The 144,179-nt window shown below is 35.7% G+C and overlaps 2 protein-coding genes across 3 annotated transcripts in view; one reads left to right on the top strand and one right to left on the bottom strand.

Annotated features, from left to right (window-relative positions):
- LOC145693138 (uncharacterized) overlaps positions 1-52,597 on the top strand; it is a 73,080-nt gene extending 20,483 nt beyond the window's left edge. For both annotated transcript variants that reach the window (XM_081768872.1, XM_081768873.1), the window contains exons 4-9: positions 7,549-8,132; positions 16,330-16,553; positions 26,282-26,412; positions 35,608-35,758; positions 42,148-42,217; positions 51,329-52,597. In XM_081768872.1, coding sequence (XP_081624998.1) covers positions 7,549-8,132; positions 16,330-16,553; positions 26,282-26,412; positions 35,608-35,758; positions 42,148-42,217; positions 51,329-51,677 — 1,509 coding nt within the window. In that variant the 3' untranslated portion in view covers positions 51,678-52,597. The remainder of the gene's footprint in view (positions 1-7,548; positions 8,133-16,329; positions 16,554-26,281; positions 26,413-35,607; positions 35,759-42,147; positions 42,218-51,328) is intronic.
- A 20,451-nt stretch (positions 52,598-73,048) lies between these two features.
- Pbp95 (proximal sequence element A Pbp95) lies at positions 73,049-139,634 on the bottom strand. Its single transcript, XM_081768870.1, has 13 exons — positions 139,355-139,634; positions 134,697-134,985; positions 134,026-134,230; positions 129,792-130,051; positions 119,054-119,161; positions 114,283-114,489; positions 107,143-107,390; positions 104,599-104,752; positions 102,711-102,857; positions 96,039-96,225; positions 90,599-91,295; positions 79,934-80,128; positions 73,049-75,572 (listed from the first exon to the last, which is right to left on the bottom strand). The coding sequence occupies exons 2-13, from the start codon at positions 134,976-134,978 to the stop codon at positions 75,206-75,208; spliced, it is 3,057 nt and encodes a 1,018-aa protein (XP_081624996.1). The 5' UTR covers positions 134,979-134,985; positions 139,355-139,634; the 3' UTR covers positions 73,049-75,205.
- Between the last annotated feature and the right edge of the window lie 4,545 nt (positions 139,635-144,179).

The raw sequence follows: 144,179 nt of genomic DNA, 5'->3' as shown, positions 1-144,179 counted from the left end.
TTATTATTGTTATGCAATTGCAATCAAAGAAATTCTAAATATTGTTTCGTTTTAATAATGTTTACTGTTGATAAACTACATCGAAGTTCCGTACTTTTTTTTTGGGGGGGGGGTCATACAAACCCAACGAGAGGCATTTATTGAAATCAGAAATATTTTTGGTATCTATTTATGTATAAATGGGTCAGAACCAAAGTGGACTGAATTAATTCGTATCTTTATTCACTTTTTTTACTGATATGCAAATTTAATCGTCGTATTTCTCTAACTTGGACTGTAAAAATCGTAGTGAACTAACTTGGACTAAATTAGTACTTCTGTACTCTGCAGTATTTTGAAATTGTTTATATGTAATTCTGTATAATGGTTTCATTTGTGCGACTGTTTATTTTTTGTCCTTCTGAACTGACTTCACAATTATATTAACAAAAATGTAAAGATCAGTACAACTTATATTAGCAGGAGTCTTCTTGGGTGAGTCGCTAGATGTATCGCATTTGTGGCTAATTAGTTCTGATTTCGAGTTCAAATGGAGGACAATTTCTCTCGGATGTAAGCCGAGAAGCGGTTTGGATTCCGCTTTAAGCTTATGTGATCCCTTCCAGCACAACCCGGTTAATGTATAATAACACCAAGACGAAACAAACTTGTTTCTGTCCATATGTGATATAAATATTTGGTCTAGGAATTAATTCGTGCGGGTGGACAAGAGATGGCGCAACGAACGGAGCGTCGCACAGTTCCGTGTATCCACACATGTGTTGCAAACCCCTGTCATCGCGTATCGTTCGTAGTATAGGGCAGTGGATTAAAGCATCAACAACACCAGTTTGTAGTTAAGTGAACATGGCGCAATTTGTGCCTGATAAAGTGTTTTTGCGGGGTGTCCTGCTGCATTACTTTAACATGCAGAAAAGTGCGACTGAAAGTCATCGTATTTTGGTGGAAGTGTATGGTGACCATGCTCTAGCTGAGCGAACGTGTCAGAAGTGGTTTGCACGGTTTAGAAGTGGTGATTTCGGCTTGGCAGACCAAGAGCGAGCTGGACAGCCAAAAAAATTTCAAGACGAAGAATTGACAGCATTGCTCGAGCAGGATTCGTGTCAAACGCAGGAACAACTTGCAGCAGCATTAGGCGTTGATCAAACAACAGTCTCCAAACGCTTGAAAGCCATGGGAATGATTCAAAAGATGTCACATTGGGTTCCACATGAATTGAAAGACAGAGACGTTGAAAAACGAAAAACCATTTGCGAATTGCTGCTTCAACGACAGAGCAGAAAGGGGTTTCTGCATCGAATTATTACGGGTGATGAGAAGTGGATCCATTGCGAGAACCCTAAACGAAAAAAGGCCTGGGTGAAACCAGGTGAACCAGGTCCATCACAACCAAAACGAGATATTCACTGTGCAAAGGTTATGCTGTGCATATGGTGGGATATGAAAGGTGTGGTGTACTATGAGCTGCTGCAACCGGGTGAAACTATGAATGGAGAACGTTATCGACGACAATTAATGTGTTTGAAGCAAGCTCTGGCCAGAACACGACCAGAATGGGAGAACAGACATGATAAACTTATTGTTCAACATGATAACGCTCGCCCACGTGTCGCAAAACCGGTCAAAACCTATTTAGAAAATGTCGGATGGGAAGTTTTACCCCACCCGCCGTATTCACCAGACGTTGCTCCTTCGGACTACTACTTGTTCGATTGCATGAACAACGATTTGATTGGACAGCGGTTTACTTCTTCAGAAGATATCGAAACATGGGTCTCTGACTGGATCGCTTCCAAGGATGAGGACTTCTTTCGCCACGGAATCCGTACATTGCCTGACAGATGAGCGAAAGTGGTGGCTAGCGATGGACAATATTTTTCTTAAGGTATTTATGTATTTTGTGTTTGTACTACAGCTTCAATGTGTGCGTACCAACCGCACGAATTAATTCCTAGACCAAATACATCGAGCAAATTATTTAAAAAAAAAAAAAAAAGTTTAAACAAAAAAAAACGTTTTTTTTTTCAATAAAAACCATGGTTTTTGCCAACCCTGTATGCAAATTAAGTCGTTGTATTTCTTAAACTTAGACTAATAAAAGTCGTAGTGAATTAACTTGGTCTAAATTAGTTCTTCTGTACTCTGCAGTATTTTGAAATTGTCCATATGCAGTTCTGTAGATTGGTTTCACTTGTGCAACAGTTTATCTTTTTTCCTTCTGAAATGACTCTTGACAATTATATTAACAAGTATGTGAAGATTAGTAAAACGTATTTTTTTTTTTTTTTATCAGGAGTCCTTCGTCAGTGAGTCGCAGACGTATCGCATATGTGGCCAATTAGTCCCGGTTTCGAGTTCAAATGGAGGACAAGTTATCTCGGATGTAAGCCGAGAAGCGGTTTGGATTCCACTTTAAGTTTTATGACCCCTTCCAGTATAAGCTGGTTGTTGCATAATAACACCAAGGCGAAACAAACTTGTTTCTGTCCATATGTGATATAAATACATAGAGCAAATTATTTAAACCGAAAAAACCTGGTTTAAACCCAAAAAACCTGGTTTAAATTTAAAAAACCGAGTTTTTTGTTGTTTTTTCATAAAAACCATGGTTTTTGCCAACCCTGGTGCTGTTACATTCAAAATTATTGCAATATCATTTAATTTAGAGAACTCACTTGTCACTTAATGTAGAGAGTGTACTTCAAAATAAAATAAAAAATTCAAAAGTATTATTTATTGTGTGCTGTAAAAAAAGCTTTTCATACCACATTCATGACTCTAAGCATTTACCTTACCTAACTTTATTCTTGCACATCAGTTTTTCACATATTTAATTGCATTTTCTTCTTAAATTGCCATTGTTTATGATTTCGATGGTAGAGACATCTAATTATTCTTTCTTCTATTATCTCATATAAATGTACTGTCATATTAACTGGATTTATTTTTCCTGTTGATCAGATTCCTGTCCTAAAGCACTTTCGAAAGTTGAGGTTTAAAAATTTATAAAGTAAAAGTTTAGAGAGCCTCGTAAAGATCTTATTAGAGGTATTATGGAAAGCTTGGCGATTTTTTATATTAAAAAGGAAAAGAAAAAGGGCATTGTAAAATGCCCTGGCCTTGTGGTTCCCAAAAATAAATAAAATTATTGTTTCTTTACAACGCTTTTTTCTGGTAAACGTTATTTGACATATCCTTTAATACAGTAGCTGGTCAAATAGATTAAATAGTCTGAATAGAATTGTAAGTTTCTAGTAAAGAAGAACAGAACAATAAGAAATGAAATTTGTTCTTTGGTAATCGGAAACAGTTGCAGAACCAGAACCATGAATATAGTCAACATGTATCCGTCAATTTAATTAATTAGTGACTGGAAGTATGCAAAAGGCGTAATTATATGACTTTGAAGACAAAATGTATTTTTAGTCTGATTAAATCCGTTATTTGCATTTCTAGCGAACAATATCTTACTTCAGTTTAGATTGGAATTTCTAAGAAACTCTCTTATAAATTTACTTAATATTATAACTAACTAACTAACTCTATGGTCTATGGAACCCGGAGGTTCAATGCCGCGTTCACAAAAGCTCTCCACTGACTTCTATCCTTAGCCAACTGGATCCAGTTTCTCCTTTGTATTCCTATTTCTGCGAGATCCATCTTAATATTGTCCTCCCATCTGCGTCTAGGTCTTCCTAATGGTCGTTTTCCGGTTGGTCTTCCAGTTAAGACTTTGAAAGCGTTCCTACTTTCTTCCATCCAGGCTACATGACCTGCCCACCTGAGCCTCCTATACTTGATGACCCTAACAATATTTGCTAAACTGTATAAATTATGTAGTTCCTCATTATAAAGTCTCCGTCATTCCCGTTTCTCTTGGGTCCGAATATTCGTCTCAGGATCTTATTCTCAAATACTTTCAGTCTGTGTTCTTCCTTCCGAGTAAGCGACCATGTTTCGCAACCATACAGAACAACAGGCATGATTATCATTTTATATATTTTAAGCTTCAGATTCCTCGACAGAATTACTCCTACTTAATATTATAAGTATATGAAAACATATTTTCAAAAATGAAATTCGCATTTTTTTGAAAATTCATTTAATAGTATACATCGCAAGATTAAGGCATCAGTAATAATAATAATAATAATAATAATAATAATAATAATAATAATAATAATAATAATAATAATAATAATAATAATAAAGATTCCATATAAAATTATACAGCAAACCAACTGCCGAATTACTACATTTTGAGTAAGAGCACCCATTCCAAATGAAGACGATTATTTGGAAAGCTTTTATCCGCAATCGGTCAATCCAACTGAAGTGGTCCAAAAATGGTGAAAATGGTTGCTCGACCATCTCCGAAAATTATAAAAATTTGCGTGTGATGAACCGTGTGTATGGGAACCTCAATAACATCATTCACGTTTGCGTATGTGCAAGTGTTCCTAAATGGCAGACATCTTTGTTGTCGGTGGAATGCCAATTTTTGCATTTGCAAGCGTTTACGAAAACTACAGTTGCTCAGGACGTACTAATCAGACGAACACCAAACAAAAACGAATGTTTACAGGAGAGACTGAGGTATACGGAGAATATAAACTTTTGCGTCTAAATAAATATGCAGACTTGCAAACCTACTAAACCATAAGTTTTGCGCTGAATGCTATTGCATATAAAGAGTCTGCAGGAATATTCACGACTATGACACTATTGACACCGTAGATTTATGGGGGTACGAAAGTTTGAAATTCATTTATGGGGGTTTGTGGTTTTGATGCCATTTTGGGGGCGTAATATCTCAGGAGGGGAAAGTGCTAAAAATTGCTGCTTATGCCACAAAGTAATTCTGTATGTGAATAAACTATTGCAAAAAAATAAACATGACTGATATTACACGGAGAAAAAAGTATAGGACATGGTAAAAATGATAAGAAAGCATTTGCGTGACGATGGTCGTAGCCTGGAAAGATGCAAATGTTTGGATTATGTTTGATGCCAGATCTCCAATACTATGCATGGTGCAGCAATTAGGTCCGCTTGTGTTTGTGTTCAGTTGTGCAAAAGCTTGCGAGTAGTGTTTGTTCCATCTTTCTAGCTCCATGATCATTGCCACGTCTATATGGTAAGGAGGTTAGCTCCCCCCTAGCACACACGACACCCATATCCGAACTGGACCGCGGTATTAAGGCATTTAATGTATCAGCAAAGTATCATTGAAATCTAATCCCAGCTACGGAAGTTAATATGTTCACACGGTTGCGTTACATCTATCCTAACTATATATAAAACTACATGAACTGAGATAAAATAAAGGGATACTTCCGGTTGATTTGGAAATTTGAAGTTTAGCATGATTGTAGCTTTCAAGTACTAACCAACAGGAAAATTGCAAGAAGTTAATATTTTTCATTTTTAGGGGTTAAGGTGCGATGAATAAATTCTCAATGTTATTTAAATGAGCCCTTTTTTGGACTTATAATCTCATATTTTAGATACCTGGAATTGGAATAAAAACTTGAAATTCAATATAATTGTACGTTTTCTTTAGCGTTACTTAAGTAAATCACCAAAAATAAAAAAGTTCAACCGTAGAGAGGTTTTATGGGGAACTGAAAAGTCCTCCCAAGGTTATTTATATGGAACAGCTTCTACACCCCAAAATGTTTAGACACTTCCGGCAGGATTAGAATGATGAAATTTGGCATGATTGTAGACTTCCGGAACTAACCAACAGGAAAATTGCCAAAAGTTAATATTTTCAGTTTTTAAGGTATCTATTGGGGGAATGAAGTCATTCCCATGTTATTTAAATGGGTGTTTTCTCGTGATACAAAATCTTATCTTTTAGATAGTTGAAATACGAAAAGTGCCTTGGTAAAATTGTAGGTTTTAGAGATTCGAGGTCGTAGGCCGAGCAAACGCGGAGGTCTAGGGGCGGAGTCCCCAGCTAGCCAAAGACTAGTCTATCCTATATAACGCAACTTTCTGAACATACTAATTTCCGTAACTGTGATTGGATTTATATGATACTTTGCTGATACGTTAAACGCTTTAATACTGCGGTCCAGTTCGACGATGTGTGTTGTGGGAGTAAGGGGGAGTTAACACCCTTGTCATATAGACGTGGCAATGATCATGGAGCTAGAAAAACAAACGCCACTCGCAAACTTTTACACAACTGAACACAAACAAAAGCGGGCCTAATTGCTGTACCATGCATAATTTTTGAGATCTAGCATCAAACATATCCATACATTTAGTTTTATCCAGGCTACAACATCGTCACGCAAGTGCTTTCCTCGCATTTTTATCATGTACTCACTATTTTCTCCGTGTTATATCAGTCATGATTTTTTTGCAATAGTTTGTTCACATACAGAATTACTTTATGGCATAAGCAGTAATTTTTAGCACTTTCCCCTCCTGAGATATTACGCCCCCAAAATGGCATCAAAATGACAAACTTCAACTTTCGGACCCCCATAAATCTACGGTGACAGTAGTATCATAGCTGTGGATATTCCTGCACATTCTATATATGCAATAGTATTCAGTACAAAACTTATGAACCCCCTACTTTATGCCATTCCAAAATACAGCCCCTTTAAAAGCGTAATTTTCTGTACTTTTTCTTGTGATTTCATGTATTGGTTTGCAACCTTGCGTATTTATTTAGACGAAAAAGTCTATATTCACCGTATACCTCAGTCTCCTGTAAACATTCATTTTTGTTTGGTGGTCGTCTGATTCGTACATCCTGAGCAACTGTAATTTTTGTAAACTCTTGCACATGCAAAAATTTGCACTCTACCGACAACAAAGATGGTCGCCATTCAGGAACACTTGTACATACGACAACGTGAATGATGTTATTGACCTTCTCATACACAAGGTTCGTCACTTTCAAATTTTTATAATTTTCGGAGATGGTCGAGCAACCACTTCTGGACCATTTGGTATGGATTGACCCCAATGTGTTTCGAAAAGGTAAATCAAAAAGAAATCAGTTTAATATTCGAAATCGAAATAAATAAAAACAAAAAATAAAATAAAATAAAAAATGAGTTATGTGCCAACGAAGCCGTAGATGCTTAGAAACGTTAAAACGTTCTGAATAATGGTGGAAGTAAATATTAGGAGGCAAAGAATGCTAAATGTTATTGTGTATATACTTTTTGTTAAGGAGTTTACGAGATAGGCTGTGTAAACAGTTTTTATATGATATAGATTGTTTTAAGTTCAGTTTTAGGATTGAGGATTATGGAAGAAAATATCCTAAGGAAGTTGTCCAGAGTCTGATCTCCTACGTATTGGTGGACCCAAAAGTAGTGAATGAAGTAAATGTGTTCCATGTATTTGTTGTGGTAGAGGTGCTTATGTTTTCAAGTCTTTTGTTTACATTAATACTTACGACCTGGAGGATACGTAACGCAAACAACTCCCTTGAAAGCTTTTGTTTGTGCTAGGAGGCAATAGGTAAGATGTTTTGCAAGTTTTGTAATTTTAAAATCAATTTTCTACTTTACTTTGCAGGGAAGCTACCAAGAGGTTGATCTGTTTGATCCTAGTTCTTCAGAGCCCGAAGTGGAAATGTATGTTGATGAAAAGTCCTTGGATGCAGCATCAGATATAATTAAAGAGTTACTCGGTGTACTTAATCCTAATGCAGAAAATCCAGAAAGGGATTCCGATAGTATGTATGTAGACATTTCAAGTTTAGAAGGTGATAGTGCCTTTGAAGAAGGGGATGTATGTTCTCCTGTCGAAGACGTAGTTGATGTGAGTGAAGTGATACTTAAAAATAATAAGCTTGTATTAAAAGACCATAAGTTTTCCAAAAGTAAATGGCAAACTAAGTCTAGTGTTGTGAATCAGTTAGACAGGTATAATGAGACTGGTGGTTATAAAGCGGAAATAAAAGTGAAAGAAAGAAACAAAAATGGAATTGGAAATGAAGAGACTGATGAAGATAATAATAAGAACCTTTTTCCGTGCTCTCGGAAACCAGTGAATGAAGAATATATAAAAAGTGAATTGTTAGAAACCATAAATGAATTGGGCCGCTGCGTAGAAGAAGTCGCACAGGATCACTTAATTGAACAGTCACCAAACACGGAGTAAGTTGCCAATATTTTCTTTTCTTTTATAATAGGTCGACATTGTTTCTTTTCTTTTGTAATAGGTCGACATTGTAATCAGATACGAAAATGTTCAACTATAATGTTTGAAAATAGATGTACTGTATATCTGTTTAGTCTCTTTGGTTTGTAGTCGAGGCCGGTTGCAAGCTCCTGTAATCCAGCTGTCGTGGAGGCGAGACACTGTAGCAGTACATTGTATACTATAGCGAAGCACTGTAGCTATACCATAGCGAGACACTGTAGCGGTCTTAATCATATTTACTATACTTACTATAGCGAGACACTATAGCGGTACATTGTATATTATAACGAAACACTGTAGCAGTACATTGTATACTATAGCGAGACACTGTAGCGGACTTACTATTCTTACTGTATTTACTGTAGTGGTCTTACTATAGCGAGATACTGTAGCGTTACACTGTAGCGGTCTTATTAAAGCCAGACACTGTAGCGGTACACTGTGTATTATAGAGTCAATCCTTACGAAGTGGTCCAGAGCAGGTTGCTCGACAATCTCCGAAAATTATAGAAATTAAAGTGTAATGAACCTTGTGGATGAGAAGGTCAGTAACATCATTCACGTTGTCGTTTGTACAAGTGTTCCTGAATGGCGGACATCTTTGTTGTCGGTGGATACCATTTTTTGCATTTGCAAGCGTTTACGAAAACTACAGTTGTTCAGGACGTGAGTATCAGACGAGCACCAAACAAAAACGAATATTTAGAGAAGAGACTGAGGTACACGAAGAATATAAACTTTTGCTTCTAAATAAATATGCAGGGTTGCAAACCAATACGTGAAATCACCAGAAAAGTATGCTTTTAAAGGGGCTTATTTTGGAATGGCATAAAGTAGGGAGGTTCCTAAGTTTTGTGCTGAATACTATTGCATGTAGAGTCTGCAGAAATATCCACAGCTATGATACTACTGTCACCGTAGATTTATTGGGGTCCAAAAGTTGAAGTTTGGGATTTTGGTGCCATTTTTAGGGCGTAATATTTCAGAAGGGCAAAGTGCTAAAAATTGCTACTTAGGCCACAATATAGCAAGTATGTAAATAAATTATCGCAAAAAACTTTAAAAAAAAATCATGACTGATATTACATGGAGAAAAAAGTTAGGACACGGCAAAAACGCGAAGAAAGCACATGCGTGACGATGGTCGTAGCCCGGAAAATTTTAAATGTTTGGATATGTTTCATGCTAGATCTTTAAAAAAAAAAAAAAAAAAAAAAAAAAAAAAACTACTCGTGGTGTAGCAGTTAGGCCCCTTTTTTGTATTGTTCAGTTGTGCAAAACCTTACGAGTGGCGTTTGTTCTATCTTTTTAGCTCCATGATCATTGCCACGTCTATATATCATAGTAAGGGGGTCAGCTCCCCCTTGCACCCACGACACCCATCGTCGAACTTGACCGCGGTATTACGGCACTTAAAATGTATCATCAAAGTATTATTAAAATCCAATCCCAGTTACGGAATTTAATATGTACACAAGGTTGCGTTACATAGGTTAGACTACCCTTTGGCTAGCTGGGGACTCTGTCCCCAGACCCCCGCGTCTGCTTGGCCTCAAACCTCAAAAGCCTAAAATTCTACTAAATTTCAAGTTTCTTTTCGTATTTCAGCTATCTAAAAGATAATACTTTGTATCACAAGAAAACACCCATTTAAATAACGTGGGAATTACGGTACTTCATTCCCCCAATAGATACCTTAAAAACTGAAAATATTCACTTTCGTCAATTTTCCTGTGGATTAGTCCCGGAAGTCTACAATCACGCCCAATTACATCATTCTAATCCTGCCGGAAGTGCCTAAACATTTTGGGGTGTAGAAGATGTCATATACAAATAACACTGGGAAAATTTTTCAGTCCCCTATAAAACCTGTCTACAGTTGAACATTTTTATTTTTGGTGATTTACTTAGATAACGCTAACAGAAACGTACAAAAATATCGAATTTCAAGTGTCTATTCTAATTCCAAGTACCTAAAATAGGAGATTATAAAGTCCAGAAAGGTCTCATTTAAATAACATGGAGAATTTCTTCATTGCCCCCCCCCCTCCTTGTAGACCCCCTAAAAATTAAAAATATTAACTTTTGGCAATTTTCTTGTGGGTTAGTACTTCAAAGCTACAATCACGCTAAATTTCAACTTTCCACGTCAACCGGAAGTACCCCTTTATTTTATGCCAGTTCATGTAGTTTTATATATAGTTAGGATAGATGTAACGAACCTTGTGAACATATTAACTTCCGTAACTCGGAATGGATTTGAATGACACTTTGCTTATACATTTCGTACCTTAATATCGCGGTCCAGTTTGACGATGACTGTCGTGGGTGCAAGGGGAGGTAACCCCCGTACTATATAGACCTGGCAGTGATCATGAAGCTAGGAAGATGGAATTAACGCCACTCACAAGCTTTTGCACAACTGAACACAAGCAAAAGCGGGCCTAATTTCTGAACCATGCATAGATTTTGAGATCTAGCATGAAACATATTCAAACATTTAAACTTTTCCGGGCTACGACCATCGTCACGCATGTGCTTTCTTCACGTTTTTACCATGTCCTCACTTTTTTCTCCATGTAATATCAGTCATGATTTTTTTTTTCTCGATAGTTTATTCACATACGGAATTACTTTGTGGCCTAAGTAGCAATTTTTAGCACTTTCCCCTCCTGAGATATTACGCCCCAAAAATAGCATCAAAATCACAAACTTCAACTTTCGGACCCCATAAATCTACGGTGCCAGTAATACCGTAGCTGTGGATATTTCTGCAGACTCTTTACATGCAATAGTATTTAACACAAAACTTATGAAACCCCACTTTATGCCATTACAAAATATAGCCCCTTCAAAAGTGTAATTTTCTGTACTTTTCCTGGTGATTCCAGGAATTGGTTTGCAACCCTGCATATTTATTTAGAAGCAAAAGTTTATATTCTACATGTACCTCAATCTCTCCTGTAAACTTTCGTTTTCGTTTAATGTTCGTCTGATTCGTACGTCCTGAGCAACTGTGGTTTTCGTAAACGGTTGCAAATGCAAATATGGCACCACCGACAACAAAGATGGCAACCATTCAGAAACACTTGTGCATACGACAATGTGAATAATGTTATTGACCTTCTCATACACACGGTTTGTCGTACTCAATTTTATATAATTTTCGGAAATGGTCGAGCAACCATTTTCCCATCTTTGGACCACTTCAGATGGATTGACCCTATAGTGGGACAATGTAGCGGTACACTATATACTATAGCGAGATACGGTAGCGGTATTACTATACTTTACTATACGTGCTGTAGCGGTCTTGGAGGCGAGGCGAGATACTGTAGCGGCTTGAATCCAGGTTACACTGTAAGATTTGATCTTGCATGATGGTCTGCGCCTCACCAGTTGTACTGAATTCAAGCCCCGGTTGTGGTTCATAGCCCGCATTAATAGTATGTGGATCAGTCAGAAAGTTAGTTGCACTTCTTCGTAAATATTTTCGGTCAAAGGCTGTTTTGATGAAATTGTGTGGCAACGCTGCAGACATGTAGCTGTATTGTGTGACGTAGCGGCTTTCACGAGGCAAGTGGAGATGTTCTGATACAGTCGTAAACATGTCTCGACAGCTGCAAGTGGCCTCGAAATTAAAAATGCGTGCATTGCTTCGTTTTTTGTGGGCGAAAAGGTGTACTTGTCGGCATTTGCATGAAGTGTATGATGAAAATGCAATGTCACGTCAAGCTATCGCGAAGTAGTGCAACATGTTTGAGAACAGACATACAGATATTGACGATGCTGAACGCTATGGAAGCGACAAATCCGGAAATCGCTGCTTATAGCCCAGATCTTTTACCATGTGATTTCTATGTGTTTGATCCCATGAAAGACAAACTTCCAAAGTGACGTTACCACTCGGGTGATGAGGTGAAAGCTGCAGCCTAAGAGTGGTTGTCGGGCTTGGGATTTCTTTGCCGAAGGCATAGAAAAACTTGTACCACACCTCGACAAACGCTTGAATAACGGAGATAATTACGTTGAAAAGTAGATTATGAACGGAACTTTACGATACAAATAAAGTTATTGTAAAATTTCTATCCTGTTCTATTTTCTTAAGCAGCGTAACTAACTTTTTGACTGACCCTCGTAGATACCATCCTTCATAATAATATTGTTATATAAAGTCGCAATACACAAAAACTCGAAACTCTTTGATTTGTAGCAATATGAAGATTACTCAGCTATATCGATTTTGAGATTTGAAAAGCATTTTTAGCTGCAGTTACATTAACGTCTTCGGTCCTGACTCCTGATCATATTTTTGGTGAGAATTTCATGTATTTCTGTATTTGTTTCCATCTATAGTAGGGTGACCATAAAATTTTCAGCTGAAAACGGGACTGCTTCCGGCTTTTTAAAAATCATGAAAAACGAGAAACAAGTCAATGTTAACGGAGTAAATGAAACCTATTGTTAAGGTGCTGAATAATTTGCAAGAAACCACTTGTTGCTATTACTCCCCGTTTTTCCTCTATGAAGATCAATATTGCAAGTGGAAACAGTAGTAGGTTTCTATCACTTCTGGTTTCAGTAGATAGGTGAGAGTAAAGATGATATCTTTACTTGAGACACTGTATCAACTCCAAAAACCTATTGTCCCTATCTTTTACTGTTTTTTTGTTTTATGGCGATCAAACTTAAAACCGGAAATGATTAATTTCTACCATTTCTGGTTTGTATAGAGGATTAACGGAGGTGATGGAATCGATTCTTGAGACGCTGCATCGTTTCCATACAACTTCTCGATATATCTTACCGTTTTAGCTCTAATATCTATCGACAGACAGACATAGGCGTTCTATAAGATTTCCTTAAGTAGAGGAAATCTTATAGAACGCCTATCATAGCAATAATAATATAAAAACAATAATCAACATTGAACACTTAAAAAATTCTGCTAGCCTACTTTAAAGAATCAATATTGCGGTTATGCTATGAGTTGCATAAAACGGGACGTATGCAAGAGGTATCATAGCAGGAACTAACTTTCTTAATAATCTAGATATCAATAATTTCGTATACCAATATTCATGACTAATCTTTTCTATTGAAATGAAATGGAAGAATAGGATTTCTGGGGAATGTTTTAATGTGTGTAATTTTTAGTTCAGTAGTGTCTATTTGAAACTTCCCAAGGACTGACTGATGACTAGGCATTGACAAATATGAAACCGGTACATAGCTTCATCTTATTGATGTAGTCTTGATGAGCGATGTAATCCACACTAATAACAAAGTGTTCCTCCTGATCGTTTTTCGATGCTACTACTCTGACTTTTGAAAAGCCAAGTAGTTTCGATACTCGATTCGAGGCGAGGTTATGGAAGTTCCTGTATTCGTGGTGAAGTACGTAGAGACGTGTACCTCCGAAATCCACTTCTCTCATCATATTTGTCAATGCTTGATCTTACACGTAGATTGCGAAAGCTAGCTCACTTCAGTGCTTGGCAACGATTTTAAAGACGGAATTACATAGCAGTTTTACAGATAAAGAATTCATTAATTAATAACAATTTAGTTTTGAAATATCCATAATTTCCTTTCGCTGTTTGTTGAATGTCCTTTGAAGAATATTGAACTAAAAATAGAATCACGAACAAAGTTTAACGATGATATCAATAAGCGTCCGTGACAATTTTCTTTCGAGCCCACAAAAAAGATTTGCAAAACACTAGCCCACAAACTTTTTAAATAATTAACATTTCTCGCACCCTCCCAAAAATCTCCGAATCGTGGGTCTATGTGTGACATCATACGATCTGCACCCGACTTCCTCCGAACGAAAGCCGAAGTGCTTTGAGGCAATCTGTCTTCTAGTAATCTTGGTGCAATATCTTTTAAAACTTCATGTATTTTTGACATTGTCATTGTGCAGCAATGGTCAATTATGGAGCTTTCTAGGCCAGTGTTTGTTAAGCACTTGTTGCAATACTTCGGACAAAAGGTTAAAACAATATTCTTTGTTTATTGTTGTTCTTCGCTAACTTCTAAACTCACGGTTCCCAGATTAAAGTATATTTTGTTTGAAGTTTGTGTTTGATTAGTGTTGTTATTCGTTGCTATAAATATAAACTCCCACATCGAGGTAACAGCTCTTGAATTTGTAACAAGCGTTGGATCTGTGCAGATTCTGCTCGGGTTCCAACATTTGGGTACCCAGTTACCTGAAACCTTTCTGGCCTCTAAATTATCGTGCAAAATTTCATGAACCTGCCGTGTGCGAACGTTGGTGCCGTATGGTGTGTCTGTCCAAGGGATTCGTTTACTTCTGTGTTTTAAGTTTCCACTACGAGGATCGGTTTTAGGGATTTCTGCCAGCTTTAAATCGATTAACCCAACGATAAGTCGTGGAGACTCAGAAGTGTACTTTTTGTAATCGTTAAAGACTTTCAGATGTTTTAATACCGTTTTACTACAGACAGAACACAGTGAACCTTGCAGGATTACCTGTTTCTTCTACATTTCAGAATTAACACTTAAAAACATATAGATATTAGCAAAAAGGCAAATCATACTAGCCGCTGTTAACTAATATCGCTTGTATTATTTAGGGACATTACAATTCTCAAAACTTCGGAAATATCCTTTGCATTTTGTATTGCTGTAAGTACTGATAAGTTCTGTACCCATTAACAGTATCGTAAAGAATACTGAGAAATCTAAATGTCATAATTGATAGATTTTTCACGATTATTCCCTTTCACCATTTAATGAATATTCATATAGCTTCTCTCGTCTTCTGCCTCACTTGCATAGCGCTGGTAGGTATTGCATAAGAATCCTCTCCTCTGTTGCCCTGCTGAATGATTATGACAAATGAACGAGAAAAAAAAAAAAAGTAAACCACGTAGATAATCTATACTCACTAACCATTGCAGGCGTATAGGAGGATACCTTGCCTTAAAGAAGGAAAAAAGCTTCGAGGGTTAGAGTTTAGAATAAAAGAACAATTCAAAGGAATTGAAGTTACTTAAAATATTGTTTTATCGATGGTAAACTTGAATATTTGTACCTTTTTATCCATGTAAACGTATGAATTTGGAGGAGACTTGGTGGCAGAACGCTCATCTCGCGTCAAGAGATTCGTTGGAATTTCCAGCCATGTGCGTTTGTGGTGGACGACATCGTCGTGTCTGTGGATTTTTCATTTCTCTTCAAATTCATTGCACGAAATCCTTTATAAATCATTCACTTCTATGAATCGTCCGCATTCTTTAGCCTGCAGGGTATAACCTTGAGATGACGAGACGAGTGTCTTTCATTTCTTGAAAGTCGTGGAAGAGGATTTTTCCTGCATCCCGCCCTTCATCTGTATGTACTTGAACACACAATAATAATAATAAATGAGTGTGTATGATTATTTTGGAATTGCCCGCACTGGACTGATTTTCAGCTGTTGAATTTGGAAATGGAGCTAGTTGTCGGTGCCTTCCAATGCTGAAGTTGTTTGTACATAGTAAAAAAGAAAACTTGAGTGTCATCAAAAGGTATATATATATATATATATATACCCTTAAAATAATATTAGAAAGAAAACAGAAATTTAATCTGCAAACACATTTTTTAACATTAGTACATTTCTTAAGAAGGAAGCGAAACAAAAATTCAGCTGTGCATATTTGCTCTTATGCAAGTGAATAGATATTTAAATACAATAAATCATACATTACAAACACATGATGCGCAAAGAAAGAAAAAAAAATAATCCCTGAGTGCCATAGAAAATTATTTACAGTGGTTTTCTCCCATCGTTGGAGAAATAGAAAATATGATCTTTGAAGAGGCGTAAATAAATTGCAGTCATCCGTTTGGCAGAAGAGAAGTAAACAACAACTGTTGTGTGTCAGCGTATACAACTGTCAGAGGACTGCACCGATCATCATCTTAATATTTAAACATTTGGCATATTTGTGACTTTTTAAAAATATTCTTCTATGCTTAGTGTTCATTTGTGTATATCTATCTATCTATCTATCTATCTATATATATATATATATATATAGAGAGAGAGAGAGAGAGAGAGAGAGAGAGATGGTCAAATTATTTGCATCAAAATACGAATTTAATTTATATATTGTAAAAAAAATACTTTTCTTTCAGGGGAGGAATATTTAAACCAGATATATCTTTAGAATCACGTGCTGGCGAAACTGCAGTGGCTCATCCACGTTCTAGTAATTACCAAGGGAACGATGTAACTGCAGTGCTTCGTCTACTCTGTAATAACCAGCGTAACGATGTAACTGCAATGCCTTATCCATTTTATAATGACCAAGGTAACGGCGGTGTAACTGCAGCGGATAATCCACCTTCTAATTACCAAGGTAACAATAAAATGTTTTCTCGTAATTATTCTAGCTAGATACATAATTGTAACGTGAATATTAGATAAGGAGTTGTGGTGCAAGTTTCCTTCCCTCGCCTGTTCACCATTTGTTCGTTATATATTCTTCGTTCGGAAGCGTTTTCGGATCCGCTTCGGCTTTACAATTAACTTTTATAATGGTTGGAGTTTTTGAATACGTATTACCGCCTATGCAGCTTCATCTGAATTGACGATTGTGGCCCCGCTAATGCTCTCGCTTTTAGTACGAGCGGTCCCGGGTTCGATTCCCCGTGGGGATACTCGATCGAAAAAGTGTAACATCTTTTCCAAGCCAGCCATCTTGATTAAGGTTTTTCCTGGGTTTCCATCATTTCCACCAGGCAAATGCAGGGATGGTACCTAACATAATAGTCCCAAGCTGCTTCTTTCCTTCCCCAATCCCTTTCAACAGATAGTGTACTCACCGAGGGACGTCATCCGTCATATACGTGACGGGCTAAATGACCTTAGATGCCGACAGCCCAAAAACTTAATTCCTAATTCTAATCCGAATTGACGATTATGGCTATTAAAAAAATGTAACGGAATTACTTGAAAAAAAAAAAAAAAGGATTACTTTTTCTTAATGACAGTAGTCCTCGTTTTTCTACTGATTCCGGTTGTTATTCGTATTCTGACTTCTTCCTGCTAATGTTTCTTTTACAGTATCCTTGACATGGAGAGTGAATCCAGATCTCTGTAGCAATGATCATTTAAGGTGTGCCTGTTATCAGTCCATCTCACCTTCCATGCTTCTACTTGAAGCGCGCTGATTGATCAATATTTCGGGAGCTCAGCGAGTTTAATCCTCCTGATGATTTTTCATTAGGCGCGCCCTTAGAGCGATTTGTGGAGATTGTTATCTAGCTATCATTTGTTCCATTCCAGAATTCGGATGCGACGGTCGATGACTAGGAGTTCTATGGTAGTTTGTGAAAATCCGTGAACCTATCCTGGCCCCTGTGTAGCATCAGGTTTACTCAATACATGACCACTGTTCAGTTACAAGTGTGCTTGTCCTTTATCAGTAAACGGGGTCCTCGAAAAAACCCTATAGAGATAGAAAACGATTTAGGCTAATGCTTTTCTTCTATCTCTTACTCTACACTCTATTCCATAGAGTTCAATCGCTTTCGCACTCGTACCGAACAGAGTACTTTAAATTTTCATAGTGCTAATACTGAGAACCATGACATTTCTTTCACAGTTCTCGAGTTCGATTCTGTCTTACGCGAATTGTCGGACACTTTCCCAGGGATTGATCGTACATCATACGATATGTTGTGTGTGTCTCCATATTTAGCTTGCATTATTGCAACAGTTTAATCGTATCTGGTAGAAAAAGAACTCTTTTCCCAAGTCATGAAGATGGCATGAGGCGTGGTCCTTCCAGTCTTGAAACCAGAGAAAGCCGCAATGAGCACCATAAACTACAGACCCATTACACTCGCAGGTTGGTCCATAAATTCCTTAAACGCATGATGAACAAGCGCCTGGTATAGTATTTGAAATCACAGTCTCTTTTGAGCAACTTTCACCATGGATTTTACTGTTTCACTACAATCTTGCTTATCTTGGAAGCCGAATTAATGACATCTTCTGCCTACGATCATTCCTTGGCTATACTTTTCGATTTAGAGGATTCTTATGACCTAACTTGTTGCGATTTATTATAACATTTTTATGACTGTTGCCTTCGTGGCCACACGGCTGGGTTCATATAAATTTTCTAGATTAGTATAACTTTAGGATGTGTGTGGATTCTAGTCCTCAAGACAATGTTCTTAGTATCACAGCGTTTATTGTTGCCGTCAACAGTGTTTGTCGCAAATTCAGGTTCCTTACCGTGTTTATCTGCGCTACGTTGACGATATTGTTTTTTATTTGCCTGTGACCTATGAATTTACTTTGTGTACTTTCTCAGCGTCGGTCCAAATTAGACTATACTTATATTCTTTATTCATCTACATGTTCCTCTTTGTTGAAACTACTTGACACTGTTCATCACCTGAGCATTCGACTAACTATTGGTGTTTTCCGCACTAATTCTGTTGCTAAGACTATAGCTGTATTACATACTCATCTGCTTATTACTTTCTGGTAAAGCAACTTGACACTGTTCATTATTTGGGCATTCAGCTAGTTCCTGTTGCTAATCCTTATGTAGCAAACAAGCCACTGTTAGTCTGTTCTCATGAGAGACTTCTGTAAAATTATACAGCCTACATTCATTGTTATTACTGAAATATAGATGCAGTTTCCCTCTGCACTGGGGCGAGATTTACAACCGGTATATTGCGCGTTCTTGGCCTTCATGTCCATGGTACGTTCGTGCTGACGAATCTCATTATTGCGAACGAATGTGTATGGCCATCTCTCCACTAAATATTTTTGCTGCTGCACCAAGGTTCGACCTTCGTTTGTCAACGGCAAATAGGACACAAGTACATAGGAATACCAGCAGTAGTTCGTGGTACTGTTAGAACAGAATCTCGATTATAATATGTTACGTGTAAATGGTTTTAAACATAAGAATTCTGTTGACAGTGTCTTCGTCACGGACGAATAAAGCTCAGAATGCAAGGTACATCGCCTGTTTTTAGTATTCACTGCTGAACTAACAGCAGTTAAGCTTGCCCGCGATCGTGTGCTTCAGCTTTCACCAAGTTGTGTGCTTACCTTCACTGATTCACAAAGCATTATGGAATACCGTCAGCTGTAGCAACATGGCTGTATCGTCGTTTGTGTGCTGATGACGAAACATCCGGAATGCGGGGAAACGAACATGCAGATGCAGACAAGTATACCGCGTTGGAAATTGTTGCATTACAGTACACTCTCATGTTAATGTTCCGATTGCTATAGGTACAACGGATATGCTTCATAAGAAAGCTGATTGGAACCAGGCCAACGAAAACTAAAATCCATTCTGTAAATCCTATTTTGGGTAGTTGGCAGGCGTCGCCGAGATGAAATGATCCTAACACGCTTACGTATCGGACATTCTTATCTCACACTTCCTATTTAGTGCGTGACGTCAGTCTTCCGTATGGTCGAGATTGTATCGTCCCGCTGAGTATTCATCACATTCTTGTTCACTGCTCGAAATACTCAGACTTCAGACAACGTTTGGGATTGCCTAATAATCTTAGTCTGGTTTGCGGGAATAAACACTATTTTTAGAAACCGAATTCTCTTTTATTCGTGAAATTAAAATATTTAACGTTTCCTGAGGCTTCTCTTTTCAGCTCTTACTTATTATTATTATTATTATTATTATTATTATTATTATTATTATTAGTAGTAGTAGTAGTAGTAGTAGTAGTAGTAGTAGTAGTAGTAGTAGTAGTAGTAGTAGTAGTAACAATAATAATAATAATAATAATAATAATAATAATAATAATAATAATAATAATAATAATAATAATAATAATAATAATAATAACGGGTTAGAAGCCCCGCAGGGCTCATTTTGTTCCACCTTGACCCACATGATATAAATTTATCCTCAACTGCTGCTTCAATTTCAGCAAAGTGACAATTTTCTTCTATTACTATAATACACAATATATATACGAGAAGGTGCTGATAAGTTCTTAGCTTTACTAAGAAAAATAAGACAAAATTAATTTTTTTGATGGATTTATTCAACATACTCTCCCTTCAATTCGATGCATTTTTTGCTTGGGGCCTGCAATTTATTTAGGCCCTCTAAATAAAACTCTTTTGGTTGGGTGTCAAACCATGAGTTTACTGCTGTAATTGGTTCAGAAATGGTGGCGAATTTTTGCCCCTTCAAGTGTTTCTTTAAATTTGGGAATAGGTGGTAGTCTGATGGGGTCAGGTCAGGTGCATATGGTGGGTGGTGCAAGTTTTTCAAACCCTAAGCTAGCCAATTTTGCATCGCAACATTGCTCTTGTGAGGAGATGCGTTGTCTTGAAGGTAGACAACTTTTCGGGACAACTTTCCACGGCGTTTTTGCTTCAGCTCTGAGTGAAGCCTTTCCAGTAATGATGCATAGTAAGCTCCGGTTATGGTGTTACCTTGTTCTAGATAATCAACAGAGATTACTCCATCCTTATCCCAAAAAACACTGGCAAGAACCTTTGAACTTGATTTTTGCACACGAAACTTTTTTGGCCTCGATGAACCACTGTGACGCCACTCTTTTGATTGTTCCTTTGTCTCTGGATCATATAAATAGATCCATGTTTCATCCTCCGTGACCAAACGTTCCACAAAATTAGTCCCTTCCTGCTCAAAACGGCTCAAAACCTCTTTGGAAGCAAGCACTCTTGCACGCTTTTGATCGGTTTGCAAACATTTCGGCACCCATTTGGCAGAAAGTTTGTTCATGTGCAAATGATCGCGAATAATGACACCAACGCGTTCACAGGATATACCTGGGTCCTCTGCTATACTTTTAGCAGAAATTCGTCTGTCTGTGAGAATCATTTCATGAACCTGTTCAATGATTTCTGGCACAATCACTATGGATAGTCTCCCAGGGCAGGGGTCATCTTCAGTGCCAAAATGGCCTGTCTTAAATTGCACAACCCAGTTCTTCACTGTGGTATAACAAGGTGCATGGACCCACAATGTTTGTTGCATCTCACCATCGATCGTCTTTGCAGATTTCCCCTGGAGGAAGAGGAACTTCATCACCGTTCGACTCTCAACATCGTTGAACATGTTGGGCTGCCCTACCATCTCAAGCACTCACCTAATAATAAAAAAAAAAAAAAAAAAAAAATCTTAGTACCAATGTTTTAATATTTCGTCACAAATATATAAACACATGTAGCTTTCAAATAAAAACAAACATTATAAATATCGGAAGCACTGGCGGATCCAAGGGGAGGGCGGAGGGGGCGACCGCTCCCTCCAAAGGTCTTTCTTTTTACTAGCAGCATTTATCGTTGGAACATTCAAATATGGTCTTTTCCTGGCCGATCCAATCTGTGTGACAAGCCTAGCACAGCTTGAATTGTGAATACTTCTTTCCCTAATACCTTGAGGCGGTACAACATGCCCCAAAGGAGCGAGAATTTATTTATTTATTTTATTTATTTATTAGATTGATTTATTTACAAACATAATTCCAGATACAGCTGAACGCCAATTTACACTGGAATATCTAACCAACCTAAGAGATGAAAACATAAGACAATAATAATAATAATAATAATAGTAATAAATAGCAACATCAAGTAATAACAAGAAAGGTTGGCAATACCTGACTAGAATTTATCCATTAAAATGACGTCGTAGTGCAGAGTTATATGCAGTTTCAGAATTAAATAAATCAACGGGTGTGTGTGATATTTCATTGTATAACTTAGGAAGCCTGTAGAATAGAGAGCATTGAACTATTGACAGTCTAGGTCGTACTAAATGAGAATGATGTGTGTTATGAGTTGGTCTGGAAATACATGGTATTGGTATGGAAATACAATTCTGAGATTAACGATCGTTGTACGAACAGCTGTAAGAAGGAGGATATAAGACGGCTCACTGTTTGAACTAAAAATGTATATTTTAAAATTGTGTCCTAGAAAAAGGATACGAAATGGAATTCAGGTCCCGAAACTTCAATTACCTTTACCTTAAATAAAGAGCAATATAGAATCTTCAGCGTTCCTTACTGAAGAGCTCTCTGAATCTAAGTTGAGAATTTCGGTTGGTTTATTGATTGATATATATTTAAGTCGTTTGTCAAAAGCTATGCTTTACAGAATTAGAATTTACAGAAATAGAATTTAAAGTTGGATCTGAACCACTGTAGTGCGTTCGATGCTCACTCACCGAGAGTTAAACCACAGAACCTCATGTATCGAAGATCAAAGGTACGTTCGCTAGCTACTAGAACAACAAAGAGAGCCGTGACTTTTGGGTTAAACACGAAAACATTAGGAAGGGACCAGGGATTCATTGTGACTTTTAATTGCATTTCATCTTTTCTCGGGGAATAACGCAAGCTATTATTGTACGAAATTCATATATAAAAGACGAAGTTCTGAGTAAATAACTGATCTTCGCACAGGCCAAACCGCTCAAGCTAGAAACTTGAAATTCGGACAGTAGATAAGAAAGGAAAGGGGAATGGGAAGAAAATTATTTTAATAAGATGGCATCTCTCCGAATCCCTTAAGGTTAGGGACTTGAGATTGGTACTTGGATTTCTCATTTAAAATAATTTGACACGCTTTCAATGTTTTTTGTTACTTTGATACTTTACTACTATATACGCACCGAAACATAAACGTAGATTACGATCGTGTCATCGGCAAATTTTCTAGGAGCAAGAAAGGACGTAGATTTGAGTCTGTGCTGTAACTTTCACAGAAATAGACTGCAAGGTGACTAAGGCCGTTGCGTGGTTTCCGCCCGTCGTAGTTTTTGCCCGTAATTATTTTCAACTCGTGGATATTGCCCGAAAGTTGTGAGTCTGACTGTAAAGTTGAACTCCTTGTATGTATCTGAATGGCAAACAAAATCAAGAAAGATGAACGAACTCGAAAAAGTTTTTGAAATAGATCTTTTTTAAATCTTGAACTGAAACAAAAGGGCACAACTACAATAGTAAAAAAAAAAATGTGTATATATTATATTTTTAGTAAACAATTATATATTCTATATATGATATTTGATTTATTTAACGTCCCACAATTGTTTCGGGACGGCTAAAGAGACGTGAACCTACTGATTATAGTGCAATTCGAACTAATTTTTTCGTTCAGCTGTACCCCACCGGGAATCAAACCCGAGACCACGCGCACCAGAGGCAAGCGTGTTAGTTGTTAGGTAAACGGAGTCCATATTACATATATATCTGAGATGAAAGAAATACAACAAGTTATACGTTCTTTATTCTCTATTGGTAATTTCGCTTAAAGGTGAGAATTTTTCAAAATTAAATTTTATTTTTTATTTTTTCAATTATCCGACATTGTCAAATAATATCGCCAGTCGGTATGTTAAACGAAATAAAGCTTGTATGCGGTAATGAACGGAAACATCACTTTCGTTTTACATTTCTGATCTTCTTTCGTTGATTTTATTGTAGGCTTTGCTAATCTTTCAGTGGTTTTTATTATTTTTTTTTTCTATTTATGCATTATAATAGATTATATTGTGATTCTATATAATTTTAATTCATGTAAAATTTATACACATTTCGTGCTAGATCTGAGAAAATTTCTGTCGATTTTGTGTAAGAGAAACTTTAGTATTGATATTTTTGTTATTACATTATTTGCAATATTTTATTGAATGAATTGTGCATTTACCTTCGTAGGGTTTTATATGGTTAAGGAGTACTACAATGTATTAAATTTATAAGGATTTATATTCGCAATTCATTTCTTTATATGTTACTGCTGTAGTTTAATTTCAAACCGTCAATCTGGGTTCCTATTAGAAGGAGAGTACAAGGTTTAAATTCAGTGATGATTAGTATTATGTATTAGAAAGTGTATCCATTTCATTCTCCTGTACTTGATCTGTGCCCTTGAGTGAGCAGAGCAGTTCTTTTAAGGGAAATATCATAGCATTCTTATTTCGGGGAAAGCCACGAAATTCATGTTCGGGCAATCACTACAACGGAGAATAATCATGGAGCCATTAAAAACATCCTTGGAGTTAAGTGTTAATATTTTTTTTTTTTTTTCAGTTCTCAATTTGCTGAATTATATCCTGATATAAAAATAAATTTAAGCAATATGTAAAGATCGCTCCCCTATATTTTGGCGCACTTGGAACATTGTGTGCCATATAGGCTACTATTAAATATCACTTTACAATTAATTTTTAAGCTACGAAGAAATGCACGTAGAAATATCATAATGTGTTTTGTTATTTGTTGACATTTTGTATTATTCTTTATGTATGCATACTTTTGTTACCTATTTTTACATAGACCAAGCCTTTTTTCTCAACTGTTGTCCCGCAATTGTTATTCAAAATATAAATGATTAGATGAAATTGTACACTCTTTCGTTAAAATGAATGCCATTGTCAATACAGTAGTTTCTTTTGTGTAAGTACTGTACAAGACAGCGCATCTGATATATCACGGTGACACCGCCATGCCTCCGAAACGAAAGTGCGTATTTCATTTAAATTTGCAGAAAGAATATCTTTCATTATTATTATTAATAATAATAATAATAATAATAATAATAATAATAATAATAATAATAATAATAATAATAATAATCAACAACAACATTTTATAAATTCGGGTCCCAAAATGGAATCTGGGAACCAGGTTTACACCCCCCTTCCAGCTCGGGATTCATATGCATCCCATTCTTGCAAATTAAAATTCTGGTCACCTCAAGGCTACAATCATCTTCCAGGAAGCGAACCGCCCCCTCCAAACGATCCTTCTGGATCCGCTAGTGATCGGAAGGGGGCAAAGCTAAGAACTTATCAGCATCCCCTCGTACCAGAAGGTTTGGACAATCGCAAACTGTAACCAATCAGAAACGTGTATTTAGTTCATATGACTAGGGTCGAGCGTGAAAGAAAAATGTGCATTTGGTGATGTATATCTTTACGTTACAAATTGATTATTGATCGGTTGTTATGGCAATAAGTAGTTGTTGAGTTGGTTGCTATGTATATCTTTATAGCTAATTATGGTGATATAATTGAGTCAGCCATTATTTAATACAAACGTACGTTGTACAACTGTAAAAATAATTGATAACTAATGGGAAATATAATGTCTCATCTAAGTGAAATAAACGTGTAGTGATTGGAAATAATTTTAGTATTGAATAATAATTCGTCATTATATAAATACGACTACACGATCGTAATAATTCGAATTGTGGACATTTATTATACTGCTAATCACTAAATAATATATATATATATATATATATATATATATATATATATATATTACCGTAGCTATTAATTTGAATTAGTAATGCTAATAAAAACAAGAAAAAGGATGGTTAACACAATAGATTCATTTCTAGATGTTATAATTTTACTCAGATCCTCTACTCAAAATATGGAGTACGAAATTTTTTGATTGTGTCCGATAACTGACAGTGGGCTATTGAATTGTGCAAAAAAAAAAAAAATCTAGTTTATGCTTTCTGTAATATTTGCAAGATTCGTCTGTTTCTAGGAATTAATTTAAATAGGGTTCATGCACTTTGAATTAGCATTGCTTTAGAACCATCACTCCGCCCTCCCCTCAAATAGCATGTCTATTACCTTGTGTTTCATTTTTTACTTTCAAATAAAGTTATGTTTTATGAATGAGTTCACAATTAGTTTTTGGATTTTACTTCATGTTTTTGTATGTAAGAGCGCGGTTATGAAGGACAGAACTTACGTTATAGTGAGATCCAACCATTACTTAGGTTTTATTCGAAACCTTTAACAGTTGCCACCGCACCGATAATAAGAGTTGTCGCCATGAATTTTGAAGAAATATGCAGTCTTTTATTATTATTATTATTATTATTATTTGTGGAACGTGGAGCATTGAATTTGAACTATTTTTGCACGTAAATATACTGAAGCAGTATAGAATGTTACACAGTAATTATCTCTAGATACAGTATAGACAAATGTAACAATGCTTAAGTTTAGATTGCGTTTTGTATTTCTTTACATTTATTGCTATACATACGAAGCATTTTTAAAAACATTTCTTTATATAGGTGATAACATGCATCGTATAAAGAAACCTCTCAATGCTTTTATATTATTTATGATGGCAAGGAGAGAAGAAGAAGCAAAGAAAGGCCCGTTTTACGCTTCTAGTATAAGCACAATTTCAGCAAGCAAAGAGGTAAATATAGTTTTTCTCGGATATTCTATGTGGTAGTCAAGACATACAATGCATATGTGTAATTATCAGGCTTTTAATTAATCCGTTAAAAAAAAAGCTAGAAAATAAATCAGATAAAACTTTTGTTAAGTTTTAATTTAATCAGTTATATTTTTCAGAAGTTAATCTTTTCTCAGAAGTAATGTGAAATGAATATTTCTGAGTTTTAATTTTACTGTATATTGATAATCAGTTTTCTTTGAAAACAATAACTTTCATACTGCAGACTCATTTTCAGAACCGTTCCATGGGGGGGTGGCCTCGGGCGCCGAAATAATGGGGCGCAAAATTCGGGAACAAAATGAAAAGGAAATATAAAAAGAGAGACGAAAAATTACGTGAAATATTACTAGTGTGTACTTAAATCCTCTTCCTGCTTTAGGAAGTGGTTCTATAATGTTACTCATGTTAGGGAAATGCATGTGCACATATATAGTATGGAAGGGGAAAAAATATAAAAAGTGCTCAAAATCAAGGAAAAGCAGAGTTTATTCTTGAAATGTTTCTTATGCTACGCGCCAGCCATGGTGGTGCTTCGCGGCTGGTCTGTCAACCTCATTCATATATACGGGGCCGCCGTTGTATACTCGACCTGGGTGATGATTTTCCATGGCACGGCACTGCTTATTTTCTTTTGACCGTAATTTATTCATTAAATTTTGCATTAACTTAACACAACTCAAGACAATCCTCATTGGATAATAGTGGAAATTTTTATTTCTGATTTTAATCAATTAATTTTGAAGCTCTCCCATGCAGCACCGCGAGTATGATTTTCTATACACAAAGAATATATTTCACTTCTGTCGTGTTTGTTTTATAGGTTTGTATGTAATTACGAGGAGCGTACTGAAAGTCGTGAGCAACATTTTTTCACAACTGTAATCTTTGAAAAATGAAATGAAATGAAATTTTTGAGTTTTACGTCCCACAGTTATGCCGGTTAGGCTAAAGGAGACGGTGATGATGAGATATGAATGTAATGGTGGAATGAAGAAAGTGGGAGGAAACGGGAGAACCCCGAGAAAAACCACGCACATGGTGTTTGTCCACCACAAAGTCCACTTGGCGGGAGCAGGGTTTGAACCCGAGACCCCTAGCACCAGAGGTGAACGCTCTACCACTGAGCCACCGCGGCCCAACCGTAATCTTTATTTGTAAGTGAAACCAAATATATCATCTCAATCTATAGACCTTTCTTTCACTTTTCCACATAATCTCCGGTTTTTTGCACACATTTTTTCCATTGTTCTGGAGGTTTGAAAATACCCTTGCGATAGAATTCTGTTCGAGCTGCCCGTAGAAATTGACGCACTGCTTGCCGAATATTCTCCAGTGTCTCTTAGCGATGACCTCGCATCTGTCCCTTTACAAAACTTAAAATATGGTAGTCGGATGGTGCCATGTCGGGGCTGTATGGACGATGTGGAAGTGTTTCCCACCCAAATCTCCTGATCTGCTCCATAGTGGCACGTGCAGTATACGAACGCGGATTATCCTGTTGAAGGGTGTTTATCTTTTAAGAACGTTTATCACGCAAAACATGACGGAGTAACAAAAGTGTCTGGATGTAGCGGGCAGAATTTATGGTTTGTCCAGGCTCAATAAAGTCAGCCAGAGTGCAATCCTGTGCATCCCATAACTTTCCCTACCGATTGCACTGTCTTCGCTTTCTTCTTCGGTGACGAATTCAAGTGATGCCATTCCATACTTTCTCGTTTTGTTTCATGTTCATAATGATGGAACCAGCTTTCATCTCCAGTCACAATACTCCTCAAAAAGTCATCACCTTCATGTCGAAATCTCTGAAGAAGGGTTTGGACAGTGGTTAGTCTCTGACGTTTGTGGTCCTTGGTTAATAAACGTGGGACCCAACAGACACAAACTTTCCAATAGCCTAAGCTGTGAATCATTTCTTGCACCGCACTATGTCCAACACCAAGTTTTGCAGCGATTCAATTCACAGTGCTACGCGTATCTCCCCTAATCAGCTCACCAACCCTCACCTCGTTGTGTTCCGTAAAGGCAGTTCGAGGGCGCCCGCTGCGAGGCTCATCTTCGATACTTGTGTTTCCATCCTTTAAAATGTTTCACCCACCTAACATCGCTAGCACCCATGCACACATCTCCATAGGCACGCTGCAGTCTGCAGTGAATTTCAGAAGCAAATTGGCCCTCTTTAACAAGGAATTCAATCAACGCACGCTGTCGAAACGAAACATCTCTGCCCGCCATTTTGGAAATCCTGCCTGTGGTCACGTACTAGCCGCAAACAGCGTCAGCGTCTGGAAGGAAAGAAAGAAAGATCTGTAGATTGAAATGATATACTTGGTTTCACTTACAACTAAAGATTACGGTTGTGAAAATATGTTGCTCACGACTTTCAGTAAGTCCTGCGTATATACACACATGGCGTAGAAGTCAAAAATTAACAAAATATATAATTTTATTGATCAAACCACCAACTATCTAAGACGCGTGGTCATTGAGAGCTACCCTTCCTTTACGCACTAAGAGGCACAGTCATTGAGTTCCTTTCTACTTCTCTAAGACGTCTGGTTATTGAGAGGCACCTATCCCGTACGCCCTAAGACGCGTGGTCATTGGACTCCTCTAAACTTAACCTACAAACCTCCAAGATGTTAGAGGAAGCTTGTATTATTTGTAATATTGTATTCAAGAATATAATTTTATAATAAAAGGTAATGGGAAAGTCATGTCTCTCGTATACCGTATTTTGTTCTACCCTATAGACAAGAAAAACACTACAATATAGATAAAGTAGGCACCAAATCCTATAATAACACAAATGCATTTGTAGAGGATTTGCTAAAAGTTGAAAAGAATAGATGCAAAATTGAAAGGAGAAAACAACATGCCAAAAGTAGAGAAAATTCAGAATCAGTTTCAGTACTGGAATTGATAAGTAGAATTAGAAAAGCAAGTAAAGTTGTACGATTCGGATAGCGATTCGGAGAACGATAAAGGAAATGGTAGGAAAAGAATCTTTAAAAAAATCTCATTTTAGTGAAAAAAGTAGAAGAAAAAGAAATTAAAGTAGAACCATCTACTAGTATACAAGTGGCTAGAATATAGAAAACTTTAGAAGAGCTAAAACTAACTAGGACAAGTCAGATGCAGGCCATTAATAATAATATAATACTAATAGTTAAAAAAAAATAGTTTTTCTGGGGGTATCAGAAAGAGAACTTTAGAAATTAAAATGATAAGAACGGGCGAAATTGAAATAATGGTAAAAGTTCGAATAATAAAATAAACAAAGTGATCGTTGCAGTCAATCATAGGCAAGAAAATTTATTGAAGAACACGACATTTTGAAAACAATACTTTACGGAAACGATTTTGGACTTTTCTATAAGTTATCAAGTAAATATTTACTAGAATTTGATTTAGAATCCAATAATGTGGTTTTATTATTGCGAACGCCGATGATTTATTCCAATAGTGCCTCAAAAATACATGAAGTAAAATCACTAAGACTTTTAATTGGAGACAAGAAAAATCATTATGATTTACCATCAACAGTTTACATGGCAAATGAAAGACTTCACAAATTGGACGGAAATTCATATGAATAGAAATCATTTTTGTCGTGCTGCTACGATTACCATGACATCACAATCGAAATATATATATATAAGAACTGTATCGAAAAGTAACTATCAACATTGGTGGCGCTGGTAGGCACGGGCCGGGCAGCTGAAAGTGAGTCCACGCAGTCTACGGGTTAGTTGGTAAGTTGTACTTAGCTGCTGTAGCGTGTTGAATGCCGTGTGAGAAGTTGCAGAGGCTATGGGACGAATTCCGAGGAAAGTGAAGTGCAAAATTGTGCACATATGGTGTTCCCAAAAAGGAGTCACCTACAATCAGATAGCAAAACAGGTGAAAGTGCATTATGCAAGTGTGAAAGCTATTATTGAAAAATTTTGGTAATAATTTTACTTTTACAGATTTGCCGAGATCGGGGCGAAAAAGGGGTGCACGTAACCCAAAACTGGACCAGAAAGTGGTAAGGTTAATCAAACTAAATCCATCATTATCTGTTCGCGATTTAGCGAAAAAGGCAGATACTACAATCGCAATGGTTCAAAGAATTAAAACTACGAATAATTTGAAAACCTACAGAAAGCAAAAAATAGCAAAACAATCGTCAAAGCAGAAATTGATAGCACAATCTCGAGCTCGCAAATTGTATGAACGAATTGTGAGCCGAGGAGGACAATGTGTTTTGATGAGCAATGAAACTTACGTGAAGGATGACTTTACAACGCTTCCTGGCCCTCAATATTATACAAAAGTCAAAGATGAAGATGTGAATGACTCGTTCAAATGCGTTTTAGTGGACAAATTTGGGCCAAAAGTGCTCGTGTGGCAAGCAATTTGTTCGTGTGGCTTACGATCTGGAATTTTCTATACACAGGGAACTATTAATGCCAAAATATATGAAAAGGAATGTCTACAAAAAAGATAGCTCCCTCTGTATAAAAAGCACAGTGTTCCCCCATTGTTTTGGCCGGATTTGGCGACGGCCCACTGTACTAAATGTACGCTAAAATGGTACATTAAACACAAAGTGGATTTTGTTGCAAAACATGTGAACCCACCAAACTGCTCTCAGCTCCGCCCTATTGAACGGTATTGGGCATTTGTGAAGAAAAATGTCACACAGGGTGGTAAAGCTGCCAGGAACATGGCTGAATTCAGAAAATATTGGTCTGCCGCAACGAGAAAATGCACCCCCAATACTGTGCAGAAACTATTGTGTGGTGTTCGACGAAAGCTTCGTTTATTCATCAGACACGAACTGTAAATATATACTTTTTTCTCTGTGTGTTCAACAAGTATTGTAGTGAAACTTTTTGTAAATCTTCTTCCATTTTTATTCCTGCTAATCATACATGTTGATAGTTACTTTTCGATACAGTCCTTATATATATATATATATGCTTTCAATAATATCTTGGAAGGCTGTACATTACTTTCAGAAAAATAAAGAGCAGACTTAATTTGGAATATACTAATACAAGAATTCTGTATTCTTCACATGTTCCAGGCGTTAGAACCATAAAAACTGTTAATAATCTATTACAATCCAAACCTTTAGAATTTAGGAAAAGTAGATCACATTTCGAAGAATATATTGATTTCGATAGCCTAATCTTTAATATTACAGTATTGCCAACTTGTAAATTGGTTAAAATACAGAATGAGAATTGGTAGGTAATTGGCCAGTTTTTCACTTTTATACTTGTCAATTATCTATTGCATAAATTGGCAAACGATTTTTTAAGTCTTCAAATAAGTTCGACTATAACAGTATTACGAACCTCATATTCCAATATCACTCTTACTATAACTATCATATTACCAGTAACAGTATTTCTTATAATGAGCTCTGTTTTTACATATGTCAAGGTAATGAAATTGGTAAATAAACATAAGGTCAAACACGAAAATTGAACGATACTCATTATCAAGGTAGAATTGGTATTCTGTGGAGAATGAAAATGAGGATAATTTTCAGTTTATTTTAATCCTATCAATCTTTAGTTTATTTTAATCCCATCGAATAACAAATAAGTTTAAATTTTTAAGTGCAAAGCACATTAGTTTCAATACTTTTATAAACTCATTTCTATAATATTTCATAATCATTATATTCAATTTATAATAATGTTTAGTTACAAATTAGTATCTGTCATTAGTAACAATTAAAAAAATCGATTGATGGTTTTAATCATTTTGGTGTTGATTTGGACTGCGAGTCAGCCCGCAGTTTTACATTACAGTAATTCATTCAACTCGTAAGTTTGTCCTTCATTATTTAATATTACAGCAAACACTATTTGTTTCCCATTCATATTTTTGGTTTGAAATAACCATGTCCATACCATGGTTTTCATAATTCTGAGTTCATAGTCAACATTCAGCATACACGTCGCAAACTGGCGTTTGTACTGTAGTTCATAGTGGTAGCACAATGTTCTTACACCTGTTCACTTTATCCCTTCACCAACTCCAGAACTTAAGACACTACGTTACTTCAGGTAATCAGTTTCATACGCATTTCAATCTTGCAGTTGCACAAACAGCTATGACAACATATCAATGTTTTTAAGATTGTATTTCATATGATATCATGCAACAACACTAACCATCATGTATGAATATTTTACCCTTCTTCGTCTTTCTCTGTTCTTTATAATGTATTTTTCCTTTACTTGTCAGGTACTGGTGTTCCTCTTGAGGGAACAATCACCCAAAATCTATATATAAGAGAAATCATGACTGACTGATCAACGTCAAGGTCAAACTCCTCAAGATATCAATGAGATAGATCTTCCAACAAATATTGATATTACTGCCACGCACACCAGCGGCACAAAACAGGACCACACACGAAACATGCTACGTCATTGATTTCCCTAATTTGTTTCTGTAACGTCCCAGAGGACGCAGGCGCCCATCAATTAGAAATACTGTGTGATTCAAAAGAGTTCGTACTCCAAGTGAAGAGCAAGTGAAAATCTTCATTAATCCCCATTTCTTTCATACTCGCAGAGGGTAGTAGCGCTCAGTTCGTTCAAACATCTTAACTAGTGGCTCGTCAGATGCTTCTCCTCTTTTTCTCGTTATGTACATACTTAATTCTTCTTTCCCTTCCTATTTTCGCAAGAAAACATCTCCCCAAACTTATCAACATAAAGCTCTCAACGGAAATCAAACCACGGAGCACGTCCCTCAGATTTCTTGACACGTAAGTCATTGTTTTGTAGATGATTACCAAGTTTCTGGTTCAAACATTTTAGTCAACGGTTCGTTGGGAGTCCCGCGTCCGAATCCTGATACCTTCATTTACATTTAACATCTTACGTTCTATTTACATATACCAGCTTTTTTTTTTTTTTTCATCTCTTATTTAAGGAGGTGGTGATGATGGTAGTGAACGAAATGATGGGATGAAGAAAATGGAATGGGATGATGTCGTCGTCGTCGTCGTCGTCATCATCATCATCACCACCATCATCATCATCATCATCATCATCATCATCATCATCATCATCATCCTCATCCTCATAGGGCTCCCAAAGTTACCAGGAACTGACTGGAGCTCGTGCTGAACTTCAATTAGAGCTAAGCATTCACTGAACAGCATTCCTCGTGTCTCTTGTTTCTGAATTGATTTGGAAACGATATTACAATATCTATCATTATCAGATTTCTCTTAACGTCTTGGCAATTGTATGCGTATTTGCTGTGCTGATCGGTTGCTAACATTATTGATCCTCCATAAACTAGGCATTCTGCCACCCTCTCATGCAAAAACCCGTTCTGTTGCATAGACATTAAATGTGTTGAAAACACAAACTAAAACTGAATTTATTCCATGCTATAAGGATATCTGAAATAAAAGCTTGTAGAATATGCCCTTAAGCCCTAATATGTGCTCTAACCTTTGAAATATACATTTATATGCACTATAAAACTTCAAATTCGAGCTTTACTACTGTTGTTAGAAACCTCTACCGAGTTTAACAGAGATGCATATAAGCAAACTAAATATGTATTTGCATAAAAATCCGATGTCTATTTATGACATACAGAGTAATCTTTTTAATCTTTTGTCTTGTGACCTTCCCATACTCAGAATTTCAAATATGATACGTGACTTAAATCTAGTAGCCTTCAAAATGATGACTCTTCGAAATATACAACTAATGACATCGGTGCATTCTAGGAGCAGAAATGTCTTTATTCTGTTGTTTACAGTCAAGCACCCTGTTGAATAGCTATTATGACTACTGGCGCCAAACTTATGATTAAATTACGTATCGTGGTTCTAGGTTAGATCTGCAATGGGGAGCACTAAGTCTTAAATATAAACCAAGTAATAGTTCGGCTTCCACTTTCAGCAGTAGGTTGTGTCTTGTATAGCTTCAATACTGACAAGAAACGTAAACTTCAAACATATACTCACTCATTTGATTTTTGTGACATCGTGCAAGTTTCTTCCCAAACGTGTTAACTTTCACTCTTGTAGATTGTATTTTAGAGAAAGAAAAATCAGGAAACTTGGTACTTGTCAATGTACACTTTTGTACGAAGGCAATCCCTCCCCCCTCCGAAAAAAGAAAATGATGTGAAACAAATGACATGTACCAAAGATTTATAGTGTAGATACTACACACCTTGCTCCACTTTTCAACTATTCATCTTACACATTCAAGTACTTACCACGAAATGAAATGAAATATCTCAATTTTACGTCGCACGGTTATGCCGTGTTGGCTGAAGGGGACTGCGATAATGAGAATGAATGAAGTAGTGAAATGAAGGAAGTTGGAGGAAACGGGAGAACCTCGGGACGCTTACGTATTTGTCCATCATGAAGTCCACTTGATGCGAGCTGGGATCGAACCAGGGACCACCGCAACGGAGGTGAACGCTCTGCCATTGACACATTACGACTTTGTGCACTTCTCATGGCGTGATACTAGTTTTTCAATGCTGCCATTGTACTCTGTTGCTGCCAATTTATTCAGCGTGTTATTGAGTTCCCAGCAGTGAGGAGATGTTTTCTGAACAGAATATCTTTCAACTTCCGGAACAAGAAGAAATCAAACACCTTATCATATTCAGCATCTCACAGTTGAGAGGATTGTCAGTTGTGTCACACATACTCAGGGCTCTAAACTCGATAGCCTTTATTATGTTCGCTCTTGTACCATCTAACTGTTTGGCTCAAACCTTAGTGGAATGTGCCATGTTACAGTCCATTGTTCCTTCTTTCTGGAAAGCATTTTCGCTCTGCTCAAAACCTTAATGGGTGATATCATATACGGTTTAATACATTAGCAACAACAGAGTAGTACAATGACTGTATAGAAAGACTGATATCGCTCTGTGATAAATGCTTAAATGTATATGCAAATATATTAAACAATAGAGAATGAGTAGTTGTGTAGTTTCTGTACCATAAGTTTTTTTGCATTCACATCTTTTGTCGTTTGTGTTGCAGACCAAAACTGTCCTTTTTCCTGAATGACCCTCGTATATTTTTTAGGATAATAGATTAATTAACTCTAATTTTAATTAGGTATTTACTTCAGTTAAATTTAACGTACTTTTTTTCAGTGGAATGCCTTGAGCCAAAAGGAACAGGCAGTATGGTATGAAAAGGCAGCAGTGGAAAAGATGATTCATTATCAGAGATATCCATATTGGAGTGCGAAACAAAATTATGGAAGCGGAACTGGAAGGAAAAGAAGACATTGGAAGGATAGAGGTATTTTATCTAATTACTAGCATATGCCTTTGCATGTTACTCCGAAAAAGGTAATTTTCAACACTTCCTCTCCCTGCGTCCCATTCCTTTTCGTTTCCGATATTGAATACGTGCATGGGAATAACTCATATGGTTTGAAGGTGTGCTCTCAATAGTTTCGGAGACCTGATGAACGAAAAAAAAAAAAAAAATACACAAACCCCCATTCCACTCTTAGGGGTAGCATTTCTCAAAATTCTTTCTAACTTAGAGCCTAGGGCGCAAAAAGAATGTTCACACACACAAGTTTAAGTTCTACGCCTAATGGTTTCGAAGATCTGGCGAACGGCAAAATATTTAAGCCCCCCACCCCCTTCCCTCCATTAGGAATCGAATTCCGCAAGCAAGGAAAGTGAGTGCTCTTTTAGCTGCTATTTATGTTGGTTTGTAGCATCTTTATTAGCGAATGGTAATGTGGTAGTGTAATTTAAATGAAGTGCTTGGTATACTAGGAGGATAAGAAAGAGTGTTGTTACCAGGTTCGATTATCCGATAGTATCTCATTTGTATTGTCAAACAGGATCGAGAAACGTTTTTTTTTTTTCTCGTAACTATTCTAGATATTGCACTTAAACTTGGCATATGCATTACGTATAGGCCATAATATTTTTCAAGGTAGATTATATTCGGGTACCTGTAGCCAAAAGCGTTTCAGGGGGAGCCAAATCTCCCGCAAAAAAAGAAAAAAATTCCCTATGTTCTTTTTTTTTTTTTTTGGTTTGTTTGTTTTGTTTTTGCATATTATAAACACATAGGCCTACATATGGTACCGTTTGAAAGCTTTTTTTCATTTTGAAGAGAATGTGTTAAGCATGATACTCAGATAAATAGTACTGTTTGGAAACTCACTTTATATGTATCCTACTTTTTCCCTATTTATGTATGAAATTTGCTATTGTCAAACATAATTGAGAAATATCTTCCCTCGTAACTATCCTAGATATTGGAGTGATACTTGGCACACGCATTACATACAGACTGTAATATTTATCAAGGTAGATTATGTTAGGGTACATGTAGTCGAGGCCGCTCCACGGTGAGGATTTTTTTTTTTAAATAGAGACATTTCCCCATTTTACACCAAATTTCTCTCTCTCGAACATCATGCACACATGCGCATGATACCATATGAAAGTTTGTTTTATTCTGAAGAGAATGACATATAAGTCATGATATTCGGATAAATAGTATTGAACCAGTAGCTACTTAACTGTCAGTCAACACTTTCCTCAAAAAAGGCAGGAATCTAAATGGGTTGACTGAATTGTGTGTGCATATATATATTTAAGAACTGAAATGTTGGAAATCTTTTTTAACATCTCATTTTTAGTTGCCAGTTTGCTTTCTTACAATATTTTCTACGATTAAAGCACCTTTGTAATATGTGATAATTGTACTATACGTCACATATTACACCAGATACACAATAAGAAATCGGAAGTTTCCCGATGTCCTTTGTAATGCAACTGTTTAAAGTTTTTGTGTGTGAATTACCAGGTGTAGTGTTGAGAAAATAAAAGTAGATCTTTAGAAATTTTCTTTTTCAGTGAAGCGTTTGTAGTGTTTTTGATTCAAATGATGGTATTACAAGAAAGAAACAAAAATCTGATTCGTGCATTTGTAATTATCGTTCAAGAAAACGTTTTCTTTTTAATTCAATTCTTTTTCGTTTGTATATATGTAATTATCAAAATTATAATCTAGAGAAATCCTTTTTTAATTGAAGCGTTCTCAATTTGTTAGTAACTGACACATGGAGATCGACTTTTCATTATTTATTTGTACTAATACGCGAGTATGCACTACGGAAACAAAGGGAGTCGCATTGCTTTTTTCTTTCAGATTACAGGTGAACATCGTCATAACGAATTTGATCATGCGCGAACTAAATTCGTTATACATGATTCCAAACTTTTTTTAATAGTATTCTGTTCTGGAGATCTGATATATATCTAAAGCCAATTTTGAAAATAGGCATGTGCTGAGAAACACGATTTTTTTTTCTTTCTTTTTTAAGAAACTAATTTACAATCATATTAAAGTTATTATTTCAATCCAAGTTTTGAAGTAGATTTTTGGAAGTGTTTCGTTTTATTGTGAGTTTAACCTTTAAAAGTTTTTTAGCTGGGGAAAATTACAACCCTGGTATTAAGAAATAAATAAGTAAATAAATAAATAAATAATAAAAAATATACATAGTAAAACACAGCTCACAATGTAGTCACAAAATGAATTTCTAACACAAGTTGTTCTTTTCAACCAACACATGCTTCTCATTTTCTTGTGTGTTTGTATACGTGCGTCCCTTTTGTGGTCGCCATGTGACATCGTAGTTTGATCACTGCTTCCTGAGAAGAAAGCCATGTCTAACCCTAGCCTTGTTTAGAATAGTCTTGAAGAGTATAATAATAATAATAATAATAATAATAATAATAGTGTAACGTTACGATGCTATCCAGAGAGACGCTCTTGTGTCTGATGATGATATTGCTACAGGATCTAAGTGATGTGTTATACGTAGTTTATCACTGTTTGACCTTGTGATCTTATCTTAACGTTGACACGATACAGACATTAAAGAAAAAGTAATATACAGTATAATGTTACGATACTATAGCGGAGATACATTCTTGGGTGTAATCAAAATGTCGATCTAGTGTCGAGACATTATGCTGTATACCGTTTTTTGTAAAATTTATGTACATTGTTCATAATTATACAGTATAACATTTTACGTTCCCGCATTTAATGAAAAATTAGTTTGGTCCTGAAAGTAATACTATATGCTTAACTCATTTAACCCACATTTAAGGTAAACCATGTTAGTAGATTTTCCGCATTTAATGAAAAAAAAAAATCATAGGTAAAATAGAAAATATTGATAACACATAGATCACGGGACGCCATATATTTACTAGAATCGATAAGTCAACTTATAAATGGGTATTTCGATAAAGATCGACAGAAACTAGTATCAATATTTCCTTACCTATCAACTTTATACTGGAATGTATATTATTCTTCCGAGATCAAAAATGTGAATGGTAGCAATTCTTTTTCTTCAGGTTTTTGTTAATTTTTACTTTGATATGTTTGATCATTTTCGCTCTGGGCTTAAGTACGGCGTTTTTCAGTCTTAAGAAGGTAAAAACACTGAAATTGTACATATATATATATAAAGTAAAATCATCCTTTTTTTATGCTTATTTAAATATGGTAGTTTTGCAGTCTTTTTAAATGAGCAATCCTTAAAAGTTCAAATCAAAATAATTGAGATCAATTGTTTTAAAAGCACAAAATGTGTTAAAATATTAAAATCTCGTATTACACATACATCTTGTGGAAACTTTTTTTTCTGTGATGCGCATTTATATTAGCCAAAACCTATTAAGTGAAAAAAAAAAATCGCAAAACAATTCATTAAATCGAGGTAATACTGTGTCAGTTTAATGTGGCATGATCACAAAGTTAAATGGTGGGTTTATTAAACCAATGAAATATTTTTTTCCTTTTTCTTCTTGTCCATTATTTTTCTAATTACTAAAAGCATACTAATGAGTGTAAACTACGATTTTTTTTTTTTTTTTCGTGTTTGAAAAAACATTTTATTGCAGAATATGAAAGATTTTATCGTGGATTTCCTCAACTGCATATCAAACTTGAAAATACTTAGCTCTCTCTTTATACTTAAAGCATTTAGAAATACCAGTTCATTTTTGTTTCTAAATACGAAAATTTTTTTTAAGTGGATATCAGTGAGCGCAGTTGCTGTTGTTCATAACTCGTGTAACTCTTGTGCTCGTTTGAAATGTAAAATCTGTAATTGAATGGTGTTGGTTGGAATGCTTGTCCTGTTTATATATACAAGATGGATTTATCTTGATATGCCCTTGTAACTTTTAAACTAATGGACAAAAACGTTGAAATTTTATGCCGCGCAAATATCGACACAGAGACATTATTTGACGTACTCTTTGATACTAAAAGTTCAGCAGTGTTACCATCTAAACGTACAGTGTTTTTCAAACGTCACATCAGGTTATCACACATTTCACTACTACGTGTTAAACGAATACTTATAATGTTACATTTACGAGGTGCACACCAAAAGTACGTACCGTTTCATTCTGATTTCCAAGAAAAAACAAGGAATTAAAACTGTGGCTATTTCTCAACAAACTCTCTGTCTTTATTGATACACAGTTGCCATCGCACCTTCCTTTATGTGTAACATGCAACGTAGACATCTTTAATGGTATGTTTCAGATACTGGAAAATATCACTTCTGACAAAGATCTACTAGCAAATTGGTGTCCACGAAGAGCATCCTTGAGGTTTGAAAACATCCAGAAGTCACTCGGGGCTAAATCTAGTGGGTAGGATGTGTGTGGCAGAAGTTCAATAGCGTGGTCAACCAAAAATGAGGTCACAACATTAGCACGGTGTAGTGGTGCATTGTCCATATGGAGGATGAAATTGCCATTTGCAGTCGTTTTTCAGTCAATTTTAGGAAAAATGTTATACCCAAAAATGTACGAAAATATTCGCCCTTAATTGCATGACCTTGCGGAACATGGTGGAACAGCATCGCTCCCTGATAGCGTACAACACCTGGTCATTGGGTGCCACCTGACGTAATTTTTGTTTTTCCATTGCATCCTTCTCATCTGAAGCGTCTCAAATTTGCAACACTTGATCGAATCATGGCTTCTTTTTGAATATCATTAAGTATTCTTGTAACCCAGCGAGAATAAACTTTCCTTAGGCCCAGTGTGCCACAAATCTCCTGCATGGTGACACACCTATCTTTCATGAAGAAATTTTCCACATGGGCAATGTTAGCATCAGTTGGTGCTGTTTTTGGACGCTCAGACCTCTGCTTATCTTTCACACTCGATCACGCTGCTTTGAGCTCACACATCCACTTCCTAACAGTGTTTTCTGCAAAAACACCATCACTACACACACCCTTTAATTGGCGATGAATCGGCTGCACAACGTCCAGCTGTGGTGAGAAATTTTACAGTTACCTGTTCCTCTTCAACTGAAAATTCCATGTCCTCACGTTGTATCAAAAACACATCTCACTCGTACAAGCACTAAAACTCAACTGCTTTCACCTAGTAAACAAAACGTGCACTGCTTAGAGACGAAGGATGGGGGTTTCCGACGCCACAGTTGCTTTTCTGAAATGACAAAAAATATGGACTTTAAAACAAAACGGCACGTATTTTTGGTGTGCATCTCATATTATTCAGTGTTTCAAACCGACGACGCTACAATATCACAAACATCCAAGTTTTGATGGCCTCCACAGCAATAATAGCGCAAGTGATACAGGCAGGGTAATGCACAGCCAAGTAGTCTAGTATTGTGATCGTGATGTAACGGATTTTGAGTGAACACGAACAAAGTTACAAAGGATTGAAAATTTGACTTTTTTTTTTCAAAAGCTTTTGTTTCTAAAAGCAGGTTAGTAGGTATCTCATCCAATTGTGTTGGTGGTTTTCAATAATTGTGAAGATTATAATCTCGTTTACAGCAATTTGATATCTCAAACCGTTCTGGAGATATGGTAAAAATTATTAAAGTTAGCAACGCTGTATAAAAGTATGTAATTCCAAGAACTTGTTGTAATTATACCTACCAAAAAGTATTATTGTAATGTTACAGAAACAAAGTAGATCAAAATTGTTTCGACAAATACGCCATTTTAAGCAATATGTCAAATTTTATCATTTTTTTCATATCTCCTAAATGGTTTGAGATATCAAACTGCTATAAATGGCATTGTGATTTTTATATGCATTGAAAACCATGTATATAATTGGATGTGATACGTATCTAAACACTTCTCCGTCTTTTGAAAAAGTCAAACTTTCAGTTCCGTATAACGTTTGTGTGTATATGTTCGAAATACGTCTGATGACCGTAATATTCCAGATGAAGGAATTACATGTGCCTTACACCGTCCGTCTCACTTGCTTTATTGCTGGTGAAGAAATTTGGTTATTTGTCGATGTTTATGACACTGTAGCATCCTTGGTTTACAACACTGCGTAACAAATGTAGTATTGTAAGTTCTGGTTTTATATGTAGGTTTGAATAACCTGATGTAGTGCCATTTGAAAAAAAAATACAACTTTATGTTTGGTTAGTAACACTGTTGACCTTGCGATATCACAGAGTATGTCAAACTACGTACCATTGCCGATATTTGTGTGGTACAAAATTTCAGCGTGTTTTGTTCATTAGTTCAAAAGTTACAAGGACGTATCAAGATAAATGAACCACCCTTATACATATTTATTTTATTTATTTATTTATTTATTTTTATTTGTTTTTTACAGTGCAACTTGTGAAGAAATGTAGAGCTGTGTTTGGAATACAGAGGCAAAATGAATGGTGCAAGGCTTGCAGGTACATTTAATTTTCATTTGAGTTATACAATGAACACATTGGTTTATAGGAAAGAAGTCATAAACGTATTCTTGTGTTTTTTGGTGGATGATCTAATTTGACTAGTCAAATAACTACTATACGCTTTCACCGATTTGTAAAGAAATAATGTGTAGCATCGTAACAGTATAGTATTTTGTGAATTACATTGGTGACACACTATTTGCTTACAAGGTGTTAAAATTAAAAATGGTGAGTAGCTACAGAACAATATAGATATATATATCTATGAGGAGCTTGTTTTTAAACACCACCTAAGTCACTTTTTTTCAATTTCCGGCTTTTGCGCTTTATTTGTGTATTAGGAGTAGATACACATGCCTGTCTATATAACCTCTCAACAAAACTCACGTAAGTCGTCTTGAAAGTAAATGTAAAAAAATCACATCTTTTTTTCCAAAATGCGCCTAAGTTAAGTCATTAAAATATTAATTCGAAACTCCACTTAAGTCACGTCGGTATTATTATCTAAAAGTTTAATATTCATTGTTACCATTTCTCTGATTGGTGTTTATTTTTAGATTTGGAGCGAAAATTAATCTATTGTTTAGAATTTGCTTATAAACAGTCAGTTATTGTAAGAGTGAACAACCAGTAAGAAGATATTTAAAGAAAAGTATATACCGTGTATACAAGAGACTACTACGTTGTTATTTGGACTGGCTGAAAACAATACACCTGTACTGCAAAATGAAAATTGGATTACTGGAGCCTGTGAAGGAAGGGAGGGGAAGGAAGGAATCAAGAGATTTCGGAAACTGAGTAAAGAAGGAATAGCAAGTAGCCAGAAATAGTAAAGAAGTTCGTCGCTTTCCTAAACTAAGTTGCCAGCATGATCATGGAGTAACAAATGGTGACATCTTGTACTATTCAAATCAAGTATATGCTCATAAATTAAAGATTGACCATCAGGACAACTTCTTATTGCGGTGTATAAAACAAAAAAAGAAAAAGAAAAGAAAGAAAGAAAAAGCAAGAATGACCAAGAAAGCAGAATCCTAGAAATCGAATAGTTGTATAGAGTATACTATTCAGAAAGAAAATGGTGATCAAGTTCCAGTTTGTGTAAAATCTTTTCTGTCAGTAGCCGGCATCTCCGCTGACAGACTGAAGGGTTTGAGGAAATAAGAGCAGTCACGTCAAGGAGTGGAACGAGAAAAAAACCGCAGTTGTTCAAGAATGACGAAAACTGATGTTTTCATCACAAAAAGTGTAGTGGAGCATATTAAGAAATTTAGAACTGTAGAATCACATTATTTGAGGTAGAAAAGTGTGCGTTCATATTTGCCGTCTACATTGAACGTTAGAAAAATGTACCATATGTGGAAAAAGGAGCAACGTAACTCTAGGATGAAGTGTTCATACACAAAATATTACAGAATTTTCATGAGTAAATTTAATATTGGATTTAGTTCCCCCAAAACAGATGTTTGTTCTTTTTGTGACACGAAGAGCACAGAAATGAGCAAAACTACAGGCGAAATCGTGAAGCAAAAACTAATAACAGAATTCAGATTACATTGTCTGCGAGCTAAGAAGTTTTACCAAATAATGAAATCAGATGACCCGTCAACTCTAAAAATAGCTTTTCACATGCAGCAGAATAAACCATTGCCTAAACTTAATGTGGGTGAGACTTACTACGCCCGTCAGATCTGGTTATACAACTTAGCAATTATGGTTCACGATGGTACACTTGACAGAAACAGTATTTCCTTTTATACCTGGACTGAAAAGGACTTTCCAAAAAAAGATCCAACGAGGTGGTGTCTGCATTGTCATTTTTATTTTAACGCTACTAGAGCAGAAATATCAGGCCAAGCACTACACTACTTTGAAATTATTTGCGGATTCGTGCCCTGGGCAAAATAAAAATAGATCAATGATGATATTTTTATTATCTTATATCCAACAAAGTGCTTTATTTGATGTGATTGAAGTAATATTCCCAATTAGAGGACATTCTTATCTGCCTGCAGATAGAGTATTCGGGTTAATTGAAAAGGAGTATACAAAGCATGAAATTCTGAAAAGTCCAGGAGATTACTATCGGATTTTGAACAAATTCGGACAGGGAATGAAGTATAGGGAGCATTGGGTGTGCAAAGACTTTAAGGGATTTTCCAAAGATGCGTTGAAATCAGCGATGCCAATAAAACCGTCACAAGTGCGTGTACTTAGGTTCTGCAAATGATATAAATCTATTAGGCACAGAAATACTTATGCAGGATCCAACTCTTACTAAATGCAGGGTCCAGCTGTTTTAAAGAGGAGCCTTACAAAAGTCCCAAGCTTCAGAAATGCAACTACTGTTTCCAGTGTAAATTATGTAAGGAAAAAAAAAAAAAAAAACTTTTTAAATTTATAGAGCTCAGTGCCAACGACCAAGCTTTATATGAAGAGGTACTTAATAGGAAGAACGCAGTAATTGCCAATAAACTTTCTATACGAAAATTTTGAAGAGCCTTTCCTATAAAGACTGTACGAATGTCTGGAAAAAAGTTTTATTCTTCATAGGTAACAAAATCATAATGTTTCTTCTTTGTTGTACTGAGTACGAGCATTGTTGCTCCAAAATTTTGTAAATTTTGTGTAATTGGTTACTTATTATGTAATTTGTTTTCTTCAAATATACAATGTCCAAAATAATAATAAAATATAATACAATATAAAAGTACACTAAAAAAATAAAAGTTTAAAATACAAATCTTAGAACTAAAATAAATAAAATTTCATTAAAAACACATAAATCATGTTTATCTTAGTGTAAATAAGCACATAGTATAATCAAATATAAATTATTATTTTATATGTTTTACAAGTTATAATCATAGTAGAATGTAATCATTGAGCAGTAGCTGATTGTTTTCTAGAGAAAATATATGACGTAAATGTTTTTTGGACGGAAATGAAACATTTTCCCACCAAGTAGGCCAAAACTTAAAATCAGACATCTCCTAAAATTTAGCATTTTGTTATGTACCACTGTACGTAAAAGATATCGTTCAAATATTTTTCATTAAATGTAGAACAAGAGCGATACACGTTTTTCGCTTTTCCTGTAAAATTACAAAAAATGACTTAGGTGGAGTTTGGAAACAAGCTCGTTATATATATATATATATATATATATATATATATATATATATATATATATATATGCGATGATAGTAATGTAACAAACGTCGGGAGGTGATTCCTGACACCGAGATAAGCTGAAAAGGTCCTATGAACATATAGCATATTTGGCATATTGTCAGAGTCAACGAGGTCCGAAAGCGTGGGAACATTAGGAGCTAGTGGTCTACTATGCCACGCTTAGTCGCATGCATGGGGAGCATGCCCGCGATCGTTCGGTCTATTTAATGGACGGGTACCGTTACAGTGTGTCGCTCCCCGTCCGTAATTCCTCAATGTACGTTATTGATCCTCGTGCACGTAGTGCACCGTCAGAATTTGTCCCCTAATTCTGACTCGCCAAAGCGATGTAACCCCCATTCTCTGAGGGAGTGGGATACGCCCACTGCGCGGCCAGACCGAAGTCCTGAGTGCCTACCAGTTGACCTACTAGTGGAGGCGGTCCTGCTAGTGAGTCAGGCCCTACCGTACTCTGCACGCATGGTGCCCGAGCGTTATAAGGCGAGCTCACCTCCCGCACATGTTCACCGTTACCCAGGTTCCTGGGATTAGTTCCCATATGCTACCGAATCCCACGGTATGACCACAACCCGGCAGAGTCCAACCCAATCCGGGAACCCCAGGCAATGCCCGAGGGGGCTCGTGTCCCGGCCCTGCCTACCTCTATCGTTCAACTGGCAACCGCCGTGTGTAGAGGTGCCACCCGGATCCAGTGGTACGTGTAAGTCACCATTTGAGTTTGAAGCCGGCCCATATCCTGCAGGGTTACCTCCCTTCCGCGGAATTAGTACCGTTGCCCAGATATCTGGGATTGGACCTTTTCCGTTTCCGTTTGGTCCTCCTGCAGGCAGGAATCCGACTCTCCCCTCCCGGTAGGATCGTCCAAGCAATACGGGACTACCTCTCTTTTACGTGTTGAGGTACCACGTACACGCTGAGATACTCAGTATCTCTTCCCGGACCCAACAGCACGTGTAAGTCGCCATTTGGGAGAAGGGCCTTGGTCACTGCTCTCCCCCGGTAGGGTCGCCCAAAGGACTACCTCACTTTTTACCGTGTTGAGGTACCATGTACACTACCAGACCCAATGGGACGCGTTAGTTCCCCAGTTGGGAGTCAGCGGGAGCCCAGAGGAATCCCTCATCCCCTGTCGAGGCGATAGATATCGACGTGCAGAGAGACTCAATCATACGTTCGTCGGGCACACTACAAGAGGGTTCGAAGTGTCCGCCATGGATAGCAATGCATGCATGCAATACCGGATCATGGATTGGCGAAGCCGTTCGAAGATACCTGGATCATGGCGAACAGTTGTACAGGCGTTATGGATACGCAGTTCCAGATCGTTGACAGGAATAGCATATACCAAATTTTCCATGCATTCCTACAGATAAAATCTAATGGATTCAGGTGCGAAGGCTGGGGAGAAAAATGCACTAGACCGCTATGTCCGAATCAACGTTTGGGAAGGTATTGTTCAACACCGGCAGATATTCACACTGAAGTGCGCGGGAACCCCATCATGCATATACCACATGTTCCGGCGAATCGCTAGGAGAATGTTTTCCAATAGTTCGGGTAGTGTATTCTGCAAGAAGTTCAGGTATTGTGTTCCATTCACTCTTCGGGCTAGCATGTATGGGCCGATCAGATGATCATGGACAATACCACACCATACATTCAGTTTCTCTTTCCATGTTGTTTTCTAGGAAAACCAGACAGCTGTTATAGGAAGAGATCAGAAGGAAGCAAGAATAAGTAAAGGAGTGAGGCAAGGATGTGGACTTTCACCTCTCCTGTTCAACGTCTATATAGAAGATGCTATGAAAGAATTCTTTGATAAAAACGAGAAAGGCGTAAAAGTAAACGGGCAGGTTTTCAGTACAATAAGGTTTACTGATGACATAGCATTGATAGCAGAGAACGATGAGAACTTGCAGGAGCACTTTCAAACTCGAACGACCAATTGGAAAAAACATGCAAAATGAAGATAAATAAGAATAAAACCAAAGTGATAAAGTGCACAAGAGCAGGACAGGAAGAGGCAAACGTATGGCTAGGTGGGGACGACGTATGGAGGTGGTTAAGACGTTCCCCTATTTAGGAAGTCTAATATCCTCGGACGGAAGAAGTGAAAAAGACGTAAGTTCCAAAATAGCGCAGGCTAAACAAGCGTTCTATAGGAAAAGAAGACAACTAACATCAAGAAATGTGTTGCTGGATGTTCGTAAACGATTTATTAAGACACTGGTATGGAGCGTGGCGCTTTACGGATCAGAGACGTGGACATTGAGAAAAACTGAAATATCCAAGCTGGGAGCATTTGAAATGTGGTGTTGGCGCAGAATGCTGCGCATATCATGGACTGAAAGGAAAAGGAATGAAGACGTACTAAAGGAAGCTAATGAAGGACGACAGATCATGAAGATAATACGAAAAATAAGAAACAGCATGCTTGGCCATCTTATTCGGCACTCCGATTGGATCACTGTGCTGATAGAGAGAAAGGAAGAAGGAAAACCAGGAAGAGGAAGACCAAGAATGCAATATCTAGATGCAGTTACGAAGAAGAGGCCTTATCAAAGTATAAAACAGCTCTCCCAAGAGAGAGAAAAGTTTTAAAATTTCCATGTTGCCCACCAACCTATGATTGAGGTGAACAAGAAGACATTCAGTTTAAATTGATGTTGATAAGTGACAACCGTACCATGTGAATGTGCATCTGCCCACTTGGGTGTTTGTTATGCATGTTGACGATACCATCCCTTCCAAAAGTGGCGTCATCAGTACTGATACCTGAAACAGAATGATGGTAGTGGTCTGTTGAATGAATCACTTGCAGAATGCTTCACATGGATGGAAATCTTCCGTCAGTCCTTGTATCCTTTGTAGGTGTATAGGTACAAGGCATTTTTATGTAACGCATGCCACAAGGTCATGTGATTAACGTGCATTTCACGGCTAAGTTCCTGGTATTCGTATTTGGTTCATTTCCACAGCTTCTAACACATTCGTCCATAACAGATGTTCGTACACGATGTGGTGGACCAATATCCACACGGGCAGGTAGTACGGTCCGTGTTTCACACACTCACCGATAAATTACTGCGAGCATCCTATATGATTGGTGTATGTTAGGAAAATGCTCCTGGTAGAGTCGTGCTTTACTCCCATTGTCATCTATCTGCACGACCATACATGAATAGCATGACGGCCTTGTTCGCAGTTTGAATAACACACCATGTTTTAGTCGAGCACTATCGCTTGTCCAATTCAACACTCGCACAGATATCTTAGCTGTTGTATGTATATACGATTGTACAGTTATCCTGTATCACATAGTGTCTGATGAAGCCAAAGAGTTAGTTGGCGAAACTGTAACACGTGTTGAATTTTAACGAAAATATATAGTTTTGCTCAACAAATAATTAGTTTATATTTAAATGCAAATAATATAGTATTAACGCAGCTATAATTCTTACAAAAAATATCAATGGAAATTTCATAAGATATAAAAGCTTACATTGCATGCCACCGGATTTTACCAAGACTTCTATAACTATTCACGCATCTATTGGCAGAAAAGAAGAGTTTCACCTCAGAATAATAGAACATAAGAGGGGTTGCAAAATATAACAAGCTTTCTTATTTGGAATTATGAAATGATTTGAAACATAGTAGATATTACAGGCAGTCCACCTAAGTAATAAAAAATTAGTTATACCCAACGGAAAGACAAGTATTTGAAACGTTCTTTTTTCGAAAAATAAATAAATAAAAATAACTACAAAATCAGCTTTAAATGCTGACCTTAAAATTTTGAATAAAAATTCGTTGAACGTTACTCAGTATAAAGAAGAATTTTCAGTCGTAAATAGTATTTTGAAACATCAAGACACGCTATAAAAATCGCATAGAACAGAAAAAAAAAATTAAATCAAATGAAAAATAAGTGCACTTCCAAAAAAGGAAAATGCAGAAAATTCACAGTCTTGCTACAAACAATCAGTCCATCTCTCTTTTACGAGTCATATTCTTGCTATCTTATGTGGGAAATTTAACTTTAGCAGCTATTTCGAAATGAATCTTATGGATTCAGGACACCAAGTTAACGCGTTGTATTCTTTTCTTCTTAATAATGTTTGTTATGTGTGCTTATCATTTTTCAAGTTCAGAGAGAGACAGATACTTGAGTTGGTCGCTAGTAAGAACACAAATTTGCTGCTGTTGAACGATAAGTAAGATAAAACGGAAACTAATGCAGTAGTCAGACGTAGTGTGTCCTGGGGGAAAGCAGCAGCTCTTTCAGTAGTCAAGTGGGTGGAAATCATTATGATTGGACGGCAATTTTGACATTAGTGCCAGACGTGGTCAGGGTGACTTTGATGGCTGAGGCACTACGGAATGGAAAGTAGGGAAATTAACACGCTGTTTTCCCTAGTTTGTTATCAACATAAAAAATATTATATGTACAAAAGCAATCTCAAAACAACTTGTCAGTGGCGCTTGTATTTCCGATCAATGCCACGACGCGCCACAACAACGATCTAGACGTGTAGTTTAACTCATTAGTTAACGATAGAGCAGGATGTGAAGTTCTTTAGGTTAGGTAAAGAATTCTCGGTATTACAGAAATTCTCGGTATTATTTTATTGTCAGAGCGTTACATTCTGCTCCTCGAAGTAATGGCCTGCGCTGTTGACACAGACCCAGGCCAGGATAAGCAGATAGATAGAATGCGATAGATACATGTTTTTGGCATGTGGATCAAGATTTCAATGGTTCCAACTGACAAATGTCAATTGCCGCCAATGTGTTAATGTTTATCTTTGTAATCGTCGCAACAGCCGGCCACATTATGTGATTATCGCAGCTGACTCGCAACCTTCAAGATATGTTTTATGCCAACGAAATATTACCCTCTCATTTAAACATTTATAACAGGTGTTCTTAATCTTCTCTACAGTCGTTGAGGCGGTTAAACTGCATCGAACACAATATTGAGTTACACAACGTTGGGAAACAGTATTGGACGAGAGAGTAAAAACGCGGAAGGGGGAGGGGGACAAGAAAGACAAGAGCAAAAAGATTAGGAGAGGAAAGGCATGGAATGTACATACCATGTTACAGAGAGGAAGATTAAGTTCCGTGTTTATGAAAGTCCCCTAAATTCCTCACCAAGGTGTTTTGTGTGCCCGGAGAGAACGAGAATTGCACTATATTGGCCTATACCTATTTTCGTCTTCATTCGCAATATATTCACAAAATCTATGAACTCAAAACATTCTTCGTTTTCTGTATTTTAAATTTCCGTCTCTCATCACAGATTACTAGCAAAAAAGTGCATTAATTGCTTCCCATATTATGCTGGGCCAGTTCTGACATGTTCCCAAGTTGACGTGACTGCACTAGATGATTGTCAGGTTGAAGATGGGGTTTATTTTATTAATATCTAGTTTTTCATAGAGGCTCCTTATCTGTCTCTCTACCGTTAGGAGGGAATATTTATAGATACGGGTCTTAAGAACTTCTGTTTCCTACGCACCATTTTTTAAAGAATCTCAACTATCAGCAGAAATGAAATGAGGTAGTGTTTTAAAGTGTTCCTTTCTCCGAACAATGACTGTGAAATAGGTGTATTGTTTTCTTTATTGCGGAATTCATAGATTTTACGAGGTAGATTTAGTTTTCAGTTGTATTAAGACTGTAATTTATTATTATTATTATTATTATTATTATTATTATTATTATTATTATTATTATTATTATTATTATTATTATTATTATTATTAATAATAATAATAATAATAATAATAATAATAATAATAATAATAATAATAATAATAATACAAGATCATTATTAATTTTGTTAGTATTCCATTTGTCAATGTTTCATTATCAGTACATTTTAGATATTTTCTTTTCTTCATGCAGGATAAAAAAGAAATGCATCATGAACTTCAATGATATAGCGAAGAATAAAAACTTATCGGAGGATAGTGACATGGGTAATATTGGAAAGAAGAAGAAAAAATTATCCAAGGATAGTGACATGGGTGATGGGAAGAAGAATAAAAACTTATCTAAGGATAGTAATATGGGTGTTGATGGGAAGAATAAAAACTTATATAAGGATAGTGACATGGGTGTTGATGGGAAAAGGAATAAAAACTTATCTAAGGATAGTGACATGGGTATTTGTAAGGAAGAAATAATCATAGATGATGATGAGAAAGAAATAATAATGAATGATGATGATGAAGAAATAATATATTTAGAATGATAAGTTTCTACGAATGAATTCTATCTGAGTGGCTTTATAATTCTAGTCGTAATGTATATTTTTTTTATGTATGTGGTGGTTGTATAAATTATTCTAGAAAGTCAGAAATATTCAGCTGCTTGGCGAATGACAAAGAAGTCACCCATTAGCGCTATAGAATCGTAAATAAATAAATAAATACATGTTATGTGCCGTATTTCAGGGTTACCATTTATTTGGGAAGCACAAGTTTCCTGACATTTCCAGGTCACAATTCAGAAATTTCCAAGTTTATCTATAATGTGAAAAAGCAGCTATATTTTTCCCGACCAGGTGATAACTACAGATGTACACACTATTGATTGAGTTTTATATGTAATGAACACCTGTTGCGTCAATGTCTGAATGTCTTAAGACATCAGTATGGGTTCCATCGTTACTTCGAGCACGAAACAATACGTCGCCACGTTTTGTGGGACATTCTTTTCAGTATTGCTGGAGTAGCTCTTCTGAAAGAAGTCTCGCAACTTCTTTCAATTCATCAATCGTAGCATAACGTTGTGCTACAACAATATTCTTGATGAATACCCAGAGCGAATTTTCACAGGTTGTCAAGTCCGGGTTTCGAGCTGCCCAGTCAAGTGGAGCGGACAATGAAGGTGATCCGCGGCTAATCCAGCGTCGTGGAAACACTTCATTCAAATATTCTCGAACTGAAATGGCAAAAGAAGGAGGCGCTTCATCTTGCTGAAACCAACCTTGACCGTTCGGGTTTCCAAAAGGGGAGTGAATGAGTTTCTTAGCATATCAAGATATATATATAAAAGTTTTTTAGTGGCATATTGCAAGTGCTCTATATGTACCCTCTAGAAATTCTGCAAATATCAACAGGGTGTCTATCTGTCACGAAAAAGTCACGAAATCAGATAACGGTCATGAAAGTCACGAAATGTAGCTCTTGGGTCACGATTTTTTTTAACTGTACAAATGTAAGTACAGATTGGAGAATTTTGTTCTATAAAACGTCAAAATTCACCATCAAAAATGTCTATGGCCTGTTTTAGACGCTACCAAATCGCAAACAAAGTACATCGCATGGATTAATTTCGACCTAATTCGCACCCAAATTCGCTCTTGAAAATGTTAGGAAATTTTTCGGTTTGGTAAAGAAAAGGTCACGAAAAAATCACGAAATTTCATTTTGAAATTTTAGTAGACACTCTGATCAAGTTTTTCCCACACTCGGTGCAGCATGTCCCTATCAGTGCGTTGGAGAGCATTGTTGATGCGAGCTCTCAGTTCTGTTAGGTTTGTTGGTAAAAGACCCTGTATCTTCAACAGAATGTCACACATTGAAATCTCAGGGGTTAGGTCCGGAGAGTGTGGAAGCCATAGCAGGACTTGCTGATCATCACCCCCACCATGACCGAACCATCGGTTTTTTTAATGCCCTGTTTAGGAATTCATGGACATAAAGATGGAAGTGGAGTAAACTGTGCATACCATCGCCGAATGGACTTGGCAGTTGGTGGATCTTTGTTAAACTTCGTTCGGAAGTGTCGCACTGTTAGGACAGAGTGATATAACTTAAGTTTTTCAATACGTTTGCAAAGTTTTGTGACAATATGTCCGATAATAAATCTATAGTAAATTTACGAAATCGAGTCGGTCATTTACACTGTATATATATATAACCCTCCTCATGTCACGATATCGGCTGGCGTGCACAGCAAACATATTTACGGTCTATGGTTTTTATGATGGACCTGTTGTCCTGTATATATAGGATAACAGGTCCATCATAAAAACCATAGACCGTAAATATGTTTGCTGTGCACGCCAAGCGATATCGTGACATGGGGAGAGTTATTCTTAATCTTCTCATAAAAATGGAGTTCTCATTTGACCAGAAGACAACTTTTCTTGCTCGGGATCTTTGGTACATGGCACATTCATCCCTAAAAGTCACTTTTCCACATTTCGGAATAGTATCAAACGCCTGAAGAAGTGCATCGCATGCCTCCTTCAATTCGATTTAAATGATTGTCAGATAGTCCCTGAACAAATTTCGGTCGATATGGTGTAATTATAAGTCATGTTTCATGTGTTAGCGCAGAGTTGACAGGAGTATACCAAGTTCAGTGGATCGTTTGCGATTTGACTTGATTGGCGATCTTTCCACTGAGGGCGCGACTTCTCTGCATTGTTTCTCTGTCTACTGTTTCGTGGTTCATCGTTAACATTGCCGATATAAAACAGTTTCTATTCCCAACCCAAACGTATTCTCTTTGGTGACGGATCTCGTCCGAATCATAGCTGGAAATTCATACGCACGTGTACTAATGTTTTCGCCTATTCTGGATCTCTCGTGAACTCAGGTGTTTGTGACAATGCGTTCTGCAAAGGAGCTAAACCATAATTTGCCGCTTTATCCAGTGTAAAGTAGGATTGAAGCCCATTTTATCCAGTGTATACCTGAGCGTCAAGGAGGGGCTATAGCCCTCCTTGGATCCGCACCTGTATATATATATATATTAGAGATGGCCAAAATTTTTCGGATCCGCATATCCCAGACCCAATGAGATCCGGATCCGGATCTCGGATCCGAACCTCAGATCAGGATCTCGGATCTGGATCCGAAATCCGGATCCCAGATCTTGATTCGTATCCAAACCTACACCTGAAATTGCGATGTTTTTTGGTGAATTCACTAATGTAGTAGGATACTGTGCTTTTAAATGTTTCCATAATATATTTGTGATACCTTTATTCTTTATTTTATTTTAACCTTGTAATATGTACATGTTGCACTTTCTGCCGAAGTCTAGTAAAATGTTTCCAAGTTTGACTTCTTCCCATTTCAGAGCATAGCGAACTTAACTGTCTGAAAACTGATGTAAATGGTAACAAATTCTTCTGTTTAGCTCCTCTTCAAAACTTAATGTTAGCTTCACATTGAAAATAATTATTTTATTTTTAGAAAATAAACTTTACTATTTTCTCATATACAAATGTAAGATCTTTTAGATAAGGCCCTTTCAATCGCAGGAATACTGGACAAAACAAACTCTTTGTTTATTGTAGTTTTTGATTCACTAGAGTCCAACCATCAACAAATTTAATAATGAATCTTTCACTTCGAAGGTACAACAAAAAATATAGACTGGTTGGCGTTGCACAACAGTAGATTTTTAAACATACAAGAATTTCAGGAGAGCTATATGGTTGTGCAGTGTATATACATTATTAGTTACTAAGAAAAGTGTTCGTTGTATGACTTTATCACCTAACTTATGGCTTGCCCTTCTGAGATCGGAGGTTTGTTGAAGGAATAATTAAAAGAGATTTATGTTATTTTTTCTTCGCCCTTTAGGTTTCTTTAATCATACCATACATTGCAGGACATAACCAAAACATATTCATGCATCGTATCATTGAAGTGTTTTGTATTTTGTATATTAAATTGTTCAAAAATATTTAACATATTCTCATTTGTTCATGTGATCTCAGGTTCAATTCTCGGTGGGAACATACATGAGACAACTGGAAGCTAAAACAATATGACAATAAAAGTCAAGAAATTGATATTAAAACTTAAGCTATCTGTTGGGACTATAAGGCTGTAGTTAAATAAACCAACACGTTTGTCTTTATTATTTATTTACTATAAGCTACCAGATACATCCTCAGAGGCCATTTTACACTGTAGTAATCAGCAGATGAAAACAACTTTGGAAAAGGAATGGAAGGAAGGTCTCCAGAGCCTTAGATTAAGGTACTAACCTAGCATTTGCCCAATATAGCTGAGGAATAACCCTGGAAAATCCTCAGTCAGGGTGTCCCATCTCCGAATTCGAACCCGGTGTTATCCAATTTCGAAGCAAGAATCCTAACAACTAGCTAAGTTCTCTCCGTGTTATTACTATTACTTAGCTAATAATTAACGTAATATTCTGAAATTAGTAAAAATTAAACCCTACTTTCTTTATTGCTGATGTTATAGTTAAGAGGCCCACATAAGACATCAGTCCCCCATTAAATGGGCCTTGCTCAAGAGAGAATACTAGAACTGGAATTCAGGAAGCGCGTGTGAAGAGATTAATGAGGATGAGGAAACTATGTACGATGCAAAAACTTAGTAATTATGACTTCATTACATATATCATATATTCCCTTACATACTTCAATTAATATTTCTCTGATACAGGACACTCTTACTTTCTATAGTGGCAGGAAAAAGGCCCGCTTTTGTAAACGAACGCACTAAGCACGTGCCTATAAGCTCAATGTCAGTGCAAAGAAACAGGTGAAACTAAAAGAAAGGAAAAACGAGGGGAAAATAAATAAAACGCCCTTCAACTAAAAGGAGCTAAAAACAACTAAGCTTAGAGCTACAAAAGGCGCGAGACGAATTTTATTGAAAAGATTGTTTTTCCTTAGTGATTAGTTGTGCTAACTATGAACATGAATTAAAAAGAAAACAAGTAGCTAGCTCTGAGTTTTGCAAACTAGCTGAAAAGGAAGTATTGGATAAAATTTAATAATAAAGAAGGCATTTAAGATAATTAAAACAAACTAAACTCTGGGCACGACAGTCCCTTGGTCCCTGCCAGCGGGTTTACGTTCAAAGTGAAGATGTGTAGTCAGCGGAAGACACCCAAAGTCCCTAATGCCGGCTTCTTAGACTAGAGTCCGCTACCTCTTACTTCAGATAACTCCCCAATTGCCCTCACGATGCTGGGTCAACACCGACATTCTTGAGTGCCTCTCCGGAAATTGAACCGTGACCACAGGCACCGAAGGCACGCGCTAACTTTTTTTTTTTTTTTTTTTTTTTTTTTTTTTTTTTTTTTTAAGGTAACCGCTTTTTACCAAATTATCTCTATTTAACCTGCTGAACGCTTTGCACGGATTACACTGTAAACATTACGACACCACACAGACATAGAAGTAAACTAGGATAGTTAAAACCACTCATGCCCGAAGCGGGATTCGAATCCACGACACAGCAAATGGTCCTCAGCCTAATGCCGCAGATCACTCGACTATGCCTGTTGGGTTTTCTCAGCTAAGCGTAGCAAATTTAAGGTAACTGATGATTTTAAAAGTTGCTCCTAAATACTGACAATCTAAGTCTTATGTATCAAATATTTCCTGCGATAATACTATACACTCATTTCTATAGACGAAAAGCTATAATTACCCACATTATCTATATCTAGTACAGAAATAAGTTCCGATTCTCTAATAGCTGCTGATGGTGATAGTCAAGGTTCACCGAAGCATGATCTCCTAAACCCAACCTGAGATATTGATATTACTGGAACGGCTGAAAAGTAATCGTGGGTAAGTGAATTCCTCAATTGTCAAGATGAAGGGGGCTTGTGATGTGAAATGCGGGGCTGTCAGAGGTACTACTTATAACAATTGGATTTATAATTTTCTGTGCTATCGTAAATCTTCTTCAAGAAGACTAACTGTTAATCTTAGCTTTGAAAATGTTACATAAGGAGTTTTATTGCTATCTTTAGGTTGCATATAAATCACTTCATTCCGAAATTATCGGATTTATTTTAACATTTAACTTTCACATCTTTTCTGATTTACGAATATTTAAATCACGATTTTCTCCTTAAGGTAAATTAGTGCTGCTATTTTAACTCATTTCGAACCAACTATATATATATGGTTATTCTTATATGGGAATAATTGAGACCAGAAGCAGTCTGCAGGCTAAGTCCAGAAGAATCGTGATCGACCTCCTGATAAACCATGTATTTCAGCAAGGTGAATTGTGGCAATCCGATACCCACATGAGGAAATGTTCTGGTTCAATGTGAAAGCTCCCATAAGAACTATCACCAAATCAGTGGAATGTGTCTTGCTAATTTTTCCCCAATGTGAAAGTACCTAACTTTATTATTAAAAATGAAAAGGCCTTTATTTCAAACAAGTCGCCACTACAGTTTTCGTATGTGAACATAACTCAGGAAAAGTCATGTTAAAGCGCGACTTACCCCTGAAAAAGAATATTTATCTCTTTTTTTTAGTTTCTCGTGTCCCCCAAAGTACGTGCGGATTTAGTGCAAGTGCCTTCCGCTCGTATTACATCGGCTACGATCTTGGTACTAGCACATGTTTCGGTTTCGAGATCTCAAATATTTATCTTTCAGCTCGATTCTATGTATGAATCCGAAATTTCAAATCTAGATAAGGGGCACCAAAATTCATGCTTTATTCCCGATGCTCATATTGTGATTTACTAAATAATTATTAAACCTAATTGTAAGGTATACATTTAATATTTTGAGCAGACTGAGCAAGATAAATAGAAGTAAAAACTAGTCAATACTTGTCTTAGTTGTTTGTTTTCTTAACTGTCAATGAAGTAGGTCTGTTAAGGAATTTTAAATATTCCAGTTTTGTATTCCGGTTTCAAATGTATACTAGTTTCAGATATTCCAAATCCCAGGTGTGTTCCCAATCCTGGAACCGGGTATGGACCTAGATTCGACATTCGAACTCTCTTAATTAAGGCAAGCATTTGATCTTTAGAGTAAACTGAGGGAGACAAATAGACTTGTCAATATTCGTCTTAATTTTCTGTTTTGTTCTTCATCAGGACTTCGTGAAATTACTTTCGGCAAATTTTAGATATTCAAGTTTATCAAAATTTGGGATGTGGGTTTGGTTAAGAATCAAGATCTGAGATCCGGATTTCAGATCCAGACCCAGATCCGAGATTCGAGATTCGAATCTTTGGATCCGGCCATCCCTAATATATATATATTTATATGTATATATAGTGTGGCCCAAAGGTAGGTATACACTCCTGCATTGATGAAGTATTACATTCTAGTTTATGGGTTTATTTGCTTCGGCTGTTCCGAGCTTAAGAACAAATAACAAAGGAACTAAGTCTGCCTAATGGATAACAATAAGAAATGATATAAAATGCAATGAGCTGATCAGTACGGTACTGTATACTTAGATTTGGGCATCCTGTATATATATAGTTAATTTTTTGTTTAAATTGGAATATCAAATAAAAAACACAAAACGAAGATAAGTGATACAGACTAACATAATAGCTACTAATGAGATTACGTAAAGACTATGCCAATTAATGAAGAAAAAGTACTCTCATCCTTCGTTTTTAAGGGACTGAAAGGGGCAATATCGTCCGATGTGGACAATTATCTGTAATTTCCGACATTGCTTGCAATAGATAATATCTATAATTATAATAAGAAAGAGAAGATCAAAACTATACTTTTAATCAAATACAATATCTAATCTGACAGTGAAAATACATGATACTGTAAATATACACAGTAGTACAATAAATGCAACATTTTATAGTTTAAAATCACTTTTAGACTGAATTGGCTGCTCCAGATTTTGCCTGCTGCTTCCGAGGTCTGTAAAATCCAGGGAAGCAAGTGCTTACCAAAGTACCTGTATGGGTCGTTTTTACGAAGTGGTATAAATTCGCATTATACTTTTTGTGAAAATGAAGTGCTTTTTTATTGTTATTTTAAGCACAGACTACTTCTGACAAGTTTTCCACATTCATCCCAGAATTAGCCACGCTGATTGTAGATTTATTTATGATTTATGATGATAAAACTTATTTAAGTGTGTTGCTATTCGTTATTTTGGTCACGTTTTTAATATTTTTTTTTTTATAATATGAAATTAATGTTTTAAATACGTAGAAAATAGCTCTCACGATGCTTCTTATTTTAAAAGATCTTCATAGAAGATTAAAATAAATTAAATTGTAATTTTCATTTAAAGAATGTATTAAAACTTTATTATTTATTATTTTTTCTATTTCTGTACATGTGTAGTTTTGGATAGATTTTAAAATCTTTCATTTTTGATTATCGTGCCATTATTCAAGTAAATATATTTATTTCCATATTACCACAAGGTTTTAAAATTCAGAGATTCATTTTTATTGTGGCGTGACACTTTTTATCAGTTGTGACCGAAATGACAATGGTGTGACCAAAACAATAATTTGAACTTCAGGACAAATATATATATATATATATATATATATATATATATATATATATATATATATATATATATATACATTTAACATTTTATTCGAAAATATGTGCAGAATGAAACAAAAGCGATACACTAAAAGATATGATGTAAAGTGAATAATATATAATGCAATACTTGTTCCTTGCAGTACATCTCTGTAACTATAGTATAATTATAGAAAATAATACATTATACCATTCTCGTTTAATATACTTCCCAATAAAGTAGTCATTGTTTTAGTAAAGATATATACTTAACATACAACTTATACATCCAAGTTCAGAAATATTCTGAGCACTTTTCTTGACTACTTGAGAAACAAAATATCTTAACAGTTTGTAACATTCCAAATAATGAGATTTACTACTAGTAGCTGAACCTGCGCGCTCTACACAGCGCATCATTCATATATGAGCATGAGTCTCCTTGTTACTTCACACAATATCTGTACATGTCCCTTTACAGACACAAGTGAAAGACGTCTTGGTAAAAATCGGCAAGGGGTATCGTAAAGGGGAGATTTTTTTCGATTATTTTTTCAATGTCTCGCACCGTTTGCAAGATTTGAGCCTATTTCCAGTTGGAATTTCCATTCTAATTCATTAAGCAAATACATTACACACACAATATAATGTCAGTGATATATAGTATTCATTGGGCAAAATACTCCAAATAAAGAATCATCTCACAAGGTACATTCGCGAAGTGTCCCCTCAGGATTCGTGTAAAATTGATTCAAATGCAAAGTTCTTCGCGGCTCAATGTGTATTGTACTAATTTTAGCGCCCATACCGGTGATTTGCATATTTATGGGCCTTCATATATCCGGGATTCAATCATACACTGCTATAACGCTCGGATACAAAATTGCTTTCATCAAATTCAAGTGACACATGAAATTTATGTACAATTTTCTCGGACTATTATTGTTCATAACATTTTTATCGCCACCGTGACGAAGTCGGATGAATACGCGCTTAGTAATCATATTCACCCCGGAGTTTTTTTTTTTTTTTTAACTTGCCTTTAATGTAAACAAATCACGCATATAGGCTATTTAACGTATTTTGAGGGAATAATTTTGTGATTCATTGGCGTTTCGTTGCTTCTGTCGCTGGTGGTATAATTTTTAAAACGGAAGTAGGGCCACCGCGGATCATCGCTGCGGGGCCGTCAAGTTTTGGTGAGATGTCACTAGCTGCCCATCGGTGGACCACCGACACTTACGGCGAGGGGGTTATTCATCGTTCTACTCTTGGTCCAAAACTGGCTCAAAGGTTCACTCTGCGTTTTCAAATTAAGCTCATAGGTCGTAAATGTGTTCGGAGTGTAGTAGTACTGATACATCACTCTTAGAACGTGTCGAAGTGAAGAAAACGTGGAATCTAATCTTCATATTGCCGTTAGCCTACTTCCACAACTATTTCTCCAAGCAATTCAAACTTAATAAATTCTGCTAAAAGATAATAAAGAGAATCACGAGAAATGTACATTTATTTCTAGAAGTTTCAATTTCGTCCGGTAGATGTCAACTGCTGGATGATGTTTGCTGCCATCTAACGGCGTGATGTGTAACTACTAGCGTTCTACAATTATACACCTTTGTTTCAATAGCCTCCCCGAAAAACACCACATTTTGCGTAGGCACTTATGTGTCGGGTGGGGAGGATTGCGTGCTATAATGAAATTTAGAGCTATGCCGGCGGTATTTCACTACCAGAAGGGTTACTCTTGCCGAATTGGTCTAAATGGAATAGCCAAACTAAAATGTTTTGGAAGAACGCAGCAGTTCTCCAGTAGCCAAGTTGGCGGAAATCATAGTGATTGGTACAACTTGGACTTTAGTTTCAGGCGTGGTCAGAGTGACTTTAACGGCTGGGATAATGTAGAGGTGGAAGGCAACGGAAAACAGCAACTCAATTTTTCCCTCGTTTGCTGACAGTAGAACGAGAACATTCGTACAAGGATCTTTCGCAGCTCAAAATATAGTTTCGGAGGTAAAATATCTTCCTGGGATATGGATAGTCACCATTAAAGTAACCTTTACCCATGATGTTAACGAATTGACTCCATCGAAGAAATCGGCTCACACAATCGTTCTAGCTGTCTGAAAAAAAAAAGAAAAACTGCTCAAAATTCGCTTTTGTTCAAGAGTCTTCGTGTAGAGTAACGGAGGAATACTAACAGTATAATCTTATAAGGCTCACTGCGCAGGCCCGAAACGAACCACTGAAGTTTGGGGGGGCTATGAATATGTTAGGGGGGGGCCAAGTCATCAAAAATTCTGTTACAAATATCTAAATTGTTTTTTTTTGTATTGAGGTCCGAAGGGGTCATGAAAAGTTTAGGGGGGCAGCCCCCCTCTAGTTGCGGGCCTGTCACTGCGTGACCTTAATTAAGCTGTCAATATGTTCAACAATACATTTCCTTCCAATGTGCGCTATACGTGATAAAGGAAAGTACGTGACTTTCCTGAAATAAGTGCCTTTCTTTCGGTTCTCAATTTATCTGGGACGAAACACATGCGAATAACGTAACAGTCTGAAATGTACTGAATAAAAGCGGAAAGACTTGTTTCTGACGCATGAAACAAACATTTGGCACCTCAGTTAACGCGCGCACTACAAGTATAATTCACCATCATTAGTCCAAATTCAGGAACAACTAATTCTTGATTGGTTTATTGCAATTTAAAGGGAGAAGAAAGGAGATTAAAAACTGGCTACTGAAAGTCACCCATAGTCGAGTTACCTGCTCCCACTATGGTTTCTATCTCGCGAAGACACTAGCTACGAACGTATGAAAGGTAAAACAAAATTATAAAAAATAATTTTACTTTTGGAGTTGGTAAAAAAATGAAAGGAGAAAACTTCTTACCGATTATACTAAAAAATCTGTTACCGGGCGGTATGGTAGGCATATCAAAAGAAGGAAAGATTATTTTGATAGTGAATTGAGCCCTCCATGTATATTTCACGTATTTCGCGAGTAACATACAGGTGTTTTTCTAAGAACTAGAAGTAACAGAAGGACTCGTCTCACTTATCTTACCTTTCATGGTTTGGTCATTCCAACTCCCCAAAGGAGGAATCAACATTGCTTTTTCTGTAGAACGTCGAACTAAATGAGACAGGGTATCGCCAACATACTGATGATTATAGATGGTACTTGACTCACTAATGCGTAATCGAAAGAAAGTCTGTTTCTGTCTACTCCTTTGTTTCGTATAGTCTCAATTGTGCAAGGAAAAATACGGAAGACGGTCATTCGTGACGTGCAGCTCCTGAGTAATTATTCGGCTTCCAACTTATGCTATGCAGAAATATCTGAAGCCTTGCAGAACTGTTATGTTCATCTATCTGTCAATAAGTATCACAGCAAAATCGGCAAGAGATGTCAACAACTTTTTTTTTTTTAATAGAATCTATTTAACGTCCCAAGAATAGGCTCCATCTTTTCCATTAACCGAGCTCCCTCGTGGTTATGTGGATAGCATACCCGCCTTTGGCGTGGGAGGCCTAGGTTCGACTCTCGGGAGGAGCTGATGTGGTTCGGATCCCACGTTAAGGTTTAGGTCCACGTCTCATATAACCCTCGCTGCCGAATGGAACACTAAACTCAAAATTCAATCCAATCCTCCATTAATCCTCTAACCAAACCGGAAGTGATAGAAATCAACCGTTTCCAGTGTCAACGTCGATCGCCAATCAAACAGGGTAATAGACAGTGATTAGTGATCATTTGAAATCAATTCCATGTCTCAAGGAAACTGCTGTATCTCCCTCTCTTTGTGCTTGAAACTCTCACTTCAGCTTTTATTCTTTCTGAAGTACAGTGGATGGTTGGTGGATGCTTAAGCTCTCAAGGTGGGGCTGAGAACCCTTCTGTGTCTATTCTTTCTTCTGTCATAATAGTCTTTGTTTTCTCTCGTAATAGTTAACGCTCCGGTCAACGTTGTGTGTGTGTGTGTGTGTTTGAGTAGTTCATCATGTTCGTCTTGTGTTATGCTTCTTGTATGTTCTTCTTAAGAGTAGGCTAAGTTAACTATAATGTCTGGGATGAAGAAATTCGGAAATAGGCCATAACTGGTTCCACTTACTCAGAAACTTCTTACATCTTAAGTCTGCTTACCGTAACTACAAGGCATAGGCCTACTTAGAAAACCTAAGAAAGGAGGAAGCTCAAAAAGAAGAAGAAAAGATGAAACAAAACAACAAACAAAGAGAGAGGTGATGGAGAAATTGACAAAGAAAAAAAGGGGCATGATGGGATTTTGGTCACTTTTTCGTGGGCTTTTGGTCACTTTTCAACTATTAACAAGAGACCAGACCTCTATGAGCCCTGCAATGTGAATTCATTGTATCGTATCCTTCTACTGTTAACTGGGATCTATATAGCTACTACTTCCAGTTTTAATATTCAGTTCGCATAGTTTGGAAGTCTATCGTAGTTTTTCAGTGTGACGAAACGAGACTACAGTAACTTGTTGAAACGTGTTTCTAGATATTTTGCATCCACTAACAAAGGACACAAGCTCTGGAGAAACGAAGCGACTTGGTTTTACACTATGAACGTCAATGTTGAATTATGTTTTTTATCAACAATATTTTTCAGGTGAGCGTATACTAATATTGTATTGAGGGCTGGTAATGAAATATTGTTTTATGAGATATGTACAAAATCGTCAGTAGTTTTCGATACAATCACAATTTTCCATCTTACTCAATCTGGAGAATCTTACAAAAACTTCAACCTATTCACTTGCGGTGCCTTTATTGCGGCCGACATCGCATTGACGTCGAGTGGATATACGCTGGAAAGCTGGGCGTGATTTATCTACACCTCCCCCAGTACCCCCCTAAAATTTTCGGACACCCCCGTAAATAAATTCCTTACACCCCCAACTAGGGGGTGCAATATTAACCCCTTGTCTATGTAATTTTCAAAATAAGACTTGTCCTTACCTGTGCAATTTTTTATTAAATTCTTTACAGTTTTGTACAGAAATGTTTCAGAATAACTCTGGAATGCCTGGAACAACTTTAACCAAACTTTGTGCATTAAAACCTGTAAATGAAATCTAAGTTGGAAAGACCCCCCTTGTACCCAGGAGAAGGATTGGGGGTGAGGAGGGGGACATGTAAAAATAATCGAAAATCACGGATATCAGTGTCGAATCCATAGTTTTCGAGGTCGCTGAGGTGAATAGAGACACACAGGAGTACGATTGTGTGTCAGGTTATTCCATCACTACTATTTTGCTATTCGTTTTCAGAAGTTTCTATGTTAGAAGATCGTACATCAGCGAATGAACAATCTAAAACACTATCGCTAGAATTTATCAGATAAGAAGCAATTTCTTCTTCTTCTAGGTTGTGTTCACTTACCATTGTTACTTTTGTCAATATAACAGAATAATCGCGAAGATAACCAACTAATTTCTCTACAGAAACATACAAAACTATTTCTGCAGTGACACTTTTCCAATGATGTTTTCTTCTTTTTCTTCTCTTAGTACATCTACCACATAATAGCTAGTCCAGAACATTAAAACCTTTACCCTAAATATATATCGGGTGTTCTAAAAATGGCGCCCATGGACCACAAGCACTATTCAATAAGTCAAAATAAACCTATATATATATACACTTTTCGGGACCTTGTCTGGAGACGCGAATTGTACTATGTGGCAACGTCGCAGATAAAGAACCATAGAGTACATCTACCAATCCATCAAATAATTACATCGATTCTTGCCAGATGGCAGCTAAAGTAACTAGATTGATACTAACACCACTTATTAGTGTAGCAATCGATTTAACTGCTTGATGTATTTGTAGAGTGATGCTGATTGTTCCAAGTTAATCTGCGACGTTGCCACATTGTAAAATTTTGATTCCCTATAGCGGCTGAAGAAGGCCCCGGAGGGCAAAGCATGATATAACATTTTCGCTTTATTTTGGCCTGTAGAATAGTGCTCTGTTGTCCGTGGGCGCCATTTTTAGAACACCCGATATATATATATGAATGGCGGATTATTCAGGCAAACACGGGGAAGAGGTTAAAAAGATTCATTATTCTCGTTCTAAAGACTCTGCAGGACTTTGTAGAAAATATTTTAAATTATCTTATCTTAGGCAGAACGGAAGTTCTCCGCTCTGCCTAATTTTTGGAGACGGAATTCTATGCAAGGAGGAAATTTTTAGGGAAATGCAGCACCGAAAAGCTTGACTTCTAGCGTGTTTGTATGCAAATCTTAACTCATGTATAAAATGCCTGTAGTAACGAGGGCGGGGACTAAATCCAAGTAATCAAAATACAAGGAAAACTCTGACGAGGACAAAATCACAGGAATATATATTGGATGTACCAGTGGATACCCTATTATTATTTATTCCCTTCAATTATTATCTAAATATTCTAAAATGTTATCTGTATTTTTTGAACTGAAATAACTTTTCTTTCTTTTAAAATGCTGAAAACTTATAAAACGTAAAAATGTTATAATAAAATGGCAGATTAGCTTTAATTGCTTTCACATATACCCATATGAAAAGTTCTGGGTATTACTATTTATTATACCTTTAATACATTTAAAATACGTGTAGCATATTACTATAAGGCCATTCATTTTAATTACGAAAACTAACTGTGATGCTATATGATTTTTAAAAAGTCGTTCTTACGTGGTAGCATATAGCAGTTTTTTAAATACCGTACTGATCAAGATTTTTTTTAGCAAAATCAAAATGTGAAATATATATACTATATATATATATATATATATATATATATATATATATATATATACTATAAGTCTTACGTCTTTTATTTGGTTTTCATCATTTTTTTTAATAAAATGTTATTTTCGTAAAGTGAAGAATTTCAGAAACATTTCAGATACATAAGACTTGAAGAAAACAATAATCATTCTTTTATTAATATGCGCCTATGATTCTGTCGCTTGAATTTAGTCCGTTTTCTCTGAATTTTCCTTGGGGTTTGTCTTCTTGAATTTTGTCCTGCATTCGTAATAATCTGTTTGGTAATTCTAACAGATGCTGTAAGAAGAAGAATGATTTCTTCAAGTTTCATCACAAATTTTAGATGTTATTCTTCTTGTTCTCGGAAAAATGACGAGGATACAGTTCTCAGCAGTGTTATTCACATCTACTTTAGTGAAGATGAATCTGATTTAAAAAAAAAAAAAATACCTGAGGGCAAATGGAAAATTGATTGGTAACTCCCTCAGTTGCAAGAAAGCCGTTTGACATTGTGACTGAAACAAACAAAAATAAACAATTCGGTATAATATTAAATTATTTCACGTCAAGATTTTATTCACATTTTCAGTAGTTCATGTCTAACATGCTAAGAGTCGCAGTACGTAAAAGGTGCCACAGTCACATCATCAAAACATGTTTGGCCATATGTTAAGTAAACAATGCAAGAGGATGCATAAGATGACTCTTAAGAAAGAATGTTAGTTCTTTCTTTTTTTGCATCACCTTATCAGCTGATTTGTCTTATATATAATTCTATACTATATCAATAATATCATATATAATTCTATTTTCGTATTTATATTGTCAATGTAAATAGCAGCAATACAAAATATCAATATCGAAATACTTGTATGTTTTTTTGTAGTTTCATTCAAATGAAAAGGTCTGATAAATCGGAGATAAGGGCCGTCTTACGCATCCTTTTGCATTGTTTGCTTAATATATGGCAAATATGTCTTGGCGATGTGAACTGTGGTACTTTTTACGTACAGCGAGCCTTATTATGTTAGAGGTGAACTACTGGAAAACTGAATAAAAGTTTGTTGTGAAATGACTTGATTTTAGACCGAAGTTTGGTTGTTTTATGTTCGTTTCAGATACAATGTCAAACGGCTTTCTTGCAACTGAGTTAGTCAATTTTCCATTTCTCTGCAGGTATTTTTTTTTAAAGCACATTCATTTTTACTGAAATAGATGTGAATAACACTGTTAATAACAGAACTGTATCTAGTCATTTTTCCGAGAAGAACAAGTAGAATAAAATCTAAAATTTATGATAAAACTTAAAGAAATAGTTATTCTTCTTACATAATCTGTTACAATTACTAAAGAATATCCTCTAGAAGTTCCTCCCTGGACAGAATTCCCCGTCTCGAAAGATTAGGCAGAACGGAAATTCCCATTCTGCATAAAGATCATTTAAAATATTTTCTACACAGCGCTGGAGGGGCTTTAGGCAGAACGGGAAGACACCATTAAAAATCTTGCCATTTTGAATTCTTGTTTTTAAGTGCCAATAGAATAAAGCAACTTGCTTTCGAGAAGATAAATTTTCAAGCAAAGCACGCAACGCAAGATTGAATGGAAATCAACTTTTACATGGCTGCGATCGTCACAACGTTTGATCAATAGATTGCCAACGATTTCGTCTCGACGTCACACCAAGCATGAGAAAATCGGCGCTAATTGGCTCTGGCTTAGGAAGGAAATCCAATGCAATCGTTTGTTGCATCAACGAATTTTAAAGTTTGTAAAAGAAAGAAAGAAGCTAATTAAAAAGACGGTAATTGTATACGATCTTAATGCAAGATTTTACCCCCCCCCCCCCAGATTTTTTGAACACCCCTTTAATTTCAAAATTCTGTATAAATCACTCAAACTGGCTTCTAGCATATAAGATAAGTTTTAAATCTTCATCGTGTTCTTACATCTATCTGGGTTAGAAAATGGATAATTCACAGATTTTTGTGCTTTTTGATAGTTTCCAAATTATGTTAGCAGTTTAAAGTTTGAAATTTAGTCTCATACATTGAAAGGTGGCCTCCAGACTGCACATATATTTGGCTGAAAAGACATAAAAGTGTAAACAGAACATATAAATCCGTTAGAAACTTTCTCCACCTGTATATATTAGGCATTAGCAGTATATTATATGCTAATACTATACCTTTGAAATGTTATACCTACAACTTTTTTGTCGCTCGTTTTACCATACGCTACAGTTCTCACAGTATTATCTTCATTACAGACTCAGACAATAATAATAATAATAATAATTTGCGCTACTTTTGTTTCGTGATACCTCAGTAGTCATCTTATACTTGTACCAATGTTTTGTTTGGTATCATCAAATAGACGCATCCGATAGCGTGTATGTGATTTGTATCAATAACTTCACTTGCAAACATATTGAACATTTGCACCAGAGGCTTAAGAGAACACTATTTATATCTATACAGTGAACTCTCGATTAACTGTGGTCTTTTTTCCTTTCTTTTATTTTTTGTGCGACGATGTATCACCGTGACAAAATATTATTAAGAAATTTAAATCACAAATGAAGAAGTTGTTTTGTTTAACACGAGAAACAAAAATAATTGACTGATTTTTCTTGTGTGTGAAAAAGTAAACTCGACAAACTCATAAGTACAGAAAACTATTGTTTAATAAAAAATTGTTCAAAAACATTATGTTCATTGTTGTTCTTTTTCCGCCATTTTGCAAATTATCCGCAGTTTCCGCACATTCCTATGCAGCTAATAATCAGGAGTATACTGTATATGTCTTTATATAGTACCCTCTCGTTTTTTTACTGCTACCTTATTTCTATAATAGCGATACACCAGATCTGTTCTAATTTATCTATTTATCTTCAGTCCTCTCTGAATCTCGGAATAGCGTTAAGAGGACGTATATAATTTAAGACACTATTATATTGGAATAAACAACAGTATTGGAAAGGGAAGAAAAATACACCAGGTATTAAGTAGGGATATGGTATGCAAGCTAACGATGCCTTATTAGTTTAACAATGATAATTCTTTAACTATGCATCACGTAGGATGTCCCCAAGCAGGACAACGAGGTGCTCAACGTGTTTATTGAAGCCATTCATTGCCTAATATGTGAGCCAATGGGAGCATTCACCTCCATCAGCCAAAACCTCCACTAGCTTGAATAACGGAAGGAAGTATGAGGGTGTATTTCAGAAAGCAACAGAGCAAAACCTGCGTTTCTTTCTGTCTTGTCAGGCCAAGAACCCATTTCTGGATACAGTGCTGCCGTGCGATGAGTACCAGTAGTTCTTTACGATGGTCCACGGCGCTATCATCATTGGGTGCCACCATACGAATCCAACGTAAGTTTATGCTTTCTTTTCGGTGAGGTATCGTGCATCGCTAACACTGCTGCTTCCTAGCTAGACGATCAACGCAACTGCGTTCTTGAATCAATTAAAACGTGTGCATGAACATGCGTTCCGACAGTGCTCGTGAATTGCTGAGATGTTATTCTACAAGGCACTTCAAAACAATATGAAGCCACATGTTATTAAGACCACCGAACCACAAATGTCCGAGTTAGTTGGTAAACACTAATGTATCTGCCATACTTCCCAGTCATTGCACCGTCGGATCACCATTTGCTCCATTCGTTAGGCAATTATGTCCGGGGACTCGACGCCTAACCCATACGTTGGACGATCTCTGATTCACGTTCCGCTAAATTCTATCACCATTCAATCCACAGTTTGCCTGGACGTTGGCGGAAAGTTATTGTTGCTGCTGGAAACTATTTCTGATTTCCCAAGTACGTCTCATTTTAGGTTATCACATTTCTCTGAAGGGCCAAACTTTAACGAAATATATTTGGACACCGAATGTAATCTTCAATCCTTCAAAAATAGATTAAAATAAAGCATTTATTGGGGCAGACAGATTTTAATTAAATTGGCTGAAATGGATAAAAATACCGACAGTTATTCCCAAGTTATATGTTTATGTGAAACACTTGTCTGTACCGGTATATAAGATGCATCTCATTGTCCGTATTCAATAATACACTGCATATTATAAAGAACTTTTTTAAAAGTATAAAATGATATTTTAGCAAAGAATATGTGTGGAGTTATTAATACTTAACTTAGTTGCAAGTATCCCTAAGAACACCTCCAGCACATGGGGATCCAGAGAAATATATGCATACTCAAATCGAGCTATTGTATCCAGACTGTATTTACTGAGTCTGTGAACTGTACGTAAGTGGAATACTGTTATATACCGTACGGAAGCAAGGAAGACATCAAACCACACAAATAATCGAGATTAACTTATTCAAATTGAATAATAAAAATGCCAGCATTGGCGTATAAGACGTATTCCACTTTTTGGACTTATCCTCAATGAAAAAGTCTTATATACTAGGTTGTCATTCGTCACCGAACACGCATACTAGTACGTTATTCCAATCTTTCAGCACAATATGTGTCTTGTAATGCCACCTTTTGCCGCAATGACTTCCTCAACTCTTACAGAAAGATTTTTCCACCAATTTTCGATACGTGTCAACGGTAATCTTGGCCCATTTATGTTGCAAAGCGGCAAACAGTTCAGTAGTGTATTTTTTGGGCGCCAATGGCTGGGTCTCAAGCAGCGCTCCAACTCGTCCCAAAAATGTTCAATGGAGCTGAGGTCTGGACTTTGGGCTGGCCAATCAAGTTTTTGCACACACATGTCCTCGAACCAGTGTTTATAATGCCTGACGTATGATGTGGAACATTGTCGTGCTGTAACAGGTATGAGCCAATATCGAATTGTGCCCATAATGTTGGTAACGCAGAATTGTCCAGCATTGTTTGATATGTTTCAGCATACATGTTTCCCCGAACTAAAACAAGAGGACCGAGACCACGCTATGATGAAATCTCCGCCGAATTTCACTGTGGGCATAATAAAGTCCTGTATATAGCGTTCTCCGGGTGTATGCCACACCCAAGCACGTCAATTCGATCGTCACATCTGGAAGCACGATTCACCACTCTATAGAACGGATTTCCATTGTTCGAGAGTCCAATAGCGGCGTTCCTTGCACTACTGTAAACGACGGGTCGAATTGCGGACGGTGATATGCGCCTTGTGAACTGCTGCTCGGCCATGAAAACCAAGTGCGGCGATCTCTTGGCGGCAGATACAATCATATTATTTGAAGCCGATCGAAATTCCTGTGCCATCATCTTGACGCTTTTCAGTTTGATTTCACCACACGTTTCAAGCATCAAGGGTCACGATCTGTTAACGTTTTCGCTTTAATGGGCTGGGCTGGTGTCACAACCCCTTCTCACTTCCGCTTCACGTTAACATCACTCACTATCGACCGGGGTATCTGAAATTTCGTGGAAATCTCAAGGGTCGAATATCCAAACTTGTGAGCTCCAATGATCATTCCTCTTTCCGCCTCACTAAGTTCACGTCGTCTCTGTCCATATTGGCTGCCGTAGTTGATTCGAGTGTATTCTCAACCAGAAACCCCTTTTATAGGTTGTATGACGTGTACGGACATTTTTTTGAGAAGTGTTCGGTGACGAATGGCCACATAGTGATGTTAGCAAAAACGTTAAATGTAATTAACTATCACTATGACATGTACAGGGTGATTATAATTGTTCATCGAATTTGAAAGGGCTGTATTGAAAAATGTATAACAATAATAATTCTGTATACATGAAAATATACAGAAACTATCCAATTTTCAGATTACTGTTACAAATGTTCAATGTGCATTCCTTTCATCACACGACACACATCTATACGATAGTTTAGTTCGCCCCACATGCGCTCTAGCATATCCCTACTAATGGTCGTAAATGCAGCTGTAACGCGAATGGTTGTAACATTTGTAACAACTGTATGCCGTAGGGTTTCAGTCGAATCGGGTTCGCAAAATCTTCCAAACAGTTGGCTACGGAAAATTAAGTTCCCGACTGGCGCGCCGTGTTGATTTGTGGGCTACATACGAAATTTGCCCGACTCACTGCAATGTTTCTTCAGAAACGCTTAGATGTCCTGTGCTTTTACGTTTACATAGGTTGCGAATGTTCTTAAACTGTCGATACCATTTATCATGTTTTGATGACCTAACCGTCCAGTTGCAAAGTGTCTACGAAATGGACGCTATACGGTAACAATGTAAAAACACTTGTCATATTGCAAAACAACTGCTGCATAGATCCCATTTTGGAACCTAGGCTTGTGCTGCCATTTGTCGCCATGAGCCAAAATTACAAATATGAGAAATTAAACTTTCAAAATATGTATTCTTTCATTTCGTCTTCATCACAAACATACTTCGTCATTAATAATTTTAGGCTTATTTCATTTTAAAGCCCGATGAATCATTTATAATCACTCTGTATTGTTAGTAATTTTTTGATTAACTATTTAATTGACATTTCATTCTGATGAAACAATTAAGATTATTTGTAAGCAACAAAACTGAACACGATATTTTCAAATATCCATAGAACAGTATTTTCGAAAGAAAAAGAAAATGTGAACTGAAAAATATTTATTGGCATTTTAAAAATATAATATATAAAATTATTTACATATCTAGCCTTTCGACCTAATTACTATTTCTAACGGTACAGTTTCATTTCGGACACGTCATACTACAATAAATTGTATATCTACCTAAGTACAGAGAACGCTTTACAAAAATCTACTATAGGAACATTGATATTGCAGGTTTTTCGGTGTGTAAAAATAACACCTTGTACAATATGATACAAAGTTTAAAGGAATATACGGTGAAGCTACAATGTATAAAGCTCAACCTCTTTTTAACTCTGCGAATTTACGTGTTTGAGACACTCACTTCATACTACTATTTTTCTCTCTCCCAATTTGCCTATTATTTTAGTTTCAACATTGTTCATGAACAATATGTTTTAAATTACTCAAATGTGTACTTTCCCTATTACCTTACATCAATTCCCCTGCGTGAGTTCTCGGAAAAATCGACACATTTCAAACAGTTTGACTGCGATATTTAACTTTATAAAGTCAGTTATTATTAGCGTTTCAAGAACGAAAGGAGTATATTTTATGAAGGTTTTTCTAAAATTTTCTTTGCACTTCTTAAATTAGCAGCGTTCTTGCACCTCTATGTTCCAGCACAAGTGCATTCCTTACTCCTAACTGTTCTTCAGTCAGTAACTTCAGAACAAATCAACAACTTTGAACACACTTTCCTGGACTATTTGTACCTATATCCAGTATAAATAAGTAGATTAGATTAGTATAAATAAATCAGTTATTAGAAAAAGCAAAACAAAGATCCTGCTTGTTATACCTATATAACTTTCCAGCCGCTAAGCACTTTATATTAAATTATTGTAAGTCATGTACAATAACAGAACCTGAACGTTAGAAAAAGCTACACATTCACCCTCACTCCGTTCAATGATCATTTTTATTCTTCAAACAATACCTTTCTTTTATAAATTCTTTTATTTCTTAACTGCACGATTGCTAGTATTGATTCAATTACGATGATATTGTGCGTGAAAAATCATCAAAGTGTTTGACAGAATTGTGAAGTTCATATTAGAATTGACGGATTGAAGAGTGGGCCAATTTTATGCTTGCGAAAACGGAATTGACATTTGAATACAGAAATGTTCCTGAAGACCAAAGATTTTCCACGAAATAGGCATATGAGGGCACTGGTAAAACAGTATTATCTTAATGAGGGTCTCCGGTGCAGATGGGCTACTCTAATTCTTTCATCTTTTGAATTAAATCATCATCTGTTTTTGCTGACAAATTTAACCATATATAAACTAGGAGGGAGTGTTTCGTTTCATGTACTTGAATAATTCGATAAAGGAAAATCTTTCGCTCTTAACTATTCATTTTCGATTCCCTTTGATTACTTCACATACAGCGTCTTCACATATAAACGCTGATTCGAGAAAACGTTTTAAAACTAAAGATATTTAGTCGATTAATCAGACCATATTTGAATGTTCACGTAAATATTCAAGATAATGATGGAAAATTTAATTTAGCGTATTGTTTAGAAACCACTTCTACGTTCATTAAAAAGTTCACATCCATTTCATATATATTTTGATATCTGTTAAACGAATATTCCACCAAAGGTATGTATGGTTTTCGGCAACTTAATTGTTCTAAACGTAAAAAACACCCTCAAGCTGGTTCAAGCGGCAATGGAAAATGAACTACCAGAAAATAGAAGAAAATACCCGTCTCTTTCTTTCTAAGAAGAAAAAATTGTTTTTCTGCTTTTCCTCTTTTCTTTCTCATCATACATCAAAAGTATAGGCACCTTCACAAAACACTTAATCAGATAATTGCAGAGGAGAGTGTGTGTAGGGGGAGGCTTAAGTAGGAGAAGAACAAATTATATATCTTCGCACTTTTGTTGGTAACTGCATACTTAGGTTAAACATACAAGACTTAATGTCGGTAGTTATATAAAAGAAAGGTACAAAAAACAAAATTTATTCCTTAATATCGTGTCACAATAAGTAATAATACGATAATATGCAACAATAAGCATCTCTTGATAAATCAATTTGAACATTTGAACATGCAAATTATACTTTAAAATAAGAAAACTACTGGAATGGGTAAAGCAATATGGACGCCGCCTCTTCGTAAACACGAAACGTTGTATTATTTATTAATTAACGTTACTGACTCTTGCATCACTTTTATTATCAATAATGATAACGTCTTCATCTATTGAGCCACTGGATTTGAAACCATTGTGCTGTACACTGTCGTTGTTCATAGAGGGCTCACCATTCGAACGAGAAGTGCAAGGCATAGGTTCATCAACAAGTTCACTATCATCCATTTCCTCTAAAGTCATACTGGCTCCACTGAACCTTGTGATAACTTTACAATTCTCGTTTGGTTTAATACGGTAGAGTCCGGATCTCACATACTTTCTCTTTTTAGCTGGTTGTATAGTCACCTCCATGTCAGGTGGCAACTGATCAGCTTTCCGTTTCCTCCGATAGTGCCGCTTCTTGGAAGGAAAATATCTGTGAATATAAGATTAGAGAATAAGTTATAAAAAAAAAGTATATGGAAATAATTGGCATTACACTAGCAAACAACCTGCTGTGGATTCAAAATGAGACTATTTTGAATGCGTATTACTCATGACACATATCCCAGCAGACTGGGATGTCCTCTGTTATGTGATTACAGGCAGTATCAGCTGAGGAGACAGTCAGCGAGAAACATAGCCATCGAACGCGGAAGGCAATCGGACTCGTGTTCGAGATTTCGTGCTGAGGAATCAAGGACTCTCTGACGCTGAAGTCGTGAAGCACTTTCAAAAAGAAAGATTGAGTCGTGCAACTGTGTACAGAATATTAAAAAGGATCAAAGATAGGATTTCAATGAAAAAGAGAGAGAGAGAGAAGGGAGGGAAAAAAATGATTATGACGAAAAAATCAAAGAGAAGATTGTGTCACTGATGGACGCGAGCGACGAATGTACCATTTCAGGTGCTGCACGTACATTAAAAGTGAGTCGTGATGTTATGAGGAAGTGGCTACTGGGACTGGGCATCAAAAAGGAAGACAAAAAAAAAGACTGCTCCATATGCAAGTGAGAAACAAAAAGTCATTTTAAACAAAATTGCCAGGAACGAGTTTCGGGCCTCTAATGATGATAGGAACGTAATAATGAATGCTGAAACATATATTGATATGAATGGTTATGATTTTAGTGGAAACGTCCTACTTTGAATCTGGTCACATTCCTGTTCTTGAATCCGTAAAATTTAAGTTCAAAACTCGATTTCCACAGAAACTACTGATTTGGATGGAAATAAGCAGAAAAGGTTTTTCTCGGCCATATTTTCATAAGCAATCAATGGGTGCAATTAATCAAAATATATATCAAGATGAATGTATTCGAAAGAGACTTATCCCATTTATCAAAGAAAACTATCTGAATGGTGATTACATCTTTTGGTCTGATTTAGTTTCTTCTCACTATGCAATAGCTGTTTGACCGGGAAGGACTGCAGCTTTTGCGCAAAAAGCGCAATCCACCAAATGTGCCACACATCCGTTCCATTGAGAAATTCTGGGCTCATTTGAAAGCAAAAATATTCCAGCCACCATATAAACCAAAAAATATATCTTGTTTGGAAAAACGAGCCCGAAAAATTTAGTGCAAACTACTTCTTATAGCTGATGGGAAATGTGGGTCCAAAAGTCAGAGCGGCTGCTAATCAGGGTATACTTTCTGTCATTAACTGATTTCATATTATTGTAGTGTATTATGTCATCAGTACAAAAACTATGACTTTTCATGTGCAAGTAAACAAAATACAGCAATTCAAAAATGTGTCTCATTTGAATCCACAGCAGGTTACCTAACGAAATAAATTATTAGTCAGGTGTGTAAACACAACTTAATGCTTATCAAATTAAATGTTTAGTGTCAATTGCATAAGTATTGTTGTTATTAAAAATATTAACTTGCTTGGTAAACATACATGGCAGTACAACAACGAAGTTTCAAGTACAGGACTGCCAGATACCGCAGTAAGAAAAGTTTCTCCTTATTAGGTACGAGCACTTTTCCCATCCTCTCTTAACTGCTTTTAGGAAGATGGTAAGAGTTAGTAAAGTCACTGAAATATTACGCAATAAAATACTGAAAGGACACAAGGCTGAATTCAAATACTGTTATTAAATGACTTTCGGCTGTATCTAACCGTGCTTCCTGCATTTGTCTTTAATTATTAAAATATTGACGATATGCTTAAATGCGCTGTTATGTTTCACTTAGAACTTAAATACTAACTTTGTCATACCATAAAGATACACGTTCTTTGCCAAACCAGTGTTGGAACATTTATAGCCTTCTGACGAAATGAAGCATTTGACATAAATGTTCGATTTATTACTAGTTTTTAATGAATTTCTAGTAAACATTGAAATAGTGTAGTGTTTCTACGAAACATATACCTCTCACTGACTTGCGTTTATAGATGTCAATGGATTCCTTCTGAACCTGGAAATAGTTCGTCTTTGGATACAGATGAGTCGGAAGAGTTGCACACAAACTTTAGGTTTTAGAATTGCTGATAATTAGAACTCCGGGTTAAAGGATTGTTTAAAGGAAGATTCAGTGAAGAGTTACCGTTACGTACTTCGGCTTTTAGCTCTTGTGGGAGAGGTTCTTAGTCTACTAGCAACTAGCAGTGTTACTAGAGACCAATTGACTGAGTTTCTAAATTCCTGAATTTATATACCGCGAAAGAGATAGTACTTTTCCATGTTTACAGTACTATTGTTGTGTTAGAAATCAAAAATCCTTATATTCGCAGAGAATTGTCAGTTTGTGAAAGAAATAAGTTTGTAGACATCACGTAATAGGAAATTGTAATAGTTCCTTACAAACTGATGCATACAGAGTATTATATGACGTAAATTTTATACAACTGACATAAACAACATAATTCACATTTGTAGACAGCATTCTATCTGAAAGCTGACAGAAAGAAAGAGAGAGAGAGAGAACAGACAAAACAAACATGATGTCAAAATTAAAATTACGGGTTTCATCTATGGCACATAAATATGACAACGAAGTTTGATATTCAGGATTACTACCTAGTAAGGTTATTTTCACTTTATTAGATGAGAGCACTGTTGATACAAATTCGCCTTCTATAACACCTAGAATTTCCTGGTCCATCTTTTCTAAGTGTTTTTTAAGATGCTCTAGAAGAATTATTGAAGTCATCAAAATTATAAGCAACTATAACAAATCATCCACCTAGATGGCCTGAAGGGTGTCATCGTATAACAGATCCTGTGGAGGGCAAGTTATAATCGACGTCCTGGGATCGATTTCCTGTCTGGACGCTGGTTAATTAATATGTCAGTATATTTAGTTTAACGCCCTTTTAACTTTTGAGCAACAATTATTAAATAAGAAACATTCCTTAAATGTAAATTTTTCTTTTCCCTGTAGGCGGGCCTCAATAATTATTATGTAGCACCAACGAATACACGCATAACTTACTGAAATCTACCGATATCGTAAATTACGAGTAACAAAGACTTTGAAATTATCTACTTATTGCACATTTATTGGAATAAGTCCACATTGTTATGCGTCGAACACTTTACATATAAGAATCTTATCACACATATTATTAATGAATTAAACACTAAACATATGCATACTGAATATTCAAATTTGCTTTTATCTTACATTGACGGAGTTTTACACTTGCACTTTCTTCTCGCATTTGAGGAAATGTAAGAAAGATTAGGAATAATCCTACGAAAGAGCCTCCAAAATATCCTGATCGGCACTTCATTAAATTTACGCACAATATTAAAATTTAACTATATCCTTCTTCACTAAATAAAACTGTCTGATGTGCGACTTTTATATTTCGGGCATTAAAGATTAAGACCCTGAGTAATAATACTAAATATAGAGATTTGACTTGTTTTCAAATCATATGTGCTCCATGAAAATTTCCCTTAGCTCAATATAGATTAACATAGACAATATAAGGTGCCTCTGTGTTATATACAAAATCTGTTAGAAGAGCATTTGAGTCCGTGAATGTCTAATACGAATTGACTTTCCTTCGCAATTGCAGCAAGACGACAAGAAAAACAAAAGAATTCATTGTGTTTCTGTCATGCAAAATTCCCATGCATCAAAGTGGACGTATCCATTTCACCTGCACGTGGCTACTAAAATATGACTAAAATCTTTGTGTCGTACTCTTAGGAAAACCAGTAACAACTGGCGACTTAATATCCTTATCATACCTGCAACGTAAAAACCAAAGAGCTTTTGTCGAGAATGATGCTGGGAAAGAAATTTTAACTTGGAAATAGAACAACATATTTACTGTCCATTGTTCCTGCCTTGTCCATTCCTGTGGAAAATTGCACTTCAGGTTTTTTACGGGAAAAGCATGAAAATATGGAAAATGCTTTCACATTTGAAAATTAACACTATCTCCTGCCAAAACACTATCTCCTGCCAATGGTTGCACAACTGAATAGAACAAACGATGGTTCATATTCTAGATACTAATATTGTTATCAAATACGAATAATAACTTGAAGTAATATCTGACCGTACTTACAGAACTTGAAATATCATCGAAGTGTTTGAATACAACCATGAACCGCACATTTTTGTATTTGCAAAAACGAAAGAAGACGAGTGTTTGTACTCGCAAAAATCTTGGAAAGAAGAAAAAACTGCTTGTCTTTGCCATTAATGAAACATATACATTTTCACATTTACTTTCAGTTTACAGATGCGAAGAGATCCGAGCGCAAAACATTTGGCAGATATTTTAATAGCAGCTAGAAAATAATTCTACATATACAAGCAAACTTACCTTGTTTTCGATTTTCTTGGACTTACTGAACCATCTTCGTCGTCAGTAATAACAACGTTATCCATTTCATGAGCAATAGACTGTGGTATTTTGGTATGATCTTCTGAAGCGGTTGAATTTTCATCATCCGATGAGAGCGCTGCACTCGCAATTGGACCCTCATCTTTAGTAAACAAGTCTTCATGAACGGATGGGCTATTTTCAATATATGTAAAAAAATTAATTGTCAATATCTCAAATACTGACTAATTCATTTCAATAATATTTATATCAAAGTATATGTACTTCTTATCTACGTTTTTACTAACTTAAGTTAAAATTATTTCCAAGGTCTTCGTCTTGTCTGAAGCGCAGCTAGCGACAACTATTAGCCTGATTGTGAACTATTAGCAGTGAACTATTTCAGTAAGAATTTAAGTTTGTATTTTATTGAGAACTCTTGAGCATGGGTCTACGAAATTTGGTATTAGGGACGTATGGATATACACAATACCACATTCAATTTCCGAACGCAGAGGAGAGGGAGATTTTTTTTTTTTTTAATCGCTCAATTATGAACGGATTTGGGTGTGAGATTTCAGATCTCTGAGAAATTTGAACTACAATTAACGAGTTTCTGGGCTAGAAGTTGGAAGTTTGTATACGTTTAAAAAATGTTCTATTTATCTCCTAATACGCAAAAAATAAACACTTCAGCTAACAATGATATAATACTACGTATTAAAAGAAATACAGAAAACATTCTAAATTAACACTCCGGCCCCAAACTTTGAAGCACGTAATGTGTTCCAAATGTTCTTGTTATGCTTTTACTTAATACTCCGTATTTTTCTAGATTTCTGAAAGATACTGTAACGCTTTTTTCTTCCTTTCTCTAACACTCAAAATACATACAGATATGGGGCAATCCAAATGAAATCGACCGATTTCCAGGTCAAAGGTTCCTGACAAAATTTATTTATTTTATCTAAGATTGTACCACATTCAAGGAGTTGTGAACAGGTATTCATTTATTTTTTAGCCGCGCAGGTTTGTTTGTAGCGGCCATTTTGTATAGGCGCCTGAGCGTATTTTGCACTTTTCAGAGGATTCCGTTAAACGCTGTAACTTTCTAGGTTTTAAAGATAATGAGTTCAAACCAAAACCATATGAAAGATAATGGAACGGACAACATTCTGTGTTCTGTGGACATTGAGACGTACTTTAGAACGTTGGGGGAAAAGCTCTGAACATTGATATTGGAAACCTAAAAATGACCGTTTTGGAATGTATATTTTGAAACGAAATAAATGACACTCATCTTCAATTTTTTGTCTACATAGAGACTAGATAATAAACAACGTCACAAACAAGTTTCAGATTTGAGAACCATATAGTTCATTTTTTGGAAACTTTTAAACATTGCGAATTTTCAAAAATCGTGTAATTTCACCATCAAATATCTCAGGAAGGACGTTAAGTGAAAAATCCCAAATTTGCACAAAATAGACTATAGTTGTGCAGTAACACGTGAGTAAAATTGCATCACTGAGATTTGAGTAGTTTTTGAGTTATAAGTTGTTGCAATGATGTGAAATTCGAAATGTTAACAACTGAACAGATGTACAGGTTTTGTGTTGCTAGTATCTCAGGCAAACAATTTATCTATGTGTCATCAAAGTGCAGTCAAACAGCAAGAAATTCGAGATTTGCTACTTGTAAAAGAATTATCAATACCAGATCATATCATAGATTTGTACCTCTGACGCAAACACAAATCAGATGTTATGAATTGTCACAAACAGATGAATTTACTGATTGCAGTGCTTCAGTACTTCCAGAACATAGCATGTTGTCATTTGTACCTAATGATACCATAGTTTGTATTTACGACGAGAAATGGCGAATTGGGAGAGTTGAAGACATCAGTCAGAACGCTCTTTTTGTTCACTTTTTCCATCCCATGACCCAAGAACCTCTTTTAAACTACCTACGAATGACAAGGTGTGGGTGCCAATCACTAATGTTCTCCGGAAACTCACACCCATAGAGTTTACAATTCCTACAGGTCGTACTTTCAACTTCAGTGCCAAACCCTCTACACAAATTAGTCAACTGTTTACCTCACTGATGTCTTAACAGCAGCTTTATAGGCAGAAAAGAAATAACAGACGCGTTTCGTTTTTTTGTACAAGATCTAATTCATAAATTATGCACATTTTATCAATTTAACATTACTGTCGTGTTATTTTGACTTTTGCTACAAAGTTACACCTAATGACGCTTCATGATATTAAGTCCCAGTAAAGAAGTCCCAGTATTAAGTCCTCAGAAACCACTCAAGTTTCAGTGATGCAATTTTACCCACTTGTTACTGCAAAACTATCGTCTATTTTATGCAAATTTCAGATTTTTCACTCGCGTTCTTCCTGAGGTATTTGATGGTGAAAATACACGATTTTCGAAAATTCGCAATGTTTAAAAATTTCCAAAAAATCAAGTATATGGTTCTCAGATCTGAAACTTGTTTGGGCCGTTGTCTATTATCTAGTCTCTATGTAGACAAAAAATTGAAGGCGAGTCTCATTTTTCGGTTTCAAAATGTACATTCCAAAACGGAATTTTTAGGCTTCCAACACCAATGTTCAGAGCTTTTTTCCCCGCCGTTCTAAAGTACGTCTCAATGTCCACAGAACACAGAATGTTGTCCATTCCATTATCTTTCATATTGTTTTGGTGTGAACTCATTATTTTTAAAACCTACAAAGTTACAGCGTTTAACGGAATCCTCTGAAAAGTTCAAAATACATTCAGGCACCTATAAAAAAAAAATAGCCGCTACGACAAAACCTGCACGGCTAAAAAATAAATGAATACCCGTTTTCAACTACCAGAATATGGTACAAACTTGGGTAAGAAATTAATCAAAAACTAAATTTTGTCAGCAACCATCATTGGTCGATTTCATTTGGATTGATCCACACAGATTTGCATATACATTTTATTTTCTTAGATCAAGCGTTCATGAAACATTTGCTATTTTGCAAACAAAAATAAATTTGGTTAATAAGTAATAAAGATATTATAATTAAAAATGAAAAGTTCATATCTTCATATTGTTTCCACCATTTTTTTTTTCAGAAAATTTTGTTTTGTTTCAATGTTTCCCACTTTGGTCCCCGGCTAGTCTCACGACATAAGTTACACATTTATATTTTTTTTAAAAGTAAGAACTATGTAGAATACGCAAAGGTCACAATAGAAACCAAATGACTGATTGTGCACCGGTATCCTCCTTTTTCCCTAGAAGCCAGTGTGTTAATTTAGTTTAATCAATTCTGTGTCAAATGGTTGAATTTGGTACGGTTCATGCCTGTTCATCTTCAATTTGGAAAAGTTTAAATGTAATCTATAGTATGTAATTATGCAGAAAGCAAATATGAAGTCTAATTTGTTAATCCTACTGACTCAATACAGCGAACACACTGAAAGTCATTAAGCTGGTGCTTCTTTTACCACAGAAATTAAACCAATTCCCGAAACACTACCTTTGTTCATTTCACTTCAAAATAACTGATGAATTTAACTATTAGTAGTACCCTGCATTAATATTTTATATACGTTGGTTTTTAATATTTTACTCTTGAAACGTTTATCACCAACCAATAAGATTATTTTCTTAGTCTAGAAGGAAACACACGCAAATTTTATTATATATACTACTACTACGCGTTTCTGGGTTCATCATACAGCGAATATCATATGTTTATACATATTGTAATACGAGGGGTGGTCAATATATGTTCGTCCTCGGATACGAATGTTTTAGCTATTTCTATGCAAATTATGTACGAATTGTGGGAATGTATGATGAGACTTTTATGTAAATTTTATGCTTCTAGGTTCGAAACTGTTACAGATTTGGCGTCTGGAAAGGGCGAAAGTGTAGAAGTAAGTAAGTAAAAAAAAAAAAAAAAAAATGGCGCGGTCATGAAGTTCTTCCATCCTATGATGAAAGCCAAGGACATCTATGCAGGAATGAAAACTGTTTATGGTGAAAAGTGCTCATCCCATCCTTAAGCACTATTAAAACATGCAAGAGAGAGCTGAAATGTGGACGGATGAGTTTGGAGGACGAATCTATAGAGGGAAGAGTGCGTTCAACCATTAATGACATGATTCGGAAAGTGGAACTCCTAGTGAAGGACGACAGACGAATAACCATAAATATTATTGTTAATGAGTTGAAGGTTTTCCATGACTCAGTATCCATCTTGCATGATCACCTGCACCTATCCAGAGTGTCCGCACGGTAGGTTCCCAGGTAATTCACTCCTCTGCAGGAACAGCAACGCGCTGATTGTGCATCGGAGGTGTTGGCTCTCTACGTACCCAATGAGAACGACTTTTTCGATCGTCTCTTGACAATGGATGTGTGTCGGGTATATCACTTTAACCCAGAGACTAAAGTGATAAGTGAACAGTGGAAATATTAAACATAGCAGCTCCCCACCCCCTAAGAAAGGCCCGTGTGCAGCCTTTTGCTAAGAAGGCCATGCTTTCAGTTTTCTGAGATTGCACAGGCGTTATTCTTACAAATTACCTAACTTATGTTCATAGTGTGACTGGAACATATTACATAGGTCTGCTGGAAAAACTTCACAATGTCCTAAAGGAGAAGCGCGATAGCATCCTCACCAAAGGTGTTCGCCTGTTAGTTGACAATGCTCCCGCCCACAAAGTTCACGAAACCATGAATCTTGTCCAACGCCTAGGGTACCAATTACTTCTCCATCCTCTATATTCACCTGACCTCCCGCCGTCAGATTTCTTCTTGTTTCCAAAACTATAAATCTCTGAAAGGACGTTTTTCTTTAGATGCGGAGGTCATTGCTGTAGTGGAGCACTGGCTTCCCAACCAATGTGCCTTTCTACAAAGAGGGGTTGAAAAAGCTAAAAGACTGATTGCTGAAATGTGTTACTTTACTTGTTGACTATGTAGAGAAAGACTAAGCATATGTCTACATTTGGCCTTTTCCCCTCAACTCCTTCATAGTGAGGACAAAAACTTACTGACTGTCCCTCGTATATACTGCTATTGGTCGAAATATAAGCCCCCCCCCCTAGAATTTGAAGGAGCGGAGAAAAAAATTAATACCGAATACAAGCCGAGGAAAGAAAAGAAAATTTAAGTAATCATTTACCGGCAGATCCAGGAAAATGTAATTAAGTAGATATATATTTTATTTTATCACAATACAGTACTCACAAAATAAAATATCATTATTGAAAAATGAAAGGTTACAATTATGTGGTATACCTGCTGTAAAGGTAGCTTTCTGTAGGGTACCAAGACACTAACTACTCGGCAAAGTTCTGTTAACTACCAGCAAAGTAAGTTAGGTACGAAATTTGCCTATTCACCGCCATTGCTACTGTCACTACTGACTTTATTTCCGGTACCTACTCCATCACTCTCACTGCACTAAAGTTATTTCAGAATGAGAAATCAACCAACATATTTTTAACAAGATTGATATGATGATATGTCATAATTTTTGTACGGTCGCGATATTAGAAGCATCCTAATTTTTCATAATTTAAATTTGGATAAAATGTGCTGTTTGTGATCGGGCCAATATGATATATATGCCGCATATCAGAAGTCTGGGGCCATAGGCCAAAATCGTTATAAGTAAAGGTACCAGAAAAACAGAAACAGAAAAAAATGTTGAAATAAGGCGGTATTCAATCTAAAATGGTAAATTATTTCCAATCATACCTGCCGTTTGGGCTCCACACTGGCAAGGTGTCCTATGTTAAATGAAAAGGCAACGTTGCCAGTTCAGCAGGTTGTTCTCTTGGGAACTCATCATACCAGCTATACAGCATTGTTCCGAAACGAATTAAAGTGTTCTAGGTTCACTCACACAACAATGTGCACGTTCATGTGCCATTCTTTCGTGCCCCTACGTTCCGTCTGTACACCCCGCTGAACTAGAAACGTCGTTTTATCATTTGGCATTGGAAGCTTTCCTAGCGTGGAGCTCAAAAGGTTGGTGCCATTGGAAAAATTCCAAACAATGAAATCTTTTAAGTTTTTTGTCCCACAGTTATGCCGGCTAGACTAAAGGAGATGGTGATGACTATAAATGAATGAAATGATGGAATTAAGAAAGTGGGAGAAAACGGGAGAATCCCCGAGAAAACTCACGAACATGGTGTATGTCCACCACAAACCCACTTGGCGCGAGCTGGGATCGAACCAGGACCCCACGCACCAGAGGTGAACATTCTACCACTGAGTCACTGCCCCTAGAAAAATTCCAGCACTTTAGATTGAAAACCACTTATTTCCAACAACTTTCCTCTCCTTCCATTTTTTTCATATTTTTACTCATAATACAGTTGACTTATGGCTCCGGACTTTTGACACATTCGGTGATTCCATTCAACTACTGATTTCAACCTCTAGCAACAGATCACACCGGCAGCGTCAAGGAAAACACCCCACCCACCTCACTTATACACTTGTTTCACAAAAATCGTGCAAGTTTAAAGGTTATAGGATTTTAATAATAATAATAATAATAAGGTAACATATCAGATTGCCTCTGACAAATTTCAACCCCGGTAGAACATAAATCTTGTCTCAAAAAATATACATGCTATTAATAAAAATTAAGATTTTACTAGATGCTTTTTAAAATTAAAATGGGGGGATAATTCACCCGTCATTTTTGACAAATTCCAATCCGAAACAATTGGGATGATTAGAAAGCTTCCGAAGTTTCACAGGAAATATAGTGTTGCACTGAAGTGGAATAATTTTTACGAAAAGTTCCATTAAAATCTTATAATTTCTAACAAACTCGACGAAGTGATGAACAGTTTAAGGAACAAGCTCAACATTTTGACGAAAAGTTAGAGCGATTGCAGCAATGTAATGATGAACAGTTTGAGAAATTAGACCAAAAGATGAATCAACAGATTAAGGATCAAGCTCAACATTTTGACGAAAAGTTCGAGCAATTGCAACATCGTAACGATGGCAAATGGGATCAAGTACAGCAGCAGTTGATCCAGATGAATTATCAAGTGGATGTAAAGTTTGAGCAATACCATAATATAATGAAACGAAAGGATCAGCACAGGAAACAGGTTGACGAAATGTCAACACAGGTTAATATGTCAACACAGGTGCTTTAAATGAATCTGAACCTTTCATAGAAACAACGGAGAAAGCAAAATTTGAATTTGCACTAGTGAAATTTACTGAATTTTCACAAAAGCATACTGCCGTATTGGTTGAAACAGACTATCCTAACTTTTCCTTTGAGTCGAATATTTTTGATTGTCTTATGGATGCTGCGTCTAATGATGATTTTGGTACGTATCAATGTGCGAAAAGTTACGATCGTTTTCGTATAGTGAATGCTATTGACTACTTGAATTCACAGTATCATGTTGAATATATATCATGTCATGATACCAATCCTGAAGATGAAGTAATGGTGGTAGAATCATTTAATGGTATGCACATGACATTAGTAGCAAGAAGAAAGTTGATTCCAGTATCTGTGAAATTCAGAAAGAAGACGTGTGTTCCCAACAGTGTTTGTATTGATTGGTCGATTGAGTTGCATCTGCTGAACTGTGCATTTAATGACAAGAATAATATGATAATGGTGAGCAATCCAACGATGTCCTTACGGAACATGATACCGTGGGTTGATTTCAATCATCTAAGCATGACATTACGAGATTTTGAAAATCCTTCACTGGTCCAATACAGTGATAAGTTGAACCATACTAACATTAATCGAAACCAACTTCGATACATTCATGTGAGATTAAAGAGTGATCCTAGTGTGCAAGATAATGTAAAATACATATGTACCGTAATGTAACCAAACCTAACGACAGAGATGGAAGTCAAAATGATTGGCGAAGAAAAGATTGAATTGACAGAAAGAAAAGGAAGTCAAACAGAAATTATCCGACCGACAACAAAGCGGCTACTTCTAAGAAGCAAAACAGAGATGCATCGAATGCTTCGAGGGAGTCTTCGCGGAACAGAAACCATGGTAGGACAGATTACTATGAATATTGTAGAAAGAATAGGTACAGACACAACATCTCGCCACCAGTGAAACGAATGAGAACTGAACTTAATGTTACCGGTAAGATAACCGAACCTAACCTTAGTAGTAACGGTAAATGGGATTGTGTGACTCAACCTAATCCTAGTGTAGTACGATTACGTTCACCTAAGAAGCATGTAAGCATTAGATCTAATCACGTTTGATGGGGACTTCGCAGAAATCTCATAGATGGCGACAATTCCCAAAGTAAGAAACGAAGAACTGCAAAAGTAAATAACGCACAATACTGTATTTCTGTTTGTGACTTTCAATGCGACTTAACTGAATTCGTTGGTCATGTAACTTAAATTAAAGTTACGGTGTCTGAGAAAACCGTACTCAATTGATTTTTGTTTTAGGTCACTTGAAATATCATTAAGATTTCGTTTGTTATTCGTATTTTTATGATGTTAAGAAGACGTTAATTATTATGTTATGTTCTGATTATTATCGATATTTCAATCTTAATCTATATTTTGTTTAACTATATCTTATATCCGATCATTTTACGTTCAAAGAATAACTATATGAATAGCACAAATACATCTTTTTCAAAACCTTCTTCATGATGCCTAAGTAAATAATTATTAACTTGTAACAGGCATTTGATGGACTCGAAAAAGGACTTAAAATCAAATAACTTGTAAATCAAATTTCGAATGTGCCTTAGCGTCGTTGAAACGTATAAATAAATGAATACGATGATAAAATTTAAAATAAATATGATAATAATATTGTTATAAAATTACATATGTTATATGTGTATATTTATATGACTTGTAATTTTCAAGTATACGAGGTACATTCGAAAACTTGAATGATTAACATGTAAAGGTAAACGGTCCAGAATTTTTTTTCTTTTTATTGAGTAAATGAATAAAAAGAAAAGTCCGTCGAGCGCCATAATATACAACAGTACGTTGTATATTTTTACTACTTGTAAATCCTTATTTTATTAGGGCGTAAGATATTTTAAAATATGTACTAGGCTGATTATGTAATTCGAAGAAGAAAAAGAAAAAGAAATATGTTAATTATAATATCGATATAAAAAAAAGACATTCTTATGTTTTAAATAATAGGATTTTGAAATGTCGTTGTCAGGACAACAGAAATAAACAGATGGATTTATTCAACGGAGTTTGCATTTTTAATGGCTCAATAAATTTGAAGTGAACCGTTTTATATTGGTGCCAAAACCCGGGAAGGAAGAAAAAGTTGAATCGCTGTAATATATTAAATAAATAAATAAATAAATAAATGTGCTGCATTCACTTTCTTGCTTCTAACTTCAATTAGAAACAAAACGGACAAGTATTAAATTTTAAATAAAGTACACGAAATTTTTATCGAAATCGGAGAATGTTCTCAACATTTATTTATTATTTAATTATTTATTAAATTTACGGGTAAATTCATCCCTTTACTCTCGACCGATTTCAGCTTCAAGTAGTGGGGTGATTGGAAATCCTCAAAGAAAATATTCGCCATATTACATCAAGATCAAGTAACTTTTACGAAAGCTATTATTCAAAAATTATTTTTTATCATATTGTGTATATGAGTTGACTTCCATGATATGAGTGAATTTGCTCTCTTTTACCTAATCATCCTTGACTGATTTCAGCCTGAAGCAATAAGAATGATAGGAAAGCCCCAACCAAAATATGCAACTCTTCGTAGAAATTGAATTTAGTTTTATCGAAGTTATATTCTAAGACTGTTCTATATTATGTATATGTGCAAACTGACAACACAGGGTTGATTTTATCTTGCTTCTACTTCCTCAGCCCTGACGGATGTCAACCCCACAGGCTGGCGGAAGCCCAACATAGTTTCACTGCAATCGGATAAATTTTACAAAAGTCATCATGGAACATACAAGGTAGCAGCATTAAACTGTTAGTTTTGTTGTAATATTTCTGCATTCTGTGCAAGAAGTTCAACCAGAATATAATTTTTAGTGTGTTCACTATTTTAGATCGAAAAGCAATCATAACACATAAGTAACAGATGAAATTGCATCTTGCAATGGAACAGTGGTCTTCATGAAAATGTTTTTCATGCCTCTATCAGAATATACAACTGTAACTTTGCACATGTTAATTTGGGCTCTGTAAATACTAAAAACGGCCAACAAGAGATGGTCTCTGACGTTTCTTACCACATGCGGTGGGACATTGCAGCCCCTACTTTGATACCAGTGTAACCAACCACGATCACTCTGTCTTATACCATTAATTAAATTGCCACTACAGTTGCACCGAAAAAAACGTTGACACACGAGTAGTGGCAATGTCACTGCGAGCTGTCAGAGACGTTCTCTTATTGGACGCACTATAAATATATTCTGTTATTATCATTACTATTGAAAAAAAAATCGAGAACAGACACCTACGTAGGCCAGTATCAGATGGAATGACCCGGTTGATCAATTATATATATAATCACAAGTTATATATATATATATATATATATATATATATATATATATATGCATATGCATGAGATATATGTCATGATATTTATTCAATATACTTACAATTTGTTACTTGCAATTGAGGCAAAGTAAAATAATGCCACAAATCGTCTCCACCAGAGCTCTCGAGCTTGTTCGCTGGTCAAACTAGTGCTATTCTCACTCACGGAGGGGTGATACCTATCGCCATCTTCAATTAAATCATCATCATCATTACCATGCATAGAATTATACAAATTGCGTCGGGAAAGCAGTAAACCTCGGAAACCAACTAGAGTTGTGTGATTTGGTGGAATGAAGAGGTATTTACTTGAATGTAACTTATTACGGATATCGTCACGTACTTCTTGTGGCCGGTTTATTTGGGGATCATCAAATCCTAGTCTTAATACAGAATTGCCGGCATTCACTTGTAAACGAAGTGTGTCATTAATTTTACTGGTTGAAGCACACTCGCTTCCGTTCAAAGTTTTGTTGCTATTTTCTTCTGTCAATCCGTTTTGCACATGGTTCACTTGCACAGATTGGCTGTTCTGTATCGAATTAGAACATGCCTGTGAAGATATGTTTTGGGCATTCCTTCGAGCCTCGTCTTGACGTCTTTTCATAATTAGTGCTAGGCTGATATCACACTCTTCGAATGTTTCATCATTGATGATCGCTTCTTCGTGTTTGGGAAACGTTAAGTTGGCTCCGAAGTATTCCAATATATGCTCCATAGAATCTGCCCATTTGTTCAGCTCAGTCTCATCATAGATCACTATAAAAAAAGAAAAGAAAACAAAATATACAACTTTATGTTATAACAGTCGTAGATAGTCAGACGAAATGTACAAGTCGCTAGATCCTGTATAATTCTGAATAAAAAATACACTTAAAGTACTTGAGGATTAATTTTTTTCGAGGAAGTCCAAGGTAAAATAATATAATTGCTAAAACATGCTCTTGGGTGCATTTCTCGAAAATAAACTTCGAACTCGTTCTTGTTTAAGATTCTGTTTTCATAAAATTTTTATTATCTCTGTGACAATGATTCCATGAACTGAAATATTATGAAAACAGAATCTTAAACAAGAATGAAGTTCATGGTGCAAGGCATGAGTTTATTACAAAGGAACATATTTTGACAGTATTTCATTCCGACATTTAAAAAACTTAAATAGCTCCTGATAACCATACAAGATTGAGACTTATGGTAATACAATTCCGGGTTCAACTGATAAAGCCATATTATATTGGAACAATATGGACAGTAACAATGGCGCAGTGAACATATTTATTGCAACAGCGTGTAAAACCAGCAATTTGCCATGCTTAAAGATATATTTCTTCCTGAATATCAATAATTCTATTTACAAATGGTTGGACAAGCAACAGTCCTTACAGTAAACTAAACAGAATGTCCTCATGTTTATTGGGGCTTACTCAGAGTTTACATACTTCTCCGCTTCAATACAAGATACGTGTTCTTAAACAAGAAAGAATATCGAAGGCAAATTTCTAAACATAACTGCAATACGTAACTTAAACAGACACTTAAAAAATATATTAACATTTTAACAATACCTTTAATTACTTGATATTTGATTAACATGTACTTCATGAACTTCGTAAGGCGGGTGAATGTGAAAAGCCTGTCCTTGTAAGCAAATACAGGACAAATGTAGTCCTGTACAATCTTCTTAGAGAATAGAAAAATATGATTGTAAAATATAGCACAATCCTTTATACACAGGTCGTCTGGCAACCCTATAACTTACTGTTCAATTTATAGATAGAATAAATTAAATTAGATTAATTATATTTTTAAGAATTTTCCAATATTTGCACAAATCGCTTGATTTCAATACTATATGCCTAATGAACTTAATCTCTGACGCATTTAACTTCGGTTGAAAATCGTTAGCGCAAGTTAGGAAGCCAGCATGCTACTGGAATAATTAAACTTTCATCGTCGGTTACTCATGATTACTTTTAAACCTATCTTTACTTTCAAATTAGCGGAATTTTTTAATTTTGTTATTAGAACCAACACCTTAGATTACGTAACAACTTTTTTCTTTTCAAGTGATTGAAAAAAAAAAAACGTTCATATTATATCATTTCATGTTCTTGTTCTCCAAACGTTTTAATTAATGTTTTTGGCATGGATCGCTGGTATTATTTACTAAATTTTAGCACTACTTTCATGAATGTTTCATGTTGTCGAATATATAAAACCAAGGAATTGTTTATCAGTTGTCAAATAAATAATCATTAAACATCATTTGAAATTTAAACTTCAGAACATCAAGCAAATATTAATTCTATAAACAAACAAAATTTGTCTTTAGTTTTAACAAATTATACATATTATATAAATAACTACCTCAAATGCCGGTTTTTCGCATGGAAAGAACAGGTTTATGGAAAAATATTTAAATCCCTCTCTTCTTAGGATACGTATTTCAATGAAAGTGCAATGATCAAAATACAGAATATACTCTACTTTTGGAATAAATTTGAAACATTCTACCCCACAGAATACGCCCTTTAATCAAACTGATGTAATTATAACCGTCATCAGGTTATAGACGTAATTTTTGAGAATGCTCTGTATAATTTGTAAAGACAGTAATCAGTTTTCGATTTATATCGTATTCTGCGACGCAAATAATTTCTTTCTTCGGTGGGAACTGTTTTCTTTGCCATGCAATAGGACAAAGGAGTCTTTTCTCGTCCACTCATATATATATATATATCTGAAACGCTGCTTTGCTGTGAGAATATTTTAGTGAGCGACAAAGCTTCTCAGTGTTTTTATCTCACTTATTAATATACAAAGACTATGTTCTATGGTGTCCAAACGCCACAGCGACGACAACTATATCATTTAGCCAGTTCGTTATCTGAACGTTCCCACAACCAAGTTATCGTAATGTCTTGTGCGTCGTGGCCAGTGCACTGAAAATTAACGTCAACTCTTTTATATATTCTATTTGCATGTACATACAGGTAATTTAACCTGAGTGCACTTTAGAATGAACTGCCAACATTGACCAGTCGGTCAATCTGGCTTGGATCTCGGGTGTTTCAGCTCGAGGAATCTTACTCCGTAACTGCGAGCAATCACCACGTCAGTAGCATCGAGCATAACGTTGTGTTAAGGGGCATACGTTATTAGCCAGTCAAGGACCTAGTTATGGCTAGCCCCAATCAGTGAAGTCCCAGGTTCACATACCTAGTGCGTATTAGTTATAAACGCGCCCTCTAACATTCTCATTCCATTTTGGTGATTGCCTATATTCTTTTGATTGAGACTAATGTTAATTTTTGTGGATTTGTGCAGCAGCAACAAGCTACTTCGTGGGATTATTCCGGTGTCACTCCTACAGCGCTAATCCCCCATGTGCATTAATGGTGCGAGAAAAGCATCGATAGTGAGATCCCAATCATAATCTTCCATACACATATATAGACGTTATAAAAGGGCTATAGTGTAGTGAAAAAGCGAAGTGTGATTTCATTAGTGAAAAATTTATATATATGTTGAGTGTTGTGCTTGTTTCTCTATTACATTATTTTTTTAAATAGTATTTTAATAAATTAGGATGGTGCTATTTTATTTAATGTGTTTTTGTTATATGTATGAATAATCTTTGTGTGCGTCGTGGTCTGGGTGACCATCTGATCGTCTGTGAGGATTTCGAGACTGGATATCCAAACCTCTCGGTGCCTAATGCTCATCTCATTATTGAGACCGGTGGGCGATTTGGGAACAATTCTCTAATCCCCTTTTGGAAATGTCCCTTGGTGTCTTTACCAGGTAAGTTCAGGTCTCCTGAAAATACTCGTTGGTGGGACAGCAGGGAGGGCAAGTCTGGAAGGCGGTTACATAATTTAAAAAAAAAAAAAAGCTTTAAGTGGGTACTATATATGTTCCGAAAGTCATGTTAAACACGTCAGCTGTTTTCCCGATCCCGAAAATTATGAATTCGACACCTGGAGCAATTTCACTTGTTTTTGACATTATATATTTTCATTCCTGCTCGCTCTGCCAATGGGGCTGAACTTGGTCTTAAAACAGCATTGGGGGTGTTACCATTCATTTCAGCGACTCCGAAAGCTATGCATTGCACAAAAATATCGGTCGTTTTATATTATTTTAAGGTTAGCCCTTCCAGCTCTCACCCATTGTAGTGTCTAACTCCCACTGTATTTTTTTCAGACTGTTAAGTCATGTCTTCCAAGTTTGGTTGAAATTGCTCCAGGTGTTCCAGAGTTACACTTGAATATACATTCATACACCTACATCCAAATATATTTTATATATATATATATACGAGCTATGCCAATTCCCAATCCAGTGACATGCCCGTTCTGGCCTAAACATCGGCACAAATGTCATCCAGATTGTTACCTAGCAGCTTAGAGAGCTATGGATTCGACACTAATCTAGGTTATTTGAGACATTTTATTTTTTACCCCCTTCTCACCTCCCATGCCAATGGAGGTTAAACTTGGACTTCAATGGTATCGAAGTGTGATTATTCATCTCAGTACGAGCAAAAACTGAGGATTCGACACTGATATCGGTTGTTTCGATTATTTTTACATTTCACCGCCTTCTCATCCCGTAAGGGTGATAATGAGGCCTAAACGTGGACTTAAACGACAGCGGGATGGTCACTATTCATCTCAGTGACCCTGGAAACTACAGATTCGTCACTAATATCGATCGTTCTCGACTATTTTTACAAGTTACCATCCTCACCTCCTTCTTTCCCCAGGGGGTGATAATGAGGGGCTGTGAATTTGGCCTTAAACAGCATCAAGATTGTCACTGTTTATCTTAGCAACCTCGAAAATTATACTAATATCGATCGTTTTCGATCATTTTTATATGTCACCCTATCCCACTCTCCTTAGGTATGCCAGGGGAGTCTTATCCCAACAACACTGCTTTCCAGATTCTAAGTAACATGTGTACCATGTTTGGTTCAAATTGCTCCAAGTGTGCCAGAGTTATGCTGGAACATAAACACACATACATACTACATACATTTATTAATTTAATATAAATAAAGATTAGTATATATTAGTTCATCGATCTTTGTAAAATGACAATCAACACACTTCGCAAATGTGCAAATGCTAACAAAATCCGCCAATATCAAATACTTCAATAACATCTGATTACTTTCTATTATTATTCGATACTAAAAATTTGCACTAAATACTTATATTCCTTTTTAGCGTCAGTTAGGTATCGACCTAATTTCTAATTCGACTAATCTTCCACACACCACGTGTGTTTTGATATTTTAGTGATTATTATTAGAAAGCTGCTCGCGACGCTAAATCTGATAACTACTGGTCTGATCATTTTCTATTTACGAGGTCACCGAATTTCGTTTCTAATATAGTGAATAGTAGCAATCACTAGAGACAAGAAAAGCACGATGAACAAAAATGTGATGCGTTACGTCACGTAAGAACAGTTAATTTTCATGAAAAAACTTACATCTTCTTCTTCCAGTGCCTCTTCTTCCTCTTCCCATCTGTGCATAGGAACAACGGAAGAAGTTATTGAGCTCCGTATCAACTTGTGAGGGCAACTTCCTATACCCTACTCTTCTACCGCGCTTCCTTCCTGCAGACAATTTAAACTTTTGCCTTAGTTGAGCTAATTCGTCTACGGGAAATCGCTCCTGAAAAATAAAAATAAACAAGCTAAAACACAAGGAAAAAGTTGGAGAAGCTCTATACAGGATTTATGATAGATAACTCATCAAATTACTAGTATTAAGACCAGTTTTCTAAGTTTTCGTACTTAATCTAGCAATTCGACTTCATAGTACAAAGGTACAAAAAGAAATTTAAAGTATATATATTACATTAATAAAGAATGATATATATTTTTTTCTTCTTCAACTTGTTTAATAGTGTTCAGGAAAACTGGCTATCCATTTTTTTAACCGTTCTGTAAATATTATCTACCTAGATACACTGAAAATGACTACACTCACGTTCGGAAGTTCTCTTTCAATATACATGCGCACGACATACAATATCAGTAATGAATCGACATATGTGAATTTCTTCTTCATCCTGTCGATTTTTCAGTCGCCGAGCGGGTTGGAAGTTGAGGTAGAGCCCACCATTTCCTTCTTTCTCTCTTCATTTCTTCTTTAAACACCCTTCCCACATTTTCGGTTCTTTCAGTGTTTTCCTTTACTTTCTGCAACATTTTTCTCTTGGCTTTACTTTTGGTCTTCTTCCCTCTTCTTTGCTTTCTAACTCTTTCCTTGCTTTCCTTTGCTCATCCATTCTTTGCACATGACGAAACTATTTTATTCTCTCCTTTTCAATTGTTCTCCCACCTACATTATTTCAATGTTTGATTATCTTTTATTATTATTATTATTATTATTATTATTATTATTATTATTATTATTATTATTATTATTATTATTATTATTAATATTATTATTATTATTATTATTATTATCAGAAATTTCATTGTTGCTTGTATTCTGCTTTCCTCTCTTCCGTCGCTGTCCAGGTATCCGATTCGCATGTAAGGATCGGTACATGCTTATTTTTTCATATCGTGTCTCTTATACGCCTTGGTACAGTCCCTGAGCCTGATGTATTCTTCTTCCTATCTCTTTTTCAATTTTTCCTTCTTTCTCTATCACACTTCCCAGGTAGTTATACTCAGTTACTACTCCTAAATTTCCATCCCCTATCATAGGGGATGAATATCTTGCATGCATTAATAAATGCATTCCTTCTGCACTTCATAAAAATGAATTAATAGTTTGAAGCAGCAAGTACGTATTGTACAATATCGTTCAAGTGATCAATTAACGATATTTAAGTGGCGTTCTGCTAGACGATGTATTGTAAAGCTTGCTGGCACTTAATGTGTTTTATTCTACTTCATGTGTCGCCAGATATATAAGTTTTAAACTTATTATTCGTGAGAAATAGCTCAATTGAAAAATATACACAGATTTAACATCTTTTCAGCTTTCAGTCTTAAAGATCTGTCAGTTGATTAGATAGGTAGAGCCGTATAGAAATGAATTCTCCTTCATTTGAGGGATTTCTCTTGTTTTGTCATATTGAGTTACTTAATTAAATAGTATACTTTAAAAAAAGCGGTATTCTGCAGGTGAGAAATAATTAGAGGTGTTTGTGTTGTGTTTAATGCTGAATACCTTTGTTCTTTATATTCTCTATTTTACAAATCATGTCAAGATCACGAGGAGCTATGAAAATCTATAGACACAGACTGTGGTATATAAACACAGTTGATCGCTACGTTCCAGGTGGGTGTGGTATACAGGGTGTTTCAAACAACACCGACAACGTTTGGGAGGTGATTCCTGACACAAAGATAAGACAAAAAGTATAGACCAACCTGGGTGCACATATGCTTTCTTTCGGAGTTGTAGGCTGTCGAAAACATGAAAAAAATGAACTTTAGAGGTCCATAGTTCCACAACTATGGGACCTACTGTAGTCGGTTCAAGACTTCACTTAGGAACTAGTATGTGCCCTATCCAAACATCTAAGTTTCAGAATCCTAGGGTACTTTCGCAACAATTTGGATATTTGGAACTTGAATATTTGGATAGGGTACATACTAGTTTCTAAGTGGTCTTGACCCGACTACGATAGGTCCCATAGTTTTGAAGCTATGGACTTTTAAAGTTAATTTTGTCATGTTTTCGGCAGCCTATAACTCCGAAAGGAAACATTTGTGCACCCAAGTTGGTCTATACTTTTTGTCTTATCTTGGTGTCAGGTATTATCTCCCAAACGTTGTCGGTGTTGTTTTGAAACACCCTGTATAAACAACACCTGGAAGAAAATAGATGTGGTACATAAGCTTCATTTGCGTTTAATTTATCAGTCTTTCAGTACCCAATCATATGCTTGGATAGCTTTTAGGGTGTCTTTTTTGTGTCTGAAGCTGATCTTAAACGGTTAGAAAAGAAAGGCAATACATTTAACCCCTTCCGCATCAGTGACGTACATGCGTACTTCATGGTGCTTGTCCCACCTACTACCACTGACGTACGTACGTCACGAGTTCACTCCAAAACTTCACTTTTGTCCTTGCTTGGTATTGCGAAGCCAGTGTGCCTCTCAGCAATTGGTATTACTGGACATCTAGATATGACTATTTGTTATGATATGGCAGCATTTTATCCGTGGCTTGCGACATATGAGCATAGCCTTACATGTTACTGCACAGTTGTGAAAGTCGTTAGTGAATAACAATAATAGGAAGAAACAGAAGAACCTCGAGAAATCCACAGAAACGAGGTGTCCATTCAAGTTAACATGGTGTAGGAAACTTTGAATCAGAAATGAAAGTTCTACCACTGAACATTAGCGTTAAAGAGTAAGCTGCTAGATAAATCATCAGGAATATTCCTCTTTCGAATTCATAAAATTTATGAAAAACTGTTGTAGCACTAGTTTGACAAATTTTTTACTTTAGGATTGAGCATTTCATTACACACACAGTAACGTAAAACTAAAGCAAGAGAGTTGAAAGCACACCAAGAGAATATCTTCTATCGTCCCTTACTTTTGCGATGAAAAGATTCTCAATAACATAAAGTATTTTTTGTAGCAGTTAAATCTACCAACTCACGTGTCAAGACAGAAATAGCATTTCAGTCTCCCTTGAACTAGTATGACACACATTTACTGATAGATGTTAAATATATAACAACGTGCTTACTCTTGCACTTGTGGTCCTCCTAGTTTCAGTTTATTTGGATATTTCGACTCGCGCGAGAGTCATAGTCGCAGCCGTTTCTTACGGCTTGCAGACTGAAGTTCCTATATTTTCATCATTAACCTTCTTTTCACCAACATGGGTGCAAACACACCCCAGTGCTAATTATTTTGTTATTATTGTTGTAAAAATATATCTACAAGGATGAGATTCAACGTCTTTAATTATTTATTTGTGTGAAATATTTTTACGAGGAAGGCAACTATACTAAATGAATTGTCTTCTTAATATTTACAAATTAGTAGAGAGGGGTGCAAGTACACCCCACTTGGTAAATCATGTTACTTTTCAAATATGCACTGTTCTCCTCAACGAGTACTTGGTGGTAGCTCATTTTAACTTGCTTTTCGTAGTTACTCGTTCCTACTACACAATTATCATGCACAAATATGAGCTGTAGTGATAACTGATGGTATAACGCTTGTAACTTTCTTCTCTGTCTTGTGCTCTATTTACAAGGTAAACGAGTCTTAGATATTACACGAACGTTACTTCTCTCGAATGTTAATGATAATGACTTTTTAGTACTTTCGAATGTATAGCGAAGGTTCGTATTAGTCTGAAGATATGTAAGGTCAATCCATGCCAAGTGATCGAGAAAAAAGAAAAATTGCCGCTCGACCTTTTCCAAAAAAAAAAAAAAAATCTAACTTTTTCATGACTGTTTATACTATATCAGGGTACTTCAAAACCACAATTAATTATTGTTTAAAACATCTCGTAGCGACGCAGGTTCTGGTGCCATTTTGCGTTTTCTCGATTTCAGGAGTTTACGTTGTTTTGAATATCTCAGCATGTGTTTGTCCTAGCAAATTGAAAATTGCTGGGCGTGTCCAACTTGTGCAGAGCTAAAACTTTGTCCCCTTAACATTTTTGCCTACAGCCACTTAAAAGGGGTGAAATCAGGGCCTACAGTAGCAACATTTTTGGACATTGAAGATATTTGGGAAGAGAAAGCAACTGACGTAGAGGTTTAACGAAACGACAACTTCATGAGTTGACAGTTAAAACAAGCATAATCATGTTTGAATATCATTTGAATATCATTAATATAGCAAACAACAATGAGTATTTCCGGATTTTTTACCAAGTGTGCATTTTGACTTTTCTCGCCTTCTGCTGATAGCGGCATTCTTCACTAGTGCTGCTGTGGGTGATAAGACAGTGAGTCACAACTAGCAGAAAAAAAACGAGCTTGAAAACCTTAACTGGACTACCCATTCATCCTACTTTATTTTACTTCACAACAACGAATTTCCAGTTGAATTTGTGAACAAAAACCTCATCGAGTATGACGTCATTCTTTAATACTTTGGCCCCACTTCTGCTCAAAAACACAAAACACGCTTTGTTGTGTGTTATGGTATGCTAAAGGACTAACTATTTCCAAAATTTCAGATTTTTTTATCCAGGCCCATTGGAGATATTCGACAGTGAAATATGCCAAATTGGCATAATTCCCCAACTTTACTATATTTTTTCAGGCCTTTGGGAGCAGCTACAGATCTGCAAATTTTTGACTATAAACGTATGAGCCCAGACTACATGCATACAAAAATTCAGACCTCTACGTCAGTTGGTTCCTCTTCTCAAACATGTCTTCAATGTTCAAAAATGTTGCTACTGTAGGCCCTGATTTTACCCCTTTCCAGTGGCTTTAGGCAAAAATGTTAGGAGATCAAAGTTTTAGCTCTGCACGAGTTGGAGACATCCAGCAATTTTCAATTAGGTAGGACAAGTACATGCTGAGATATTCACAACAATGTAAACGCTTAAAATCGAAAAAATGCAAAATGGCGGCAGCCGCTGCGTCGCCATGGGAAAATGAAATGAAATCTTTAAGTTTAACGTCCCACAGTTATGCCGGTTAGGCTAAAGGAGACGGTGATAATGAGAGATGAGTGAAATGGTGGAATGAAGAAAGTGGGGGGAAACGGGAGAACCCCGAGAAAACCCACGAACACGGTGTTTGTCCACCACAAAGTCCACACGGCGCGAGCTGGGATCGAACCAGGGACCCCAAGCACCGGAGGTGAACGCTCTACCACTGTGCCACCGCGCCCCCCGCGTCGCCATGGGATGTTGTAAAAAAAAATTAATTGTGGTTTCGAAGTACCCTGATATAGGATAAACATTCATGAAAAAATTAGATTTTTTTGGAGATGGTCGAACGGCACATGCTTGATCACTTAGAATGGATTGACTCGTAAGACGAAACAAATATTCCTGTTGGATAGAACCAAGGACGGTGTGTCAAGTGCCCGTACTCCAGAGACAGGAAGGTTCGAACAAAATGTAACGTTTGTGGCAGTTTTGTTGGCAAAGATCACTCAACAAAGAAGATTGTATGTGAAGACTGTTAGTGTTTGCAATGATAGGAATATGCTTACATGTTTCTTTATTTGAATATACAATAGGCAAGTCATTTTGTAACAATATTGGAATCTTGTTTATTTGCAAAGAAATAATACCATGCTGTATTTTGCACAAAATTCAAACTATACTATATCTGTGAGAAAATATACGAATATATTACATTATATGTCGAAACATCAACTATGCAATAAAGTACCATTTCAACATTTGTGTATTATAATAATCAAATATTTTTATTAAAAACAGCGATTTATGTGTGGGGTGCATTTGCACCTACTCGGTAAATAACGTGATTCATTGAAGTTGATAAAAAAAAAAGGTTAACTGCGTTTGTACTCCTATAAAGAGAATGAGTCTACAGAATCCTGGGACCACATTAATTTCACGGAACACTTCTTACAATTCGAAGAAACAAGCTACTTCTAACGATTTTTGCTTTTAAAGTTATTTAATGATCTTTGTTAACTTAGTCACTTTCCATACTGGTTTTCTTGTATGCTCTTACTCGCATGTTAATATTGAAATTTAACTTATTTACAGCTCTTCGAATTGTTAGTGGGATGATACTAATTTGGAACGCAAGTGTTAAAAGTGTAACAAGTGTTCCGTGAAAGTAGTTGATCTTGGAATTTTTCGCATTCTCTTTTCAGAACAGTACAAAAGCAATTAATTATGAGTTCCAGCCTGCAAGAGGTAAGGAACGGTTGTGGCCATGACTGTTTAACTTGACTGCAAAATATGTAGTAGATACTGCAATTTTCTATTATTATTAAATGACACAACTGTGTATTTAAACTAATCACTGTAGATTTGTTTATTCTTACTTTACAGTTCAACGTAAGGAGAAAAAAAAAATCAGGACAACTAATTCCAGTGCGACTTGTTTATATGTAAGTCTTAAACGGCTATTATTACAAATGAGTACGGAAGCTACACTAAATTTTTAAAAGCACTGCTATTACCTTGTAAACAGCAGAGCTCCCTCAAGTTATTACTCACCTGAATCTCTACAGCACGAGGGGGATCACTTTGAACAACAGGTAGAGCATCCGTCGAGGAGCTCCTAATATATTCTCGCACCTCTTGCCACAATGCTTGTATTCTATCATTCTGGTTCACTAAAGAACGGCGAGGAGCGTTCATCAGCTGAAATAAATGCATTTAAAATAAATCTATTATTTTAATTAAACTAAAGATTTAAGTGTGAATTTTGTCATATGACAATAGAAGAACTCACTTTTTGGAGCTAAGGCTCAGACTTGATCAACCCAAGAGATGACTTCGTTAAAAAGATAGATAACAGATCTCATAAATGGACATCTATGATAATAAAAGGCATTATTAAGAACGTAAAATTATACGTAATATAGCGCGATATTAACTGAGACGTTAACGATACTGTAACCTAGTTATCAAAAGCGAATTTCAAATTACTAAAACGAATATATCTTCAGATTTTTTTAAAAAAAAATCCAATCACTTAAACTTAGTATTGCAATCTTATTCGTCATCTTAATTAGGAAACCTGGGATCCATGTAGATTTCTGAGACTGATATTTTTCTTACAACAGAACGTCCTTAGCAAATATTGGAATACTTCCAAGAACTCAGTAATTGCTACACTTTTAATCTAATAATTGCAATAAACTTTTCTTTCATTAGCATACCTTGGAACCAAATATGGTATTTTATTAAACTTTTTTTTTTTTTTTTCACAACACAATTTTATTGTTAATGGCATTAAGTATTAAATAATTTACATTAACGTTTCAACTAGCAAATATGTGCCTCCTAGTGTATTGGAAAGCCCATATCAGACATTCAATGACTCCTCAGAAAACTAGACATGTCTAAATGCGACAGTTTTAGAGAGTAAATAGCTTATTTCGTATTTCTTACGTAATCCTTAAATTCTGTTTACTATTTTGTTTCCTGTATGAACTTGTACTAACAGAAACAGGAGGTGCAAACATAAGGAAGAAAAGAGGAAAAACAGGAATATTTGAATAGATTACAATCAACACCTCGAAGTGCTGTATTTCTACGCAAAAAAAGTTACAAAACTATGTACAATGAATTATGTTGTTTGTTATATCACTTCTCCAAAATATAATTGAGCGCCTGAATTTTTCTAAGTTCCTTAAAATTATAAATCAACAACGCACTCAAAGTAATAGGAGGGGAAGTCATAAGAAAAAAAGAGTACTGAAGAAAGGAAAAGAAAGAAAGTTCTGTAAAATTTTATTACTAGAATTTCTAATTACTTTAAACTTTAGAATATAGAAAGAAAATATATACTATACAAAAGGTGATGGTAAGAATGGTATTAAGACTCATTATTAGTCTGCCATACAAACTTTATCACTGTGCAAACAAAATACTTGTGCAAGGTTCAGTGTATTTTTGAGGAAAGATTACCATTTCAATATCTTATTTTTACTTCCTTTCCTTCAATACTAATTTTGTAAATATTTAGTTTAAATCTGTGCAAGATGAGACTATCACTTTAACTATAAGAAACGTAATACTTCTGTCGTTAAAAATTAGCGTTAAAAAGAATAAGGATTTAAGTATTTCCTTGTTGAAAATTGATCTCTAAGTAAATTGTGTTTCATTATTCAAAAGGCATCTTATTATTCGGTTTCCAAATGAAGTGAAAAATACCAGTATTCACTATAAATATATGCTTTTCAGAATAATGTTATAATTTTATTTACTAAACCTTCAATTATTGGTTACATATATATTGACATTTTAGGATGTTAATTTGTACTAAATCCTTCGCATTTACACTTGAATCGAACCTGATGATTTTGAATATTTATCCCGTGATTTTTTTAAAACACCTATTAATAAAGTGCAACACTAATTCACACGAAGCACATACCGTAGCTCCAGGATTTTTGAAAAGCCACCGTTTCAATGTGTTGTATCGATGGCGGGCATTGGTACGATTTCGGCCAGGCAAATGTGTAGCGATTTTACTCCAGTCACTCGATCCATACTTTCTCACTAATGCGAACAGCTTCTTATCTTCATCGCTAAAAACGAAACAATAAATATGATTAGAATAAACGCAGAAAAAACTTACTGTTAAACTGCAGAGTGGATCTTATCAATGCACTGTTAAGTTTGTCTGTAGATTTTCAACACCGGTTCAAACTTTGGTAATCAGAAAAAGAAAGAAAATCAGTAAGTAAATAAATAAATAAATAAATACCGTAACATTCAACGTTGACGTCGAAGATTAACAATGTCAATAGTCTTACAGTCCAACCACGATGCCTTGATCGGTGACATGAATTAGAAATTAATGTTTAAATAGAGCTTCCCCGCTTGTCTAGTGGCTAACGTGGACGCCTTTTGTGTACAGGATCCTGAGTTCGATTCCCAGTGAGAGAGCACTGAAATTTGATAGCATTAAAGTTGTTCAGATTCTACCCGGAACTGTAGGTCTACGTCTCATATAGCCTCAATACTAAAACAGGAGGACACCACACTTCTTGATTCATTTTAAAATGCCATAATAAGCCATACTACAGTGCCGGAGATAGCTAGGAATCATTAATTCAGAAGATTCTAATGCAATGCTGTATCCACTTAACGTCCAGAACATCATGAGCTGCATACAGAAATTAAAATTAAAATTTAGGTACGTGAAAACAGGGATGCCAGAAGCGAATAAAATGTTGTTTGTTCCACTGACTGGAAACTCCAAGTTTTCGAATTATTTTAAGTAAAAAAATCAGGGACACAAGTTTGTTGCTAATATTTATATCATATTGGAGTTCAATTATAACTTGAAAAATACCTTAATATTTAAAAGACATTTCCCAAATTTCTAACTTTCAGATTTCATATACTGTTAGTGCATTACTTGCTCCAGGAATAATTTTTAATATTGCTTACTCCAAATGCAAGAAAATTTCATGTCGTATGGTAATTAATTTGTAAACCTCTTTTCTTAAATGGGGTAACATATTCACACAATTATTTAGGAGTGTTTTTAACTTCATATGTTCATGACTGCGAGCAACTTCATGGTGTTCATTTTCAACTCGTTACGCATTTGAATCGTTATAACTGTCGGTTAATCACTGCAGCCTGTTTTGTTTTACAATAAGCAAAAGTTGCAATACAACTCGTCACTTATAATGATATTTATATTTCCAATGTAAAATAGTTTTTAACTTCTTAGAGAGTTAATTAGATTTTTTTCTGAATATTATTTTAACACAAAATATATTTACAAGAAAATACTTTAAAATAAGTTGAAAGGCTATATAAACAAGAAATTCTATTGCTTTTACTTCTGAAGGTCAGAGTTGCCGTGGATTTCGGTCCATCGTCATGTAAGGTAAGTTTAAGGTCTTAGCATTTAGATTTCTGAGCTTTCGTCATTTTTGGCCATGTTAGCCCGTCACGTTTGAGAGATTACCTCCCACGGCGAACACACCATCCGGGGAAAGGGAAGGAAGAAAGGAGGCGGCCTGGAACCTAGAAGTTAGGTACCACCCCGGCATTTGCCTGGTATGAATGAGGAAAACCTCACTCAGGGTGGCTGGCCTGAAAAAGCGTTCCACATTTTTTCGACCGAGTGCCCCACCGGGAATCGAACCCGGGACCGCTCGCATCGAAGGCGAGGGCGTTAGCGACTACGTTACGTGGGGCCACAAGGTAAGTTTAGGCGCTTCAGTACTCTAGGCGCTTCAGTAAATTCGGTCCCCACTACAATTCATGTATATCCAAATATCGAAGTTTCAGAATCCTGAGATACTTACGCTACAATTTTTATAGAGGTAGTTGGAGAGTACTTCAAATTATATGCTCGTAGCCAAACTCCCTCTGTACAAATTGCTTCGTGAGTACCTTAGGATTCTGAAACATGTATTTTTGGATAGTGCACATATTAGTACCTAAGTGAAATCTTGACCCGACTACGGTAGATACCATAGTTTTGGAGCTATGGTCCTTTAAATTTTATTTTTTCATGTTTTCGGCAACCTTTAACTCCGAAAGGAAGGATTTGTGCACCCAGAATGGTCTATACCTTTTATCTTATCTTGGTATCAGGAATCACCTTCCAAACGTTGTCGTTGTTTTGGAACACCTGTATACGAGAAATAAATATGCAGCTATATGAGGAATAATTAACTGAAAGAATTAATAAATTAATCAAGGATATCTACGAAAAAGTTCAAAAATGTTTATTGTCACCAGTTTTAAATTTAGAAAGATATAAATTATCGTGTAATTGTCAATCGACTTTCTAACTCTGCGTACTGAATTTAACACTAAAGACAAGCTACCTAACCTCACTCATGGTTACAAAATTATCTGGATAAACGTTTAGCGTGTAGTTGCTTACGGAAATAATAATAAATTATTCACTTATGGTATAAATAGATTATTCTTAAAGCATGATACTTACTATGTCCATTTATGAGCGGGGATTTTGACTTTAAGACTTCCATTGTAACGGTCTCGAATCTGAATAGAAGTTCGGCCTGGAAGAAACCTTGAAATGCGAGGGAAATCTGTACCGTATTTCCTGACACCAGCTGCAATAATAAAATCTTCATCTTTACTGAATCTGCCTTTCCGAATATGAGGGTCTAAGGAGTAACACCAGCGATTGTACAGTTGATTCTTCGTTCTGCCTTCCATATAGTAAGATACCTGTCATAATTAATAGAAATACAACAAATCAACTCATTTTCTTTTTTCGTCCAGCGGTAGATAATACTATCAGAAATACCTGAAAAATATACAAATATCCATCTTCTGGCCTTTGAAAGTAATAAGTATAGATACGCAACTACATGCAACAGGAACAGGATACTACGCGAATTTAGTTTTGCAGCGACAGTGTAACAAAGAACTGCTAGAAAATAAATAAAAACTAACGTTTTCGTTTTGTTTCCCAGATTTTCCATTTTTACCTGACCTTGGAAAAAATTATGAATTTTTTTTTTTCCACACCCTTTAGAACTCTACGTATAACTGCTCTATGAATGCTCTAGGTATAACGCAATGTAGGGTTTACCTAATATAAATTGAGTTTGTTTTTCTTTTGTTTTGTTGTTAACGTAGTTTTTAGTCACAGTATTCACTAGCGTATTGCCTCTATAGTTTTAGGTTTGATATTGACAGTTATATGATTTACCATTTTCTTTCTTTCTCTTTGTACTGATGCGTTCTGGTTTTTGATTCTTTCAAAGTCATGCTTACTAATTAGTGCTATTTGCAGTTGAGTTGAGTTGATTTTCAGTTTAAGTCTCTTTCAGCAGCGATGCTATATGAGACGTGGACCTACTGCTTAACGTGGAATCCGAGCCACATGAGCTCCTGCCGGGAATCGAGCTCGAGTCTCCCACGCCAAAGGTGCATACGCTAACCGCTTAGCCACTAAGGAGCTCATAGTGCTACTTGCAATGCTTAATGTAGATTAAAGTATTTAATATGAGCCTTTGGTAAATTAATGACACAAAAGTACAATGATAATTGGCAATGTAAACTTCCGTTTTCAAAATTTATTTTGGCATTTTGCCTGTCATTTTTGATGTTTTATTTTACCACAACAGCCGATCTTTAGTAATAAATAAATAAATACAATAAATAAATATATTAAATTTCGTATCTTTATGTGCAGTAGTTCGAAAGAAACATAATAACTGTCGATTGCTCCCTTCCGTTTGGATAGAATTTTTATATATAAAAAAAAAACATGCCAGTAAATGATATATTCGTATTCTGTACACTTAAAAACTTTTAATAAATTGAAGTTTCCATATTTTTTTTTATATAATACTCAATAAATGATTGCTGTACAATAAAACTCAAAAACGCTAAGGCATGTTATTGTAAATTTCTTATTATTTCTCCACATACTAGGTTTCGCGACTTTGTCTAGGCGATCAGAAGAGTAATAGTTAAAATTCCCTTTCCCTTATTCCTTCAGCGAGGAATTTAGAAAACTCGTGTAAGTGAATGAGATATTTACACTTACAACGATATTGTATATCTGTGGGATAAATTACTTCCATTTTCTTGTAGCTATTTTGGATAACGGTGCTTGAAAGTGCACAATTGTTTTGATAAGAAGAAGAAATGTAGAATATATGTTGATTTTATATTGATAATCATGTAATGTCAGTTGTTAAAAAGAACAAATGAAATGAAATGAAATCTTTAAGTTTAACGTCCCACAGTTATACCGGTTAGGCTAAAGGAGACGGTGATAATGAGAAATGAGTGAAACGGTGGAATGAAGAAAGTGGGAGGAAACGGGAGAACCCCGAGAAAACCCACGAACACGGTGTTTGTCCACCACAAAGTCCACACGGCGCGAGCTGGGATCGAACCAGGGACCCCAAGCACCGGAGGTGAACGCTCTACCACTGAGCCACCGCGCCCCCCCTAGTTGTTAAAAAGAAGATAGCTATTTTGCTTGGTTGTTATGACAACATAATAATAAATTTTCATGAAGGTTTTGAGAATAAAAAGTTAATGGTGTTTTGCATTTGATGTATCTAATTCTCAGTGCATGCAATCAGTAGTTTTTACAAGTACAGGTAAATAAAATTAAGGTGTTTAGCCGTGCTGACTTATATTACAATTCGGACTGTGGGCATATATAACGAAATATAAAAATATAAACGTTATTTATCGTTATATATATAGATGGTGGTTTACCGAACAGGAATAGCTTGAGATTAATTTGAAGTTAAGTAAAGCAGTCTCATCATAACGTTCAACACGGAGTATACTTTATTAAGAAGTAAGAAAAGAATTTATAGAAACATTACAATGAATGTTTCTGGGAATGAAAATATAAATGAGGAAGGTGGTGATGTAGAGCTACCAGGTACGAACTCATCAACAAATGTAGCTGACCTTATAAAACAGTTAGGTCAATCTTAGTCTCAGCAAATGAAGCAAATGGACACTAAATTTGAACAAATTTCAGCAAATGGATACTAAATTTCAGCAAATGGATAATAGTTTTCAGCAAATAGATAATAAATTTAAATAAATTACACAGGCTATGACTCAGCGAATGGATAATAAATTAGAGCAAAGAACAGCAAATCAACACTAAATTAGAACGAGCAGACTGTATGATGGAACAAATGGTGCACAGATTTTCTATTGTACAAAGTTCAGTGGATGCGGTTGAAACGAAGGTTAGTGAGCATAGTAATAAAATTAAAGCATTACATGAGGAAATAGACGCTATAAAGGAAAAGATCGTCACCATAAATGTTAATCCTGATTCAATTCTCAACAGGGACCATATATCCAATGAACCCAAATTACCACTAGGAGAAAGTGATATAGCAGAAAGCTCTAGTGCATGTAGTATGGGAAAAGAGGAAAGAAGATCACGTTCAGTACATCACCGAAAACCCAGACACGTAAGATCTAATCCTTCGAAACAACCTTATAATAACCATCTTCCTTTCAGATTTAGTGAAATACGATCATTAACGAAATTTAGCGAAAGGTCAGAAGACATACCTGCCAGTGTATTTTTGGAGAAATTCGAAGAGGAAGGTGACCTAATCGGTATAGACAAAACTAAATTTCTATTACCGCCCTGCTCTGTTTGGTTGAAAGCGATTAGGGGAAGTATACGCAATTATTTAGATTTTAAGAACGCACTACTTTCAAATTTTGAGAATGATTTTATGTTAGCGAACCGAAACACCTTAGTTCGAAACAGCCATTTTAACCCAAAATTGGATAAGAGTCTCACTGATTTTGTGATATCCGTATATCATGAATTGAAGTTAATTAATCAATACCAATAGGAATCAAGAGTAATAGCATCAATCCGAATCTTGTTACCTTTTATGTTGCAGCAAATACTAGATTTCAGCACGTTGTGATATGAACACGAATATCGCTTACTAAAAGTTATGATAAATATGCTTGAATAAATAAAACATGTTATATTATATTCTAACCCATATAAACGTTGCTAATTCTTAATATGATAATTTCTTTATTTGTATTATTCCGTTATATTGATTGTCTTGTTTTGTTTTACTTTGAGTATTATTCTGATTTCTTTATAATTCGATTCACTTATCAATATTGAGTTTTTCAATTCTTTTATGATCATCTTGATTACGCTCAAATGGAAGGAATAAGTTGTGTAATATGTCAATGTACTTTGTTTAATGATTTAATGAGTTCCGAAGATATAGAATTAAAGAATCTATTTTAGAACCAGAATAATTAACAAGTTGGTCGTATTTTTGAATAAGTCCTCTATATCGACAATTTATAGAATTAAAATATAATTGATTATTAAATAAATATAAGATTATTGTGAAGATAAAATGAAATTAATATATGTATTAAATATATATATATATATATATATATATATATACGAGGGCTATTCGAAAAGTAAGGTAACCATGTATGACATATGTAACGGTCCAGGATTCTTTCTTAAATTGTAATCAAGTCAAGAAGTCTTAGTCGGGAGCCATATATACAACGATATTATATATCTGTGCGATAAATTACTTCAATTTTCTTGTAGTGATTTTGAACAACGGTGCTTAAAAGTGCACAATTGTTTTGATAAGAAGAAGGAAGAAGAAATGTAGAATATATGTTGATTTTATATTGATAATCATGTAATGTCAGTTGTTAAAAAGAAGATAGCTATTTTGCTTGGTTGTTATAACAACATAATAATAAATTTTCATGAAGGTTTTGAGAATAAAAAGTTAATGGTGTTCTGCATTTGATGTGTCTAATTCTCAATGCATGCAACCAGTAGTTTTTACAAGTACAGGTAAATAAAATTAAGGTGTTTAGCCGTTTTGACTTATATTACAATTCGGACTGTGAACATATATAACGAAATATAAAAATATAAACGTCATTTATCGTTATGCACTCTGTGCTAATAAAATTCATTCAATACACCCAGTACTGCACATCTACATATCTATAACATTCAGAAGCAGCATTTAAGTTTGATTTCAGCCTTTCACTAACCCTCCGGGACTAGATTTGCAAAATTCAAAATTCACAGAAGTACGTTCGAATCTGATTCGCAACACAGAATGCATGTCCTTAAAGAGCAACAGAGAACTATCTGAAGATCTAGCACACTGGCCACCGGAAAGGACAGACTGATCGTAGTGCCTGTGAAGGGCACAATACTAGTCGTTCTGAAGATCGGTATGGGCAGGAGTTTTTCGCAAGTTGCAAAATCGCGAAAGTTTTCCGAAAAAGCCGAGAGTTGGTTTTTCAACGAACTACGTCAGATTGAGTAAGGAAATAGGTGTCTTGAAGTCGCAACAAAATGTGATAACTGGTATTTTGAGCGAAATACGCCGTAAAACGCGACAAATTGCGAATTTTTTAAAACGTCAATTTTAGTTGTTAAAATACAGAAATAAAAAGTACAGTTTTCCAAGCAAAGTTTTCCTTTTGCAATTGGCAATGCTGATTACAACTAACTTCCGTTTCAAATTCATAGCTGATAGTTGTGGAATGTGGAACATTCAGCGTCGTGTTAAACAGCAGAAATCCTTACTTTGGTGTTTTTTATGGAACACGTACGCTAAAAGAGCTTATAATTTTAAAAATGATGTATAAAAAGGGGACGGTACAAGATCGCGCAAGTGAATTTGCCAGTGAAGGCATGTACGTACGTGATATCCAAACGTTTCGCACAGATATTTGTCATACGAAGCTGTCAGAGGATGATATGAAGAAAATGGTGATATTGTTTAAAAGATGCCAGGAAAAGTCCCTTTTAAAGTTACATACCTTGGGAAAGGAAAGCAAGAATTGAATGAAATGTACGAAAGCCTTGGAAAATTATTTGATCCCTCATTTGTTAGGTTCCTCTCAAATCCTGATATAAAGTGTTTATGCAAGCTTTTTGTTCATCTATAAGAATTTTCAAAGAAAACTGCAATGTATGCTGATTTCCGTAAGAGTTTGAAGGGAGTTGTGATGCAAAGTCAAGATGGCAGTGTCAATGTGATGGATATTTTACTTGCCCATAGAACCAAAGGGGAGGAAGATTTAAATTTCAGTAACTTGTGCCTCTCTGCAATATGATTTCCAATAACGAATACTGATTGAGATTTTTTTTTTCCTTTTTCGAAATACAGTTTGATAAACAGTGACAGAAGGCTAGAAATGAAAGAAGAAAATGAGGAAACGTGCAACATGCTACGCTTTTAATCAGAATAATAATTTGCAGTCGAGATATACAAGATACTGCTTTTTTTTGTTTATTTTTTTTATTTTAATGTGTATGTGTTTTTGGTGTAAAGCTGTATGGTGTTTTTGAGATGGCAATCGTGAAGATACTGTGCTAGTGTATTTTAAATTTTTGGACTTGTAAAAGAAGAAAGAAGTAATTTGTTGTTAATTACTGTATAAAAAGTAACTTCACTGTCCTATTGTTTATTACTTATATTGGGCCTAGATTATAGTTCTTATAATTTATATTAGACCTTGTAAAATAATTTACTTAGCGTCAAAATGAGAAATCTTATATCTCAAAATGCAACAAAATACGAAATTTTTAATTTCAAATGCGAAATGTTTAATTTCAAATTGCGAAAAACTCCTGTCCCTAAAGATCGGACAACACGAATGTAGCTGTGGTGTGAATCCGTTGTCTGTGTCTGCACTACCAAGAAGACACCAGCGAATCCCTATCGTACAATTAAGTACTGTGGCCGTATAGTGAAGCTGCAAAAAGCCTGATGGTCATTCCGGACAACTGCCGCTCTTGTAAGTGTTAATGTTTCTGGTTCATTGGCAGTATATATGATGGGAGGCAGAGTTAGGGAGTATATACCTAGGTATGATGGGATGGGAGATGGCCTCACGCCAAATCCCCAAGCTGGAGGACCACTCACTGTCGTCTTTTTGTGACTGCTAATTTAATATATTCGCAGCTAATCCCTATATCTCAATCCGCAATCTGAAGACGTGCCATGCCGTGGTGACAGTGCTCGTGTCATAATGAAAACCTTGATCGTCATAATTAATATCAGTCTTCTCTTAACAGATGGTATAGTTATCGTACAGCGTTATTTTTTAAATTTACAAGAAAAATCCCTTTGCGACAATTTTCTCGAAAATTGTGAATGCTAATGCACACTCACCCATATAATATTGTTTAACTACATGAAATATGTCTCTTCTCTTTTTTTTTCCACCCAACACTCACAATCTTGCAGAATATTTTCCTCATATTGAAGTAATATTGTATTCCTTCCTCCTCCTGCATCCTTACACACTCATCTGTGCCATTAGTTTTATTTTTCCCATTAAACTTTCAACCTAGTAACACTATTTCCCGTCAAACATGGCGCTCAACTAAAAGCCTGATATTTTATTTGTTATTCTATTTTTTCCCTACTTCCTTCGATCCTCATTTGATAAAGCATTTAAACGAAATATTTTTTCCGTTTAAAATGTGTGTGTGATGTTCTCACTATTATATATTAAGGAATTAAGTTTATTATATACTACAGACAATACGAAAATTGAAAATCTAAATAATATAAGGACCTACCTTTCCCCATGGAATGTAGGTGCCTATTCGGCATCTCTTGATTATTTCTGTGAGCAGCCTATCTTCTTCCTCCGTCCACTTACTCTTTCTCATGGCAGGATTTAGAGATGATTGATACCTGGTGAAACACTGGAAGGCGATTCGTCCTGTGCCCAACTCACTTGCTATCGTGTCCCAGTCGCGTTCATTATGCTTGTCTGCTAATTCCTGTCAACGAAATATTCAATATACCCCACTCAGATATTGTATGTTTTTCACCCTTCGTATTTTAAACACAATAAATATAATCGACTTAAGGTGGGAAAAATAGTAGTTTATTATTATTATTTTCAAGGTCTGAAATTTTACGTTAAATCTCATTTATTTAATAACTAACTGAACAAACCAACGTTTATTTTAAAATAATAACTGTATGACAGTTTTGCCACCTAACTGGACATATTAGCCTCATCAGACATTGTAAAAACAAGAAATAGTGTCATCTAAATATAACAGGATCCCGGAAAATAGTTCTGAACGCTGACTGGCTGATCAAAACGGATTCAGCCGATCATAACAAAAGTTCAGAAAAATTAAACTAAACGCCACTGATCCATTTCCCTAAATGGTCCGGTGGAAAATTAAACTACAAATTAAGTCTTTCAAATAACTTTCCAATAACTGAAGTGTTAAGGAGAAAGCAGGAGAGCTATAGTGTTAAAAATTCTAAGGAGCTTAAGGGCAGATTAAATAACAGGGATGTATAAAGGATAGAACGTTGTTGTTTAGCATTGATGTGAAGGCAATGTACCAGAGCGTGAAACATATTGAAAGCAGTGGAAGAGGAAATAGGAGAAAAGAAAATACATGCTTTGAGTGCATAAAAATTTAAAGAAGCATTGAAGACTATAGATCATATGGAAGAACAGTTTCTCCATTATAGGAGAGAAACGAGGGTAAAGGAGGTACTGAGCATAGGGTCAAGGATGAGTCCTATATTGGCGGAGATAGTGATGAACAGATGGGAAAAGAAAGCTAACGGGAAACGAGGGGACAAGCTTATGTTTTTCAACAGGTATGTCGATGATTGTTTCAGAGGCAACTTAACAAATTTATGAAAGAAATAAGGATCACGAGAAGGGCATACAACTCGAATTGAAGTAGAAGGAAAAGGGGTCACTGTGTTTCTAGATATGAAAATAAGCAGGAAGGAAGAATTGCTGATCACAGAATGGTTCCCGAAGTATCCATCAGGGAACTTCGATCTTAAAGGAGCGATGTTGAACGATCAACAAAGAGAAACTTCATAGAAAATATGGAAGAGAGGATCATGTGGATTGGTAGTGACACAAGGAAGGCATTAGATACAGAGAAATTTCATAAGCAATTGGAAACCAACGGATATGATAAGAGGAAGCTAAAGATGGAAAGGATCAGAAAAAGAAGGAAAATAAGAAAGAAGATGGAGAAAGAAAAGAAGACATGGTGGGGAATAGAAAGTACGGTGGAAGACACGGAATTAATAATTGAGAACGCTAAAGAGAATACGGAACGTTTATATGTACAGAAAAGGAAGTAAGAGACTATTGGATGTGTTATGCACGAGGAAGAAGAAAACAGAAGGGGAAGAGGAAAGATGAAAAGAGTTGATGGAAAGAAGAAGGGTGGTTTACAAGATAAAATGCAGTGATTGTAATAGGTGCTATATTGGTGACACGAAAAAAAAAAAAAAAAAAAACTAAAAGAATGGTTAAAACACAATGATGATGTAAGAATAGAAATAGAAAGAAATGCCATTTTCAAACATGTGAGGGACACGGACATAATATTGATTGATGCGAGACTGAAGTGTTAGCATGGAAACAAAGGACGTCAACAAGAAAGTAGAAAGCTGTGTTATGAATTGGAACTGGAAAATGGAAAGCTGTTGAAAGCCAGATTCCTTGAAAAAGAGAAAAGCTGTGTTATGAATTGGAATGTAGGACTTAAAATTGACAAACAGTGGGGCAAGTTATTGGAAAGACTTAATTTGTAGCGTAGTTTTCCACCGGACCAAGAAAGGAAAAGGATCTGTGCATTTTTCTCAACTTTTGCTATGATTTGATAAATCCCTTTTGATCAGTCAATCAGCGTTCAGAACCATCCTGTTATATTTAGATGCAACTCTCTCTTGTTTCTACAATGTCTGATGAAGCCAATATGTTCAGTTAGTTGGCAAAACTGTCACACAGTTATTATTTTAAAATAAACGTTGCTTTGTTCAGTGATTTATTTTTCTAGTTCAAACTCATTTATTTATTAATAAAAATTAAAAAAAAAAAAAAAAAAAAAAAAAAAGCCGTATAATTCTATTCTGCATTAGAATATTAAAAGAGAAAACCTAACAAGTTTTCAGAAGAAAGTCTGGTAAGGATTTCTATTTTAGTGGTATTTTTAGCATTTGAGTGTGAAATTCACGGAAAACCAGAAAAAAACTGAAGAACGACAATACAATGAGAATCTAGGACTTCCTGTTAGAAAAAAATATGTTACTGCGTACCTAAACCTCGTGTAAAGTGAATAGATCTACAATGAAGCCTTATTTACCCAAATTTTCGGTTTATCTAATTTTAATTCTTGCAATACATAACAATTATGCCAATTTTAATTACTTTTAAATTCATTAAATTATAATGTACATTGTAATAGATCCTCCTAGGGGAAAAAAATTATTTAGACCCAAGTAGCAAAGCATAACAGCATATCTTAAGGTGGTGACAGATATACGAGAAATGCTCAACAATTATTGTCCTTGATATAGAAAGAGTTGAACAAAAATATTGTGCTTGTAACAAGCTACAATTGAAAGTTTTAGAAGTGTGTGCGTGTGCCAAAGTACAAGGAAATATTGATGCTGGTTGCGTTCTCTGTTGTTTTCCAGGCAGCAAATGCATCCAGATTGTTAAAATGGAGAAAACAACTGTGTGCCGTGATCAAATACTTCCGGATGAAAGGGAGAACATCGATAGAGATGCACGGTGGTATGATTGATTACGGTTAGTGGCTGGTATGGTACGGTTAGTAATTATGTAGTTGCGTGACAGTACTCCCTTCTACCACGTGATTTAAAAAAAATGTCATGTGTATTCCGTTATGGTAGGCAAAGCTATGAACATGCAAGTAGCGATAGCCCCCGAACAACAGTGTGTACGCTAGTGAACATTAATGTTGTACATGATCTGATAATGAATGACAGAAGAATAACTGTGCAAAATTAAGTTAGAACATGGGTACAGTCAACATATTCAAGCCAAACAAAAGAATTTAGCACGAAATCTTAGGGTTAACTGTGGATCAAAAGCGCGATAGGGTGCATGCATCTGGGACCAACTTAGTCCTGTTCAAACGAAATCATGAGAACTTTATTCCCAGATATGTAACCGTTGATAAGGCATGGGCACACCGCTTTAAACCTAAAGGTAAACAGCCAAGCATGCAATAGTTACATCTTTCTTTTTACAAGGTGTAACAACTCTAGAACATAGGTGGACGAAGCACATTTCTGTAATGGACGAATTTGTGGAAAAATTAATTTCCTTCTATATTAGGGACAATAACCCCCTTGTATAGATGTTGTGTTGTGTAGCTCGTAATCGCCACCATAAAAGTACTTTAAATAATACCTTACACACATTTAAAATTTAGTTGTAAAAAATACTACAGAATATACATAAACTATATTACAATATTTCTCCTATTTTCCTGGATTATTTCCGATTACAAATGGTCCGATTATTCAAGGTTTCACTACACTATATTTATATTTGGTTTAATTTGAAAGCAGTTACTTATAATAATTGTCTGACAAGTGAGGCATTTTGGTGTACATTCTTTTCAGTACGAAGAACACTGAAATATAAAGCTACAGCTTTTATTCAAAGAAGCATCAAGCGATGTTATCTAAAGTAGTTAAAGAAACGAAATATAAGCAGACAATGATTGGTAAATAATATCTATATAAAATAACCCTATGAGGTTCTCTTATTATTAATAGGATCTCAAACACAACTTCAGTCTTATTATTTTAGCCTTTCGTCGGCAATGGCTAAATGTATTTTCGATGGAACACTGTAGAATTACTTTTTGTATTTTAACTGGTTTCAGAGAAGTGACAATCAATATATCATCTTTCCTTTCACAAGTAATCCAATAAATTAATTTAAATTTAATTAATTAATTTACTCACTTGCTCACTGACTCACTCACTCACTCACTCTCTCTCTCACACACACACACACTCACTCACTCTCTCTCTCTCTCTCTCTCTCTCTCTCTCTCTCTCTCTGTGTGTGTGTGTGTGTGTGTGTGCTTACAAATAATAATAATAATAATAATAATAATAATAATAATAATAATAATAATAATAATAATAATAATAATAATAATAATAATAATAATAAAGGTTTCTGTAACCCTGTAACGAAGTGAAAAACATTTCATCAACACATCTCAACTTTCAGAAATACTAAATACCTTCTGAAGTTTTCGATAATTTGAATATTCCTAGCTTTCAAGAATCGAAAGCACAAATTTTCCTCTATCTATCACGCAAATTCCTGCCAATGTTGATTTTTCTTATCTCCCATTAGAAACCTAATGTAGAATCTCAGTGTGGACTAAAAACAAAGACTGATAGTCTGTTTTCGTGAGTTTAGTAACAAATCTTAAAACACACACGATTTCATAATTACAACAACTCATTTTAGCTGTAGTTGCACTTTAAAATGTAATGTTAGGCAGCAACAATTATTACCTTTAACTTTTCATCCTCCTCCTGAGTCCACCGCTTTCTGTTAATTGATGGATGAAGATAATTAATCCATATCAGTCTACATTCTTCTGGTGTACGAGTGCCCTCAAACTAATAAAAAAGAAAATGTTCAAATCATTTTAAATGTTAAAAAGTTTGATACTTTACTTTAAGCTTTACTTATCGAATAAGGAATTGGATAAATCAATAATACAAGTTTAGATGATACAATTCATCTAAACTTGTTTTTTGATACAATTCAGTGAAACACACGAAATTAATGTAAAATTTTAAAGTAATACACAGCCTTCGGTACCTTACTGATTCAAGAAAGAGAAATTTTAGTTAAATATCCTAATAAAAATGTTGTTAAAAAACAATATACCTTAAACAAATGGTTAGAACATTATTACACAAATGCGAAAACGAATGTTAGTTTAAAGGATGTAATCCTATCAACAACTTTTTACTTGAAACTGTTTATACGTAGTATGCCTTAAACCACCAAAACTTGTCTTTGTACTAATTCTTAATTTTTTTAATATACAGGTTTTCACCAAGAACATTGCCTTGTATGGTCAACACATTTTTCTATTCCCCTTTCGATTCTATTAACCCTTGACTCATATTAAGTTTCAATCGGCATGTATCAGGAACATACATCATACATGATGCGTGACTACAATAAAAGTTGATAAAGTTTAGTTTTGAGCTTAGACCTCAAACAGAACGATTGCTCAGATTCTTCATGGCCCTATTTATCCAGGAATGGCTGAAGACACGATATTTTTCAATAAAGATGCAACAGAATTTACGCAAAAACAGATTTTAACGCCACAGAGAACTAGCGTACGCATCAACAAGGTAATAAAGACGAAGACAAAATCACTTGTAAGCGCAGCTATACAAACTATACGATAAGACAGAGCCTAAATAAATAATAATAAAAATGAACACTAACAAACTTCCCGGCAGCACCAAAACAATAAACACAGATCCAAGACACATGGAAAGAACAGATTTTCGTCATTCTGACGGTAAAATAATTATAAGTAATTTATAAGGTTAAATGAAGATTTTCGAACTACTAGAACATTGAGATCTAAGGTACTCGACTCCATGGGTTAATGCCTAGGAGTTCGGGAAAAAATACTGCGAGAAAAACTAAAAGCTGAACACCTTTGTTGGTACACTATAAGTTCCCCTCCCTTTATAATGAAGAAAAAAGAATGGTCGCTTAATTTCAAGTGGATTGAGTACCGTATATTAACCAATGATCGAAGTCATATCCTCACAAGTCGAGCAATTCCAACAGAAAAAAGTAAAAATTGAATTGTTTCGGGGAAATGAAGGTATCCTCTAAGAAATTTGAATACTTGCGTGTCCCCTAAGAAATTCGCCTACAAGTGAATATAAAGGTTTGAGTACTATCGACTGTGTTGAGTCTCATTCTGATAGGTCAAGTGTTCCGAAGATTGTGAAGAAAACTATAACACCAACGAACATTACAGAGCAGCCATACGCCCTCCAACTCTTGAAATCGGTGTTCCTTCAGTCGTGGGAGAATGTATGGCTGTTCAGGGAGCGACTGGGTAGCGCAGGGGTTAATGCATTACCACGGTATGCCAAAGATCCTAGATTCAGGTCCCGGACCCGTCATGCACTTTTTCGCTCTTTGTGTATCACTGAATTCGCACCTATAGGGGAACTGATGTGTTAAAAATTAGTTGTTTCCTCTATTCGTTAATATAGTGTGTCCGTAAAGTTGCGCAACCCAAAGTTTGATTGCGTATATCTTTTGATCTAAGAATGATAAAGATGTGAGACTTGAAATAAATGTAAGCATGTTCTATGTAGATATTTTTCAGATCATGACCAATGCTGGAACTTGTAACATTTTTGTTCAGTAACGAAAGAAATTACCGTAAGTGTAAAATAAAAAATGTGCAAAATGAAGAAAATCAATATTCAGTTGCAGGAAACTGATTTCATGTGGGTGAATTCTTTTGTATATGTACAGCATGCATCAACATTTATCCATTGGTGCGAAAATGTGACAAGGTTGATGAAGTGTTGCCATATAAAAAGGCTATTTAATGCAAATCCGTAAAATGGGTGTTTTTGACAGAAACGCGGCCCCTGGCAACACTGTTGTCGTAAAATTACTGCAGCAGGTGTGTTTTAGGTTAATTAACGATAAGCAATGAGAATTTGCACATAATTGATAAAATGAATTTTCATGCAAAAATTCATGTAGCCCTTGGCATCAAAATATGTTCAGCGAGACATAAACGTTTTAACATATTTTCCCTTTTTCTGTTGATGACTTGCTTTCATTACTTTCCTGTAATCCAATTCTCGTATGTATTGTCTCCCAGCCATTATTATCGCCAATCTATCTATTAAAACTACAATAGCAATAAAAGCGCCTGAGCTCCAACCTCTAACTTTTGATTTCAAACCTTTGATTTACGGGTATTTATGATTTCATGTTTAACAAAGACAAATCTTTTAAAATATGTTTACTTTAAATTTTATACATGGATTGCATACCTCTCAGACGTTTGTTTCATGGCCAAATGATAATGAAAAACTAAGGATAAGCATTTCTTCAGTCTAAGTAGAATCTTTATTGTTTGGAGTGTCTGGCCAATGAACACCATATATCACTGACATTATAATTAATTGTATATGTAATGTATTTGCTTATTACATACTGCATGCAAGAAGAAAGAAAACACTGATCATACATGAATTAAAAACTCCAACCGGAAGTACGCTCAAATCTTGCAAATGGTACGAGATATTGAAAAAGTAATCGAAAAAAATCTCTCCTTTATGGCATCTCTTACCGATTTTTATCAAGATGTCTTTCACTTTTGTCTGCAAAGGGACATGTACGATGTGGGGAATAACAAGGAGATTCATGCTCATATGTAAATGATGCGCTGTGTAGAGAGCGCTGGTTCAGCTAGTCTATATAAAATTGAAAAACACTATGTTTGACTCTAAATATGCTGAACCGCCCGACCGATCTCGATCAAATTTGTAACATGGATGAGGTTTGAGGCTGGGCTGGTTTTAGGCTATTCACTTTGATGGTAGAACTTGATGGTATGAGGGTTGGGGGAGGGGAGGGGAGGGGGTATAAAAATAAATAAAACTTAACTCCTGAACCACCCGATCGATCTTGATCAAATTTTTAACATAGAAGCGGTTCAGGCCTGGGATCGTTTTTATGACTTAAATTTGATGGAGCAACTTAGGGGAGGAGAAGAAGGGGGAGATATATAAAAATCAATTTATATAAGACTTAAAGTGAAATTACAAAAATGTTTCCAGATCCAAACCTCATGTATCTTGAAAATTAGATTGAGTTCGGTCCGATAGTTCAAGAGTTATTAAGTTACAAATATAGTCGCTTTAACAGTAGATCCTAGGGGAGGGGGACGTAAAAATAAAAAACTAATAAAACCTAATAACTTTTGAGCCACTCAACCAATCTCGATCAAATTCTCAACATATATGAGGGGCGGGCCTTGGGTGTTTTTTTATCGTTTCATTTTGACGAGCCAACGTAGGGGAGAGGGAGGGGGAGATATATGTAAAAAAAAAAATGACTGCCTTTGTGACTTCATCACTCTTGAACCACCCGACCAATATCAATCAAATTTTCAACATACATGAGTTTAGGGGCAGGGATTACTTTAGGCTATTTACTTTGCCGATGCAACGTAGGGGAGGGGGTGAGAAATTTAAAAATGATCAAAAATAACCGATATTAGTGTTGAATCCATAGTTTTCGGGGTTAATGAGAGAAACAGTGACACTTCTGATACTGTTTCAATCCAACTTCAGCCCTGATAGTTGGGGAGGGGGAAGGTACAACGTAGAGGAGGAGGAAATATTTAAAAATGATGTAAAATGACTAATATTAGTGTCGGATCCATAGCTTTAGGAGTAGCTGAGATTAACAGTGACAATTCTGATGCCGTGTGCCGCAGCACGAAGGAAGGGGAGGGGGAGCTCTATATATAATAATGATCGAAAACGACCAATTAGTGTCTAACCCATAGCTTTCGGGATCATTCAGGTGAACAGTGATCTTTCCTATCTGGTTTAAATCCAAAATCAGCCCCGGCACTTGGGGGAGGGGGAGAAAGAAATGTATAAAAATGATCAAAATGGCCACTGTCAGTGTCGAATGTATAGTTTTCTGGGTCCCTTAGATGAACAGTGATACTTTCGATCCCGTTTTAATCCAAATTCAAACCCGCAACTTGGGGGAGGGGGGAAGAGATATTTAAAAATAATCGAAAATGACCAATATTAGTGCCGAATCCATTTTCTGGGGTCGCTGAGATGAACGGTGACATTTCCGATGCCATGGCCCGCAACATGGGGAGGGGGATATATATATAAATGGTCAATAATGACCGATATTAGTGTTGAATCTATAGTTCTTGCGGTCACCGAGATGAACAGTGACACTTCTGATGCTGTTTAAATCCATTTTCAGCCCCGACACTTCGGGGATGAGGAGGAATGACACATTAAAATGATCGCATACCAGTGTGCATTTAAATTATTTATTTCAACCCAGCGAAGCGCGTAATATATGCTAGTATGTTCTAAGGATGAGAGAACGCGTTGTCTTAATCGCTGGAACGACGATTTCTTTAATGCTGTTCAGCAAATACTTTATTATTTGCAAGATATTATAAAGACGTTCTTTCTACCGTATTCCACTCACTGGTACCTCTTTACCCCTCATATAAGTCCCTACTTCTCCACGCCACTGGAAGCATTGCAATAAGACCATATTGGTAAGATTTACATACATGGCAGAGGAATGCTGAATTTTTTATTACTCTGCATTTTGGGAGGAAGTGCTCGGGTTCCTAGCTTGAAGAGTTAATATCGAATCAGGCAATAGTATACATATTTAATATGACCAGTATCTTCAGTTCATTTGTAGGACTCATTTGAGAAATAAACAATTGTAAAACCCCGTACACACGTCAGCCTTCAGGAATGACGGGACCCATCAGTCTAGTTACAAAAACGCGTTTCCTGTATTCATGACATGTTGATGATTATAGTAGTTAGTAGACAACACATTCGAAAGGGAGATTCCTTAGAACTATTATGCCTCCCTTAATACCTTTTGATATCAAGAACTACACTGAGTTTGTACTAGTCTCTAATTTCAAAACTGTAGAATAGATTTCGTATCCATAGAAATGGATTTCCTTCTTAGCGCAACGGTTATTCCCTTTTTAATATCACTCATTTCAGTTTCATCTCAATACTTATACAACTTCAACAATCCATACTGTTATCTCAATTACCTAAATTTTTGTATCCCCAGAATACCATAGATATCCAGGTTTTTGTTAAGGCAATATCCCAGCAAAGAACTCCCTGTATAATACTTGGTTACTTCGGATTCCGCGGATTTTAGCCTGTTTATGAGTGATTTATATATAATATATTATTTGAATAATACAGGTCAAACTCTTTTATTGCTTATTAATATTTCAGGTAAGAATAAAGTACAATGTTCGCCGTGAAGTTTCGTTAACATAAGAAAGAAAAAAATATACAGTATTAATTATTAGAATTTAAAATTTGTTACATATCTGAAATATACGTACTTAAATTATTACTGAGTTCTCAATGTACTTCTTCACTCAATAAACAGAATTGAATAAATATCACCAATGTTCATATCATCAGTTCCATTATTTCAACTGACTATGTTTTCCCTAAGTATCTGAAGAAACGTACGTTCACTGATATATCGAATATTTACACTTAATAACAATTCATCAGTTTTGTCCTCCCTTTTTCACCCTTCTGCATTATGGCTGTCATGATACTAAATATTTTACCATTATTTCCATATCATTATATTATTATTATTTATTATTATTATGATTGCTATTAGCTACAGAACATCATGCCTCTTTCAATAGAGCTTCATAAACTGTCAAGATAGCATCATCTTTATTTAAATAACTACTACTACTACTGTGCATACGATGATGAACCATGAAATATATACAAATGGACGTGAATATGAGACGAACATAATGATTGCTAACATACTTCATGACAGCATACTATCCCATGCAGAGAGAACGCACAATTACAAATCTAGGTGGACAATGAACGAACAGAAGAAAGAAAGAATGAATAAATATATATATATATATATATATATATATATATATATATATAGAACTACAATCAAGTAGTTCTATTCATCACGGTTAGTTCCAAGGACAACAAGCTGACATAGTCAAAAGAGCTCTTGCAAATGAGGTTAATGCAATATCACGAGCAGGTATCAGCTTTTTCCTCAATATTTATGATAGATTTAAAGTAATGATATCAGATCAACTGCAACACGATTTAATAAAACAACTTTCGAAAGGCGAGCAAAGTCTTATGCATGCTATATTCCCTGAACTAGTTAATATCTTTATTTACATTTGTATTGGTAAACAGGGAAATAAATAAATAAATAAATACATCTGAGCAGTACACTAATCAAAAGAAGCTTAATTGTTACCGGTAAAAAAAAATATATCTACACTGCGGAAAATTTTAAGTTTCAGTGTGTGCTCAATGGAAAGACAGCATGGAACGTTCTTGATGTGTGACCCTAACAAAATTTAGCTCATCATTCTCATTACGACCCCACACATTTTAAAGGAAGACTTTATATATACACACTGATAATCTATTTTGACAGTCTACCACTGAAATACTCGTTCACTTTAATAAGTTGCTCAAACTTATGAGGCGGGATCCACGATGCAATTATGTGACGCCATCTTGGATATCGAGCTTATCTGCCTGATGAAGGTTTAAAATCAAAAACACATTACCTTGATAATGAGGTTACTTAAAATCCAACTCCAAGATTCTGCCCCAACGGTGCACATGTTTTCATTTCATGCTAGGTGAACATCCGCTCTGCAGGCGACAAACTCTTGCATTCGGTCCCGGCCATGGAACGGCGGAGCTAATATTGCACACAGGGATTATCAAAAATGTTGATACTATAATTTTTCTGGAGCTTGGTAAATATCTAAAAATTAGTTTTGTCCGAATAGTAAATATTTACACTGTTTGTCCTAAAATCTCGGGCAATTTGCCATTTAAATAATTTCTAAATTATCACCAGCTCCTATCCCTGTTTGGTATGCTTTAAACTACTTCTTCTTCTTCTAAAATAAAACTTACTTCCGGTATTCCAAATCAAAATACATACGTACCCACATTCTATAAATAAATATAATTTTGTGAAATAAATTTACGGATATACCTAGTTTTCATTGTTAAAATTTCCTAACCATTTATAGTGGCGAATAGAGCACTTTATAAATTATAAATTTCCGGATTTAGAACTTTATATGAAAAAGAAAGCGTCACTTCAGGTAATAGAAGAAAATCGAAAAACAAACGAACCAAACTTAAGAGTAATCGTGTTACAGCATAAATAATATTCAAGATAGAAGTATACACAGTAAGTGTTTAATAGTTCAATTTACCACACTCGAATATTCATGACCAAATAACAATTAATTAAAATACGTATTGGGTACGTATAATATTTAGTTCGTTCAATAATGATTGGCACTCCCCCCTATAACTGGTGCCAAGTACCAGTTTGAAATGTTTGTTGATGTATGCATTAAGATAGACTATAGTACTATCAAACCCCACTAAATGGCTTTGTTTCTTTGCGTAGGTAGCACATTGTAGCAGCAGTTGTTCCAACTTGCCAGGACGCTGGTGGACAGCGAAAAGACAGCATAGAAGCAGACACACATGGGCAACGGTGGACATTGTGGTTTCTCTGGAGGGAAGGAGTGAATACTTCAGACACCCACAACAGATTATTAGCCGTATGTGGGGACACAGCACCAAGTCACAGATCCGTGTTTCGTTGGGTATCCGAATTCAAAAAAGGCAAAGACAGTCCTGCAAAAAACAAAAGCACTGGGCGTCCTGCAACTGCACGCAGACCATGCAATGTCGCGGGAGTGAATGATTTGATAATGGAGCACAGGAGAATCACGTCTGATGAACTAGAGAAAGAAACAGGTCTATCAGGGGTTCCCTCTACACTATCATTCATGAGGATTTGAAGCTGCACAAGGTGTGTGCACAATGGGTGCCTCATGACTTCTCCGTTGCACAGAAACAAAAGAGTGTAGAGATTTGCCAGCAGTTGATGCAACAGTACAGTAAAAATCCGACCGAGTTCTTTGAGCGTCTGGTCACTGTCGACGAAACTTGGTTCCTCTACGAGACTCCAGAAAAGAAATGCCAGTCCATGGAATGGAGGCACACTGGAAGCCCTCGTCCCAAGAAGGCACGGATGGAACTATTCGTGCAAAAACAAATGGCGACCGTTTTCTGGGATCAGGAAGGGATACTGCTGGTGGAATGTCTCCCTCCCAATACGTCCATCGACAGTGAGAGCTACTGCAGTTCACTGCATAGACTCCGCCGACGCATCCAACAATGCCGACAAGGAAAATGGGGCCGTTGCGTTCTTCTCCAACACGACAATGCATGGCTACATGTCAGTCGCCAGACAATTGCCACAATGCATGTACTTGGGTTTAGTGTACTGTTGCATCCTCCATATTCGCCGGATCTAGCTCCTAGCGACTATGCTTTATTCGACGCAATGAAAGAATACATGTGAGGTAAAAAGTTCAACAATGAATGATGAACTCCACGCATTTGTCCGCCAGTGGCAGAGAGAAATCCCCAAAGAATGGTTTGCTACACAAATAAGGAAGCTTCCAGAATGGTGGCAAACGTGCATAAACATTGCCGGGGAATACCTCTAAAATAAATTGTAATCCTTTGTTCAACAAATGGTTCCTGTGAGAACAAATTAATTGTAGTGCCAATCATTTCTGAACCCCCCAAGTATAATATAGACCATTTCTATGATGATGTACGTGATTACTTTCTAATTCTTTATGCTACTTTTACGTTCATAAGAAAGTTATATTTGATTGTTAAAACATTATATCAGTGGCAATAGTACGAATATTAAAATGGTATCGATTCAGAGTAGAAACACGGGCGCTTCCCATCCGGGCACCCACACTACTCACTCATACGAAGGAACAAATTGCACATTTCGATGCACAAGCAATTAACCTTTACACAAACAAAACATGGCGTAATTCACTAATTTAAAAAAAGAAACACATTAACATACAACCACGCAATAACAAATGAACAGATATGGACAGAAATTGACTATATATGATGCAACATACCACAATGTAACGCTACCAAAAGGGTACGTTACAAGTTGATTAACTGGATGAAATGTAAGCTGTTATTCCCTCCAATGATATAAAGCTTGAGTAGAGTATTTCATTATATGTGGAAAATAAACTATGTCTGAATTTAGAATTTATAAACTTCTCCTGTTACGTCTCAAACAGAGCAACGTTATGTTAAACTTGTGACACAATTCGCCGGGAAAGTGTGCGAAGAAGATCACAAATATGACTATATATTAAAGTAACATTTCAATCTTTGATTCATCAATTAGACCGGAAATAGTACTTCAAGACGACGCAGACTGAAAATAGTGAAACAGCATTATTTACCAATCGTTGAATGGTTGGAGGGTTATGTAGGGGATGGGTGGAGTTCGAATCGCAGTCACTTCCACATGGTGAGATTTTGGCCATTGTAGCAAAAATATTTTAAAGAAATAGGCAAAAAACTGCAAGCTAACATTTTCATCTCAAATCTGAATATATGAGATCACTTTCTAGAACAAATGAGTAACACAATAATGGCCCTGTATATATATATTTTTAATACAAAAGTGCATCTGTTTAGAATTCTTTAAAACAAATCAAATTTTCACAACAGTTCACTAACTTTAGACTATATGCGCGAACTTGAAATATACCACAGCGATTTTAAAAATATTTTTACGATTATCAATCAGCTAAAATAAAGTAATTTCATGCTATTAGAAGACGAAAAACTTAATTTTTAAAAGTTAAGCGTTAAAACTATAATTGGTGTTTCTGATTATTTTTCCAAACTTTAAACCCTTTGCACAAACTAAAGATAAAATGCAGGACTTTCTTTCATTAGTTTTTCTTTTATTAGCATTTGAATACGCAACTTTTCCACACTATTAGAATTCGATATTTGAAAAATAACTGTTTTCGATCCATCATATCATACTGGCATGACAAAGGGAAATACACACAGCAGACTGGCCTAATAATTGGAGAGGCCAAATACAAGGACACCCCACAATCAGACCTTTCGAAACACCTAAGAGACACAAAGTACCACACCAATTAAGTGAAATTTATCAAAAAGAGTCTCCAATCATAGAAAGGGAAGTGTAACGGACTATTTTTCATTCGAACGAGGGGATCAAAATTAAATCTGGACACGAGTGCTTTGGAATATCACTGACACCTCGACCACCATCACCAATCACTATATAAGAAGAAAGTTTTGAGATATGTAGTTCGAGTAGCAGCAAGATGGTTTTTGTTCATGTGTATACAAATTTAATTTCCACATATCCTATCACTACTACACATCGTTTTAAGTCTTGACAATTCTGTGAAAGAAAATTCGACTTTACATAAACTATTAAAACGACGCTAGAAAAACGGGCAATTTTACTTTTATAACTACCAATATAAAAAACAAAACTTACGGTTACTGATGAGATCTTCATCCAATCATACTCAGCGTATCTGTCTTTCGACAGGAGCTCATGTGACTTCTCGATGATACCAGTCGCCTTCCTGTCAAGTATCTCCAATTGCTTATTGTACTCTTCTATCATTTTTTGATCAGACTCTCGTCTCCGTTTCATCAGAATATTTTCTTTCATATGCAAAATTTCTTTCGAATGTTTCTCTATAGCATTCGCCCTCACCGCTGCTTCAAGTCTTTTCTGGTCACATATGCGCCCTTTAGAGAGAGAGAGATGAATGAATAACAATTTCCAGTGCAATTCAATCACTGACACTTATAAATCAATACTTTTCTTTCATTTGTTTGTTTGTTTCTGAAACCTATTTATTTTTCTTTCCACTTTTTCAATAAGAATCTGCTGATCTTCAACGAGACATATTACAAGGTAAGGAATAAGTATTATGAAGTGTTATGCAGCTGTAGATTGCTCTGCAATAATATGATTTCTCCCTAGTCTCACACTGGTTATAAGAGCCTCCCTCTACCTTGGCCCTAGACGTTTACAGTAGGAAGAACAACAGACAGTAAAATATATATATATATGCAATATCAGACGGAGAAAAGCAAAGCAAAAGAAGAAAGAAAAAAATAACCTCCAAGAAACTAATTGTACAGCTACTTACTACAAGTTCTTACCTTAGGTACGGGACACCTGATTTCTTTTGGTTCTGTGTTTATTTATTATTATAAGGAACGAACAAGATTTAACTGTATTCATAAATTTCAATGAAAGAAAAAAATGTTAAATTGTTGTACTATTTATTTTCTTTATGGTAACAAAGCTAGTCTCCTTCTTTTTTCCTGTTTATTGATTTTACATTAGTTGCCAATTTAGAAAGCAGTAGATTTTGTCTTAAACTGATTTTCAAAGTTGGCTCCAATTGAGTTATTTACACTTAAACAGGTGAAGTGCTTCAAAGAAATGCCAATAAACAATGAATCACTATTGTCCGTCTGAGCACTATCACTAATTCACTGCACGTGGCCACAGATGAAGTATAAAGGCCGTAATATTTCCACAAGACTTTACACAATAATTACTTTTAATATAGAATGATATGCGTAATAGAGTGAGATTTTCCGGCACTTACAATTATAGTAACCTACAGGTTTGCTGCGATGCTACCTTGGGAAGCAACTCAAACGTGAAACCGAAGTGACCTTTTCTACCCTAGCTCTTCACAAATTTCTACAAAGGGGCAATACAAGAACGCTTACTACATTAGGAAAAAGCTTCTATAAAATTAGCTTATTAATTACGCAATTCTGGAAAGATTCATTTATAAACATAATGAAATACTAACAAATAATCAGTGAGCAAACTCATAATTGTCAATATCAGATTTTAGAAAACTTCGAGAACAAATTAATTACCGCATAGTTTTATATAACGATGCAATAGTGACCATCTTTCAGTCTGTAGATAGAAAGCGACAAATAATAATAATATAAATAAATAGTAATAATGTTCACTTCAATAGATACTCAATTTCACTACACATTACATACTATGTAGAGTACTGTATCTAACGTTTTATCAATGACAACGGTGTGTATTCATAGTACAATCAAGTCAATCTGGACCCTTATAAGTCATATACCAGAGCACAATCTTTGAAACATACGTATTAACGTTGAACAAGAAAAGGTACAAGGGAAGAGCTATAGGACTATAATGTCAGACCAGAGCCATTCTCGATCTAATATCTAATATATCTCTACATATACCTAGTTATATCATAAATACTGTCACAAGTTTGAATGTGAATAACAAAGAGTATTTACTCCAAGGCAATGTATTTTGCTCATGTTTTACATTAATATGTTGTACACCTGACGCACGAATCATTTTTCGAAATGTCCCTCCTTGGCCTTGATGCAGGCACGAAGTCTGTCCAGTCACTGGTCAATGGCATTACGCACGACGTCCACGGGGAAATTGTTCACTGCTCGGGTCAAGGATTGTTTCCGATTGTCGACAGACGGATCCCGTTTATGGTAAACCTTTGCCTGAAGGACTGCCCAAAGTTTGTAGACCAACGGGTTAAGGTCCGGGCTGCTAGAAGGCCAATCAGCGGTAGAAATGAAGTCGGGTACGTTCCGTGCCAGCCAGTCCTGGATTGTTTTCGCTTTGTGGCCTGGAGCGGAATCTTGCTGGAAGGTCCACCTTTCTCCAAGGAACATGGTAGCAGACAGTGGTTTCACTATAGGTGTTAGCACTGTGTCCTGGTACACCTTGGCAGATGTTTTAACATCTTGTTCGCAAAAATACAGCTCGGTTGTGCCTGAGTAGCTCACTCCCCACCAAACTATAATTGAGGTAGGATGATGTGCCCTCTAAACCCTTAGAGCTGCTGCAGTAGATGACGTGGCATACACACGGTCATTTTGGGCGTTGTAGGCCTGCTTAATTGTAAACACCTTTTGGTCAGTGCACAGAATCTTTCTGTGCAGATTGTTGGCGTAACGCCGCAACAGTCTCTTTGATTTAAGGACACTCTGCGACATTAATGTTTGGGTCAGAAAGTGACCAGTCCGCCTCTTATACGCCTGTAGATGTAGGTCACTCCTGAGCACACGAGACATGGAATTTCTGCTGATGTTCATCTCAGCAGCCATCACACTTTGTGTCCGAACAGGATTTCTTCGAATTCTTGCTGCGACTGCTTTCTTCGACTGCTACCTACTGTCTTCCCGACCTTGTGTCATGCAATTACTGCTACATGATTTTCTTAATCGCCCCACTCCATCAGAACTCAGTACAATATCAACGTATGTCATGAACAGTCAAACACAACTACATGCATCTTCCGCTTTATACACAGATGGCAGCACTGTGCCACTCTGGATGCCTACAGCGCCACTCCAAACTTTGTGACAGTATTTATGATATAACTAGGTATATAGCCTTAAACAGTAACTTTTAAAATTGACCTGGAGCACCCTCTTATTTTGATCTACCAATTAGAAAAAGACTTCCTTAAATTAAATCCACACAAGAGCACTGAGGCAGTGAGGCATAGACCAATGAACATGTATACGCAGTATTGTGCTCCTTGTGACACAAGGAAAATTTTACTTCAAAAGTCGAACGTTGGCATTCTTGTTTTACACAATGGCAAATTTTCAACATTGTCAACAATGGTTAATAACAATAAACACACCGCCTACAAAGAAGTAATTATTAACGTCCGGAATGACTGGACAGTCACACCAGCGTTCATGTTGAGACAGAAGTGTTTCATGTCCAGACTTGTCCTGCTTCGCAGTGCTATACAGGCCCGACTTCAGAGCTCATAAGGAACGGACATGAACCTGTCCACGGGACTTCCTAATCAAACCTAGTTTATTCGATACACATAACAAAGATATGTTCATGCACAAAAAAATTAGGTGCCATGACCTATTCTGTCTATAAATACAAAACTTGGTACACACATTTCCATAGTATTTTTGTACCGATTTGTACCCAACCTCTTGTACGGATTTAGGTAATAGAATGCAGCTTATTGTTACAAATGTAGTGTTAAGTATTTAAAGGTGATTTAGAGTAAATATATTAATGCAGAAAAAGCAGTTATATATTCAGCAATCCCGATTTAAACTGATGTGATTAATAAGCAGCTACATCTAGTTCCATAAAACAATTTCAACGGAATTAAAGTGATAGTTTCCGCTTACATCACAAACGCACCACATCATGGTTACAGAGATGACCGAAATATCTGAAAATGGAATCATAAATAGAAGCAACTTTCGTGGTGCAGGATAAGAATTTATTTACACATTGCTTAACTTCTAGCTTTTCTATGGTTCTTCCTTCACAATACAAAGTAAAGTTTAGGAAGTTACATTATCCCCATGAAAATATCAGAAGACATCGTCGCATGAGAACCAGAGAAACGTAATTCCAAGAATGCGGTTTTCGTTTTCTTCATGTTTGGACATAATGTTGAAAGCCCCACTTGGTGTAAATGGAGCGTAACAGCATCTGTTCTCCTTGTCGATCATCTGTTGTTATATAGCTAAACTACCATATTATTAGAAACAAATCTTTCTAAGAAAATAATATTTTTGTCCTCTCGCCTGTAAACCTACGAAAATGGAGTTACATTCCTCTGGTTCTCATGCGACGATATATGGGAAAGAATACATATCAAAAAAAGCATTGAATTCAATTCTTTACTTACATTTTCGAGAGCTAATAGCGTCATCCGATCTAAGTTCCTTCCTTTGTTGTTTTATATACACATCCTCATTCGGTGGGCATGGGTAAAACTGTCTGTCTTTGAAGTAAGGACTACCAAACATATTATACCAGTTGCCTCTAGTACACTGAGGTCCCATTTCTTTCCGCTGATATTTCGCATCATCAATTTTCTTCGAAACAATAGCCTATAATAACAGATAATACAACTAAGTTCAAATTTAATGGCAATTTTTTTTCTCCCAAAAAATGGTGCTCTCAAAAAAATATTTTCTCCTGATTCTTTCTATTAAATAGTAAAATTCACCAAACAACAAAAAACTTTCTAAAGCGTAATTTAACTGGACGAACTAGTATCAGCTAAGCTTACTCTTTTAGTAAGGAATTATAAGCACACCAGACAAAAAAAAAAAAATAAGTTACTCTCCTCCATTGGTCCATTTCTATCTTTATAAGTGTTCCATTAGTATCACGTGACTAATTATTGCCTGTTATCCATGCTTTAAAAAGCTGTCAGATGATAGGAAAAGAATTAACGTCTGGGAGCTCTTGATTCTAATTTTCAAGATGTTACTTGCGTTTACAATTTAATTTAATTTAATAACAATAACAAATAAAATAAACTGGCCAGCAAAGCTGTTCCCACGGACATACCTGCTTCTCCAGATTTAATTTTAGAGCTGTTACCAGCTTATCTAAAGTTTCTTTTAACAATTCTTGACATGCAGTGTTTAACGCCAAGGCATTTTCTGGACATACTGGAATATCTTCTTCCAATAAATCTACTTCTAGCTGCTCATCACCATCAGACAAAGTCCCACTGGCAGAGCTACTAATATCATCCGCAAATGTTGTTGAATGCGACGACACAGAAGAAGGTGGACGACGAGAGCTACTGGCCTGCGATAAAGTTGGCGATTGACAAACATTCTCCATTTTGAACCTGAAGAAATAGTAGAACACACATTAGCATGATTATAATTAGTCAAATTCACATGAGCTTACATATCCAAATTAAACCTGCAGGTTAGTTCAGGCTTCATAAAGTAAAGAACCTTCTTCCTTAAAAATATTAATTAGTACAAGATATGCTTACATTTTTCATGAAACGTTGACGCCTGAGACAGAGATAAGACAAAGATTGAAGGTTACGGCACTACAAGCGTAGAGGTGCACGCTTTTCACAGACAAGTCAGACAAATGCACTAAGTGTCTTGCAGTGTGGACTATAATTGTTATATTATGATTGATTATGTAGTTTTGCCCTTACAATATATTAGAAAATTTTTGGATCAAAAGATCCAACATATTTCATCCAAAAATGTTTTTGTGCATCTTATATCTGGAGAACTACATACAGTGTAGCCAAACCTAAATTATCCCTAACTCAGTATGATGTGCTTATTTCTTAGAAAATAGGAAAGCTCGATTTAAGAGCCCTTCAAAAATTTTGTGGCCCCTGAACCAAAAACTAATTATTGGCCAGGATCGCAATCTTTTGATATAGTTTTTGAATTATTCCTAAAAATTTTTTTTTTGAATTACTTACTTAATTTCATGTACGGCATACGGATAAATAATTTCCTTGTATACTACTCTTTCATTATAAATTAATACTCCCACCAGTGAAGTTTCTAAAATTTCGCATATATAGTATACCATGATACTCAAAATATTGGAGATCAGCACGATCACTTGCGTATATGTTTAGAATACATACAGATGCCCTAATTTTGGAAATTGGAATAAGGACTCTCATTAAAATATACGGTCTTGGATTATAAGGGCGTGGAATACCAGATATGGAGAAAACAGATTCCAATCTGATCCTGCAAAATAGAGTACAGGCTCGATTTTCAAAAGATCTCTACAGCTGTCAATCTCTGGAAATGATTTCGCGGATTCCAGTATTACCATCCTCCCACAGTGATATAAATAGTCCATTATCCACAATTTTTAAGTAAGTTAGATTAAACTTAGTAGTCAGCATCTATTAACAGTAAGTAGCAACATCAAAATAGGTATACCGCATACTTGAATATAAGCAGCTCATTTTTTTTTCTTTCTTCAAACTGCGGGGCTAGAATTCTTAAGGTTGCTTATTATCGCATAACATTTTTGGACATTTATTAGAAATACCAGTGGTTGCTTTTGAAATGTTTTAAACAATAATAATGATGTAGAATTTCGACAATGTGAAGTTCTACTGTCGACTGTTTAATTTGTTAGTTTAAAACAATGAATATAAGTTTAAGCATAGCATTTTTCAAAATGGAGAGACATAGTCGTACTACCGACCCCCATAGCAGAACATGCCGCGATCTGCGATGTGATCGCAGAAAATCTGCCGCGCCTGTGCAGAATAATTGCCATGTAACGCTGTAATAAAAATATGGTAGTATTATTTTGATTCTTTTTTATTTTGGAATTGCTGCAGAAATTTCTGACTTACAAAAACTCATCGCAGAAAGAGAAAGGAAGTTCTGCCATCGGGCTACCGACAAACTCTATCTGGAAAGGTACTATTAATTAGTCACTGGTTTTGCAGCTAGTGATGAACCGTTAATTTGGTAGTTGCGTGAATTCTCTGTAGTAGCCTTATAGAGGGCGCTAGTATTCGCACAATAAATTGATTGACAAAACTGAAATAAAATATTTAGGAGGGCGTTTATATTCGAGTACATACGGTACATAACAGGGATACTCAACTATTTCATGTTTGAGGGCTACTTTACATTTCAGAAATCGCTGGTGATTTAGTTATCTGTTCACCAGCCGCTGAAGGAGATCATAAAACGTTAACAGCGTTCAATACAGACAATACGACACACAGAAAAACGAACAATCTCTCACGACTTGCCTGTCGACGCGTTGGCCAATAAAATTGGAACTATTTCTTAAAATCGGGACAGGTGAGCATCCAGAACGAATCTATCGGCACACAGGAACAGTGAATTCGAAAGCAGTGACAACCCAAGGAAACTGGGACATATATCAGCCTTGAAAATACGTAAGCAGCAATGAAATTTTTAAAAACTACATATTTCACTGTAATTTGGTTCATCCTCAGCAACGCATTTTCAATGAGCGACTGCAAACTTAGTCAACTTGATAGAGATTTAGTTGAAATCAGTAGTACTATTACAATAACTATAGTATTTTTTGGATAAATGAGACTTCTAATCTATTAAAAACTATATTCTGTTGTCGAATTTCCTTACAAACTGTGCTTGCACAAGAAAGTTGTTACATAGTTTAACGAAGTCTGAGCAAGCGAAACCAGGCTAGAAGTAGTAGCGCCATTATCTATGGTAGCACAGTTGATTTAAGTGGTGTTTGAATTTAGCTACTGTGTTACTGGATCTTTTCATTCTGTCTCTTCCTCCTGACGAAGCAAATTTAGTGCTATCCCAATGCATAAGTACATAAATTAGTCAAATAAAGAGAAGAAATTTTGTTGCTTGATTCCAACAATAGGACTGCAAAAGCGATAAAAATATATTGGGATCTTACCTTCCACATCTATAATAAGGTATAAATACAAAATGTGCTCTTTACCACGAAGTATTCCACAAAGAAGACATGATGTTATTGAAGTACTATGAGAAGGCAGTGTACAAAGTGATAATATAGACGTCGCAAAGCTGTCACAAACACGAGGCATTTGTCTTCATGCCGTATGAAGAAGACTCCTCCCACTATCCTCTTTTATACGTATACCAACCATCGCTGACGTGCCTCCTCCGTATGGTCGCACCTCCCACATCCGCGGGCCACTTGCTGCGCTCCTGGGCAGGATTTCGAAACACTGTTCCGCATCTCCATTGAATCATGCCATGTTTTTTGCATTGTAGTCTTTATGCCATACACCTACACGCTGTATTCATATTTAGCTCTCAATCTGCACCCTTAATGCAATTCCACCCTTGAGAAACACTTTCTACTCCAGTAAGAGTACATTTTCTGCTAAGAGTAGTTCATATTTCATAAAAGTACGTATGCTCCCAGAAAAGCACGGCAATTTTTTTCTGGTACTGGTGCAAAACAGACCGTCGTAAAAACGGTAATGTTACGTTGAAATGAGTGAGTGTATTTGAAAGAGGATTGTCTAGAATATTAATCTCCACTGTCAGAGCATTTCTACACAATATAGGAAACCTGTAAGTGTTTGCAAGTGCAATGTTACTAGTGTCAAACAATTTCAAGAGTATAGTAGGATTAGAGTAAGTGCATATCAAAGACAACTGTGTAACAATCAATTTTCACCGGGGTCTGAGTATTTCTACCCGATGCAGGAAACATATTTTCTGTTTACAAGTATAGTTACTAGTGCGAAACCATTACTAGATTCCTAACCTATGTGATTTTATCCGATATCAAGATTTTTTTCATTATCCCCAATTATGCACATATCGACGCGACTGCTCCAAACTGACACCCCTTCCCCCACATGTGGATTGCCATGCCCGGAATGTTAGATAGCAGTCGCAGTTTTAATACCTACCTATCGTAAGTTAGTTTGTGTTTTTTGAAGCCTTTATTAAGTCTAATTGAGGGGGTCAAAAGTAGATAATAAAAAAAAAAAAACAGAAAACTTACAAGAGAAATGAGTTGTCGGTAAGTAAGTGTAATTGATGTGTCAACACATTGCGTTTGCTGCATTTGGCTGAATTCGTTTCCAGATCCATAGTGAAACAAGATAATATATAGTCACTCCCTTGGAAGCAACTGCCGATCTATACAAAACATGAAGAAAAACAGAACGTAATTATAACCTAACCAAAATTAGGCTATAGTTATCAAAAGAGTGTGAATTTTTAGGAAAAAATTCTGGACCCCGTAATAAAATCTATTCTCTTAATGACTTACGTCATGGCGTGTATTTATACACACACGGGAAAGAACATCATTTTCGATTCTTATTATCAATCTGTACGCAATTATTTGTTTATGTGTCAAGACAGTAACAGTCTAAAACGTCTTAGGGAATCATTTGAAGCAAGAGAAGCGGAGGCCTAGAATAAATTAATAAATAAATCTACAAGTACACTGCGCCCTTTCAAGGGTTAAGAACTGCTGTTCGTCACATAACAAATCCAAGAATCATTCATTACTTATGCGACTTCTGGATGAGATGATAAGTTGTTTAAAGTAACGTTCTATGTGATTTTCCAACTATCGTACGCACTACAAATACACGCATTTTTCAATGCAAGTACGGCATTTGTCCTATTAAGCATGCAATATCCTGTCATTATAGAATCCTGAACAAATTTTATTTTAAAAAATACACAAGAATAAAGTTCACTTACTATTTTTAATAGGTTTCTATCAATGATGAATTATAGTGAATATTTTGAAGCATTAAACAGCTAAGGATGTCCATTTACTGATCCTTTGAAAGCCATACTGATGGACTAAGAGAATGCTGGAACGTAGCAAATATGGATATCATCTTAATTATTATTATTATTATCTTAAAGAAAATATATCATCGCACTGTACAGTGAACATATCACGCACAATATAATTACTATTCTTTTTGTTTACAATCCGCAAGTACAGCAAAAAACTAAAATCGCGTTCAGTGTTGCCAGGTTGCCGTGAATTTTCCACAGACAACAGACACAGGATCCACAGATGTTAAAAATACAAGCACTGTGGGAAAAAGGCAAAATTTAAGAAAAGGCAAAGATATTACTTTATAAGATCCTTGAGAAAAGGTGACAGAAGATGGGAAATTTAGAAGAGAAATATATAACTAAAAATGTTGGAATAATAATGATCATTAGAGTGTAATGTACAATTTTACGGTACCTCACATTATTATTATTATTTCCTTTGTTTGTTTGAATGGTTCCCGTTTAGTAGAATCGTGACATTCGTTCTAATACGTGTTCGATTTGATTTGTTTTTGAGTGTTGTTATTAATGTTTATTCATTGAAATGTTAAGGATAATATAATGCAAACCTCTAGATGGTCATGTTATCCTATATCTGCGCATTATAATTAAAAGTAATGCTACGTTTGAATCAGGGTGGATTGATTTAAATCAGTCTGATTTAAATCACTTGATTTTTTTAATAAAAATTGTTGATTTTAATCAAATTTCGAAATAAAATAATTTAAAGTGTAAATAAGTAAAATCCCGTTTCTGTTCTGTAATTTCGCTTACGGAAGTTTATAATCATAATACAATGAGACTCAAATGTACAGAATGTACAGCATAGTATTAAAACAAGTGTCATGCACAGGATGATTAGGGAAAATCCCGTTTTGAACGTGTAATGCAGCAATCATGCTTTCTTCTCTTCGTATCAATGGGTCTAGGTTTTTAAATCGTCAACAATTCCAACGGGGAAATCACCATCGACATTTAAGACGAAAATTCTTTCGTGTGCGCGTCTGCTTGTTTGTTCCCAGATAATAGGGCGTATTTAAAGGGATCCTATCCCCCTCTCCGATTCTTTTTTAAAGATTTATAACTTCAGGCGAAATTTATGTATTTCGTGCCTCAAGCTAGTTCCATTTTTTTTTAATATGCCCCTACCAAATATCAGTAACTTTTGTGAAAAAGTGTCATTTTGATAAATGTTGCTGTAGTTTTTCCTTAATGCTTAACCTTTTAAATTATATTACCTATTTTTATTCAACTAAGAGTTGTATCTTCATTATTCGATTACAAAAGTACCAATAAACCTTTTTACTTCGTTTTTTTTTTTTTTTTAAGACTGGAGACATAGAACATGTTACATATGCTTTCACGCCTTTCAGCCTCGAGACATAGTGAGTGATGACATCATAAATTTAAAAAGATATTTTTTGTTATACCTATTATTCTTATTTTTTGGCGAGTTTACATTTTGCATTCAAAAGACTGAAATTTTGCACACTCGTTCAGTGCACCCCTTAGTATTTTTCACAAGTTTCAGATCTCTGCATATACACAAGGGGGCCAGAGGGGTAAAAAGTTAAAAGAAAAAGGATATTTTTAACAGAAAATCACGTTTTTCGTGATTCTTCCGCCTCAGATACACGATGGAGACATTTGAATGGTACGATTAAAAATCTTTTTTATTCTGAAGAGAATAATGTAAAATCACGACTCTAGGATAAATAGGAATGTCTGAGGAAATTTTTATATTACATGCAGGTTATCTGAAACATTGTGGGGATGTTCTTAGCTCATTGTTAAATATTTTCCCCGCCCTGACTATTCAAGATAGCTTGAAATTTTATACACACATTTAGTACACCCCTTAGTATTTCCCAGTTGATTTTGAGATATGTGCGTTAACACAAGGGAATCCAGAGAGGATCAAAATTTGAGAAGAAAATTCAAAAAATCATATTTTCTTTCACAATTTCCCGCTTCAAGGACATGATAGGGAAATGTGAATGTCGCCGTTTCAAAGCCTATTCTATACTGAAGAGAACGACGTATGAATCACGATTATAAGATAAATAGGGATGATGATCTAGCTGCTTGACGAAAGTTTCTAATTTACCTTTTTTTTCTAAAAAAAAAAGCCATAATTTAAAAGGGTTAAGAAACATTGTTTGGGATTGATATAGGTTAACAATTGGGGATTAGTTCAAAATTCAACCCTAATACTTTCACTTAAATGGCATAATTAGCATTTAATACTAATTCCTAATGCTTTTTCTTCAGTTCGCGACTTGTAATTTACGAGGAGAAAAATTTGATTTAAATCAAAAAAATCGACTTAAATAAAAAAAATCAACAAAAATGATTTTTTTTAATTATGATTTTTTTCCACTCTGGTTTGAATCAAGATTGATTATGAATGTGATTTTGGCATTATATCAAATTCTTCTAAATTTTCTACATAAATTATATTATTTGTTCGTATTAACATGAGGAAAACATAATTCTTATTATTTAAAACTCACCCGCTGTATCTGTATTTAGCAATATAAATGAGTGTAAATAGTAGAGTTACAGCTATCGGCGATCGTTATTCAACTGTCGCGTGTTTGTTGCATGCTAAGCAGCAAGGGTAATTATGGCGCCTCCCAGGTCGAGAAAACGAATAGGTGGAGGAGGTTGATTGGTTAGTTGGAAGTGTAAGAAACGACGTAACTAGGTAAGATATGTAAAATTATTTTGTTCAAAGTTTGGGAAATTATTAGAAGAGGTGAAGGTTATAATTTGTTAATAATTCGTTAGGTTTAAAAATTAAAGAAAGTAATTTTGGTAAAAATTTCTTAGTTTACAATATGAAAATATCGTGTAGCCTGGGGTGTGTAATGGCCAGGTATAAAAGGACGCATCATCTTCCATACTGATGTGAAATAATGTGACGCAGTCAGAGCCCTTCAGAAAAAGTTAAAAATTATGAAGCATAAATCGCTTTATTAGGCCAAATGTTATAAAAATCTTTCTTCTCGGCACAACCTGTGATAATTAGGATTAAAACAATTGCAGGCTCTGATCAAAAATTGATATTTAATCTTGATTTAGGAACGGCGTCACAAGATTCGTCCATAGCTACGCGTGGATAAAAAAGTCTGTTAGCTTACGGAACGGGACCTTTTTGGGGCTTGTTCCTACAGTAACTTGGAGAGGTGAGAGCCAGAGAAGTCCTCAGTCGTCAAACAACTTATCAGGTAAACTAAGTTTACAGTTTTCTCCTTGTCAAACCATTCGGACTGTTGACAACAAGATCTATGGTAACATTCATGTGGTGAACTTTGAAATGTTGGAAAATATTAACTGTTTACAAAACAAAATTTATCCGTACTTAGCAATAGCATGACGAACATGTGCGAATAGTGCCTTGTATTGCGTTACGCATCTCACAGTTTCATCGTGATATTTCCTCTAATATTAGTATCAAAATTTTAATATGCATATGTCTAGCACAACTTAACGTTTCGGTACAATTATAGAATTAGCTTCCGGTACAGATTTTCTAGTGACTTGATTTAATTATGTAAGTTGAAAGGTTAGTTTAGCTCAATTAAGTTCAACTTGTCACTCATCATTAATTAATGTTCAATGTATTGATCCATGGAATAAAATATTATATTCAGAGTATAATCAGGAAAGTACTAACGCTGTTGAGCATCGTGTTTTTTTCGTTCATCTCATCTGTATATATTGCATGTTTCATTAGTATTGATAATTTTTGTATAGTAAGTGTTATGTTGCAGAAAGGGTTGTCCCATAGCATGTAAGCCAATTTAAATATTCTACACGTATATAGAACTTATAGTTCTTTCAATGAAATGATAATGTAGTATGTAATTGTTACAGAAAAGGTTGTCCCATGGCATGTAAGCCAATTTATAAAATATGCTACACGTATATAGAACTTACAGTTCTTTCAATGAAATGATAATGTAGTATGTAATTGTGGGCACATTGTTGAAACGTGACAGAATTTCACGGAACATTTTTTAACTCTGCACTTTCCTAAAAAAAATTTATGAAAGATTTGTGGATCAATTTGTAATTATAATGATCGTTAATAGGCGAAATATTGTGTCATAATAAAGATAGCTCATTGAAGAGTAATAACCTATTTGACCTGCCAAAGAAGCTACTTACAATGTATCATTTATATGCTTATCCTTTATTCTTTGTACCGGGAAGCTATTGATATGCAAATGTTGCTATAATAATAATATGTTTATAAAACCCTATGTGATGACAGAGTGTAAAACTGAAACATTGCAAAATCTAGATATTTTAAACCAAATTTATTTGAAAACCATAATTCAAAATTTTATATCAACCTTTCTAAATTGTAATTTGATTTTGAAATTGAATTAATAAATCATAATTCCAAATCCGAATTTATGATTCGAGTTCTGAAATTCCTATGAAAATTTTAAGCGTAGATTAGATGATAATAATGTACATTGTAAGTTCGTGTCGAACATGTGCTAGATGGCACACTGACTTAAGTCTCATTGTTGGTGTACCACTTTAGCAAGAACCTGTTATTAGTTTTTAAAATTCCGTTGTGCATGTAAATTAGAAATTATTATTACATTTATTTTTTATTTGGCTACGTGTAGGATCTTAACAAAATTGACATTTCTTTTATGGCCCTGAAATAGATCGTTGCAAAATTGGCTTAATTCAGCCAAGATTATATTTATTCTGA

The sequence above is a fragment of the Thermobia domestica genome, chromosome 8 (genome assembly GCF_964235325.1).
Source record: "Thermobia domestica chromosome 8, izTheDome1.hap1.1, whole genome shotgun sequence".
Lineage (NCBI taxonomy): Eukaryota > Metazoa > Arthropoda > Insecta > Zygentoma > Lepismatidae > Thermobia > Thermobia domestica.
This window is presented reverse-complemented; position numbering and strand designations above follow the sequence as displayed.

What these genes read in the sequence shown, in the direction of transcription:
- Pbp95 (XM_081768870.1), bottom strand. Translation starts at nt 134,978, where the DNA reads ATGGAGAATGTTTGTCAATCGCCAACTTTATCGCAGGCCAGTAGCTCT. An exon ending in CCCGCTCATAAATGGACATA is followed by an intron (nt 104,753 to 107,142) that starts GTAAGTATCATG and finishes TTTCGTTTTTAG; the next exon opens with CGATGAAGATAAGAAGCTGT. An exon ending in AGGCACTGGAAGAAGAAGAT is followed by an intron (nt 91,296 to 96,038) that starts GTAAGTTTTTTC and finishes CTTTTTTTATAG; the next exon opens with TGATCTATGATGAGACTGAG.